The sequence below is a fragment of the Oncorhynchus masou genome, chromosome 2 (genome assembly GCF_036934945.1).
Source record: "Oncorhynchus masou masou isolate Uvic2021 chromosome 2, UVic_Omas_1.1, whole genome shotgun sequence".
NCBI classification, from domain to species: domain Eukaryota; kingdom Metazoa; phylum Chordata; class Actinopteri; order Salmoniformes; family Salmonidae; genus Oncorhynchus; species Oncorhynchus masou.
In genome coordinates, this window is record NC_088213.1 from 38,879,001 (window position 1) to 39,023,179 (window position 144,179).

A 144,179-nucleotide genomic window follows, 5' to 3' on the forward strand; every position below is an offset into this window, starting at 1 on the left:
GCTCATTTCCTGGTTGCAGTTTCATCTTGGTTTTGCCTGTAGCTCCTGTTCTGGGGCACTCACAGACAATATCTTTGCAGTTCTGGAAACCTCAGAGTGTTTCCTTTCCAAAGCTATCAATTATATGCATAGTCGAGCATCTTTTTGTGACAAAATATTGTGCTTAAAACGGGCACGTCTTTTTATCCAAAAATGAAATAGCGCCCCCATAGATTTAACAATTAACCTGGAGAAAACTGCTCAGGTCCCTTAGTAATTCAGCTAAGTTAGCCTGGAGGCCTACTTTGCTATGCCCCACCATCTCTCTCACCATCTTACTAATACTATGCTTGAGTTCCCGAATACTCTCCGAGCCTGTGAGGATAAGAGAGCTGTATACTGTGGACAGAAAAGCCAAATTTGGACTTTCCCCACATCCCACCATTGACTCAGAGACTCATACTCCTCTCTTCGCTGCCCCCACCTTTCACAAAAAGTCTGGAAACCTGAGCAAAAAGTGGCATCTTGTAAGAGCTTTACATTAAACTTCCAATAGGATGCCTTCCGAGGCCCTGATGAAATAGATAGCCGAGCCATGGTTATGTGATGATCCAAAAAAAGCCACAGGGAGAACGTTAAGCGCCCAACAGCATACTCTTATTACCTTGACCCATGTATACTGTCTTGTGTCAGGATGTCTAGTTCTCCAAACACCTACTAGGTCGAACTGATTAATGATGTCCCTTAACAGCACCACTGATCCTGAATGAGGCCCCTGCCCATTCCTGGCTTTCATAAAATCTATTGTATTGTTCCAGTCCCCGCCAACCATCAGCATCTCCTGAGGCTCTACCTGTCAGAGTTCCTGTCTAAGACACCCAAACAGAAGGCCCCTCTCTCTCCCTATGTTAGGCACATACACATTTATAAAGACAAAACCCATGTTGTTAATTTCTGCTTTTACTACAAGCCGTCTACCCCTACACACGTCCTTTGAGGAGTAACTTTCCACCAGCCCAATCGACTTCATTCATCACTATGCGTCTCCTGCAGGAAACAACACCTGTACCTTTTTGTTTTATATATTCAGCCAACACCCTCCTCTTTCCCGCATATCTGGCACCATTTATGTTAAGCGAGCCTACCCGAAGAGTCTCCATAAGAAGTGGGAGAAAAGCCAGCAAAGAAAGAGACCAATAGCAAAGCTCAAAACGCACCAGTGCCGGAAAGAAACTATTCATCTAAACAGCATCTGAAGGTAGACCTTTAGGCACGGTTGTGACCTACTTCCTCAACCTTAACTGTTTGCTGGGTGAGTGGACACCGTGCCCCTCATATTTCAGTGCGTTGTACTGACCTTACAGATTTTCCCAGATCGCAAGAAAAAGCCTCAAGGTCAACCTTTTCCCCCTTAATCTCATTCAAGAACCTTGACAATTCCCTCATTGTATACATTGACCCCTCTGCTTGACTGGCTGTCAGCTCTGGACACATTGAGGAAGAGTCTGAAAAAAGGCCTCCTCATCATCCTCATCATCTCCCATCCTGACCACCTGCCCTTTTTCTCTGGTCGCCCCCCCATCCTCTTCCCTCCCACCTCCTTTCTTCGCCCCCTTTTCCTCTTCCGCCTGACTCCCTCCTCCACCCCACCTAGTCTCTTACCCTTCCCCACTATACTCTCCTCATCCACTAGCACAACATGACTAGGTCCAGCCTCAGATACACCACCATCCATAGCATGATTAGACCCAGCATCAGCTACACCACCCTCTGTAGCCTGACTAGGCCCAGCGTCATCTACATCACCATCTGTAGCCTGACTGGCCCAGCATCAGCTACACCACCATCTGTAGCCTGACTAGGCCCAGCCTCAGCTACACCACCATCTGTAGCCTGACTAGGCCCAGCCTCAGCTACACCACCATCTGTAGCCTGACTAGGCCCAGCGTCATCTACATCACCATTGTAGCCTGATTAGACCCAGCATCAGCTACACCACCCTCTGTAGCCTGACTAGGCCCAGCGTCATCTACATCACCATCTGTAGCCTGACTAGGCCCAGCCTCAGCTACACCACCATCTGTAGCCTGACTAGGCCCAGCGTCATCTACATCACCATCTGTAGCCTGACTAGGCCCAGCCTCAGCTACACCACCATCTGTAGCCTGACTAGGCCCAGCATCATCTACATCACCATCTGTAGCCTGACTAGGTCCAGCTTCAGATACACCACCATCCATAGCATGATTAGACCCAGCATCAGCTACACCACCCTCTGTAGCCTGACTAGGCCCAGCGTCATCTACATCACCATCTGTAGCCTGACTAGGCCCAGCGTCATCTACATCACCATCTGTAGCCTGATTAGGTCCAGCCTCAGATACACCACCATCCATAGCATGATTAGACCCAGCATCAGCTACACCACCATCTGTAGCCTGACTAGGCCCAGCGTCATCTACATCACCATCTGTAGCCTGACTAGGCCCAGCCTCAGCTACACCACCATCTGTAGCCTGACTAGGCCCAGCGTCATCTACATCACCATCTGTAGCCTGACTAGGCCCAGCCTCAGCTACACCACCATCTGTAGCCTGACTAGGCCCAGCGTCATCTACATCACCATCTGTAGCCTGACTAGGCCCAGCCTCAGCTACACCACCATCTGTAGCCTGACTAGGCCCAGCATCATCTAATATACATCACCATCTGTAGCCTGACTAGGCCCAGCCTCAGCTACACCACCATCTGTAGCCTGACTAGGCCCAGCGTCATCTACATCACCATCTGTAGCCTTACTAGGCCCAGCCTCAGCTACACCACCATCTGTAGCCTGACTAAGCCCAGCCTCAGCTACACCACCATCCATAGCATGACTAGGCCCAGCCTCTGCTGAGACACTCCTCCTGGATTCTCGGCCCAGCCTCTGCTGCCTGTGTCTCATGGCCCCCTGCATGTTGACCTCAATGTCCCCCAGAATCAGCATTTAACTGATGCTCATTGTTATTCAGAAACATGAACACTTGCCTCCGGAACAAAACAACATGCTTAATGGCAACTGCCTGAAAACCTGCCGACAGTACATCAAAACCAAAACAAACTTACCAAACCGACTCAGTTCTTTCCGGATTTGATCATCTGTAATAAACGGAGGCAAATTAGCAACTACCACTCTAGTTAAAGTACTCGACAGGGGAGAAATCGGCACCAACACATTCCTTACAAATATTCCGCTAGCAATCAGCCTACCCACCAAATTCACTCTTTTCATAAACACAACCACAGCTTTGTTCATTCTAGATGCGGAATGTATAAATTCCGCTCTACCTGTTCGCTGACCGTAAGCAGAACCTCTTCCACCTTAACTCGGTTCTCAAAAACACAGTTGAATCCATGCCGTAATGACAGCGTCTCCTCTGCACTAGGCTGCGAAGCCATCACGCACACCACACCTTCCAAATCCCAGGAAACTAAAACTCTGTACAGTAGATACAACTAAACTAACAGTGTGTTAACCCTCCATCATAGAAAATAAAAAAAGTTAAGAAAACACCAAGAAAAAATTATAGAAAATGGCCTCTCAACTACCAAACACTCCCAGCATGCATTGAGATAGACAGAGAGAGAGAGAGAGAGAGAGAGAGAGAGAGAGAGAGAGAGAGAGAGAGAGAGAGAGAGAGATGAGGGGTTAGTGTTAGCTCCTCTCTGTAGATGCAGTTGAAGAGCTTGAACAATTTACTGTAGAAAATAATCATTTACAAAAATCGAGGTGTGCAGATCTCTTAGAGACTTACCCCAAGAAGACTCACTGCCGTAATACTTATCTAATCAAGGTATAAAAAAATATATATATACAGTTGAAGTCGGAAGTTTACATACACCATAGCCAGCTACATTTAAACTTAGTTTTTCCACAATTCCTGACATTTAATCCAAGTAAAAAGTCCCTGTCTTAGGTCAGTTAGGATCACCACTTTATTTTAAGAATGTGAAATGTCAGAATAATAGAAGAGAGAATGATTTATTTCAGCTTTTATTTCTTTCATCACATTCCCAGTGGGTCGGAAGTTTACGTACACTCAGTTAGTATTTGGTAGTATTGCCTTTAAATTGTTTAATTTGGGTCTAACATTTTGGGTAGCCTTGTCACAAGCTTCCTACAATAAGTTGGGTGAATTTTGGCCCATTCCTCCTGAAAGGGCTGGTGTAACTGAGTCAGGTTTGTAGGCCTCCTTGCTCACACACGCTTTTCCAGTTCGGCCCACAAAATTTGTATAGGATTGAGGTCAGGGCTTTGTGATGGCCCCTTTAGTACCTTGACTTTGTTGTAATAAAGAAAACAAAGATAACTAAGGTTCAAGGTTCAAGGTTGGGATGGTGTTCTTTGCCTTGCAAGCGTCCCCCTTTTTCCTCCAAACATAACGATGGTCATTATGGCCATACAGTTATATTATTGTTTCATCAGACCAGAGGCCATTTCTCCAAAACGTACGATCTTTGTCCCCATCTGCAGTTGCAATCCGTAGTCTGTCTTTTTTATGGCGGTTTTGGAGCAATGGCTTCTTCCTTGCTGAGCAGCCTTTCAGGTTATGTCGATATAGGACTAGTTTTAATGTGGCTATAGATACTTTTGTATTGTGATACAGTGAATTATAAGTGAAATAATATGTCTGTAAACAATTGTTGGAAAAATTATTTGTATCATGCACAAAGTAGATGTCCTTACCGACTTACCAAAACTATAGTTTGTTAACAAGACATTTGTGGAGTGGTTGAAAAACAAGTTTTAATGACACCAACCTAAGTGTATGTAAACTTCCGATTTCAACTGTAGATGGCCCGTTAGTGGATATTAGTTTTTTGTAAAACTATGACTAATCTTTTGTTCCCCCCACACCTGTGATTCACCAGATTTGCTGATTCTCACTGCATATCCTTTTCAAATGAGTGACACGGCTATGACTGTTTAGTCTCTACGTCTGTGCTTTCTCCACGTCTCCACCCCTTTCCACCTGACAGGCGAGGTCTTGAGGTGCAGACTGTGAAGTCAAGAGAGAGAAATTTGACGAGTGGTGTCTGTTGAGATAGAAAGCAGAAACTTGTTAAGGAAGAAACTGCTCCAGTGTTAGTTAGCATTACCCTCTAGTGGTGTGTCAATGCAAGTGCATAGGGAGTGTCAGTGTGATGACGAGCATGACCATCCCCGCAGGCAAACAAGATAAACAACAATGCTACTGATTGGATTCCCTTGTGGAATTTATTTGACTGACAACTTAAATCAAGTTGAACTTATTTTGGTCAGTTTACTTTTGACCTCTGTGTGGTGTGAGTAATAAACACGTGTCTTAGTAGAACACTCCCTAGTCTACATATGTAGTGTACACTGCCATGTTGTTTCAATTTGAATAAATACACACACTAATGTATTTTTTACTCCACCTACACCATCTTCTCCAGGAATAATGAGTGTTTAGACATTGTCAATGTGATCCCCTAGTTTTATTCCTGAAAATGATTCCTGCATTGGCCAGGATTCGAACACGGTCCTTCTGGGTTTGAAAGTGCTCCAACTTGCCATTAGAAAGGTGTCGCAAGGTCATTGATGGCTACAAGAAGCGTATGTCTGCAGTTATCTTGGCCAAAGGCTGTTGCAACCAAGTACTAGCTCCGGTGTGTAAATCATTTTGTCCATGCCTTTTTGTGTTATTATCTAAACTAAGATTGTAATCTTAAATTTACAAAAAATAAAATAGGTTCTGCAGTGTTGAAAATCCAATAACAAGGTGTGATGACCCAAAGATCATTTTTTTATTTATGTTGTTTACTTCTTTTAGAAGAAATAGGGAATTATTAAAGAAAATTGCAATGGTGCCCATATAGTTGGCCGAAACTGTGTTATACATCTTTATTATGTTCCCGCCTCAAACATATTTCCAAAAATGCATGGGTATGCAAAGTGTGTATTTGCATTCTGTAGGGTAGAAGGGAAGGATGGCTGTGTTGTGGAAGTGAATTGCCCCTATCCCGGACCCTCAACTGTTTGTAAACTTCTGCTCTGGAAGGAAGTGGTGGGCTAAAGGGGTCAGAGTTCACTAGTGTCTTACTGCAGTTGAGAAAAGCGTCTGCTAAATGATCGTGGGAATAAGGGCTCCGGTGGTGGGGGGCTCTGGCTCTGCACACTGGACAGGACAGGGAAGCTCAACAAAGGACTGTGGTGGGAGCTCTGCTCTCTCTCCCTGCCCCCTTACCCCCCTCCTGATTTATCTGATTTATGACTGTGTTTAGCAGGCTTGTATCTGTCTACTCTACTCTCTCTGCTCGCATTTCCTAAAGTGTCATCAGAGGTCTTTCAGACTGGACCTATTGTACCCACAGATAGAGAGTCCAGTTTCCCTTACCCCTAGTCCTTACCTGTTGGTCCTGACCATCCCCTCTGTGGCCTTCGGTCATCCCTCTAGTCTAGACAGATGACAGATGACAGAATTGCTGGTCAGAACGCATAGTATAGGGCTACAGGTGACGGATATTTTCACTATTGCCACTTATACATCTGCAGGTGATAGTACCTAGTGAAACAACTCGCTGGTCCAGGTTTGCTGTTTATCATAAGGGTGAAGTTCCTCAGGTTGAATTGTTTCATTGTCACAGCAGCAAGGGAAACCATGTCAGGACCCTTAATAGTCTGCTGTTTCCACCCTGACAGTGGACCAGCCTCTCCTTGTCTCTGCAGTGCTGGGCTGCTGTCTCCTGTTGTCCTCTACGTTCATGGGGGGGGGGGGGGGGTGCATGGAGGTGGCCCCGGGGTGTGGTGAGGCTCACTCAGCAGTCCCAGTGTTCTCTTTTCAGGAGCACACACACACACACACACACACACACACACACACACACACACACACACACACACACACACACACACACACACACACACATACACTAATGGGCAATAATGGACACTCAAATTCACTTCAGTGCACATGTCTAAACACACAGACACATCGTGAGCAATATTCAGTCCTCATCCGACAGACCTATCATTAAGCTCTTAAAGGCTGAGTAGTGCTAGGAGGGTTCCAAGAGACAGAGAGAGGGAGAGAAATATAGAGACAGAGATGTGGACACGCATGCTGATGATGGCCTCCACATTCTTGCCAGTTGTCATGACGACACTGCACTGCCTCCTTGGCCTAGCTGCATGCCGTAGGATGTGTGTGTGTGTGTGTCAGGGTGAGAGGAAGTGCCTGGCTGCATGAGAGACACTGTGTTTGTTCTACGAGGGTCTGCTGGTTGGAATGTTAAACTGAGCACTGAGCAGCAGTGTTTCTGGTCTTTCGTGGTGCAGACGAGTGTTGGTGTTCTTATGAAAGAAGCCACATCCTCTCTGAGCTGATACAGAGACAGAGGGAGAGTGTGAAGGGAAGGAGGTGAATGAAAGGGAGATGAGAGGAGAAGGAGGGGATGAGAGAGGCAGATGTAGCTGGGGTTGAAAGGAAATCCTGGCTTCAGCATTAAGCTGGTTGGACTCCACCTCTCTTCCTGTCGGTTAGTAGAGGCTATATGTCGTTTGTCACGTTCACCTCTAGGAGGTGTGTGTGTGTGTGTGTGTGTGTGTGTGTGTGTGTGTGTGTGTGTGTGTGTGTGTGTGTGTGCGCTTGCCTTCCCAGCAAAATGTGAGAAATATTAACTATCCAATAAAGAGAAACGTTACCACGAAATGCAGGGGACTTATTAAAACATCATGGCCATGTTAGCACTTGAAACTCAAAATATCTGTCAATCATTATTTCCCCATGGATCTCCCGAGAGCCATATTCTGTCTCTTTGTCCACATGGAGCTGGTCTGACAACAGTTGCTCTCTCTCTCTCTCTCTCTCTCTCTCTCTCTCTCTCTCTCTCTCTCTCTCTCTCTCTCTCTCTCTCTCTCTCTCTCTCTCTCTCTCTCTAATTCAGATTGCTTTATTGGCATGAAATACAATTTGTAATACTGCCACAGCAGTATACCCTCATGGAAATAAATGTGCTATCTCAGCTGTCCCCATAGGATAACCCTTTTGAGTTCCATGTAGAAACTTCTAAAAAGGGTTCCACCTGGAGCCAAAAAAGGGTTCTCCTATGGGGACAGCCAAAAGAACACTTTTGGAACCCTTTTTTTCTAAGAGTGTAGTGGTACAGCATTTCAGTATATATAGTACAATGCAATGAAGTTAATGAAATACAGTTAATTTCAGTAGTAGTAATAATACTGATAATAATAGTACATATAATAATGTATACAGGTACAACACTACTGCTGTTGTATTGTGAAATCTTCAGTCGATCTATTTAATTAAAGAAAAAGATTATAAAAAGAAAAAATAACTTGCAAATGAACAAAAAATGTACATGTATTACTTGTAAGTTATATACAATGTAAACACTTTAAGGAATGAATGGTCATGGGATGTCCCTCAGGCTATGGCAATCATATGCATATCTGGCAGTTATATTTGCAGCTTCTCCCTCAACCTGAATAATTCCCAGCTTTACGTCATTAGTAAATGTACAGAAGTTGGGATTTGACTGAGATATTTTCTTGAAAAATTATTTGGGAGTATTTCTCACAGTAGAGGAAAAAGTGCATCTCTGTCTCTACCTCCCCTGTCGTACAGTGACCACATAAACGCTCCTCTTTGGGTAGCAATGTCTGTTTGTGTCTTCCTTTTTCTACAGCCAATTGGTGGTCACTGAGCTATTTGGTCAGGATCTGTCTGTGCTTTAGATCTCTGACTGAGTAAAGATATTATGCCAATTTGTATTCTCTTTTTGAGGGCAAAATAGACATTTTGTTAATTCTGTGTTTTTGTTTCATTTTCCCAATTTGTCAAACAGGAGGTTTTCATTTTTGTAACAATTTGATTGAATTCCTTTTGTGTTTGGTAATATGGTTGTTTTGTGTTTTTAGCAGCTGACATAGCGGACTCTTTTCAGGGTTCAGGATGCATTATTTGGCACTGTCTTTTAGATATTTAGGATCATTCTGACGAATTTTGTATGTAGATTTTCAATCGGGTTTTTCTTCCATTGCTTATAATTGCAATTACAGGTTGGATCCCAAACCTTGCTTCCATATAGAGCACTATTGAATATTTTGGAATATTTATTTTTGAGAATTTTCTTCTTATGGAGTAAAATGCTTTGCAGGCTTTTTCTTTACGACATTCACTGCCAGACCAAATTCACCAGAGGCACATATTTTATTTTAGTCCAGATAGTTTGGGCATGTTCAAACACGGTATCTCCTCATTTGAAGAAGTGTCTGCTGATCTGATTCCTGGACTTTTTCTGGGAGATCACGACTTTGGTTTTCAGAAAGTTGATGTTGATTGCCCAGTTGATGCTGTATTCCCAAAGAATGTTACGTTGTTCCTGTAGACCTTGCTCTGTTGGTGCTCTCTCTCTCTCTCTCTCTCTCTCTCTCTCTCTCTCTCTCTCTCTCTCTCTCTCTCTCTCTCCTTCTCTCTCTCTCTCTCTCTCTCTCTCTCTCTCTCTCTCTTTCTCTCTCTCTCTCTCTCTCTCTCTCTCTCTCTCTTTCTCTCTCTCTCTGTCTGTCTGTCTGTCTGTCTGTCTGTCTGTCTGTCTGTCTGTCTGTCTGTCTGTCTGTCTGTGTCTGTCTCTCTCTCTCTCTCTCCTTCTCTCTCTGTGTCTTTATCTCTCTCTCTCTCTCTCTCTCTCTCTCTCTCTCTGTGTCTTTCTCTTTCTCCAGAATCATATTTGTCCCCTGACTACAATCTGAGGGAAAATCCCCAGAAGAGGCTGCCTGTTCTTTGACAGGGCACTGCTCTTCTCTGCAGGAAGATGTTTTCAGCCTGTCACTGTCTGAATTGGCCTGTATCTCCACGGGATGCATCTCTCAGGTTACATTTGGGGATGATCATCCCTTTTGTAGCCCGTTTTTAACACCCCTCTACATTGTCTGTGGTGCAAAGTGCAGTAAACAGTTCTCACTCCTGCTAAATATTTGGACTCTGAGGTCAGCGTGACTTTGAGCAGAAATAGGAGACGTGGGTATGGGTAAACAGGAAAACCGCATGTCTCGAAATGTGAACACTTGATTAAGGACATATTTTCCCTCTTCCTAGTGGAAGCTTTGGATCTGATAGAGAGTTTGGTTAGTTTATTGAAGTCCTTATTCTTAAGTGGCATTTAGTGGCTTTTTTGACTCTTCGATTCTAGTATTTTATTTTTCTCTATTTCCACAGTGAATGTATCCAAATACAGGCTTTAACCTTTCTTTCCCTGTACAAACCCTATTTTATCCTAAGTCCTGGTTCTTTCCATAGAACCAAATACTAATGTGATGAACGAGATTGTGAAGAGACCGGAAAGGGCAGGATGCATTCTTAAGCTCCTCCACCCCCTGATAGTCAGCAGACCACACCTCTCTCAGTTAAATAAAGCTTGTGGCTGCTGCCAAGGTTATGCTTCAAGGTTCTACTGTGCAATAAGAGACTTCAACTCCTATGGAGTCCTTTAATTAGATGTTTTTGACATTAGAAACTAAAGTTTATTTAATCTATTTCTCCAGGGGCACCTTCCATGTCCTCTAGGCATAGAGAGTTGCTCTAGCAGCCAGGTTAGTTAAGTCCCAGGCCAAAGCCTCCTCAGTCCTCAGTCTATGTAACTTATTTTCCATGTTTTCTGCTTAGGGTTAGGAACCTTCAGTCACTCCCTAGCGTGGAGGGTGCCTTTCTGGATTGTGTGCATGGAGTGACATCATACTGGATGCTGTCTTACCAACAGTCATGTTGACTTGAGTTTGATCCTGAGTGGATCCAGGAGGAGTTAGTTGATGTCGTCATATAACCTGCTCCTCACCTGCATAACACCAGGACACTGGAGAAGCCAAAGGTCCATCACTGAGCCTTCCCTGGTATGTGGGCTCCATAAGCAAATCAATCAAGATGATGGATAAAATACTTCAAGACGAAATAGGGCTCACCTATTCCTTTTCAGTGGAAAATGTCAAAGAAATGTGTACCAGGAATTACATAGTGCTAAAGAAGGAATACATATTAAGCATGTTTTTTTTTGGTGATGACATTGTCCCCATCTCTTTCTGTGCAGCTGTGTGTCTTAGCTGTGTCGTGCTGCTCCAGACTCTGAGCTTCTGATGGCAGTAAGGTGGAGGATGTTATTGTCACTCAGGGACACGGGGACTCTTGACTGGCAGATGGTGCCTCTCTGGATCTGGGCTACTGCATTAGCTCTGGCACATGCTACTCAGCACTGTGGGTTTGTATGTTCCTCTTTAAATTCAGGCATTCAGTTGGATGATGATGGATATAACTGACAGAGACATACTGTAGTCATTCCCTGTTAGTGATTTGTACCAGGGTTCCCCAACTGGCAGACCACGGGTGATTTAAGCAAAAAAACAAGTAAAGAAGTTAAAAGAAAAACATTTTGTGCACATAAAAGACTGTAAAAACACCAGGAAATAATCTCCAAGTGATTTTAATCTGGGGAATCTGATCCCAAGTATCCCCACGCAAAATATAGAGACACGTGATCATATACAGATGTAAGCAAGGTTTGAAATTATTCAATTTTTGTCAAATATTAAATGTGTTTGGCCTTCCTGTGGTCAATTTGCAGTCTACAAATGATTTGTAATTATGTTCCAGACCCCCGACCATCCGCTCAAGAACAAATCGGCCTCCGGCTGAATCCAGATGAGGATCCCTGATTTATACATTTCCATATTAGCAGGTAATGAGAATACAACAATACTGGTAAGTTATAACAAAATAGAGAAAAAGAGGACCCGCTCCTGATCTTTCTTGGCTTTGAGTCAGAACTGGGATAATCTGGTTCTACTCTGAAATAGATGTGTTCCACTAACTAAGCTGTTTTTCCCTGTGTATTCTAGGGAATACAGGGTATTTCCCTCTAGTCTCCTCTCTGGGATACACTGACAGAATAACGTTCTCTCTGTGGACCTACTTGGAGCAGCCTCCTCTTCTAGCCCTCAGGAAGTTAAATAGAGTTTCCTCTCCTGAGTGGACACTTAAAGATGCTCCAGGTTTTCTCACACTAAGAGAGAGAGGGAGACTGAAGAGGATAGCCCAAGGTTGGAGGTTTGCTGCATTAAGATGCATATAATTTCTTAGTTGACTGAACAAGGAGGAAGGTCACAGGCCGTCAAGCTGGCCTCATTAACATGGCTGTGATGGACTGAGAGATGGAGGTGGGAAACACAAGTGAAACACTCTCCTTTTCCTCTGTCATGATGTTGGCCTGGGGGTAGGTTTATGAGAGTCATAAATACCTCTTCCCCCCTTTTTCCTCTCTCTACCCTACTGATGTTACATTTGCAAAACCTTTGGTTAACAAAGAGATTCTGGGAACATCAGAAGGTGGGGGGAAATTAACTATATTCTGGTAATCTGACCAATTGAACATATGCGGTGGTACTTAATGAATATGATGTCAGTTCGGTTGTCATCTGAGACATTCTCATCAATGATAAGATGACAAACTACAGTGGAAGGTCTACACATTAGAGTTATCAGATTCACATGGAATTGCTGTTCAATTTAAATGTTTGAATATGAAATGATTCATGATGGGATGAAATGTGATTTTAGCTAAAATGTGAGATTTGGGTTTTTATAAGGTAAGGCTCTGCTCAATCAGTGGCCCGCCCCTGTGAAGGGACATGGGCTATTTACCTCCTCTCCCTTCTTATATAAAGCCTTGACGACAATATAACCTGCTGTTCCGAGGACGTGAGGATGACGGTCCGATGCCAGAATGGTTCAGATAATATCTACAGAACATCAGCGTGAGCTTTGGTTGTGAATGGTATGAACTTTGAACTCTTATTCACTACAGAAGTGATACCTCCTAGCCGTTGAGTTAGCAACAGCAGCTGCATTCGCAGGTTAGGAAGGAACAGACAGAGTATCCCGTCTACCACACAAGGACGTTACTACAACGTATTCAATTTACCAGAAGATTCATTCTTCAAAGGACAAAGGACTCGGCTTGGCAACACGGCCTTGCATCTACCACCAACCTACTGAAGCGCAGCTCAGAGTAAATATTTATTGCATTTTCCTTTTCCAAATGGACGGTAATTTAGATTGCATAAGATACTGTATTTATGATAGTACAGCTTCGCCCTTTGTTCCTCAGTCTTCCCGCTCTTTCACTCAAACCCAGCCTTTTTCTTTTGTGTAACCAGATGTCATATCTGTTCCGCCTGCTAGGGACATTTTCTTTTATGACGTAATTTGTAATCAAGTTATGATTTAATTATGTGTATGTGCAATTCTGTGTGATTAGTTAGGTATTTAGTAAATAAATAATTAAACCGCATTTTTGAATTGCTGATTCAACTTGTTAGCCAGGGTTCGTGCAGATAACCAAAAATTGACAACTTTCAGATGAGACTGAATTAAGATGACGATTAATATGGACTGCTATTGATGTAAAGTATTACTAGGTCTTTAAGAGTTTATTCGGAAGATAACAGCTCTATAAATATTATTTTGTGGTGCCCCGACTCTCTAGTTAATTACATTTACATGATTAGCTCAATCAGGTAATATTAATTACGGAGAAATTATTTTATAGAATAGCATGTCATATCACTTAATCCGGCATAGCCAAAGACACGACACCTCTGAACGCTTTGTTCCATACTTGAGAGCTCCTATTAAGTTGTGCTCAGGGATTGTAAAGTGTCCTCTTTACTCTTTTGCCTGTTGTTCTCTATGTCTCCCTGTCGCTCTCCCATTTCTCTCTCCCCCTTTCTCACTCTTAAGATGTTTCCTGCCTCTTTCAATTTCTGTCTACTTTTAATTTCTTTCTCACTCTATTTCTTTGCATGCTCTCTCTCCTTTCCTCTCTCTCTCAGAACACTTTGATCAGATCCCATGCTCCCATTTGATATCAAGAAGCAGAGATGTTTCTAGGCCATGCTGCAGACATCTGAACAAGGTGTTTTTGCTTTTAATTCTACAGCCTTCTTGGAACTTGATACGTTTCTGCATCACAACCCACACACTATCCCAAAATGGTGCTGGGGATGGTAAGAAAAAAAAGGCTGTTATACAATGTTAGCTTTCTTAACTCTGAAAGTTGAAAGTAATATGTCAATAGTGAAATGATGCTATGAGAGGCAGTATTGTTCAAATGCCTACAAAGCAGTGGGCATTTGTCCGTCAGTTACCCTCTCATCCTCTCTCATCACCATCTTATTCTCTCTGTCCTTGATCGCTACTCCTGTAACCAGTCCACTTCTATCCACCCTATTCCTCCTGTCTCAGAGATGGATTAGAGGATTATGTTTATGATTTCAATAAAGGTTGTAGACAACATATAGTTGACATGTTGTCAACAATCTAAGCCAACCAGGTTTGTTTTGCCCCGTGTCGGTTTTGTGTGTGTGTGTGTGTGTGTGTGTGTGTGTACATGCATGCGTGTGTAAGATGAGTTGTGAGGTTGGTACAGTAGGGGGTCTCCACTACTGTAATTCACTGTAAGGACCGTATGAAGTCAGAGCGTGATGTCAGGACAAGCTCCCAACGGTGATCTGAATAGGCCACAGGTCATAACATCTTAACATGTTCAATCCATCGACAGGCCTACAGTATGTTGAGTCAACATACAGTACAGTACAGGAGACATGTGGAGAATCTATCAACGTTACCACAGAACTGACAGAACTTTCCTGGCATTAGTGAATGACACATTTAGGACGTACGTCTAATAATGTGAAACTGGAGTAGAATGTCATTAGATGTAATCGTTCTGGGAGCTTCACGTTAACAGGATATAGTTTCATGTGTGTGTGTTATATTATTTAACAGAGAGAATAACCATCTCAAAATATAACTATGTGTCAGAATTTGAGGGGAGGATGAGGTGGTGGGGGGGGGGGTGCAGTGTAGCAGCTCTGACACCTCTTACCCTTTAATCTGAGATGGCGGTGCATGGGAGCGGGTTGGGGGGGGGGGGGGGGGGGTGGCAGGCAGCGTATCCCATCTGAGAGGGATGAATCCCAGGAGAGATACCTCAGGAGTGGCCCATCCAGATTAGGGCTGGATGGGGCTGCTTTATCAAAGAAAGAAGCCCAGACAGCACTGCAACATAAAACAACTGACTGGGGGTTGGTTAAATAATTCAGAGTGAATGAAAGTGAAAGATTCATGAGTGCAGTTTCTCTGCAATGCTCCCCTCCTCCTCTTCTTCCCCCTTTATCTGTGTTGTCTCTGCATCCACTGACCCCCCCCCCCCCCCCCCTTAGCTGTCTGTCCCCCTGACTCAAACGCACTCACACTCCCTATGAGGTGGAGGTATGGAGCTAATGTTAGTAAATACTGTGTTGTTCCTGGCTCGGACATGGAGGCTCAACAGCAGATCTTCCTCTTCAACATTTTAACAACAGTCAGTGATGTGCATTGCAGTGAGCAAAGCCTCGGAGAGAGTGACGCATTCTGTAGCATTCAAAGAAATGTGTGGGGGATTTGCTTAAATAATGGCGCTGAATCACAGATGCCCGGAATATTCTGTGCTTTTGGGGAAAAGAGTGTATATTCTTCAGTGTGTTCTTGTCGCTTAAAGCCTAGGCAGATGGCTATATTATACTTTAGAATGATTGGTCTACCACTCTGAAATGTATGCCCAGCGTCAATGCGCCCGAGAATAATTCTGTCATGTTTGGAGAGTCGTGTCCACATGGGCTGACCCTTTACCCAGTCCAATCATCAGTGACCTGAAAGTGAAAGAAACATCTATTTTCTGACCGAGGGGGACACATTAAGGTATCATGCATCATAACCCCATGACTCCTTCCCCAGACTAACTGGCTGGTCAGAAATACATGGTCCCTGTTTCGGTACCTGAACTGGACCAACCCAGACAGTCACACAAAGGGCCAAACCAGGACAGTGACCTGCAGAAAATAGAGGGATATATCCTAAACAGAACCATATTATGTGGTATAGCTGAGTTTCAAAGCACCTGCTGGAGGTGTATTTCTATGTGAAAACTCCTGGTTTGCCTGTCTCTTTCTATCACAGTTCATCAGCTATCTGTGTTTCCAGTACAGCTGCTCAGTAAAGGAGCTGCCTGCACTGTTGTATGTTTGACCATAGGCTCTATTTATGGCAAAATATGTCTATATCGTCCACATGAACACGCGCTATTGTCTTTGACACATTTGTTTTGTCTGACCGAACATCGTCTGTTTCCTTGTGTGTGAGTGATTGTGTTGGGTCTCTGTGTGTGTCTATGAGACTTTATGTGCTGCTAGATGTGTGATATGTGAATGAGTTTAGATGTGTACACAGGATGTTAAATTATTATATATTTGCATCTGCTGCTTGTCTCTGTGTGTGTGTGTGTGTGTGTGTGTGTGTGTGTGTGTGTGTGTGTGTGTGTGTGTGTGTGTGTGTGTGTGTGTGTGTGTGTGTGTGTGTGTGTGTGTGTGTGTGTGTGTGTTTGGTCTCTGTGATACGTCAGTAACTGGGGCAGAACTGATTGCTGCTTATGGCTGTAGGCGAGCACAGACCTACATTCTGCAGAGGGATGGCGGGAGGGAGTGGAGAAGGAGGGAGGGGGCAGAGAGAGTGTTTCCTACCTCTTTTCCACTCCTCCACACACTGTCTGGCTGACTGTCCAAGGGGTTGAGGGACTTACTCAGCAGGCAGCAAGAGGGAGAGAGAGAGAGAGATGCACTCTTATGTCAATCACCTAGGACACAGACAAACCTATCTTTGCATCTCATATCAGACAGATTGGCAGTACTCCTCCATTTCCAGGGGCGCAACTTTGGTTCTAGAAGTGGGGAGGACATAATAAATATATATTTATTTTTTATACAGACGGATAAACACTCTAAACAGCCTACCCTTGGAGGCGTATGTATGGCCCTAAAGCATACCATTGCCTCGTTTTGTATCACATTCCAATATTAACACTGGGGGGGGGGCAAAAATGCAATTTAAGAATGTGTGGGGGGGATATGTACCCTCCGTCCCCAGTGAAACTTGCGCCCCTGTCCATTTCCATTCTCAGAATTGATAAACAGGACTATGACTCACAGATGTAGCCTACGCATTAAAGATTAGGACAAACAGGAAAGCAGAAAACAGGAAATTTCAGACTCAGAGAACAACAGCTAGACGGTGTAGTTGATGCAAAGAAAAAAGGTGTAATAAGAAATTAGCAAAGAAGGAGAGAGTTTATCTGTCCCGTTGTCCCAGGGGACTAGCAGTACGAAGGTGACTCTGCCTCCTGTCCTGTAGCAGGTGTTGTGTCTGTCACCCCCTGGGCTGAGGAAGTCTGTTCATTCTTCCTTGTACTCCTTTCCTTGTGAGTCCCTTCCAACCCACCTACGGTGATGTCACTTCCTGTCAGAGGTTATCTTAGAGGTCAGATGGACAGATGGTCAGACATAGTATCTTACTTCAGCCTCTCTTGGTGTGTTTAGAGTACTACTCCCATCACTTTTAGATGTGTCAAATCATGTGATATATTCCCCACAGAGGAATTGTTAAGTCATTGGTTTTGTGGTCAGCTGGCCTCTGACCTTTCACCCCCTGTATCCTCACTTTCTGTTTGTGTCGCCCTATAATGACTCTGATGTGAGTTACAGATGTCAATACTAGGTCAGAGTTCAGAGAGTTAGTATAGAGATCAAAGTGCCAAAGGTGGTGAATTACTCTAACTGGCCAAGTAGGAGCCCTTCAAGGTCAATGAGGGGGTTTGTTGCTTGTCTGATTTTGGATATTTCAGGTGCAAATATCATGAATGACAATCATTTTCACAATTTTCTGGTACAGACAGATCGTTTGAAGAGCTTTTGAACCTGACCGTGATCTCAAATCCATCATGTTTATTACATGGACATTTCTGAATAATGCATTTGTGACTCACTGTAGCAAAATTTGTAATGGTGTGTTTTTTACATTGGATAAAAGAACAGACTCAGAGCTACAAAATGGAATATCATACACTGCTTTTTTGAGAAACAATGGGAAAGTAATTCTGCTGTGCGTTCGCTAGCTAGCTGACAGTACACTCTAGCTTAAGACATGTAGCTAGCTAGCTAGGTAAACAATGAACCTAGCTAGGTAACCAACATGTAAGATCACACACATCACATAAGCTAACGAGCCTCCTAGCTAACGTGAGCTAGTTAAACAGCAATGAACACAGTGCAAAAGCAAGTCATTACTACACTGCATGAATATGCTGAGCTCTAACCAACCAGGTTCAATGTTAATGAGCTAACATTAGGCTCTAACTAGAAAAGCAAACGGCTCTGGGATATGAATATAAGGTCGGCTAGGGAGACAGCCAGCAAACGTTAGCTAGCTAACTAACAGTACACTTTAGCTTGAAATGAAACCACTTTCTGTCAAAATTAGAAACGTGTAATATCAGAAAATGTAGCTAGCTAACCCTAGACTATCTTACCTGTATACATCCTCATGCATGATGGACGCGTCTCCCTGTCACGAATGCCACGGTTGACCTTAGTTTGAAGATGTAATCCGGAGACAAGTGTTTTCTCCGTCTCTTTAGCTATCATACTCTAAATTCCACTGATTTGAAAACTTGATCCTCCAGATAGTGGAGAGCAACACTTATGCAGCTCCACTACACGGTACATTTTTCATAAAAGCCGCGTTGACAGGATTACTAACACATACTGACCAACTCAAATAGACAGAAGTCTTCCATATGGCAGACCAATCCAAACTCCTCTCTCTGCATGTTCAGCCCACTCATTATCTCAGCCAATCATGGCTAGTGGGAAAGTATTTTTCTGTGGCTTATCCAACTAGGCTCGTAATTTAACAATTGTATTCGTATTTACAGGTGGCATACAGGTTTGTTATTAAGGCACATGTAAGTTCACATGTTCCAGAAGGCATTTCTGCCCAAAAAACACATTTTGATGATTTTTTTTGAAATGTTCAAATGGCTCTCCTCTGAAGTTGTGACTTGCCACATAGTTTCCTGAATCGGGTCACATTTTGTTGACAACAGCATGATAACAAAGTAAAGAACCTGTGTCTTCATAAAGGAAATCTAAAGTGCTTACTTATCCAAAATAAAAAATAAGCTAAATAATTCAGCGTTCCTGGCTGGCAGAGGGGAAGTGGGGGACTATATTTTCACAAAAATGTTTTGCTCCCATTTCGAAGAAAGACTTAATCCTTTTAGTGCCTTTTATCGTTCACTCTGTGGGACTAGCAGTGGTACTTGTTGAAACAGATATAGTACATCTCACAAGGTGTTGTAACACACAAAATAAATTAAAATATACACTCAAACAATTACATAAGGAACATTTGACATACTGTATCATTTCACTCACAGTATTGACGTAGGCCTGCAACTTCTGATGCGTACTGTGCAGCTGAGACATGCTGGTTGAGTGACTGACTGAGATGTTAGAACAAGTGGTTGTCTTTATTTCATGGATGTTTTTCCATAGCTGCCTAGTGTTGAGGAATAGGAAACAACTGGTTGTGGGTCATGGGCTTTGGTCTAGTGAGATATAAACATTTGGTGTGCAGACTGTTACTCTGTATTGCTCCTGTTTTAACCCCTACCATCACTACCACCACCATCAAACAGGGTTCTGAGGCCCTGCAGGTCTGAGTTTGGAATGGCTAATGTACTGCAATTGTTGGAATTTGGGTGTTAGCAGTAAAGTAATATGGATGCAGTAGTGAAATAGTAACACCACTATTGTCATCCCTTATTTTGAACCATATCATTTACACAAGGTTGAGCATCCCCAGCTGATTTATATGTATACCTAAGACACTATCCTTTATGCATTTTTCTGATTGATTCCATTAGACAGTAAACATAGCGACTGTCACAATAGAGTGGTCCCTCTGTTGTGGGTTGTACTTGCCACTCTGAGTCTGGGGGCTGTGGATTGGTGTGTGTTGTCTGGCTGGCTCTCTAGTGCTGCCTTCTCCAGGGATCAACCAAGCCTTAGAGAGAGGAAAGGAGATGGGAGGGGAGAGGAGAGGGCTGGTTGGGTGACTCATCCTGACCCACTTAACACCTTGATGTGGGTAAGCTGGGATAATGCTGAAATATGGTAATACAGCCTGTTTCCTACTCATGCAGAAAGAAGGAAAAGGAGTTTCCATCCTTCAAACGTACACATTTTGAGGTGCAACTGACTCACAACCATATTCTTTTACAACCATTTTCTTGTAAATGGGTGAATGGTTCGAATTTGAAGCCTTTCCTTCTTACCATTGGTTTTGCATATGATACTGTATGTCAGTGTATATCTGAAGCATTCTTAAAGTTCCTTGAGGCCCCTTGCTGAATCAGCCTGTATCTTCACCTCCCAACAATAGGAATTCAAATGTAAACAGAGGAGAGACACGGAAGCAAGAGCAGAGCAAAGACCCTGTCAAAGTGTCATCTCACTGCTCTCTTCACTCATCCATAACCCCTAATAGGGTTGTGGTAAAACCAGGGAGCAAAAACCATTACATTATAACACATAAACTGCCTTATGAGGACAATAATAATATAATACAGTGCATTCTGAAAGTATTCAGACCCTTTGACTTTTTCCACATTTTGTTACGTTACAGCCTTATTCTAAAATGGATGAAATAAAAACGAATCCTCATGAATCTACACAAAAAACAAAAACAAAAAAACAAACAGTAATACCTTATTTAAATAAATATTCAGACCCTTTGCTATGAGAAATTGAAATTGAGCTCAGGTGCATCCTTTTTCCATTGATCATCCTTGAGATGTTTCTACAACTTGATTGGAATCCACCTGTGGCAAATTCAAATGATTCAACATGATTTTGAAAGGCACACATCTGCCTATGTAAGGTCCAACAGTTGACAGCGCATGTCAGAACAAAATCCAAGACATGAGGTTGAAGGAATTGTCCGTAAAGCGCCGAGACAGGATTGTGTCGAAGCACAGACCTTTGGCAGTGTATCAAAACATTTCTGCAGCATTGAAGGTCCCCAAGAACAAAGTGGCCTCCATCGTTCTTAAATTGAAGACATTTGGAACCACCCAGACTCTTCCTAGAGCTGTCCGCCCGGCCAAACTGAGCAATTGGGGAGAAGGGCCTTGGTCAGGGAGGTGACCAAGAACCCAATGTTCACTCTGACAGAACTCCAGAGTTCCTCTGTGGAGATGGGAGAACCTTCCAGAAGGACAACCATCTCTGCAGCACTCTGGTCTGATGAAACCAAGGCCTGAATACCAAGCATCACTTTTGGAGGAAATCTGGCACCATCCTTAGGGTGAAACATGGTGGTGGCAGCATCATGCTGTGGGGATGTTTTTCAGTGGCAGGGACTGGGAGACTAGTCAGCATTAAAGGAAAGATGAACGGAGCAAAGTACAGTGAGATCCTTGATGAAAACCTGTTCCGGAGCGCTCGGGACTCAGGTTCACCTTCCAACAGGACAACGACCCTAAGCACACAGCCAAGAGGACACAGGAGTGGCTTCGGGACAAGTCTCTAAGTGTCCTTGAGTGCCCCAGCCAGAGCCCGGACTTGAACCCGATCAAAAATCTTTGGAGAGGCCTGAAAATTGTTGTGCATTGACGCTCCCCATCCATCCTAACAGAGCTTGAGAGGATCTGCAGAGACGCAAGGGATTAACTCTCAAAATACAGGTGGGCCAAGATTGTAGCGTCATACCAAAGAAGACTTGAGGCTGTAATCACTGCCAAAGATGCTTCAACAAAGTATTGAGTAAAGGGTCTGAATATTTATGTAAATGTGATAATTATATATTTTTTTAAATCTGAAAACCTGTTTTTGCTTTGTCATGATGGGGTATTGTGTGTAGATTGACGAGGAAAAAAATATTTAATCAATTTTAGAATAAGGCTGTAACGTAACAAACTGTGGAAAAAGTCAAAGGGTCTGAGTACTTTCCAAATGCACTGTAAGTGTTGCTGGGGAATATCATGGGAGAGATTAATCATAGCTTGTGTGATATCATATTCCATAAATAGTCTGATTGCTAGAGGCCAGTCAGTGACCTGTCTGTGTAGTGTCACACAGACTGTGGTAACGACCCTCAAAATGAGACTGAGGTTTGCTTTGGCTCACACGCATTGAACCATTTCCCAGAAATTCTTGACATATTAAATTGTTTTTTTATTACTTTTCCCCATCCATTTAATGCTGTCTTTTAACGGGTTAGGGACATATGAGTTCTGGAGATGGTGTTTCTGCAGTCAGAATTGATCTGACTCAACTATGCAAAAACGTGTTTGTGTGTAAGTGAATATGTGTGATCGATGTGTATGAAAAAGAGTTGAGTTCATGGGATTTAACTAGATTAGTAGATTTCATGAAGTGATTGATTAGTTGATAGATTATTGGGAAGACGCTTCAAGCAGTCTGTAGATCAATGTTTCTTAATCCTGGTCCCAGGAATTCAAAGAGGTGCACATTTGTTGTTTTTTACCTAGCACTAGACAGCTGATTTAAATTAACTCATCATCAAGCAAGATGCCCCCCTCATGTCGTTTAACTGTATCAAGGCACAAGTCGAGACCCAAATGCAGACACAGTAGGCAGAAGATTGGAGTCTTACAATGTTTATTAATACCAAGGGGTAGGCAAGAGAATAGTCGTGGACAGGCAAAAAAGTCAAAACTAGATCAGAGTCCAGGAGGTACAGAGTGGCAGACAGGCTCGTGGTCAAGGCAGGCAGAATGGTCAGGCAGGTGGGTACAAAGTCCAGAAACAGGCAACGGTCAAAACCGGGAGGACTAGAAAAAGGAAAAAGCAGGAGAACGGTAAAAACACTGGGTAACTTGGGAAACATACCAGCCGAACTCGCACAGAGAAACAGGAAACACAGGGATAAATACACTGGGGAAAACAAGCGACACCTGGAGGGGGTGGAGACAATAACGAGGACAGGTGAAACTGATCAGGGTGTGACAAAGTTAAGTTGTGGCTCACTCATAGGCACCAATGCGATAGAAGCTGGGTCTTTTCTGCTTAGTTATTTTTCCACCTGAAAAAAAGAGCGAGTGAGATGTTTGGCTTCAACTTCCGTCTCTGCATCAAGCTTTGATGATTTGAATCAGGTGTGTAGTGCTAAGGCAACATAAAAAATGTGCACCTCTTTGGCTCCCCAGGACGAGGATTTAAAAACACTGCTTTGGAAAATTGTCACACACATGCACATACACACACATAGCTTTTAATGAGATAGTGAGGTCAAATATATTCACAAAGTTTAAGTCTGAAACCAAAGACATCTTTGATATTCTAGACATATCTAACTTAAGGGATCTATATTTAAGAGTCCAGAAATGTTTGGCTAAACATTGTTCAAAAAGCATTTTAAATAGACTGTCTTCATGCTGACAATATTATATATATAAAATGATGATCATTTGATGGAGGAAAACCATTATACAGTACAATGTTGCTTTGTTCTAATGTATTTTCCCTTCTTAAACCTAACTAGCAAGTGATTCATATTTCCAATATATCACTATTGATATAAAGGTTAGGTGTCAGTTTCTGCCTGTTCCAGCACATTCCAACATATTTCTACCACTTGATTAAACATCCATTTAACATCTAGTCCAAATTCATTAGTCAAGTGCTCTCATATTCACCCAGAGCTGAGAGGAACTGGCCTTCCAGGAACTCAGCCTTTTAAAATGTCCCCTCGAAGTAGCCAATTCACCATAACAGAATTCAGAGAGACCTGTGAATATTGATTTATCAAGGTGGGATATTGAGTCTGGTACTTGAAGTCTACTTTAACCCTCAAAGTTCTGGTGTTGCATTCAGAAGAAAAGATTCCAGATAATGTGTGTTGCTGGTCATTTCCACCTATCATCTCCAAGACATGTTCAGACCAGCAGACCAGCTGGCTGGAGTTTTTAAGGACATATTCAATCTTTCCCTATCCCAATATCTTGTATGATGTCCCCACTTGCTTGAAGATTTTTATTTATTTATTTTATTTATTTCACCTTTATTTAACCAGGTAGGCAAGTTGAGAACAAGTTCTCATTTACAACTGCGACCCGGACAAGATAAAGCAAAGCAGTTCGACACATGCAACAACACAGAGTTACACATGAAATAAACAAACATACAGCATAATAAACAACATCAATAATACAGTAGAAAAGTCTATATACAGTGTGTGCAAATGAGGTAAGATAAGGGAGGTAAGGCAATAAATAGGCCATGGTGGCGAAGTCATTACAATATACCAATTAAACACTGGAGTGATAGATGTGCAGAAGAAGAATGTGCAAGTAGAGATACTGAGGTGCAAAGGAGCAAGATAAATAAATAAATACAGTATGGGGATGAGGTAGTTGGATGGGCTATTTACAGATGGGCTATGTACAGGTGCAGTGATCTGTGAGCTGCTCTGACAGCTGGTGTTTTAAAGCTAGTGAGGGAAATATGAGTCTCCGGCTGCAGTGATGTTTGCAGTTTGTTCCAGTCATTGGCAGCAGAGAACTGGAAGGAAAGGCGGCCAAATGATTAATTGGCTTTGGGGGCGACCAGTGAGATATACCTGCTGGAGCATATGCCATGGGTGGGTGCTGCTATGGTGACCAGTGAGTTGAGATTGCTTTACGTAGCAAAGACTTGTAAATGACCTGGAGCCAGTGGGTTTGGTGACAAGTATGATGCGAGGGCCAGCCAACGAGAGCATACAGGTCACAGTGGTGGGTAGTATATGGGGCTTTGGTGACCAAACCGATGGCACTGTGATAGACTTCATCCAATTTGTTGAGTAGAGTGTTGGAGGCTATTTTGTTGATGACATCATCGAAGTCGAGGATCGGTAGAATGGTCAGTTTTATGAGGGAATGCTTGGCAGCATGAGTGAAAGCTGCTTTGTTGCAAATGAGGAAGCCGATTCTAGATTTAATTTTGGATTGGAGATGCTTAATGTGAGTCTGGAAGGAGAGTTTACAGTCTAGCCAGACACCTAGGTATTTGTAGTTCTCCACATATTCTAAGTCAGAACCGTCCAGAGTAGTGATGCTGGACGGGTGGGCAGGTGCGGGCAGCGATCGGTTGAAGAGCGTGCATTTTGTTTTACTAGCATTTAAGAGCAGTTGGAGGCCACGGAAGGAGAGTTGTATGGCATTGAAGCTCGTCTGGAGGTTAGTTAACACAGTGTCCAAAGATGTCTACCATTGCTCCTTTACCCAAGAAAGTGAATGTAACCAAACTACATGACTATTGCCCCATAGCACACACTTCTGTCATCATGAAGTGATTTGAGAGGTTCGTTAAGGATCATATCACAGTCACCTTACGCGACACACGATACTCAATACAATTTGCGTACCGCCCTAACAGATTCACGGATGACGCAATCCCCATTACACTGCACACTGCCCTGGCGGAGTGGTGCCAAGAAAATAAACTCTACCTCAACATCAACAAAACCAAGGAGCTGATCGTGGGCTACAGGAGATAGCAAAGACTACAGGAGACAGGTGAAAGTGCACACCCCCATCCACATTGACGGGGCCACAGTGGAGAGGGTTAAAAGCTTCAAGTTCCTTGACGTGCACATCATTGAAGACCTGAAATGTTCCTTCCACACTGACAATGTGGTGAAAAACCTCAGGAGGCTGAAGAAGCCAATTTGGCTTGGCCCATAAGACCCTCATAAACTTCTATAGATGCACCATCGAGAGCATTCTGTCATGCTGTATCACCGCCTGATACGACAGTCAACCCAACAAATCACTGGGGGCACACTGCCTGCCCTCCAGGACATATAAAGCACCCAATGTCACAGGAAGGCCAAAGAGTTAGGACCTCAGCCACCCAAGCCACGGCCTGGTCACCCCGCTACCATCTAGAAGGCAGACACAGTACAGGTGCATCAATGGTCAGAAAATTGATCAAAACGTTATGAATCGTAGGTTCCAAATGTATTTTGCTCAAATTCCTTTCTTTCTACTTTCCGATAATACCCCTCATGTAAGCATGCAATTATGTTCATTTTGCATGCCTAATAACCCCAGGCAATATCAGTAGCCTTGTCATACTACATGCTGTGTGCAGCTATTCCTATTTCTGATCTGGCACATCTGCGTGTTACCTTCAGAATTCAAATGTTTGTAAAATGGCTTGCGCAATATTAAGCTTTATTAGTTGAGTAGCAACCAATTTCATTTGCTAGGTTATGTTTATCAAAAATCTTTTGAAAATTGTGTTTTACTGGAATGAAAGTAGCCTAAGCTAGCGCTGGAGACACAACTCTAATCTGGCTATATACTGTAGGTAGGCTACATGCTACCGACATTGCATGGTTGAAGCGAAAGGAGAAGAGAAGTTCACTCCAATTCCATCAACTTCCAAATGAAATAAGCCAGGTTTCCCAAACTGGGGTGCACGTTTTTCTTCGCATTTTCAAACAGTCCATTAATATTTTCCAATCTATACATTTGGGTGAGTTTTTTTTCCTCTCGCCTGAGTAGCATCGTTTCCCTGCCAAAAATAAAATCAAACCATCTAGTGTTCAGCAAAATAACAACACAATGTCAAATACAGGTAGCCGAGTCAAATGATTTACATCCGATTACATTAACCGTAACTCTCTCGCAGGAATTCCACAAACAGTCCATATGTAGCCAAACGTAGCTGCTGCTCATGTTGGTATCTGTACAGATGGCGCAAAAGCCATGACAGGGAGACATAGTGGAGTGGTAACGCACATGGAAGCAGTTGCTCCCGTTGCTACTTGGGTACACTGCAGCATCCACTGAGAGGCTCTTGCCGCCAAGGGAATGGCTGAGAGCATGAAATATGTTATGGACACTACAGTGAAAATGGTTAACTTCGTTAAATCAAGGCCCCTGAACTCTCGTGTATTTTCTGCACTATGCAATGATATGGGCAGCAACCATGTAACGCTTTTACAACATACAGAAGTGCGCTGGTTATCAAGGGGCAAAGTATTGACACATTTCTTTGACTTAAAGTCAAAAACAAGCTTAAAGTTTTCTTTACTGGCCATAATTTTCACTTGTCTGACCGCTTGCATGATGACGAGTCTCACACGACTGGCCTATCTGGGTGATGTTTTTTCTCGCCTAAATGAACTGAATCTAGGACTACAGGGACTCTGCAACTATATTCAATGTGTGGAACAAAATTGAGGCTATGATTAAGAAGTTGCAGCTCTTCTCTGTCTGCATTAACAAGGACAACATACAGGTATTTCCATCATTGTATGCTTTTTTGTGTGCAAATGAACTCAAGCTTACAGACAATGTAAAAGGTGATATTGCGAAGCACCTGAGTGAGTTGGGTGCGCAATTACGCAGGTTCTTTCCCGAAACGGATGACACAAACAACTGAATTCGCTATCCCTTTCAATCCCTGTCTCCAGTCCACTTACCAATATCTGAACAAGAGAGCCTCATCAAAATTGCAACAAGCGGTTCTGTGAAAATGTCATTTAATCAGAAGCCACTGCCAGATTTCTGCGCTCAGAGTATCCTGCCTTGGCAAATCCCGCTGTTAAGACACTGATGCCCTTTGCAACCATGTACCTATGTGACAGTGGATTCTCGGCCCTCACTAGCATGACAACTGAATACAGGCACAGACTGTGTGGAAAATGATTTAAGACTGAGACTCTCTCCAATACAACCCAACATTGCAGAGTTATGTGCATCGTTTCAAACATACCCCTCTCATTAACCTCTCATTATTCAGCATTTTCAATTAACAAATAAGGTTTTATGGGGCGGCAGGGTAGCCTAGTGGTTAGAGCATTGGACTAGTAACCGCAAGGTTGTGAATTCAAACCCCCATACTGACAAGGTACAAATCTGTCATTCTGCCCCTGAACAGGCAGTTAACCCACTGTTCCCAGGCCGTCATTGAAAATAAGAATGTGTTCTTAACTGACTTGCCTGGTTAAATAAAGGTAAAAAAAATAATTTATATTTAAGATGGCTAAATCAAGACCAAAATGATTGATTATTATTAGATTATTATTTGTGCCCTGGTCCTGTAAGAGCTCTTTGTCAACTCCCACGAGCCGGGTTCTTATGTTTAATAAATGTATCGTATAGTGTGTGTGTGGCAGGCTTACAATGATGGCAAAAAAACAACATTTGAGACTGCACTGACCCTGCTGCTAGAGGGGGTACACAGCTGGAGGTTGAATGTTTGAAGTGGTATGGGACTATGAGAAGTTTGGGAACCACTGGTCTAAACCATTCAACACACATACACACACATACAGTGCCTTGCGAAAGTATTCAGCCCCCTTGAAGTTTGCGACCTTTTGCCACATTTCAGGCTTCAAACATAAAGATATAAAACTGTATTTTTTTTGTGAAGAATCAACAAGTGGGACACAATCATGAAGTGGAATGACATTTATTGGATATTTCAAACTTTTTTAACAACTCAAAAACTGAAAAATTGGGCGTGCAAAATTATTCAGCCCCCTTAAGTTAATACTTTGTAGCGCCACCTTTTGCTGCGATTACAGCTGTAAGTCGCTTGGGGTATGTCTCTATCAGTTTTGCACATCGAGAGACTGAAGATTTTAGTGCATCGAATTGTATCAATTTGTAAGTCGCTCTGGATAAGAGCGTCTGCTAAATGACTTAAATGTAATGTAATGTATCGCATTGTACCAAATCGCATTGATTCGTTTCTCTTATCGAACCAAATCGCACCGAATCGTTTCAAACTAAAATGTATCGTTCCTGTATCGTCTTGGAGCCCATATATCTAGATACATATTGAATATTCTTCAAAGGGAGAGATGCACATACTGTCTATACACACTATTTTCATAAACTCCAGACTCTGACATTGCTCGTTCTGATATTGCTTTTTCTGTTATTTCTTAATTTCTTGTTTTTTTTCTTCAGGATTTTGGATTATGTGTGTATTGTTATTGTATTTCTAGATATTACTGTACTGCTGGTTAGAAAAATAAGCATTTCGCTGCACCTGCGGTAACATCTGCAAATCTGTGTAAGCGATCAATACATTTTGATTAGATTTTCAGACAGGTTTAAGCTCCAACTATTCTCCCTCTGAATCCCCTGAAGTCTCTATTTGGAGGATGTGACAGTTTTGTCGAAGTGTGCTCGTGTTAGTGCCGGTCCTGACTGTGTAATGCTCCTGTGCTCGTGTCATCATCTGCTCCAAGGAACAGACATGAGGAAGGATGCTTCCTCTAACTCAAGGTTTACTGTGACACTGCATGATATCACAGGAACACTCTCCTGTCCGGTGCAATACACCAGCTGCTCTGTTGGACTCCTCTATCTCTCTTTAGTTCAACATTATTTTTTACTCTTTGCTCTACAACCATTGATTAAGTTTAAACATGTTTACCTGCAGGTATCACCATTCTACATACCACAAATGAATGTGTATATACTGTAATTACACTATGAACCTGTCTGATTTACCTATCATCCTACCTCTCCTTAAAGACATGCTCCGGAACTTTGGCGACTACTAAGTATTTTTTAAACCTCTCACTTTGGGCTGGATGTGTCAATGTGTAGTTCATACATGCATAATCTATGAGCAGAATTGCCGTTTTACCTCAATTAGCCACAAAATCCCTAGCTTTTCTCAAAGCTGTGCTGCGCCATTTTCCCTACATTTCCCCCCACGAGGCCAGACTCCTAGCAATTTGAGTTCTAGCCAATGAGCCTCAGCCACTCGCCATTTGAGTGACAGCTAGCAAGATGCACACACAGCAGAGCGAGAGAGCAATGACGTGGTGTACATATCTGCACATATGTTGTAGTAGCAATTTTCAGGGACCACTTTTGGCTTGTGAGTGCTACTTTCAGAACTACTGGATAAAAGTATTGGAGAATCACTTTCATCTTAGGAGACAGCCTCCTCATACATACAACAGACTGTGCACAGGCGGCCTGTGACAAGTCTTTACTCATAATTGTCACTTCCTCTCTCTCTCGCTCTCTGTCTGTCTGTTTGACTGTCATGGGTCCCTGGTGTGTGATCTGTTAGAAACTTCAATAGAATGTGCCGAATATGTTATCACATTACCCTCCTCCCTGGCCCTGTGTTTTCCCCCCTCTGTCCATCTGCTCCCAATAACCGTTCAGGGTGGACCCGAAAGGAGGAGAGGAGCAGCACAATAGAAGACTGTAGAGACAAATAGACTTAGAGAGATGAGAATAAAGCGAAGGGTCAAATTTCTAAGAGACTAAATAAAAACAATAAGAAGTGAAGTAAGGACATGAAACAGGCCGAGCCATGCTTGAGCTGCTTGTATGGAGATGTGGACGTTGGATGCTGAAGCCTGTGTATTTCGGGCATACTGAGGAATGTGGCAGAGAGAGGAGAGAGAGCAGGAGGCAGAGAATGAGACCTGCCAGCTCATGGGAGAAGGGAGGTCTGTTGGCTCTCGGTGGACATCAGGACGGCCCCACCATCCCTGACTCCTGTCTGTCATTCAGTGAGGGCACTCAGTAGTCATGACCCTGTCCTTTAACACTGTATCAGGGGCCCCAGCTTCTGCATACCATGGCTTTACAGCTTGACCGGTCATGGCCAGAGCTCATAATGGCATATCGCATTACAATTTTGGCACTGAAATTAAATACAGTTGAAGTCTGAAGTTTATATACACCTTAGCCAAATGCATTTAAACTCAGTTTTTCACAATTCCTGACATTTAATCCTAGTAAAAATTCCCTGTTTTAGGTCAGTTAGGATAACCACTTTATTTTAAGAATGTGAAATGTCAGAATAATAGTAGAGAGAATGATTTATTTCAGCTTTTATTTCTTTCATCACATTTCCAGTGGGTCAGAAGTTTACATACACTTAATTAGTATTTGGTAGCATTGCCTTTAAATTGTTTAACTTGGGTCAAACGTTTCGGGTAGCCTTCCACAAGCTTCCCACAATAAGTTGGGTGAGTTTTGGCATATTCCTCCTGACAGAGCTGGTGTAACTGAGTCAAGTTTGTAGGGCTCCTTGCTCACACACTGTAACGGCGTTCTTCGTTTGTTGCAAGAGAGTCGGACCGAAATGCAGCGTGTTGGTTACTCATGTTGTTTAATGAAACAAATGACGAATACATGAAATTACTGAGACAAAATACAAAACAACAAAACGGAATGTGAAACCTAAGTACAGCCTATCTGGTGAAACTACACAGAGACAGGAACAATCACCCACGAAATACAAAGTGAAACCCAGGCTACCTAAATACGGTTCCCAATCAGAGACAACGATAATCACCTGACTGATTGAGAACCGCCTCAGGCAGCCAAACCTATGCAACACCCCTACTCAGCCGCAATCCCAATAACTCAAAAACCCCACTACGAAATACAACAACATAAACCCATGTCACACCCTGGCCTGACCAACTAATTAACGAAAACACAAAATACTAAGACCAAGGCGTGACACACACACTTTTTCTGCTCACAAATTTTCTATAGGATTGAGGTCAGGGCTTTGTGATGGCCACCCCAATACCTTGACTTTGTTGTCCTTGTTAAGCCATTTTGCCACAACTTTGGAAGTATGCTTGCGGTCATTGTCCACTTGGAAGACCCATTTGAGACCAAGCTTTAACTTCCTGACTGATGTCTTGAGATGTTGCTTCAATATATCCACATAATTTTACTGCCTCATGATGCCATCTATTTTGTGAAGTGCACCAGTCCCTCCTGCAGCAAAGCACCCCCACAACATGATCCTGTCACTCCTGTGCTTCACGGTTGGGATGGTGTTCTTCGGCTTGCAAGCATCCCCCTTTTTCCTCCAAACATAACAATGGTCATTATGGCCAAACAGTTCAATTTTTGTTTCATCAGACCAGAGGACATTTCTCCAAAAAGTACGATCTTTGTCCCCATGTGCAGTTGCAAACTGTAGTCTTGCTTTTTTATGGTGGTTTTGGAGCAGTGGTTTCTTCTTTGCTAAGCAGCCTTTCAGGTTATGTCGATATAGGACTCATTTTACTGTTTCCCCCAGCATCTTCACAAGGTCCTTTGCTGCTGTTCTGGGATTGATTTGCACTTTTTGCCCCAAAGTACGTTCATCTCTAGGAGACAGAACGCATCTCCTTCCTGAGCGGTATCACGGCTATGTGGTCCCATGGTGTTTAAACTTGAGTACTATTGTTTGTACAAATGAACATGGTGCCTTCAGGCGTTTGGAAATTGCTCCCAAGGATGAACGAGACTTGTGGAGGTCTACAATTCTTTTTCTGGGGTCTTGGCTGATTTCTTTAGATTTTCCCATGATGTCAAGCAAAGAGGCACTGAGTTTGACGGTAAGCTTTGAAATACATCCACAGATACACCTCCAATTGACTCAAATGATGTCAATTAGCCTATCAGAAGCTTCTAAAGTCATGACATCATTTTCTGGAATTTTCCAAGTTGTGTAAAGGCACAGTCAACTTAGTGTACAGTGAAATATAAGTTAAATAACCTGTCTATAAACAATTGTTGGAAAATTACTTGTGTCATGCACAAAGTAGATTTCCTAACCGACTTGCCAAAACTATAGTTTCTTAACAAGAAATTTGTGGAGTGGTTGAAAAACAAGTTTTAATGACTCAAACCAAAGTGTATGTAAAATTTAGACTTCAACTGTATATGGGTCATAGACATAGGAGTAACTCTGAATTCACAGAACTGTTATAGCTTTGTGTTGTGTTGTTTAAAAGGCTATCCCCTTCAGCAAACCACTATACTGCTATACCTCTAAATGGATATTTACTGTTCAATTCAATAGCAAAATGAGTGCTTAACTACCATGTATTTAAAATGTATGTTATTACATCCATTTTTATCACACCAATACATTTTAATATAATGGTGCCGGAGGGGATGGCTTCCGTTTTAAGGGCTCCTAACCAACTGTGCTATTCCATGTATTTTTTCCCAATGTTTGTAACTTTTTTGTACATAATGTTTCTGCTACAGTCTGTTATGACCAAAAAGAGTTTCTGGACATCAGAACAGCAATTACTCACCTTGGACAGGACACTTTTTTGTTGTTAATGATTCGGAGGCGAAAGATTTACAGCTCCTCCCGGAGCAGGCCCAAATCCCAATCATTCGTATGAAGAGGAGGCGCTGATACAGGGGGTGCAGATCCGGGTGCTTGGTGAGAATTCATCAGCAGTGGATAATATGTCTTTACCATCCATCTTACTGGCTGTCATGACTGTACACGAGAATCCAAATAGGTCAGAAGATTCATGTCTCCCTCACCAACACTCATCAAAGGAATGTCCTTTGTTTCAAGAGATTTTTCCTGCCGAAATTCTAACATGTACAAAAGCGAATACTGGAACAATATTTATAACATAGAATGTGGGGAATGGTCAGAGGGGATCTATAGAACACTAATGTCATTTTGTTTGTTATTTTGTGATGTAATTTTTAAAAATTATGAAGGAAAAACTATAACTTGGAATGTATACCCACTACATGTACAAAGTTTCCATACTATGCGTTGTGCATGTAATATGAACAATTATGAAAGTATTTTTGTTAAGAGAGGGATGTGATTTGAGAAACTATAAGAGATAATTGTTTTTCATCACTTTGTAGAAGTGACAAGTCACACCGCCGAGTGAGGTCAGAGAGCATGTCAGCCTGACAGAACCGCCCTTTCGAACAAACTGCATAAATTATGAGTCAAGAAATGAACATACTAGACTAGAAAAGTGTCAAGTTGCAGCTGCACGTTTAAAGTGGTTTGAACTTTGAATAACATCACGAGGTACAGACGATAAACTCACCTCCTGGACACTGGAGGTGTCCTGGACACTGGATACTTGGATACTGGATACTTCCTAAGTAAAGTATCTTCAAAAGAGAATTTAAGTAGGACCTGCTCAAACTGTCATATTAAGCGACTCTCATCACCCAACTGGGAACTATCGATATGGCTGTTTGGCCTATCTTCAAAGAAACATCTTAAAGAGTGAATGGGAGGAAAATAAACATTGTAGTTCTGTTCAGGACTACACGACAAGTCACCGGATATCGGACAACTACAGAGATGAACAACAGTAGAATACTTTTTTGTTGTTGTTGTTTTTTAAATAATTTTTACCCCTATTTCGTAGTATCCAATAAGTAGCTGCAACTCCCGTACGGGCTCGGGAGAGACAAAGTTATGACAGAGCCTGGGTGTGAACCCAGACTCTGTGGTGGCACAGCTGGTGCTGCAGTACAGGGCCCTTAACCACTGCACCACCCAGGAGGCCCAACAGTGGAAGACTTGTTGGAACCCTTTTGGACAATCAGATCCTTACAAGCGTGCCCAACTCCCTTTCCAAGGCTGCCCTGTCCCCCTAGAGAGATCCGGCGAACCAAGCCATTTCAAGTAAATACATACATGATTTCTTACTCAAAGTGGGCGGCGGTTTGTGTGCAAAGTATATGGTTACTGTAAGTGAGAGTAGTTTCTGAAAGTACCAATGTTAAGGGTCTCTGTCCTTCTCCCTCCCTCTCCATTTCTTTTGTAACAAGCAACCACGTTGTTGTCATTCTGCTAGGGACCTGTTTTTAACGTATTAAGTGTGTATGTTTATCCTGTGTTCTCGTTTAATAAGCTAGTAAATAAATAATTAAATACATTTGTGTAGTACTAAAACATAAGTAAGGCTCGGGTTTTTGCAAATGCAAGGAGGTTACGACTGTTTAGAATGATGATATGATACGAGGTTGTGATTAATAAGTGGACTGTTTATAATGTGATAGGTAAATAACTTTTAGAGTTTAATTCGGGAGATGGTAACTCTTTAAATAACTGCTCTCGTGGTGCCCCAGATCCTAATGAGTTAATTGTTACATGATTAATTTAATTGGGTAACAATTAAACATAGTTAGGTAATTGGATAAATAACATTCTTCAAATGAATGTTAAAGTCAAGTCATGAGATGGCGAATGCGCAATCACTGGAGAATAAATTGGATGAGCTCCATTCAAGACTATCCTACTAATGGGACATTAATAACTGTAATATCTTATGTTTCACTGAGTCGTGGCTGAATGAGGACATGGATAATATACAGTTGGCTGGGTTTTCCGTGCATTGACAAGAAAGAACAGCAACCTCAGGAAAGACGAGTGATGGTGGTCTGTGTCTATTTGAGTGTGACCTCTAATATTAAGGAGGTCTCAAGGTCACCTGAGGTAAAGCACCTCATGATAAGTCGTAGCCCATACTATTTACCAAGAGAGTTTTTATCTATATATTCTGTAGCTGTCTATTTACCAACACTAGCCGATGCACGCACTAAGACCACACTCAATGAGCTGTATAAGGACATAAGCAAACAAGAGAATTATCAACTAGAGATGGTGCTCCTAGTGACGGAGACTGTAAAATGCAGGAAAACGTATATGCATTTGACCTAATTTCTACCAGCATGTCACATGTGCATCCAGAGGACACGTACAAAGCTTGCCCTCCATTGGCAAATCTGACCATAATTCTATTGTCCTGATTCCTGCCTAGAAGGCCAGCATCCCGGAGTTGCCTCTTCACTGTTGATGTTGAGACTGGTGTTTTGCGGCTACTATTTAATGTATTTTTTTTATTGTTTTTTCATCAATCACTATAGAAAGCATATTTGTTGATCCTGTAGTGTTGTGTAATAGCCATATTGTGTGAAATGCTCTAATGAATTGATCCAAAGCAGCTGAGCCATCACAAAGCCTTTGTGCGCTGGGGAAAGGCTTTGTGATGGCTCAGTTGTTGTGGATCAATTAAAAAACAACAACAATGGGGCCTTGAATAGCTTTTTGGATGATTAAAACTAAACAAACAAAAATATGCTATCTGTGACAAACCTGGTCGTTTAACCGTGATTAATTAGACTACAGTGTAATATCTGAATTAATATTCATACCAATGCATAACTATATTATAATCATCTCATCCGTTCTTGGATAGAGAACATTATCCGGTCATACAGTGTGCACACGGTCAACCCTCCTCTGTATTAGAAATGATGTTTGCTCATTCCCTGTGTCTCATTCATTGACATTGTGGTAGGCATGCGTCCCCATGCTATTGTTTGCTGGTAGATACATCTATTTGATGTTTCTCTTCTATCGCACTGAAATATTTGCTGGGCTCGTGTGTTATAGTGGGTCTGTCTGTGTGTGTGTGTGCGCGCGCGCGCGCGCTCCCCCGCACACATAACCCCTCCCTCACAAACACCACCTCCATGTGACAAGAGAGTTGTCCGGCCCCTTTCAATTCCCATAGATCGAATTACCGGCTCTGCTCACTCCGCAGCGCAGCCTCACTGCCTCTGCTCCAATCACGGGCAGCCTCGCGCTCCCCTGGTAGGTCTACTCACCAACATACTGTCTCACATTTTGATAGATCACTCCGGAGCTATAAACGCGTATCAACACAACTCGATTTTTCCTTGCTACCCGAAGATGAGAGTGTCCATCGCGGTGCCCTCTGCATGCTTTACCTCCTAACTCGGGCTCTAGACCCGCAGCTGGGACGGGAGAGAGAGCAACCTCTCTTTTCTCTCATCATCACGAGCTTGGTGTTCCAAGGACACGGGGAGCGAGCCGACAGTCGACGACAATAATTGTACGGTATTTGTGTATCCTTTCTCATTTAAACAAACTTCCTCATCCTGTCTTTCACGCTGGGCACAGAAGCAGAGAGAAGAAGAAGGCTCCGCATCGCTATTTCTACCGTGGAAATACATTTGGTGGGGTTTTGTGCCCTGTCCGTATTTGGTGAACCCTGGATTTAGTGAACATGGAGACGGTGGAGAAGGAGTGCGGGGCGTTAGGTGGACTATTCCAGGCGATTGTCAATGATATGAAGGTAGGTCGGGCATCATTATCGCTCGCAACATGTATCTATTATTTTCAAAAGGGGATGATTTGCCAGCATTTGTGATCTGCTTGTTTTCACCCCGAGGACATGGAACCGTTATTATGTCACTGTGCGGCGATAGGCTACCTACCCAGCCAGCACCTACTTGATAGTAACTTCCCCCAGCAAGGTTTGCGCATTTGTCGCGTCATTGCTTTGGAAATGTTGCTTTGACATCTACTGTAATTGAATCCAATTGCTCGATCACCATTGCATGTGCTTTGTGTGTGTCAGAGCGTTGGTTTACACTGCATAGATCAGGTTAAACCTAGTCATCGTGTAGGCTATGAATCCATGTGTGTGGGTTACGGTAAGCATGTGTGTGGGTTAGGGTAAGCATGTGTGTGTGGGTTAGGGTAAGCATGTGTGTGTGTGTGTGTGTGTGTGTTAGGGTAAGCATGTGTGTGTGTCAGGGTAAGCATGTGTGTGTGTGTGTGTGTGTGTGTGGGTTAGGGTAAGCGTGTGTGTGTGTGTGTGTTAGGTTTAGGGTAAGCGTGTGTGTTAGGGTTAGGGTAAGCGTGTGTGTGTGTGTTAGGGTAAGCATGTGTGTGTGTGTGTTAGGGTAAGCATGTGTGTGTGTGTGTGTTAGGGTAAGCATGTGTGTGTGTGTTAGGGTAAGCATGTGTGTGTGTGTGTGTTAGGGTAAGCGTGTGTGTTAGGGTAAGCATGTGTGTTAGGGTAAGCGTGTGTGTGTGTGTGTTAGGGTAAGCGTGTGTGTGTTAGTGTAAGCATGTGTGTGTGTGTGTGTGTGTTAGGGTAAGCATGTGTGTGTGTGCGTGTTAGGGTAAGCATGTGTGTGTGTTAGGGTAAGCGTGTGTGTTAGGGTAAGCATGTGTGTGTGTGTGTGTGTGTGTGTTAGGGTAAGCATGTGTGTGTGTGTGTGTGTGTTAGGGTAAGCGTGTGTGTGTTAGGGTAAGCATGTGTGTGTGTGTTAGGGTAAGTGTGTGTGTGTGTGTTAGGGTAAGCGTGTGTGTGTGTGTTAGGGTAAGCGTGTGTGTGTGTGTTAGGGTAAGCATGTGTGTGTGTGTGTGTTAGGGTAAGCGTGTGTGTTAGGGTAAGCGTGTGTGTTAGGGTAAGCGTGTGTGTGTGTGTGTGTGTGTGTTAGGGTAAGCGTGTGTGTGTGTGTGTGTGTTAGGGTAAGCATGTGTGTGTGTGTGTGTGTGTTAGGGTAAGCATGTGTGTGTGTGTGTGTGTGTGTGTGTGTTAGGGTAAGCGTGTGTGTGTGTTAGGGTAAGCGTGTGTGTGTGTTAGGGTAAGCGTGTGTGTGTGTGTTAGGGTAAGCATGTGTGTGTGTGTGTGTGTGTTAGGGTAGCGTGTGTGTGTTAGTGGGTAAGCATGTGTGTGTGTGTGTTAGGGTAAGCATGTGTGTGTGTTAGGGTGTGTGTGTTAGGGTAAGCATGTGTGTGTGTGTTTAGGGTAAGCATGTGTGTGTGTGTTAGGGTAGCGTGTGTGTGTGTGTTTAGGGTAAGCGTGTGTGTGTGTGTGTGTGTTAGGGTAAGCGTGTGTGTGTGTGTGTGTGTTAGGGTAAGCATGTGTGTGTGTGTGTGTTAGGGTAAGCATGTGTGTGTGTGTGTGTGTGTGTGTTAGGGTAAGCATGTGTGTGTGTGTGTTAGGGTAAGCATGTGTGTGTGTGTGTGTGTGTGTGTTAGGGTAAGCGTGTGTGTGTGTTAGGGTAAGCATGTGTGTGTGTGTGTGTGTGTGTTAGGGTAAGCGTGTGTGTGTGTGTGTTAGGGTAAGCATGTGTGTGTGTGTGTTAGGGTAAGCATGTGTGTGTGTGTGTTAGGGTAAGCATGTGTGTGTGTGTGTGTGTTAGGGTAAGCATGTGTGTGTGTGTGTGTGTGTGTTAGGGTAAGCATGTGTGTGTGTGTGTTGTTAGGGTGCGTGTGTGTGTGTTAGGGTAAGCATGTGTGTGTGTGTGTTTAGGGTAAGCATGTGTGTGTGTGTGTGTGTGTGTTAGGGTAAGCATGTGTGTGTGTGTGTGTTAGGGTAGCGTGTGTGTGTGTTAGGGTAGTGTGTGTGTGTGTGTGTGTTAGGGTAAGCATGTGTGTGTGTGTTAGGGTAAGCATGTGTGTGTGTGTTAGGGTAAGCGTGTGTGTGTGTTAGGGTAAGCGTGTGTGTGTTAGTGTAAGCGTGTGTGTGTTAGGGTAAGCATGTGTGTGTGTGTGTTAGTAAGTGTGTGTGTGTGTGTTAGGGTAAGCATGTGTGTGTGTGTGTTAGGGTAGCATGTGTGTGTGTGTGTGTTAGGGTAAGCATGTGTGTGTGTGTGTTAGGGTAAGCATGTGTGTGTGTGTGTTGTGTTAGGGTAAGCATGTGTGTGTGTGTGTTAGGGTAGCGTGTGTGTGTGTGTTAGGGTAAGCGTGTGTGTGTGTGTTAGGGTAGCGTGTGTGTGTGTGTGTGTGTGTGTGTGTTAGGGTAAGCGTGTGTGTTAGTGTGTGTGTGTGTGTGTTAGTGTTAGGGTAGCGTGTGTGGGTAAGCATGTGTGTGTGTTAGGGTAAGCATGTGTGTGTGTGTGTGTGTGTGTGTTAGGGTAAGCATGTGTGTGTGTGTGTGTGTAGGGTAAGCGTGTGTGTGTGTTAGGGTGCGTGTGTGTGTTAGGTAAGCGTGTGTGTTAGGGTGCGTGTGTGTGTGTGTGTGTAGGGTAAGCATGTGTGTGTGTGTGTGTGTTAATGTAAGCATGTGTGTGTGTTAGGGTGTGTGTGTGTGTGTGTGTGTTAGGGTAGGTGTGTGTGTTAGCATGTGTGTGTTAGGGTAAGCGTGTGTGTGTGTGTGTGTTAGGGTAGCGTGTGTGTGTGTGTGTTAGGGTAGCGTGTGTGTGTGTGTGTTAGGTTAGTAAGCATGTGTGTGTGTGTGTGTTAGGGTAAGCGTGTGTGTGTGTTAGGGTAAGCGTGTGTGTGTGTTAGGGTGGCGTGTGTGTGTGTGTGTTAGGGTAAGCGTGTGTGTGTGTGTGTGTGTTAGGGTAAGCATGTGTGTGTGTGTGTTAGGGTAAGCATGTGTGTGTGTGTTAGGGTAAGCATGTGTGTGTGTGTTAGGGTAAGCGTGTGTGTGTTAGGGTGTGTGTGTGTTAGGGTAAGCGTGTGTGTGTGTGTGTTGTTAGGGTAAGCATGTGTGTGTGTGTGTTAGGGTAAGCGTGTGTGTGTGTTGTTAGCGTGTGTGTGTTAGTGTAAGTGTGTGTGTGTGTTAGGGTAGCGTGTGTGTGTGTGTGTTAGGGTATGTGTGTGTGTGTGTGTTAGCATGTGTGTGTGTGTGTGTGTGTGTGATAGGGTAAGCGTGTGTGTGTGTGTTAGGGTAAGCAAGCATGTGTGTGTGTGTGTGTTAGGGTAAGCATGTGTGTGTGTGTTAGGGTAAGCATGTGTGTGTGTGTGTTAGGGTAAAGCATGTGTGTGTGTGTGTTAGGGTAAGCATGTGTGTGTGTGTGTGTTAGTAAGTGTTAGGGTAGGGTAGCGTGTGTGTGTTAGGGTAAGCGTGTGTGTGTGTGTGTGTTAGGGTAAGCATGTGTGTGTTGTTAGGGTAGCGTGTGTGTGTGTGTTAGGGTAAGCGTGTGTGTGTGTGTTAGGGTAGCGTGTGTGTGTGTGTTAGGGTAAGCATGTGTGTGTGTGTTGTGTGCGTGTGTGTTAGGGTAAGCATGTGTGTTAGGGTGTGTGTGTGTGTGTGTGTGGGTAGGGTAAGCATGTGTGTGTGTTAGGGTAGCGTGTGTGTGTTAGGGTAAGCATGTGTGTGTGTTAGGGTAAGCATGTGTGTGTTTGTGTGTGTGTGTTAGGGTAAGCATGTGTGTGTGTGTGTGTTGTTAGGGTAAGCGTGTGTGTGTGTTAGGGTAGCGTGTGTGTGTGTTAGGGTGTGCGTGTGTGTTAGGGTAAGTGTGTGTGTGTGTAGGGTAAGCGTGTGTGTGTGTGTTAGGGTAATGTAAGCATGTGTGTGTGTTAGGGTATGCATGTGTGTGTGTGTTAGGGTAAGTGTGTGTGTGTTAGGGTAAGCATGTGTGTGTGTTAGGTAGCGTGTGTGTGTTAGGGTAAGCATGTGTGTGTGTTAGGGTAAGCATGTGTGTTAGGTAAGCATGTGTGTGTGTGTTAGGGTGTGTGTGTGTGTTAGGGTAAAGCGTGTGTGTGTGTGTGTTAGGGTAAGCGTGTGTGTGTGTGTGTTAGGGTAAGCATGTGTGTGTGTGTGTGTTAGGGTAAGCATGTGTGTGTGTGTTGTTAGGGTAAGCGTGTGTGTGTGTGTTAGGGTAAGTGTGTGTGTGTGTGTGTGTGTTAGGGTAAGCATGTGTGTGTGTGTTAGGGTAAGCGTGTGTGTGTGTTAGGGTAAGCGTGTGTGTGTGTTAGGGTAAGCGTGTGTGTTAGGGTAAGCGTGTGTGTGTGTGTGTTAGGGTAAGCATGTGTGTGTGTGTGTGTGTGTGTGTTAGGGTAAGCGTGTGTGTGTTAGTGTAAGCGTGTGTGTGTGTGTGTTAGGGTAAGCGTGTGTGTGTGTGTGTTAGGGTAAGCATGTGTGTGTGTGTGTGTTAGGGTAAGCATGTGTGTGTGTGTGTGTGTGTGTGATAGGGTAAGCATGTGTGTGTGTGTGTGTTAGGGTAAGCATGTGTGTGTGTGTGTGTGTGTGTGATAGGGTAAGCATGTGTGTGTGTGTGTGTTAGGGTAAGCATGTGTGTGTGTGTGTTAGGGTAAGCATGTGTGTGTGTTAGGGTAAGCATGTGTGTCTGTGTGTGTTAGGGTAAGCATGTGTGTGTGTGTGTGTTAGGGTAAGCATGTGTGTGTGTGTGTGTGTTAGGGTAAGCGTGTGTGTGTTAGGGTAAGCGTGTGTGTGTGTGTGTGTTAGGGTAAGCATGTGTGTGTGTGTTAGGGTAAGCGTGTGTGTGTGTGTTAGGGTAAGCGTGTGTGTGTGTGTTAGGGTAAGCGTGTGTGTGTGTGTTAGGGTAAGCATGTGTGTGTGTGTGTGTGCGTGTGTGTTAGGGTAAGCGTGTGTGTTAGGGTAAGCGTGTGTGTGTGTGTGTGTGTGTGTTAGGGTAAGCGTGCGTGTGTGTGTGTTAGGGTAAGCATGTGTGTGTGTGTGTGTGTGTTAATGTAAGCATGTGTGTGTGTTAGGGTATGCATGTGTGTGTGTGTTAGGGTAAGTGTGTGTGTGTTAGGGTAAGCATGTGTGTGTGTTAGGGTAAGCGTGTGTGTGTTAGGGTAAGCATGTGTGTGTGTTAGGGTAAGCATGTGTGTGTTAGGGTAAGCATGTGTGTGTGTGTTAGGGTAAGCGTGTGTGTGTGTGTTAGGGTAAGCGTGTGTGTGTGTGTTAGGGTAAGCGTGTGTGTGTGTGTTAGGGTAAGCGTGTGTGTGTGTGTGTTAGGGTAAGCATGTGTGTGTGTGTGTGTGTTAGGGTAAGCATGTGTGTGTGTGTGTGTGTTAGGGTAAGCGTGTGTGTGTGTGTTAGGGTAAGTGTGTGTGTGTGTGTGTGTGTTAGGGTAAGCATGTGTGTGTGTGTTAGGGTAAGCATGTGTGTGTGTGTTAGGGTAAGCGTGTGTGTGTGTTAGGGTAAGCGTGTGTGTGTTAGGGTAAGCGTGTGTGTGTGTGTGTTAGGGTAAGCATGTGTGTGTGTGTGTTAGGGTAAGCGTGTGTGTGTGTTAGGGTAAGCGTGTGTGTGTTAGTGTAAGCGTGTGTGTGTGTGTGTTAGGGTAAGCGTGTGTGTGTGTGTGTTAGGGTAAGCATGTGTGTGTGTGTGTGTTAGGGTAAGCATGTGTGTGTGTGTGTGTGTGTGTGATAGGGTAAGCATGTGTGTGTGTGTGTGTTAGGGTAAGCATGTGTGTGTGTGTGTGTTAGGGTAAGCATGTGTGTGTGTGTGTTAGGTTAAGCATGTGCATTTGAAACACGATATGGATTATAACCATATGGATAATTTATTACTGAAAAAATGTGGATGTATTCAGCTTTTATTAACACAAAATAATGTATGTTAAACTGTCAGATTTAACCATGGGATTTTCACATGCCCCATGATTCCCCCCCCCCCCCTCCGTGCTGTAGATGAAAAACAGCTGTTATAGGCTGTGTGAGAAAGATAGCCGATGTTCTGCCTCTTGTAGAAAGCAGCACCATTGATTTTCTGCCAAGCTGATTTTTAAAGAGACCGTGTGAGCCAAGCATGAGAACCTCGACAGTCATCATGCGTCCAGCAGTGCACACCACTGTGTGTCTGAATGGCTCATGTTGTAGGCCTAGCTTGCTGTATGGTCTGGCCTTCTTCTCTGGGTAGTCTACTGGCTTCACTGCGAGCCAGACTCCTAGCTACACCCACTGTGACGAACCAACAGATTATTTGGCGTACTTAGTATGTGGACAGTATTACTCTTTGAACAGGAAATCGTAGCGCTGACTTGGGACCAGTAACACGACTACTGTTGTTGCTATCTCATCATCTGTGCCTTTCTTTCCACTGTGTGAGAAATCATGGGTTTGAAGCTACGTCAAGGGATTTCTACGTCATCCGAGTCCCAGTCTCATGTGAATAAGATTGAAGTAAATTTGGTGTTCTGCATGGTTATTATTCCTGCACGGACCATCGATCTGTGTGAACATCACAGGGTTTTGATGGAGCTGGGGACACGTCAAACGGCAACCTCAGATTAACAACATCCTAAACTAAGAACCCGTGACCCCCCCCCCTGCCCCCCACTCTCATGGTTACATCTCTCTCGCTCTTTCTCTCCCCCACATCCCCCATTTCTCTCTCTGTCTCTCTCTGTCTCTCTCTCTCTCCTGGACACACTCATCTCATGAATAATTTAAGACACATTTCCCATGGTCTTCATCTGATCTCTTACTCCATGATGGAGGATAATAAAATATAGGTCAAACTGTAACTTCAGCAGCATCCATCCTCCATTGGTCACTTGGAGTCTCTATTTGGCCATTGCAGTAGTCTTAAATAAAAAATAAAAAAATAAATTACCTTTTATTTTTAACTAGACAAGTCAGTTAACAAATTCTTTTTTTCAATGACAGCCTACTGGTTAACAGTGTGTTAACTGCCTTGTTCAGGAGCAGAGTGAAAGAGTTTTACCTTGTCAGCTCAGGGATTCGATCCAGCAACCTTTCGCTTACTGGCCCAATGCTCTAACCACTAGGCTACCTGCCGTTCCTATAGTCTTCAGTGGGTGTCCTCACAGCAGAGTGAGATGCCACACGGTAAGATCTAAGCCATTGGCTGACTGCTGTGTTCTCATGTAACCCCAGACAACCTCATGAAACCTCATGTTGTCACTAATGACCCACCTCTCAAAGGACTGCTGCTGTTGGTGGCAGAAGAGAGGAAAACACACACACACGAATGGAGACCCTAGGATGCCCTGTTGTTGGACAGAGATTGACATGCGAGGAGGGCCTCAGCTATTTGTGTCTCTATGGCTGGCTATGCTTAAGATGTTATTTGCACTCGACATACCAGTGTTTAGTGATGCTGTCACAGTAGTTAACAGTAAATCCAGTGCTGTCATACTATCTCTGAACAATGATTACCCTCTCCATATGTGCCCCCATGACGGATGAAGACAAAACATCTCTTCACTGAGCAATGAAATGCAAATATGTTGAATGATGCACTATAGACTTAAATCATTGTGGAATGCAATTCCTTGTCATGTGTGACGGGTCACGTTTACGTACCCATGCAATTGATCCATGTCCGAGTAAAGTGTTTCAACTGGAGGATGTTTTCCCCTCCCTCTCTCCCTCACGATCCCTTTGTTGCAGGGGGATTGACACCCCCATAGGGCATGCACAGTCACTTCTCATATGTGTCTCCTCTCCTAGAATCACTGGCTGTCTACCAGGCTTTCTCTTTGTTCACACTGCAGTTGACATGCCCAGTAAGTACAATAGCTGGCAACACAACTGCACTTTAGACACAGTCAACTTTATGTAGTCAGCCCACCTCTGAATTGTATGGTACAGTGCAATACAGCACAGTGCCATGATGAGCGAGGCTGGAGCCTCTCTGAAATTATCTTACAGTACAAGAGTCAGATGTTTCACTGAAAGGAATGCACATTACAACCACAATGACATGAAAGAGACCCCCGTCTCCCCCTCTGTTCTCCAGAGAGAGCCCCCCCCCCCCCCACCGTATGGTATAATGTGTAAAAGAGAACGTATGGGGGGGGTGTAATCCCCTTTTATGGAGACACAGACGGGTATATATATGTGTGTGTGTGACTTACATACACAAGCTGGGGGTGGGCTGTCTGGAAGTGTAGGCGACATCCCTCCGGGCTATGTGAGGTGATTTGATTTGAAAGCACAGGAGGTCACATTCTTGGTCAGCTTGTCTCTCTATAGGCTGGCCCGGTGTATGCTGACCACACGCTCAGTGCAGTGCCAGTAGAGACAGACCGAGTCAGGGGGTACCTGGGACTAGAGTGAAGACAGGAGGCAGGAGAAGTCCATGATGCGGTCTGTTTGCCAGCTGGACTCATCGTAGATTATGCCTGTGGGACGGTTGAGCTAACGTAGGCTAATGTGATTAGCATGAGGTTATAAGTAACAAACAAAAAAATCTCAGGACATAGAAATATCTGGTATGGGCAGAAAGCTTACATTCTTGTTCATCTAGTTGCACTGTCCAATTTACAGTAGCTATTACAGTGAAAGAATACCATGCTATAGTTTTGAGGAGATTGCACAGTTATGAACATGTATTAATAAACCAATTAGGCACATTTGGGCCGTCTTGATACATTTTTAACAGATATGCACTGGTTCATTGGATCAGTCTAAAACTTTGCACATATGGGTACACTGCTGTCTTCTAGTGGCCAAAATATAATTGTGCATGTGCTGGAATAATGCATTATGGCCTTTCTCTTGCATTTCAAAGATGATGGTACAAAAAATAAAATAAAGGCATGTTTTTTTTGTATTGTCTTTTACCAGATCTAATGTGTCATTTTCCTCTACATTAATTTCACATTTCTACAAACTTCAAAGTGTTTATTTTCAAATGGTATCAAGAATATGCTTTGGGTATGTCATTTTAGGCGAAAAATGGAAAAAAATGGTTGGATCCTTAAACAAACAGATGAATGTGGAATGAACCACAAAGCTTGTGCTTTCCAAAATACATGCATAGTCTTGACAGTTTCTTCCTTTGACTTACAGGCACAATATATGTGTGTGTGTGTTGTCTGGCTAACCTGGGGAGATCCCACAGCATTGCTCAGAGGGCTTGTTAACAGCTGCACATGTGACCCATTTCCAGACACTGCCTTTGGGCCGAGAGGCAGAGGACCAGAGAGGACATCCATCCTCGTGACGGTGTGTCCGTGCTCCCCCAAAACTATCATCCCTTTTGTAGGGGCCATTGATGCCACGACAACGTGCAGGGCCCTGGCTCTCTAAATGAGCACCTGTTCTCTTGTCTCTCGTTAGGCTCGTTAGAGACGAATCGACTGGTTTCAGATTGAGAAATCATATTGGGACAGTGCCAGGTGTTCTCAGTGCAGGCTTTGTCGGGCCTGTCAAACTCATCTCATCACAGTCATTTCTTGACTGTAAAGCCACTCAGCGCATTGATAATCATGAACGGGGGAACGAAATAGTGTCAAATCAATATTTTTTTTTGACCGTAAAAAAAAAAATCAAGCTACTGGAGGAACAAAATCCACTGTCCTCTCATGCAGAAGTATTTACTATGGTTTTCCATTCACTAGACACCTAGATTTTACTATGGGGCTTACTGACAATGTTTGGGTCCAGGCAAAAAGGAGGATGATGCTTACCCATGTCCTCAAGGACACCCCAACCTCAAAGGCACATCTGCATTCCTCACTGTTTCAGCATGATGGACAGCCGTCGGCGAGCATCTCCACCAATGAGAGTGCTACAAAATGCAACCTGCTTTTCAATCACAGACCTGCCATGTATTTTAATGCCGCTATATACAGTACCTCAGAGGGGTGGCAGTCAGTCACACAGAGAACCTCCAGTGAGGAGTCCCATCTCAATTAGCCTGAGTGGGGCAACCACAGCCACGACACAAATACAACTGTGGAGACCTGGGACAACTAGACCGGGGATGGAGAGCGAGATGGATGACTAGAACAAATAAGGGAGATAGTAAGAAAGATTGAGAGAGCATATGAGACAGAATGAAAAGGCACAAAGTGAGAGAGACCGGCTGATATATTGAGAGAGACGGACATGGAGGAGGAAGCTGTGCCTCTCGTATTAAGTGATTTCCATGATTCATTTCTGCAAGGCTTCAGGCTGCTGTGGTAAAATGGTGAAGAGGGAGATTATTTCCCCCTCCATCATTCATTCACACCAGTGAGTGAGATCTACTGCGTGGGTGGGGATATGAGATTGAACCAAACCTGCTATTTCTATCAAGAGGTTAGAAGGTGCTTGACACGACCTAGACACATTGAGCAGCCCAGGTCCCAGCCAGTCAGCCCCCTATAGGCATCAACCTCCACCGGCCATCCCTCCATCCCTCTGGGTACCTTAACCCCCCCCCCCGTGTTGTTTTCATGGCTGAAGAAACAAAAAGGAACTAGAAATGAGTGGGAGCATTGGGTCTTACACTTCCCCAGACATCACAAACAGATGAGCTAAGGTCAAGTTCAGGAAAATGTAGCAAATGTTTTCACATATTTTAAAATGCTCATGACATCAACAGAGTCTGATTAACCTTGTCCCATGGCAGAAAGGCTGGGCAGGATATTTTAGTTTTTCTTATGATGTTTAGATTAGTAAGATCCTCTTCCTCATAAATTATGCAACACACAGTCTTTCTGTTTCATCTGACAACGACTTGCTGCCTGTATCCTAATGTCATTTGAGAGTAATGATTTGCCAACATGATGTAAAAGTAACCTAAGGTGTATATTTGTGTATCTATCCTCGGATAATGTGAATCTGTAGAGAACCCAGAAGTCTGCTTAGTTGGTGTGGAGCAGCAACGGTGGAAACAGAGTTGGTAGTATTCGTGTACAGTTCAGGGGATGGATCCAGAGGTTATTTGTGAGCGACCGTCTCGGTTCGGTCTTGTGCAGCAAAATTTGAAGTTGTTTTTTACATTGGATAAAAGTAGACTACGAGCTAGAAAATGGAATGTCATACACAACAGTTGAGGAACAATGGGAAAGGAATTCTGCTTTGAAAGCTGATAAACTTGTAACCTCACTTTTGAGAAAATGTCCTTTGAATGTTTTGGTACACCTACTGTAGAGCTCTTCTTTGTCTACACTCATTCAGCATCGTTCGCACCCTCCTAAGCTATAGCCCTGCCCTTAAACTCGTAGTGTTGATCTGAGTGTTCTGTCCTAACAACAGCAGTCAAGCACCCAAGCTAACTGGCTAACGTTTGCTAGCTTGCTAGCTACTTCCAGACACAAATGAGAGAACAGCTCACTAACCATTTTTACTCTCCCTAGCAGAGCTGGTTATCCAGAGCGTTGGTGACTGCAACTGTGCTGCTAGCAACAATTTTAATTACGCTTTTTAGCCAACATTTACTGACATCGGCCATATTAAACGGGTGTTGAGCGTTTGTAAATGTGTCAGTTATTCTGTGCTCTGGCACATTCAGACGAGAGTGCTCTGAAATCGGAGTAGATAGCCAGAGCGGATTTACCTGCTACGTCTATGAAGAGTTGTCGCAGTGATATCATAAACATTCTATTGAATTGGTTACTTGCATAGTGGAGTCTTTTTTTGTTAAGATATGTGGCTAGCTACGGTCAAACGGCTCTCCTGTGAAGTAGTGACGCGTGACATACGCCTAGTTTCCTGAAACACGTCACATATTTTGGCAATTCCACAGTAACGGAATTATGCTTTAACTGAGAATTTTCACTTTAAATTGTATGCCAAACAAAACCCACCGATTTGCAAAGTTTAACAGACCATACCACTCTATGCACAAGGACTACTTTGAACAATTTACACAGAACATTATATAAAAACATTTTTACTGGAAGAACTGTGCAGAAGCAAAAGGTCACCTTTAGTTTTTTATGCAACTACGTTTTCCAAAAACTATATCGATATATAATTCCACACTATGAGGTTTCAAAAATATAGTGAAAATTATGATTAATGCCCTTTTCATATAAGAGCTGTTTGAAAAGAGTGCCTGTAATGTTCTGTTTTTGGTGGGATGGAGTGTTAACCTACCTGGTGACATCACAAGGTGGCACATTTGTTAATTGACCAATAAGAAATATTGTTCTAAACCTCTGCCAATAACAGCTAGTTTTCAGTTTTGCCCTCCCCACTCCCAGACAGTCCTAGCTAAATTCTTGTTTGAGAAATTGGTCTTTGTTAAGATTTTGTGTTTGTTTTCAATAAAAATTGTAAAAAAATAATAATCACAGTAAGGTACTTAATTGTTATCCAGAAGTTATTTGATATTGAGATAATTAAAAAAAAAAGTTTGCATTGAACTTTTACATTTTCAAAGATTAAGATTCAAAGATGGCTGCAGAAAAATGAGGTGTCAGCTATGACATGAAATGACAGTTATTGAACTACAGTCAGCTATGACCTAACCCATTGAGTTATTGAACTACAGTAGGTGAAGTGGAATTACATCCAGTAACATAATTACTGTAGCGCAACTACATCATGGGTCCCTGATGTGTACTAAACACAAATGCATAATTATGGATATGAAAAGTATTTGCTTCATGGTGATGTATCCTGAATAGGTATGGAAAGGTAGAAATATGCAATATCCTTCTTTTGCATATTTGGATATTATTCTACACACTAGCTATTATTGTAATGAGCTCTGCCCCCAAACAAGACCACATTTGGTTGGTCCGGACCAGACCAAATCTGAAACTATCATAGACGTCCAAAATTATGAAACATAGACATCACAGTAGAGCACAGCACAGTAGAGTTCTGTACAGTAAAGTAGATATGTTCAGTACAATACAGTACATTATACTGTACTCTACCTTAGTGTGCTCTACTATACTGAACTGTACTGTACTGTTTTCCACTGTACTGCACTGTATTGTACTGTACTCTCCAAACTTGTGAAACACAGACATTTATGACTGGTTCAGATTTGGTCCGGCCAGGGCGGACTGACTAAAGTTCAACTAGGTTTCAACGTCCATGGACAGCCGGTGTCAGTCAGTGTTCAGTGGGCGAGGATCTAACATGAGTCGCATAAGAACAGCTCTCAGGCACTTTGAGATTCTGTACAGTATCTATCCTCCGGTAATGTTAAAGTTACTGAGAACTTGCTCCAATCCAGTGTTTGCTGTTCATATCAGTAGTGGAGACGTTATATTTAGTCCTGAAACTAGACATAACACTCAGGCTACTGAGGGGAGGCTGACTCATAATGATGTCTGGAAAGGAGCTAATGGAATGGAATCAAACACATGGAACCCAAGTGTTTGATACCGTTCCACTGATTCGGCTCTAGCCGGTACCACGAGCCCGTCCTCCCCAGTTAAGGGGCCACCAAGTTTGATTGAACATTTCCGTTCAATCAAACGTGTCATGCGCATTGCCTGCGTCCAGCACTCCAGCTGAACACATTTGGTCTACTGATACACTAAAGCCCTTGGAGGAGTCTACTTTCCTGGATCGAAGTAGCAGGAGCTCCCCTGATGTGGAGATTATGCAACACGATGTAGTAGACTTTGTGGGTACTCACTTTTGTACGTGTAGCTCTGCTTCCGATTACTTAGTTAAGCTTAGGCGTATGCATCTATTAACCCTTTGGCCCTTGCCTGTCTGTGCCCTGTCCTTGTTCCGACAGCCTGTGAAGGGGCTTCTTAATTAGCTAGGGGCCCACCATTGGTTCCTTGTCTCATACAGTTGCTATAGAGGGAATGTATACAGTATTCTTTGCAGCACAACCAAAATGGGAGCTATAATTTTAGCGTAAAGAACTGTGAAATTAGCCTCTATTGTGTGGATGTTTTATTTCTTTTTAAAAGTCTGAATTGGCCCGATTTTAAAGAGCTGAAATTGGGCTAATCCACTCTTGAATCTGTGGTTCATGTCATCATCCAGAGAACGAAGGAACGAAGCTGTAAGCTTTTCATTCAATCAAGTAAACATGTTTGGTTCGCTAAACACCAGAACAGAATTCTAGTCCACTGAGCACAGATATTGGCCAATGGACTGTAAACTCACTGGAGTGTTCCACAGAGTCTAGCTAGCCCATCATGTAACCGATAACCTTTAACCTTTTGAGGGGTTAGCGAGAGCTGGTGGAAGGGAAAGATGATGCGCTGCATGTCTAGGTGTAGTCAGGCATGAGATGTGTTACTTTGGAGTTTTCTGTGTGCTGTGCACTACTGTGAGGATGTCTTTACGTGCAGAAGAGGAAGCGGTGATGCAATAGCATGTTATCAGTAGCTGAGTGGCCTTTGAGGAGAACACCGCTCCAGACTTCCAGCTCCAGACTTCCCGCTCCAGACTTCCCGCTCCAGACTTCCAGCTCCAGACTTCCAGCTCCAGATTATTATTATTATTATTATTATTTATTTTCAATTTTTTTCTCCCCTTTTCTCCCCAATTTCGTATTATCCAATTGTTATTAGTTACTATCTTGTCTCATCGCTACAACTCCCGTACGGGCTTGAGAGAGACGAAGGTCGAAAGCCATTGTCATCAGGCGAGCTCCGGTCAATGCTGTAATGTCATGCAATGTGGTTCCTGAGTGGCACAGTGGTCTAAGGCACTGCAGTGCTCGAGGCGTCACTACAGACCCAGGTTCAATCCCGGGCTGTATCACAACCAGCCGTGATCGCGAGTCCTGTAGGGCGGCGCACAATTGGCCCAGCGTCGTCCGGGTTAGGTGAGGGTTTGGCAGGGGTAGGCCGTCATTGTAAATAAGAATTTGTTCTTAACTGACTTGCCTAGAAAAATGATATTCCATACTTTTTTGTTGTCCTTACTCTGCATTATCAGTCTGCCTCTGGGTTGTTTTTATTTTTTCCGATAATGCACCTTTTAATGGCTCTGTTGTTCCACTTGGTTAAGCTAAAGGGAAAATAGCCTGCTCCCTTTACCTGGGAACCATCTAGGCGGATGGATGGATTGAGAGCGGTACTTATCCCATTGTTAGTGGGTCATGTTGCAAGTCGAGTAGGAGTGAGTGAGGAGGATGGGAAATAAAATATCCCCAGGCCTACAATGAACCTAATAAACAATCGTTACACAATCGGGCACCGCCAGGATCCCCTCTATTTGATTAGAATTCCCCAATATGTTAATGAGGGATGGGCTGGTGTGGTTGCAGTGGAGAGGAGGCGTCGCCCTGTGGTTGTAGTGGAGAGGAGGCGTCGCCCTGTGGTTGCAATGGAGAGGAGGCGTCGCCCTGTGGTTGCAATGGAGAGGAGGCGTCGCCCGCTCCGTGTCTCCCATTTATCTCCCAAGGCCTCTCCTGATAGACGTCAGGCTTGCAACATTGCAAGATTAGAGCACTTCAAACACAGACGGGGGACCGCCGGGAAATGCTGCTCTGATTTCAGACCAAATTAACGGACATCAAACACCAGGAATGAGACGTCAGATCAAAGGGCGAGACGCTGCTCCATCCTTGCTCCTCCGCTCCGGTTGGGTCCTTGCTCCTCTGCTCCGGCTGGATCCTTGCATCCTTGCTGCTCCGCTCCGGCTGGATCCTTGCATCCTTGCTCCTCCGCTCCGGTTGGGTCCTTGCATCCTTGCTCCTCCGCTCCGGTTGGGTCCTTGCATCCTTGCTGCTCCGCTCCGGTTAGGTCCTTGCTCCTCCGCTCCGGTTGGGTCCTTGCATTTTTGCTCCTCCGCTCCGGTTGGGTCCTTGCATCCTTGCTCCTCCGCTCCGGTTGGGTCCTCGCATCCTTGCTCCTCCGCTCCGGTTGGGTCCTTGCATCCTTGCTGCTCCGCTCCGGTTAGGTCCTTGCTCCTCCGCTCCGGTTGGGTCCTTGCATTTTTGCTCCTCCGCTCCGGTTGGGTCCTTGCATCCTTGCTCCTCCGCTCCGGTTGGGTCCTCGCATCCTTGCTCCTCCGCTCCGGTTGGGTCCTTGCTCCTCTGCTCCGGCTGGATCCTTGCATCCTTGCTGCTCCGCTCCGGCTGGATCCTTGCATCCTTGCTCCTCCGCTCCGGTTGGGTCCTTGCATCCTTGCTCCTCCGCTCCGGTTGGGTCCTTGCATCCTTGCTGCTCCGCTCCGGTTAGGTCCTTGCTCCTCCGCTCCGGTTGGGTCCTTGCATTTTTGCTCCTCCGCTCCGGTTGGGTCCTTGCATCCTTGCTCCTCCGCTCCGGTTGGGTCCTCGCATCCTTGCTCCTCCGCTCCGGTTGGGTCCTTGCATCCTTGCTCCTCCGCTCCGGCTGGATCCTTGCATCCTTGCTGCTCCGCTCTGGTTGGGTCCTTGCTCCTCCGCTCCGGTTGGGTCCTTGCATCCTTGCTCCTCCGCTCCGGTTGGGTCCTTGCATCCTTGCTGCTCCGCTCCGGTTAGGTCCTTGCTCCTCCGCTCCGGTTGGGTCCTTGCATTTTGCTCCTCCGCTCCGGTTGGGTCCTTGCATCCTTGCTCCTCCGCTCCGGTTGGGTCCTCGCATCCTTGCTCCTCCGCTCCGGTTGGGTCCTTGCATCCTTGCTCCTCCGCTCCGGCTGGATCCTTGCATCCTTGCTGCTCCGCTCCGGCTGGATCCTTGCATCCTTGCTCCTCCGCTCCGGTTGGGTCCTTGCATCCTTGCTCCTCCGCTCCGGTTGGGTCCTTGCATCCTTGCTGCTCCGCTCCGGTTAGGTCCTTGCTCCTCCGCTCCGGTTGGGTCCTTGCATTTTGCTCCTCCGCTCCGGTTGGGTCCTTGCATCCTTGCTCCTCCGCTCCGGTTGGGTCCTCGCATCCTTGCTCCTCCGCTCCGGTTGGGTCCTTGCATCCTTGCTCCTCCGCTCCGGCTGGATCCTTGCATCCTTGCTGCTCCGCTCTGGTTGGGTCCTTGCTCCTCCGCTCCGGTTGGGTCCTTGCATCCTTGCTCCTCCGCTCCGGTTGGGTCCTTGCATCCTTGCTGCTCCGCTCCGGTTAGGTCCTTGCTCCTCCGCTCCGGTTGGGTCCTTGCATTTTTGCTCCTCCGCTCCGGTTGGGTCCTTGCATCCTTGCTCCTCCGCTCCGGTTGGGTCCTCGCATCCTTGCTCCTCCGCTCCGGTTGGGTCCTTGCATCCTTGCTCCTCCGCTCCGGCTGGATCCTTGCATCCTTGCTGCTCCGCTCTGGTTGGGTCCTTGCTCCTCCGCTCCGGTTGGGTCCTTGCATCCTTGCTCCTCCGCTCCGGTTGGGTCCTTGCATCCTTGCTCCTCTCTCTTTCCCGTCTCCCTCTCTCCCATTCCCTTTCCACCGTATCCCCCTTTTTCTCCGGTCTCTTTTTTTGTCTTTTCCTCCCACGATCTCCTTGGTTCTTATCCCCTCTCGCCCTCTCTCTCCCTGGATGCTGGGGGTTTGGAGACGGCGGGGGGGGGGGGGGTCTTCTGGAGATCTCTAACCCCCAGCTGTGCTGTGGAGTGAGGCTTATTTCAGCCCTAGGATCTGCTGCTCTCAAGGCCGTAGCGTCTGATAACAAAGGCAGAGAGAGGCACGGAGGGCTGGACACACACTCTGCCCTGCAGGTAAAAGAGATGTTATAGTCCACTTGTAACACCATGTACTCACAGGAGGTTGGTGGCACCGTTGTGGAGGACGGGTTCGTGGTAATGGCTGGAGCGGAACGGGTGGAATGGTATCAAATACATCATACACATGGTTTCCATGTTCCAGGTGTTATTATAAGCCAACCTTCACCAGCCTCCACTGCATTTACTACTGTTTACCTTGTGGATCATTTGCTTGTGATAATGGGTGTGAACAAAGAGAAAGGACACCTATATAGGGGGGAAAGGAAGAAGAGAACTTGACACAGTCATTTTGGGGTACAAATCTAGTGTTTGATTTGCGTTGCCATTCATTGCTTCCTTTGATATCTGCCGGTGCCAGGGGCTGGTGGAAACAGAGGATGTGTCGCCCAATCACAGAGAGTGATGAGTCAGACCAGGGAACATAGCAGACCTTTTTGTCTTCCTGCCTGTTCACCGTGACATTATGTTACCCGGAATATTCTGCTCCTCATGGGAGGTGCAATACTACACGTGAAGTGCTCCTTTTACATTACGCTCTTTGAGAAAAGGGTACCAAAGGGGTTCTTCGGCTGTCCTCATATGGAGAACCATTTTTGGTTCCAGCTAGAACCCATTTTGGTTCGAGGTAGACCTTTTTAACCAAAAAGGGTTCTTCAATGGGTTCTCCTATGGGGACAGCTGAAGAACCCTTTTAGGTTCTAGATAGCACCTTTTAGTGTCGTGCTCAAACACAAGTCTAGAGTATGTAATGTTGACTGGTGTTGTGAGTGAAAACACAAAGGTCAGACCTGTCAGATATCTGTACAGACAATGCACTAGTTGTATTGCATAATGTCCTAAAATATAGATTCTAATGTGTCCCTTTTATTCCCAGTGTTCATACCCCGTGTGGGAGGACTTCAGTGCCAAGGCCACCAAACTGCACTCCCAGCTCCGGTAAGCCCCAGCCACTGTCCTGTGTGTACTAGAGCGGTACCCATCAATGAGTATCCCAGCCAGTGCCATTGATAACAATGTAATCCCCCGGTGTCTGTTCAGAGGCGCCAGATCTGCTGACTATGCTTGTTTATGTTGAAATGGCTGTGGTTTGTGGTGCCAACCCTGTGTCTGTTCTGTCCCTCTCTGCTCTGCTCTCAGGACCACAGTGCTGGCGGCAGTGGCCTTCCTGGATGCCTTTCAGAAGGTGGCGGACATGGCCACCAACACCAGAGGTACGTGAGCTTCCAGATGTGTGTGTGTGTGTGTGTGTGTGTGTCTGAGAGCGAGCTCGCTCTGAGGATACGGGAGTTGGTGTGTGTGTGTGTGTGTGTGTGTGTGGAGTAGAGTAATGTACGTTTTGCATGAGTGTGGGGATGAGGGTATCCCAGATGATTTGGGTTAATCTTTGGAGGGCAGCCTTTCCAGAGGAGGATAGACAGACAGATTTGTGATTAGGGGATCACTCCTCCTGTTGTTGTGAACAGATTGTTGTGCATCCAGTTAAAGTATCCACATCAGTTCTACTTGGACATGCTTTAATACATTTGTTTACTGATAAAAAAAAAGAGTTGAGTTTGATACTGTGCCTAAAGTTACATTCTCTATGAACTTTGAAGAGGCTTCATCCCTGAATTAGCTGCGTTTAGGGAGCAGAGATGGAGATGAGTAGAGCATCATTCCGCCGGATGATGTGAGGAGCGGAGAACAAAGGCTTGGTTTATGGTACAAGAGAGAGAAGATGTGGCAAGAGTCTGGGCAGCAGGGATCTTTTTGGCTGGGGGCTCGGGGCAGTGTTAGGAGACTGTGCTGAGCTTCTTTCAGAAGACTTACTAGGGGGAACACTCAGCCTTGTTTTACGGCATGAGCAGATGGACAATACAGACTGTAGGTCTAATAGTGAAGCTACATTTTCTAGGGATATGGAATGCTGGGCCTTATTGGGTGTGGCTGTTGTACTGTATGTGTGTACGGTGTGTGTTTGTGTGTGCCTGTGCATGTGTGTTTGCCCCCCTTCGTGTGTGTGTGTGTGATAATACAAGTGTGTGTGTGTGTGTGTGTGAGACCACACCAGGCTTTGGCATTTTTACTGAGCTGACAGGGTTGGGTGCTTCCTGTCTGGCCTGTAAAAGCAGTGAGGGGCACATCCTAATGATCCTACATCCTCCAGAGACCACAGGGGCCCACCTAGGGCAGGACACGCACACAGAAACACACCGCCGGGGACAGAGGGAGGAAGTACACGATAGTGTAGGAGAGGAGCTGTAGAAAAGGAGAGCGAGAGATGGGAGGTTCTTCAAGGACACAACAAGATGGAACAAGGTATGATGTCAGAGACGGGAGAGGAAGAAGATGGACGATAATGTCCTTTTTGTGTCTTCTCTTTTTGTTGTAGTAGAAGAGTGTGAGGATTCAGCAGTAATGTATAGAGTTGAGAACTCTCCAGTGTGTGTGTGTCTGTTATTCCTTTGTGGGCGTGTCTGTGTCTGCATGGCTGCTCAGTTGTGGCCGTGATTGTGGCAGATGCTAGCTGTGATTATTGGAGACTTGTGGTGGGGACCGTGGGGGCATCGGATGTTGCCCCCCCCCTCCCCCCCCCCCACACACACAAAGCAGACAGGCACATCTGTACAGTGTGTTTTTCTGCCACGTGGTCCAACACACTGCAGTTCTCCTGGTGATGGAGGAGGTGTGTGGTAACCACAACATACAGTAGAGTAACCGTTCTCAATGCAGTGACTATACGAACGCACAATTATCCCTCTGAATGCCTTGTGTTCTGATAGGCCTCATGAATGAAACCAGTTCAATGGTGTCTCTCTTAAGTAATTGTCTCTTCTGGCCATTTAGAATGTGACTGTGTCTCTGTGTGTGTGTGAGAGAGAGCCATTACAGTAACAGGATCTGTCTGTCTCAGCCCCACAGGGTGAAGACGCGCTCTCTCTCTCTGTCTCTCTCTCTCTCTCTCTCTCTTTCTCCCTCTCTCCCTCTCTCCCGTGCTCTGTTCTCAGACATACAGAACATAGAAATAGTTGGTTTGAGGTCCGTGCGACAGAACACCAGCCTCTTCTCTGAAGGAGTGGTGATGTTCTGCGGTTTTAGGTTCTAGAACAAAGCAAAGAACAAGCCTGAGGTCCATGTGGAGCTGCTGAAGCCAGTTCCCTGCTCCATAGCCATGCTGGTGGCGTAGAGGCAGATGCTTTGCTCAACCTAATTTCGATCCCCACAGGTCCAGCTGTAACACATCCAGATGTTCTGTAGAATTCTGTGTGTGTGTGGGCGGAACTGCTCAGATCCAGCTGGAATGCATATAGATGTTCTGTAGAGTTGTGTTAGCCCCTGCTCGCTCCAGCACCAATTGGAGCGAGCAGGGGCTAACAGGCCCTATGTAGGCTTCTTCTCTGAGGAGACTGACTGGACCGCAGACAGGACCTCGAGGGAGGGAGATATGGAAGATATGGGTACATGTCTGCATGTTGAGAGTAGAGAGCGGCGATATGAGAGGCGAGAGAGGAAACTATGAGTGAAGGAAAAAGTGTGTCAACTCCCTGACAAGGGGCAAAGTTGCGGAGAGGAGATTGTGTTTTTCAGATGTGCCCCTCTGCCCTCACTACCTCACACTTTCCCTAGAGCAAAACATTGGGGGGGGGGGGGGGGGGTTGGTTGTCAGACAAGCAAACAAACAAACAAAAACCAGGCTTTCATCTTGCTGGTGGGAGGCTGCTGTGGTCCGGGATTGGTGGTTTGGGGTAGGGTAAAGGGGGGGCATGCTTCCTGTCTCTAATAACCTGTCCTCTGCCTCTCATTGAGCAGCCTTTTACTCCTCATCTTCCTCCACCCAGCTGCTTCCCCCTTACACATTCACTGTTCTGTTCTCTTTCTCTCACACACAGGGGTTACCAATTATTTTGACTGCACAGTCTCTTTCTTTTCCAAAACAAATATAATTTGCCAAACTGTCTCGTGGAATGATACTTATTGAGAGCTATAATAAGTACCAGGGTGAGACATGACCACTGAATGACTGAATTATCGATGGCCACCACTGACATTGGAACCAGTGTGTAGGGCCCTTTTCGAAGCTGATAGCCTTTTTCTGTCGGATAAAAAGCTAATTCATTTCAGAGAATACAAATGACAAAAGCTTTTTTGGCTCATATTCTGCTCTCTCTCTCACACACACACACACACACACACACACACACACACACACACACACACACACACACACACACACACACACACACACACACACACACACACACACACACACACACACACACACACACACTCTCTCTCTCTATTCAAAGGGCTATATTGTCATGGGAAACTTACATTGCCAAAGCAATTGAAATAGATAATAAAAAATGAGCAGTAAACATAACACTCACATAAGTTACAAAGGAAAATAGACATTTCAAATGTAATATTATGGCTATATTACAGTGTTGTAACAATATGAAAATAGAAGTACAGAAGGGAAAATAAATAAATGTAGGTTGTATTTACAATGGTGTTTGTTCTTCACTGGCTGCCCTTTTCTTGTGGCAACAGGTCATACATCTTGCTGCTGTGATGGCACAATGTGTTATTTCACAGAAAAAAATTTGATTTGTTTTCTAACTCTTTATGGGTCTGTGTAATCTGAGGGAAATATGTGTCTCTAATATGGTCATACATTTGGCAGGAGGTCAGGAAATGCAGCTCAGTTTCCACCTCATTCTGTGGGCAGTGTGAACATAGCTCGTCTTCTCTTGAGAGCCAGGTCTGCCTACTGCGGCCTCTCTCAATAGCAAGGCTATGCTCACTGAGTCTAGATAGTCAGTGTTCTGTAATTTTTGGTCACTCTGTGTCTGTCTGTTTGTCTGTCTCTCGCTCTGTCTGTCTCGCTCTCTTTCTCTCTCCATTCTTGGCCCCCACGGTAGAAGCATTAAAACCTGGGGCTATCCCAAAAGCCTCGCTACCCACAAAGTAGCCTGGTCGTAAAGAGTCCACTCAGATGTGCTCTGCGCAAGATGAACTCGTACACGACTTCATCTGGGTGTTTTACGGCCTGCTTGCATGAGTTGAATAGGAAGGCCTATAATGAACATCATAAATCTGATTCATACGCTAGGGGGCAAAATGACTCCCCCTAGAAGGCAGAAAATACATGGCTGCCAGCTCAGCAAATGGTAGCGTGGAGCCTAATGGAGGGAATGAGGAGCAAAACGGTGTGTGTGTGTGTGTGTGTGACCCCTAAAGAATTGTATTTGTTTTTATTTCTCCCATATTAATATTGTCTTCGGCGCTAAATACAGGCTGACATTGGACAGTCACTCAGCTCGTGAGCATCTAGTCAAAGACATCACAAAATGTAACAAATAAAACCGTAACGGGATGCGTTTAGCAGTTAGACATCTCTACCTCCTTAACATTTCAATGCCCAAAGCTGATACCCAGTGTAGCTAGGCACCATTATATTTTTCAATAGCGGCTTGGTGACTGGAATGCACTTAAGACTGACGTGAAAATGAAGAACACATTCATTTGCAAAGAAAGGGAAGATTACAAAAGGCACAGACTGGGTCTGTGTCATTTGATTTTGAAGGGAGAAGGCATTTTGTCTGCTGCTGTTGCTGGCTCAGATCAAGACAGAGAAGGATGTTGTGAAATTGTTTCTGGAGCGAAAGACGGGGAGAGAGAACAAGAACAGAACATTCTGTTGGCTGGAGTCAAGTTCAAGATGGGACCCTGGAGGTTGTTAGCCTGTGTGTGTGTGTGTGTTGACCGGGACATGGCATGGAGTGTGTGTGTGTGTCATCAGGCCATGTTAGAGCCCTGGTGGCCTGTTCCTTCAACACTCCCTCATTAGCCAGTGGGATGCTGGGTGGGTGTTTGTTCCTCATGTGGGCTACGCGAGGACCAGTTAATAACGCTGGCATGATCTGTTGTCCTGACTCATCTCCTCCATGGCACCCCCCTCTAGGGAACATCGACTCCCTTGTGAGAGGGAGTCAATGCTGGGATCAGCAGTCTGAGGCATCGTCCTGGGCAGCTCACCCTATTATCACAATTAAGACGGAGACTAAACACAGCCTTCTCACGGACCCACCAGGGATTATTGTCACAGCACCCTGTAAAGAAGAAACAACATTGTACACTGTGGGTGAGACCGCTCTCTCATACAGACTAAATAAGCCTGTCGTAGATTGGTAGTGTATTAGTGCACTGTGTAGTACTGCTGTCAATGCAAAAGCACATTTCTTTCAGCTCTTTATTTGACTCTTTTTGGACACATTGTAGCTATACTTTGCACTCTAATCGGTGGAACGGTATCAAATACATGGTTTCCATGTGTTTGATGGCATTCCATTTACTCCGTTTCAGCCATTATTATGAGCCGCCCTCCCCTCCGCAGCCTCCATTGGTTAGCAACTTATCCGAGGTTAGTGAGTGCTATGTTGAGGCGAGGAGGTGATGTGGATATTCTTTAGCAGCCATGATGACCTTTGACTCCTCTTGGGTCATACCAGACATTTCCTTGATCTAACACATAATCCCATAATGCATTGTGTCTGTCTGCCGTGGGTGTTGCCTTGCCTGGGGGGCTAGCTGCTCTCCATACCGTCAGCACTCTTTTACCTGGAGTTGTCCTGTTTCCATGGCAAATGTATACTTCTGGTTAGCATTACATGACAGAATACGGTTCATAGAACATATTGTTTTAATAGACATGCTAAGATCCCCACCCCAGTCTCTGGAAATGGCAGAGGGCAGTAAAGGGATGAGCAAGAATCACAGGATTCTAAGGAAAGACCACTGTCCTGTCCCCATAGGCTGATTGACTCTGTATTTCCTGGCTTTTGTTAGTGTGTAGCTGCCGTGAAAAGTGCTGATGGGTGTTAAATGTGGGGGGGGGGGGGGGGAGAACAACGTGTGCGTGTGTTTTTAAGATGTGTGTACACCACACGATTTCTGTTCCCTGACTGTCCTAGACACGTTTTTCATAGGGTCACCGATCCTGATATTTTCAAACATGTTTGATTTCACCGGCAACAAATCTGCGACGCTCTTGTAGTGTGAGATGTGCAACGACACGTTTTGAGAACGGGGGTTCCACATCACCCAGGATGTGTCGACTCTCCAGCAGAGGCCATGCCTGCCACTCGTATGCGTTTGTACTTGCCTTTATTATCCAAAGCCAAAGTGTCAAATCGTTTCAGCTCTGTAGTTCACGAGCGAGATGTTATTCATGTCAAAATGTCTTGGCTCGATATTTCAACTCCGTGTGGCGACCGCGAATGTCTGCTATGAGGCTGCTTCTGAGCCACAGATCGATCTAGCTACTTTTAACAATCTCATCACCTCACCTCGTTGTTTCCGTGAGACGGCATGGTGAAGAATCTTGTAGTGTGTGTCCCCGTCTATGCCAGATCGTTTAGTGTGCTCACCACTGCGTTGGTAAGACAGGAAGAAGCTACAGGAACGACGGTCGTTTAAGGCTCAGCAAGGTTAGGATTTTGGAAGTCGTGTAGTGTACACCCGTGTGTGTTTTAGTGGTCTTTCTCCATAGAGGAACAGTCTGCAGAGGTTGGTGGGATGTCAACCTCCAACGCTCCTCATACAAACATAATAGAGACAGGAAGGAAGCCAAGCATGCATTGTGGTTGCAGCAGTGGGATATCTCTATCTTTATCTCTATCTCTCTATCTAACGATTTTGACAGCACAATATGGTCAGCATGCTTGTTATAATACATTAATCCCTGTCGGAATGGGGGAGGCGGGGAAGGACTTGTCAATGGCAACTGAAACATGCCAATCCTTTACCAAGTGACAGATCTGGAGGATTACTGTCTCTTGTCGCTCGATTCAATTCAAGGGGCTTTATTGGCATGGGAAACATATGTTAACATTGCCAAAGCAAGTGAAGTAGATAATATACAAGTGAAGTAGATAATATACAAAAGTGAAATAAACTATTTAAAAAAATAAAGACATTACAAATGTCATGTACACTGTACAATGTACAATGTTATGTACACTGCTCAAAAAAAGAAAGGGAACACTTAAACAACACAATGTAACTCCAAGTCAATCACACTTCTGTGAAATCAAACTGTCCACTTAGGAAGCAACACTGATTGACAATACATTTTACATGCTGTTGTGCAAATGGAATAGACAACAGGTGGAAATTATAGGCATTTAGCAAGACACCCCCAATAAAGGAGTGGTTCTGCAGGTGGTGACCACAGACCACTTCTCAGTTCCTATGCTTCCTGGCTGATGTTTTGGTCACTTTTGAATGCTGGCAGTGCTTTCACTCTAGTGGTAGCATGAGACGGAGTCTACAACCCACACAAGGGGCTCAGGTAGTGCAGCTCATCCAGGATGGCACATCAATGCGAGCTGTGGCAAGAAGCTTTGCTGTGTCTGTCAGCGTAGTGTCCAGAGCATGGAGGCGCTACCAGGAGACAGGCCAGTACATCAGGAGACGTGGAGGAGGCCGTAGGAGGGCAACAACTCAGCAGCAGGACCGCTACCTCCGCCTTTGTGCAAGGAGGAGCAGGAGGAGCACTGCCAAAGCCCTGAAAAATGACCTGCAGCAGGCCACAAATGTGTATGTGTCTGCTCAAACGGTCAGAAACAGACTCTATGAGGGTGGTGGAGCTACCTCATCAGGAGCATGCCCAGGCATTGTAAGGAGGTCATACAGGCACGTGGAGGCCACACACACTACTGAGCCTCATTTTGACTTGTTTTAAGGACATTACATCAAAGTTGGACCAGCCTGTTGTCAGGACCCGATTTCGAACCTGGGTCTCTGGAGTGAGAAACAGTCACTTAACCAACTGAGCCACGAATAGACAGCAGAACCCAGAAGATGAGGCAGACACAGCAGTACTTAAGACGGTGTATTTAATAAAGAAAAAATCCTAAAAAACAAAAAATGGCAAATCCAAAAGGTGGTAGGGAAAAAACACAAAAAGACCTCAAAAGAAACTCACCAAAAATAAACAAAAACAAAAAAACAGAATACCACAGGAACTTCACCCGGAATCGACAAGAGCACACAGAACACTAGGGCAGGGTGCCAACATACAAACACAGAGCACAGAACTGAGGGAAACAAAGGGTTTAAATACAATCAGGGGAAACGAGACACAGGTGCAAACAATAATGGGGATCAAGGGAAAAACACAGGGACAAAAAGCACAATGGGGACATCTACTGACAAAAACCCGGAACAACCCTGGCCAAATCCTGACACCTGTAGTGTGGTTTTCCACTTTAATTTTGAGTGTGACTCCAAATCCAGACCTCCATGGGGTGATAAATTTGATTTCCATTGATCATTTTTGTGTGATTTTGTTGTCAGCACATTCAACTATGTAAAGTAAAAAGTATTTAATAAGAATATTTCATTCAGATCTAGGATGTGTTATTTTAGTGTTCCCTTTATTTTTTTGAACAGTGTATATATTCAGTGTTGTAACGATGTGCAAATGGTTAAAGTACAAAAGGGAAAATAAATAAACATAAATATAGGTTGTAGTTACAATGGTGTTTGTTCTTCACTGGTTGCCCTTTTCTTGTGGCAGCAGGTCACAAATCTTGCTGCTGTGATGTCACACTGTGGAATTTCACCTAATAGATATGGGAGTTTCTCTCGCTCTCTGTGCTTTCAATCAACCAACCAGAGAAGAGGTGGATCGCAGGCCCAGTTGCCAAGCAACAGAGCGAGAGCGTGATGGCAGAAAAATAGCTGTGTTGCCAAGTGAGAGGAGTAATTTGAGAGATGACATCCACTATTTTACAATAGATAGGTCGGCCGTGGTGAAATGTAGAATTCTAAAGCGATATGAAATAGGGATTGTGAATGGTCGGTCTGAATAGAATGTTCTTGATTACTGGGTGTTTATGGTTAGCAACCTCCAAGGCTCCAACCTCAGTGTGTACAACCTGCTTATAGCACACTCTTATAGTCATTGGCTTTGGTTTAGTGCCTTTACTGATTTGTCCATTGCCTAAGAAGAGAAAGGCAGACTGGGGCTGAGCCTGGGGGCTGGTGAGGGGAGATGTGGGTGGAGGATGTGTGTCGTGTCCCAAACAGCTCTCTCCCTCCCCTTCCCTCTCGCTGTCTCCCAGCAGCAGTCTCTTCTCTCATTAAGAGGAGACTTAGCCTTTGCGTGGAGGTGTTCTCTGCTTCCCACTTACATAGAGCTGGCCTTGTGCTGGCCGCCTGAGGGACAAAGGAGGACTGTGACACCAGGATGTGTCCTCACAGAGTGGCCGGAGGGAGGGAGTGGGGGAGAGCGAGATGACCATTGTGACTGTGGCTTCATTAAAGCCAATAATGTTGTTTTTGTACCACTCTCTCCAAAACAAAAGGAAATCTCAGGAAGGTGGAGATGGCCTACATAGAAGGGGGAGAGAGAGAAGACCGAGAGAGAAAGGAAGAGTTGTTGTGTGTGAGGTGAGTTAGAGAGGGATAGAGCGAGGTTGTTTTGCTTGCTGTTAGCTCGTAGGATTTGTGTTCCGGTCTGTGTGTTTTTGGCTGTCTCCCCGTGTGACAGTGTGTGTTATACAGAGCGGTCCCTTGTCCCTGACCAAGTGACCCAGGTTGAGCCGCCTTTAGGCTGGGGATGATTAGTTGTGATCACCGCTGGGCCTGGTTGATGCAGCTTGTTACCCCGTCAGGTTTTCTAGGGTTGGTGCTGTTAGCTCCTCTCAGATCCACGGTTAATACAGGGCTGAAAGGGTCCAAGTCCACAGCGATACGAAGGCAATGTTTATTATCAATCTGGACCTCTTTAACCTCATTGACAACCACTTGTTTTTTAGGTTCCAGATCCTTCAATTGTTGTTTTCTGTCAACAAATGCTGAATAATGCCAATAAACACAATCCTAAGAAAAATAAACTTGAATTGTATTTCGGATCAAGACAATGAGGTCACGTGGTCATTGCGGAGAGAGACTGTCTATTGTGTTTGTGTTGCATGGACATTGCCTTATCGATCTGTCCTAAATCCAGGTCAGCTTGATCAGTGGAATAGAAAGTGTTCAGTGTTCAGTCATGCCTAACTGAACTGTGGGCCAGTTTTCCCGTCTCCAGCCCAGCCCTGCCTAGTCCAGACCAGACCAGACCAGGCCAGTCAAGCGGCAGCTTCCCAGCCTATGTGGGTTATGGTGGCTGGCTAGACAGGGGGTGGTGGTGGTAGGGTGGGGGTGAGGACAGTGCATGGATAGTAGGTTATGGTGGTGGCTGGCTGGACAGGGAGTGGTGGTAGGGTGGGGGTGAGGACAGTGCATGGATAGTAGGTTATGGTGGTGGCTGGCTAGACAGGGGGTGGTGGTGGTAGGGTGGGGGTGAGGACAGTGCATGGATAGTAGGTTATGGTGGTGGCTGGCTGGACAGGGAGTGGTGGTAGGGTGGGGGTGAGGACAGTGTATGGATAGTAGGTTATGGTGGTGGCTGGCTGGACAGGGGGTGGTGGTGGTAGGGTGGGGGTGAGGACAGTGCATGGATAGTAGGTTATGGTGGTGGCTGGCTGGACAGGGGGTGGTGGTAGGGTGGGGGTGAGGACAGTGTATGGATAGTAGGTTATGGTGGTGGCTGGCTGGACAGGGGGTGGTGGTATGGTGGGGGTGAGGACTGTGTATGGATAGTAGGTTATGGTGGTGGCTGGCTGGACAGGGGTGGTGGTGGTAGGGTGGGGGTGAGGACAGTGTATGGATAGTAGGTTATGGTGGTGGCTGGCTGGACAGGGGGTGGTGGTAGGGTGGGGGTGAGGACAGTGCATGGACAGTAGGTTATGGTGGTGTCTGGCTGGACAGGGGGTGGTGGTAGGGTGGGGGTGAGGACAGTGTATGGATAGTAGGTTATGGTGGTGGCTGGCTGGACAGGGGGTGGTGGTGGTAGGGTGGGGGTGAGGACAGTGCATGGATAGTAAGTTATGGTGGTGGCTGGCTGGACAGGGGGTGGGGGTGAGGACAGTGTATGGATAGTAGGTAATGATGGTGGCTGGCTGGACAGGGGGTGGAAGTAGGAGGTGTGTGTGTGTGTGTGTGTGTGTGTGTGTGTGTGTGTGTGTGTGTGTGTGTGTGTGTGTGTGTGTGTGTGTGTGTGTGTGTGTGTGTGTGTGTGTGTGTGTGTGTGAAGGATCAGACAGGCCAGTACCAGGGTAATCCGGGGTATTAAGTGTTAGTAATCACGTGTGATCTCCCTACTGCTGCTGCTACTGCTGGCTCAGCTGGTGCTATCATCACTCATTTCATTAACCCTGCTCTCTCTGGCTGCCTACATTCTGTCTGTCTGTCCGTCCGCCTGCCTGCCACACTCACTCCGCTCCTTTCTCCCTCCATCTTTCTTCCCCACTCCTTACTTCCTGTTCCTTCGACACCACGCCTGTAACACACATACACCGTTTACACCCTCTCATATTTCTCTACTCCACGTTTTACACACAGAGGCCTGGGTGTTGGTTCGGAGGCACTCCTCTCTGCCCATAAAGAGAGATTTAGAGACCAAGGCCAGTTGTACCTATCGTCCTTCAGCCCAGCCAGTCCGCGAGGCCTCTGGGAAAGGGGGACCCCAGACCACACCAGCACAGAGCACTGTCCATAAACGTCTGAATACACTATAAACAGTCTGAGCGATGGGCATCAGGTGTTTCTCTTAGGTGGCCACAGGGAGAGGAAATGGTTTCCATAATGGGGGCTGTATTTTGGGGAGTGAAGGGATTAGTTGGTGGGAACAGTATGAAAGTGTTTAGACAGTGTGTATAAAGGCGGTACTCGTCTCTCCTTCTATAGCTCTGTCTCCGTCCGCCTCTCTCGTCTCTGTCCCTAAGGACAATATTTATAGCTGCTCTCCTAAATGGCTGTCTGTTTTTCTCTGCTCCCCCTTCTTTTCAACCAATACTCCATCATCTTTGTCTCCATTCCGTCTATTTTCACCCTATCGTTCTTCCCCTCTGTTTCCCTTTCGTAACCCCCCTCCCCTTCCTCCCGCTCATTTTAAAGCCATTAGTGTGTGCTCAGATCTACGTAGCTATTCCTCTGGTTGCGTTGACATAGCAACCGTGGCTTTATTTTATGATGCAGATGTAGCGGCTGGGTACACTCTGCCTCGCACGTCTTTCTGACGTCTTTCTTGGGAACCTTTGTTTCCATTTGTGACACAGCATTTGTCATAATATCCATTTGCTCTTTTTTTGTTGTGTGCACTGTGATTGATTTTTGTCACTGTTTTTTTGTTCTTACCGATGAACCAAATACAGCAGTAGGCCTTTATTGTTCTCTTGTCTCTCTTGCCCTGTCTAAGCTCTGCATACCAGTCCTTAGTCATCATTGCAGAGGGCTAGTTACAGTCTTCCTGCCCTTCATGCTCTAGTCCAGCCTGTCCTCTCTGGTCTGTGTGGAAAGCGAGCGAAGCAGACTCAGTGTGGGGGCTCTACTTTTACAGGGGGCTGTTTTGATATGTGCTGGTTGTTTGGGAGGGAGATTTTAACTTCGCTGTGGAGGGGAGTGAGTCAGGGAGAGCGTTGGTGTTGGTAACCCCTCTCACACCTTCAGCGGAGTCGGGAAGCTCCTGAAGTGGAGATGAAGAGGAGTTGGGAGGCAATACAAAGTCCTCCTCCAGGGGGGTAGGAGTCCTGGAAAGGCCCTCTTTTTCTCACTACTGGTGTGTTGCCATTGTCCCGCAGTGCTTTAAACGCAGAACACGAAAGGTCAGAGGGAGCTGCTGTTCTTCAGGCCTGATGAAATGATTAGACTGGTCTGGAGTGCTAAGCTGTTTCCCACAGCCTGTAGAAAGACTCTGGAGGGAGGCCAGCCAGGGGCTGCTTTAATAAGCCGGTCTGTTCTCAGGGACGCTGCCTGGCCCCCTGACCTATCACAGGGGAGCTGTGAGGGGGCGGAGCTAAGGGTTCTGTTCTGCTTGTTCGGCCTGTGCCTCTGACTGCTGGATGTTCTGGTGTGAACTGTTACTAAATCTCTCTCTCTCTCCTCTCTCTCCGTCTCTCTGTCTCTGTGTGTGTGTGAGTCAGCTGAGATCTGATCCTGCTTGACTTACAGTTCCTTCGTCTACAATTTTCTAGTTCATTTTATCATTCCGTTTCTCTCTTTTTCTCTCTCATCTATCTCTGCTCTGCCTAGAATAGCCTATCTCTGCTCCTTATCCATGTCTGACAGGAAGAGTGATGGAGTCCCTAACCCAAACGTCCGTTCTGTCTCTCTCTCATCTTCACAAAATTCCCCAGTGCCCTGGCCGCATTTTTGGTATGACGCATGCTGGATGCCTGGGGTGACACCAAGGGTTGCGAGGTCATGGGCCCACAGAGACATACACAGAGGACACAGGATGAAAACACTATCCAGGAAACCAGCAATTATTTGCTCTGCAGTGCATGATACAGCATAGTTTTGTTTATGTGTTTTGCTTATGTGTACGATAGTCCAGGTTTTGATTGTTTTGATAATTCACTGTGAGCCCCTCCCTACCCACACTCTCTGCAAAACAGACCAAATGGGATTAGAGGACATTGCATGTTTCTATGATACAGACGGAAAAAGTGCAATGATGTCTCAAGCTCTGTTATCCAGCCTTATGCTGTGATGTTGAAACGAGATGCGGCGTGTGTGTGTGTGTGTCTACAGTGGAGGTGACATGTCAAAGATGTGCCAGTGAGTGTGGAAACTAATAGAAAGTTGGAGAGACAATGTTAGTATTGCTCCTTGGCACAGTGCCCCGTGTAAGAGCCTCCTTAGGCTCCGGCGTCGTCTGTCCCTGGCTTACATCCTGTATTAGCCTACTGTGTTAGCGCAGTCAGCAGAGTGTCTGGGCCCTGGGCCGGGTCAGCCAAACACCCACCCACCTACAGTACAGCCTCTCCTCCAGCACGTGTGTTTGTGTGTACCAGTCATGAACATGTATGTGAATCCACGAGGCATTCAGGTATTGTTTGGGTCATGGAAAGATTTACATGAGGTTTATGGCAGATTATGAGAGTTAATGGTGGGATTTCCATAGCGCTAGGGTGGTAGTTGTAGTGAAGAGAGTGTGTGTGTGTGTGTGTGTATTGTTTGTGTGTAATCCTCTTTCCGATTTTCCTTGTGTGGCCGCGGATCTGTGTGTGTGTGTGTGTGGTCTGGTTTCACTATCCTTGTGGGGACCAAATTCCTCACAGAGATAGGAACATTTGGATGGTCCCCACAAGGGAAAAGGTTATTTTAGGCTTAGAGTTTAGGTTTAGGGTTACAATTAGGGTTAGATTTAAGGTTATGGTTAAGAGTTAAGGTTAGGTTTAATTTTAGGGTTTGGGGTTAAGGTTAGGGTGGAGGGTTTTTCGGTCCCCTCAAGGATAGTAAAACAAACGTGTGTGTGTGTGTGGAGAGGGCGGGGCATCGTGCCTGTAAGCTGCTCTAGTCCTCCTGTTGGGCAGATGGCATGTTACCGTAGGAACCATCTGTACAGGGCGTAGTTGTGTGTGTGTGTGTGTGTGTGTGTGTGTGCGCAAGCATGTGTACGTGATGTGGATGAACACGTATGTGCTACCGTCCATGAATAGAACACGCTACCTGTATTTAACATGCAGAGCGTGAGCCATTGTGCCATCATGAACAATCAGCTGAGGTGTGTGTGTGTGTGTGTGTGAGAACGAGGAAGGAGGAGAGGGAAACATACAGAATGATGACACCAGAGAGGTAGACAGAAAGAGAGACTAATAGATACATTGGATCTGCTGTTGTCGTGGTGTGGTTTCTGCTGTAGGCAGACTTGCTGTACATTCATGTTCTGTTGCAGTACTAAGGCTAGGGAACAGTGCTCCACCCTTAGGGGCAACACATATAATGTCTATAACGTTTAGTTATGCAATACATATGTAAATAATATAGACTTACTTGAACGTCTCGGTGAACGTCTCGGTGGACTACCTCTTGGGGATGTTGGCATGTGTGTGTGTGAACGTTTTAATTGTGTTCGCCGCGGACTACCTCTTGGGGATGATGGCATGTGTGTGTGAACGTTTCCGCGGACTACCTCTTGGGGATGTTGGCATGTGTGTGTGAACGTCTCCGCGGACTACCTCTTGGGGATGTTGGCATGTGTGTATGAACGTCTCCGCGGACTACCTCTTGGGGATGTTGGCATGTGTGTGTGAACGTCTCCGCGGACTACCTCTTGGGGCTGTTGGCATGTGTGTATGAACGTCTCCGCGGACTACCTCTTGGGGATGTTGGCATGTGTGTGTGAACGCCTCCGCGGACTACCTCTTGGGGATGTTGGCATATGTGTGTGAACGTCTCTGCGGACTACCTCTTGGGGATGTTGGCATGGGTGTGTGAACGTTTTAATTGTGTTCGCCGCGGACTACCTCTTGGGGATGTTGGCATGTGTGTGTGAACGTCTCCGCGGACTACCTCTTGGGGATGATGGCATGTGTGTGTGAACGTCTCCGCGGACTACCTCTTGGGGATGATGGCATGTGTGTGCGAACGTCCCCGCGGACTACCTCTTGGGGATGATGGCATGTGTGTGTGAACGTCTCCGCGGACTACCTCTTGGGGTTGTTGGCATGTGTGTGTGAACGTCTCCGCGGACTACCTCTTGGGGTTGTTGGCATGTGTGTGCGAACGTCTCCGCGGACTACCTCTTGGGGATGATGGCATGTGTGTGCGAACATCTCCGCGGACTACCTCTTGGGGATGATGGCATGTGTGTGCGAACGTTTTAATTGTGTTCGCCGCGGACTACCTCTTGGGGATGATGGCATGTGTGTGTGAACGTCTCCGCGGACTACCTCTTGGGGCTGTTGGCATGTGTGTGTGAACGTCTCCGCGGACTACCTCTTGGGGTTGTTGGCATGTGTGTGCGAACGTCTCCGCGGACTACCTCTTGGGGATGATGGCATGTGTGTGCGAACATCTCCGCGGACTACCTCTTGGGGATGATGGCATGTGTGTGCGAACGTTTTAATTGTGTTCGCCGCGGACTACCTCTTGGGGATGATGGCATGTGTGTGCGAACGTTTTAATTGTGTTCGCCGCGGACTACCTCTTGGGGATGATGGCATGTGTGTGTGAACGTCTCCGCGGACTACCTCTTGGGGCTGTTGGCATGTGTGTGCGAACGTCTCCGCGGACTACCTCTTGGGGATGATGGCATGTGTGTGCGAACATCTCCGCGGACTACCTCTTGGGGATGATGGCATGTGTGTGCGAACGTTTTAATTGTGTTCGCCGCGGACTACTTCTTGGGGCTGTTGGCATGTGTGTGTGAACGTCTCCGCGGACTACCTCTTGGGGATGATGGCATGTGTGTGCGAACGTCTCCGCGGACTACCTCTTGGGGCTGTTGGCATGTGTGTGCGACCGTCTCCGCGGACTACCTCTTGGGGATGATGGCATGTGTGTGCGACCGTCTCCGCGGACTACCTCTTGGGGATGTTGGCATGTGTGTGCGAACGTCTCCGCGGACTACCTCTTGGGGCTGTTGGCATGTGTGTGCGACCGTCTCCGCGGACTACCTCTTGGGGATGATGGCATGTGTGTGCGAACGTCTCCGCGGACTACCTCTTGGGGATGATGGCATGTGTGTGCGAACGTTTTAATTGTGTTTGCCGCGGACTACCTCTTGGGGATGATAGCATGTGTGTGCGAACGTCTCCGTGGACTACCTCTTGGGGCTGTTGGCATGTGCGTGCGAACGTTTTAATTGTGTTCGCCAGCGCGAGCTAACGTTAGTAAACATTCGCGCGCTCTTCCCCTTGTGGAACGTGCTTCAGGCTACAGCTTCCTGCCTGTGTCTGTTTTTGGTTTCCCACCCAACATTACATTTGTAAAACGTTTTGCACTCCTGTCCCTGATCTGGTCTGAGATCTCACGTGATATGCAGCGTGTTTGTCCCCAGCCCCTTACCTGCTCAGACAGAGAGCTCGCCCTGGCTTCACGCCACAGCCCAGGTTAGCATTGATTGAGTGGCATTAGCCAGGTAATACAAGTGTTCTCTTGCACCGCCAGAGGCTCGTGTCGCTCTCTGTGAAGGGCCATAGAGAACAGTTTTTACACTCTACTCCGAGCTGGTTCTATTGGTCCTCAGCTGATCAACGTTCTTGTGACCCACAGCCTCCTGAGTCCTGTCCTCAAACGGTTTACATGTTTCATACTTGCCTGCAGATTGTCACCCTGGAAGCACGTTAGCACTCAGTGGAGGGAGCGGGAGGGATACAGGCTTGTTTGTGATTTAGCTGTTATCTCCCTATTGGGTGGGCGGGGGCACTTTTTGTTCCCTTTACGTTTTATTAAGTAACTGTGAGTTAGCCGATTTGAGGCCCTTTATAAGGCTGGATTGGCTATGCTCAGAACCAAGAACCACAGAACCAACCCACTGGACAAAAACTGGTTAAATCTACGTTGTTTCCACATTATTTCAACCTCCCAAATCTGTGTGAAGATGTTGAATCAACGTGGAAAACTAATTGGATTTGTGAAGAATAATCAGCATAAGGGCATTTCATCTTTTTTTCACCCAAATTTTAACCTAAATCCAATGAAACTCAACCAAATGCAATTCAAAACTAGATGTTGAACTGACGTCCGTTCCCAGTGGGATTAGGACAGTGTCATTCTTATGGAGCCAGTGGGTTGTCATTATTTTCCACACGGTCAGCACTTCTCTTGTCCAGGTGGTCTGGTTGCAGACAGATGTTTCCACCCCCACCCCCCCAGCAGTCCCCCTGAGCAGCAACCTGGGAATCCTAGTGGAAGTCAAGTTCAAGGCCTGGATATCTGGAGAGACGACAGGGCAGGAAAGCAGCCCCCCTTTTCCTGTTGGAGGCTTTTCTCCCCACCCACCCAACCTCAGGGACCCTGACAGGAGAGGAGAAAATAGGAGAGGAGGAGAGGGAGAGGAAAGGAGAAGAGAGGAGTATGAGGGAGGGCAGTGATGGGTGGAGATTTATCAAAGGAGCAGGACTAGAACTGCTGGTCTGTACAGGAAGTGGACAGGCTAATAATCAATCCCATGGGCTTCCTCTCAGAGCAGAGCAGTTTGTGTCTCTTGTGTGGCATTGCAGTGTGGATACTGAGACCAAGCCCATCAGACCAGAATTTACTGGTCATGTTCCTTGGTGTCAATATATACCTTCCTGGTAATATAGGTCTAACCTATCAGAAAAGCATGTGCACAGGAATGGCTGGTATAGTAAACACATGAAGGAAGATACTATTTGAGTTGGGTGACAGTAACAGTGATATTTAAGGAGATGGTACTGACTACATTTCCCGCTACTGACTACTGACTAAAACTCTGCTGCTCTAGTTAGTATTGTGTACCCCACTAACTAAGTGGTGGCTGGGCCCAGTGGCCTTCTCAGCTTGTAAATCTGGAAGGTGTGTGTTAAGTGTGTGCTTAGTCCCAGCAATGTAGTAACCTTACATAGCAGTCACACATGCACTCAAACACACATTCACAAACTATATGCACACTGGGGGTGGAGTGTATAAACGCAGTTGCTCACATATCTAGCCCACACACAAGCTATGTAATCTTACCACTATTAGACACTGGGGAATCACTTAGTGTACTTGTCACGGCAGTGAGTGTCTCAGTGCTACTTAGAGATCATGTGTTGTCTGAAGCCAGAGCGGAGCGTACAGTTAAATCGTTAGTGTCCTGGGGCCAACACTCACATTGAACTGTGTTCACTAACGTCAGACATCAGAGATGTTAAAAAGGGGCAAGTTACAGGGAAAACAAGTAAAAAGAAAGAAAAAAAATGTTGTTGGAGTGAAATCTCTTCTAGTTTGGAAAGTGGGAATTAAAGAGGGAGAAAGAAGTAAGCTGTGGTAAGAGAGATTGAAATGAATCTGAATTTATCTGATCATTTCTTTGACATAAAAGTCCCCCTCCTGTCATGGGAGTGGGTGCGTTCCAGGGGAAGTATTGTTTGGGGAAACATTTCAATAGCATTTCTGGAGGCGATACGATCAGAGCCTGTAAGTTTGGCGCTTTCTTTGCGATGGAGATGGTGAGATCACGTCCTGTGGGCCTTGTTTACGTAGCCTACTGTACGCGCAAAGAGCCTCCACCGCTCTAGCCATGAAGTCAGCGGCTTTCCATAAATACCTTGGCATCCATCCGTGAGAGAGAGAGGAAATGAGAGGGAGCGAACTAGTGAGGCAGAGTCCTGTTTCTCGTTCTGGAGTGGGTGTAAGGGGATAGCTTTCCTCTCGCTTTCCTTTTCCTTGTAATGGTTGTAATGAGTAACCCGTCTGGTTGGGCAGTGGCAGTGGTGGGGTATTTTTAGCAGTAATACTGTCCCCTGCCAGGAACTTCCTTTTTGGAGTAAATATGGAGGGAGGACTTTAGCCCAGTCATCTCCCAACCCTCCCTTAGACCCATAGACCCAGGAGACACTTTAAATGCTCTTTAATCAAGTCCAGAGAATGTCATGCTTTCTCAGGCACAGCTGATTCCACTCTTCTCCATGGCCCCGGCACTATTCAGTATCCGCCTGCCGATTTGGTCCACGGGCCGAAGGATGTTGGGAATGCACCAATGGACTTCCTCCGCTCTTGTTTTTTTATGTTTTAAAATCGCTCTTTGAAGTGATGGCCACCAGCCAAGCGGCCTCCACTGCCCTCCGTATGCCTAGTGTGTTCAGCTGCCTGGCAGGTATCCTCTCTTACACACTGTGCTGCTCTGGACGTGTGAACATGGCCAGCTACTGTTTGGTCAGGGAGCCAATGATGTGTCTCCATTAGTCAGCCTTTCCTTAAGCCACCGTGTAACCAGATCACCGTCTGACCCTTAACCCCAGACCCCACAGCGCCAATCATGCCGTCTTCCTCTCTCTGTCAGCTAGAGAAATAAAAAACACTGAGACAATCATCTCTTCAGGGAGAGGGTACAGCTTGGTTAGGAAACAAGGGTCTGATTCTGCAGTGACTATAACCTGTTTGCCATAGACGGGCTTTCTCCTAAGATAAACCGTGCTTTAATCAGCATTCAGCTCCCACGGTTTGTTTTGGGCGATATTAGCTTTTGGGGAGCATTTGTTATGCCTCCACTGAAATGGCCTTCCAATGAACTGGCCTCCATTTTTAGATGGCCTTCCAATGAAATAGCCTCGCACTGAAATGGCCTGCCAATGAAATGGCTTCACTCTGAGCTGACCCTCCTAATGAAACAATCTCGTGTTGGAACATTAATACAGTGAAATACACTTCCTCCCATAAGGAGTCCTAATTAGGACCTCTGAATACACAAGTACTTGCAGACTGATAGTGGAGTGTACGCTTTATCACTTTGTTAGTGAGCAGGCTATGTATTTGGGTATTTGGTATTTGATTAGGGTCCCCATTAGCTGTTGCAAAAGCAGCAGCTACTCCATGTCTGGCGAGGTAAGTGTGTGTGTCTGAGCTGTGTGTAAGTTGACTATGCAAAGCAATTTGGAATTTTCAACACATTAGCGTTTCTTAGAAAAATAAGTGATGTAGTATGGGTTGGCTATGTCTGGGCCTTGTTCTCTTCCTCTTCACCTATCAAAAGCACCATCAATATTTCATGTGTGAGATGGTTTTGTCTCAGAGTGCTTCAGAGAGATTAGGGCTCTGACCCACTTACAGCCTGGTCCCTGGTATAGACTGCTCTCTCCAGCCAGGCCTGGCAACTATTTCATCCCAAGGTTTGGGGCCCTTTGGGTGGGTGGTCAACAGGGGATGTAACTCGACCTCTCCCCCCTTACTGAGTCCTCTGGCTGGGTGGGGGGTTAACAACACATGTTGTAGCCCCACTGTAGATTTGTGTCCTGTTAATGATGTCTGTTTTGTGAGGAACTGATGGTCCGTGTCCTGGTAATTGGGCTGTGTGGGTATAGCTGGAGTCCAGCATTTCAATTGATAGTGATCTCAGGACAGGCATCTAGGCCACTGTCCTCATCACTCAGGGTCACAGTGTGGGACATGGGACTATTAGATAGGGGTGTCATGGTACACTGAGTTGTATGCCATTGCCTCTTGAGTAAATCTGAGCTGATTAAAACATTTAAGGCTATTCTGTTAAAACAACTAGAGCTTATGCGCACGTTGTAATCAAAATTGGAATCTTAATTGCCACATCTCATACTATCCGTTTGTGAGGAGCAGCCGGGAGCTAGTTCTGTACGATGGCGAGTGGTAGGTGTCGATAAACCAGAATTGGTGGATCCTCCATCATTGTTTAAATCTCCAGTTTGGCTGGAGATTTTGTCTTCACAGTAGATTACAATGGCGATGGACAGAGAGAACATTAACAGTGTGTCGCCACTGCTCAACAAGAATAGCCAATGCAGCTTGTTGTTCTCGGCCAATCACAAGTCATCAACGAGGTACTATCATAGAGCCTCCGTGTGTGACAAAGCAAGTTAGGAGATTATCTAATCAATAAAAGATTAAATTAAAATGGAATTAATAGCTCGATTAGAAAGATGTGTTACAATGACCAAGAGCAAACAACATGTAGGCTGCTACTTAATAATCTGATTGGAGGCGTTGTTATTTATAACTGTAGGACAGGGAGAAACCGATTTGCAGCCTCAATGTTTTCTTTTTTTTAACCTTTTATTTAACTCGGCAAGTCAGTTAAAGAACAAATTCTTATTTTCAATGACTGCATAGGAACAGTGGGTTAACTGCCTGTTCAGGGACAGAATGACAGATTTGTACCTTGTCAGCTCGGGGGTTAGTAACCTTCCGGTTACTAGTCCAACACTCTAACCACTAGGCTACCCTGCCGCCTATCTAGCTAGTTAATATAGCTAGCTTAGCTAAAACAAGCTTCTCTCTGTTTGATGCAGTCAAGGCAGGTACTACGTAATCATATCGGATGATAAATAACCTAGCTCCTAGGTATGACAAGCTAGAAGTTAGTCTACTAGCACGAGTAGGCTTGGATGGTTGGTTGCTATCTGTCTGTCTCTCCCTCCTCCTTGCTCCCCGTGTCACTCACTCACAGTACACACACAGCATGTCTCTCCCTTTATCACTCAAGATGAATAAAGTAGCTTACAACTTTTCTGCTGCTTCCCTCACTCGGATTCGGCCGGGTCTGGATCCGACCAGGTCTAGACAGAACTGTTCAGTTGGGAAAGCCCCAGGTTCATTTTGGAAGGAACTGTGAAGACCTCTACTTGAGAGGCCCAAAATAACAATCCTTGTCACAACAGACAATTCCAGGAACATTGTGAATGCTGTCACAGAAGCAGGACTTGGGCCACAAATAGGGTGCTTTTTAGTGTTGTCTTTTGCCAAATAAACAAAAATGTACTAAAGTAACTGTTGGCAGTTCATTTTCCCACTGTACCGTAACCTAACCGTGAACACACAACCACAATATGTAACGAACCCTGGGTTTGATAAACCGTTGCATTCCTAATACTAGTGCATTTGTGTGAGTATGTATGCGAGTGTGCATGTACAGTGCCTTGCGAAAGTATTCGGCCCCCTTGAACTTTGCGACCTTTTGCAACCTTTTGCGACCTTTTGAATACTTTCGCAAGGCACTGTAATGTGCGCATATGTGACATCAGCGTGTCATCTCCATATGATAAACCAAGTGGATGGGATGAAGAAAAAAACGATGTGCTGCTACTCAACACACTCTCACCCACTGCCTACATCCACCATTCACACAGAGTATGTGATCCCAGGTAGCCAATGGCCACCCTCTGCCCTGTCTCCGTGGTAACGCAGTGACGAGTTCTGTCACCAGTGTTGGCTTCTGTGTTTTCATTTACATTTTAGTCATTTTAGCAGACTTAGCGTGGGGTCCCTGGCGTAGTCGGCCACCACACAGCGTGGGATGTTGTTGTGACTCATGAGTCACGTCTGACTCCGAGGCTGACCTCTCAGCCTCACAGCCCAGCAGGAACATAGTACACAACCAGTCAGCACTCAGCTATGGTACTCTACTTCTCTGTATCACTGCTTCTGCTTTCATTTTACAACATTCCTGAAAAAACGACCAATTCCAAACGAATCAACACAGATGTCTTGGAGTGATGTCTTTATATAATAATGCCTTCGGGTTCAACGTGCCGTTCGGTGATGTTGTAACAACTCAAGGAATTTTTTAAAAGAAGTCTTTTTAGAGCCCAAAAGACTCAAAATCTATGTCCGTGGCCAGCACCCTACGCCTTACATTCAAGGCTTAGGAACGATAAGACAAATTGAGCATGGCTCGTATCACTGAAGTTAAAATATCCACCAAAGAGGGTTTATGTTTTTTCTTTTAATTTCATTGACTAAAAACGATTAATTTGCACCCCAACCCAGAATTATCCCTTGGTTATGAGCAACCCCATCCAAAGAAAAGGCGAAGGTTAGCCCGGGTTACTCAGATGACCTCCACTATTGACAGCGACAACGTGCAACCCAACAACCAAAACGACGGGCCTTGTAAGTTTTATGCCCAGGCTTTTAAATCTATACTACATTTTTGATGCTGTTGTCCTTGCATCATCTACCAATCCACTAGTACTAAGTGTACTGTTGTCTCTAGCTACTGTTAGCTAGCTAGGGGGACAGCTGCTTTTGTTTGTATGATATTGTACTTAGCCATAGTAGTAGTACAAACGCTGTTCCCCCGCTGTCATTGATGCCATGGTTGCCCTTAGTTTGAAGATGTAATCCTGAGACAGGTGTTTTATACAACAGCCTTCTGTGTGTTTTCTTTTTGACTCCCTCTGCATATTTGCAGTCAAACGCCAGAATTATCTCCGTTTTCTTAGCCATCATACTCCAATTCCACTAGGCATTCCACTGATTTCAAAACTCGGTCCTCCAGAAAGTGGAGATCAATACTTCTGCATTTCTACTACATGATATCTTTCAAAAAAGCCACTTTAGAAAGGATTACCTACACATACTGACCAGCGCATGTTATAGACAGATGCGCGCTACATGGTAGACCAATCCGAACTCATCTCTCGGCATTTACAGCTCACTCATTACCTCAGCCAATCATGGCTAGCGGGAAGGTTCCTGCCTTTGTCCGTGGATAAACCGACTAGGCTCGTAATCTAACATTTTTATTTGTATTTACAGATGGCATACACGTTTTGTTATTAAGGCACATGAAAGTTCACATGTTCCAGAAGTCATTTCGGCGAAAATACATATTGATTAACAAAGAAAAAATGTTTACGTTCAGATGCTTCTCCTGTGAAGTAGTGACGTGTGACATACACTTAGTTTCCGGAAACGAGTCAAATATAGTCTTGATACTGATGAAGTTCAAATTGAACCTCACAATAGATCTTAGTTGATGATTCTGTGTATCAGATAGCATGAGCAGTAAGATCATCTCATACTAGATTGACAAGTTGGAGGAGGTCACAAGAGACCTTATCCCATGGCTTCCTAGGGAAACCATTCAGGCGACAGCTTTGAAAAAAATTACATACACCTTAGCCAAATACATTTAAACTCAGTTTTTCACAATTCCTGACATGTACAATCCTAGTAAAAATTCCCTGTCTTAGGACAGTTAGAATCACCACTTTATTTTAAGAATGTGAAATGTCCGAATAATAGTTGAGAGAGTGATTTATTTCAGCTTTTATTTCTTTCATCACATTCCCAGTGGGTCAGAAGTTTACATACACTTAGCATTTGGTAGCATTGCCTTTAAATTGTTTAACTTAGGTCAAACGTTTCGGGTAGCCTTCCACAAGCTTCCCACAATAAGTTGGGTGAATTTTGGCCCATTTCCTCCTGACAAAACTTGTAGGTTTGTAGGCCTCCTTGCTCGCACACGCTTTTTAGGTTCTGCCCACAAATATTCTATAGGATTGAGGTCAGGACTTTGTAATGGTCACTCCAATACCTTGACTTTGTTGTCCTTAAGCCATTTTGCTGCAACTTTGGAAGTATGCTTACGATCATTGTCCATTTGGAAGACCAAGCTTTAACTTCCTGACTGATGTCTTCAGATGTTGCTTCAATATATCCACACAATTTTCCCACCTCATGATTCCATCTATTTTGTGAAGTGCACCAGTCCCTCCTGCAGCAAAGCACCCCCACAACATGATGCTGCCACCCCCGTGCTTCACGGTTGGGATGGTGTTCTTTGGCTTGCAATCCTCCCCCTTTTTCATCCAAACATACGATGGTCATTATGGCCAAACAGTTGTATTTTTGTTTTTCATCAGACCAGAGGACATTTCTCCAAAAAGTACAAACTTTTTCCAAGCTGTTTAAAGGCACAGTCAATTTAGTGTATGTAAACTTCTGACCCACTGGAATTGTGAGACACTGAGTTATAAGTGAAATAATCTGTCTGTAAGCAATTGTTGGAAAAATGACTTGTGTCATGCACAAAGTTGATGTCCTAACCGACTTGCCAAAACTATATTTTGTTCACAAGAAATTTGTGGAGTGGTTGAAAAACAAGTTTTAATGACTCCAACCTAAGTGTATGTAAACTTCCGACTTCAACCATATATCTAGGAACTCGCAAGAGTCAATAATTCGATCTGGACTGGCTGATAGCCAAGGTTCTTGCCTAAGAAATGATAAAAGCACATCAAAATCGTGATGACTGTACCCTTGTGTGTAATGTTTATTCCCTGCTCTTTGAGTTGATTGCAGGCTGTCAGCTCTTTTTTATTTTTTGCATAGTTGGTGCTCACACAAGAATTTGCCTCTTTGAGTCTGCACGTACAGGCACCTTTTTTGCTGAGCTGACTGTAATTCTTCTGTAAATCTTCCTTGAACTGTGCCACACATCAGATGCACTTTCCTCCCTATTCTAGTTTGCCAGCTTGTTCACCATGAACCTCAATGTAATCCTGGTAGAATGCCTTGTATTTTTCATAACTCAGATCATCACGGTTTTGATGTGGCTTAGAGTTCCTTCCATCAACTGCATTATTTCCCCTGCTCTGTTGTTCTTCTGATGGAGAGGCATTGTATCACTTCTCCGGTAAAGTGTTTTTGAGGAGAAAGAGAGGTTTAGTAGGAGCCTTGACCACACTTTAAAGGCTTTGAGACGGGTGATGTGGTATTTTTGGAAGCGAAGAACTACCAACAGCCATTGAACTGCCCTCATGCTCATCCTCTGCCTTGTAGTGCCTGACGTTTATCTAACTTAGACGTTTAGGCTCAAGGTTCTTGGATGTCCCTGCTCATACTAATAATGTTTATTCTAGCACCTTATCTCAAACTCAAGGTAGCTTTACATCATAAAAAGCCTGGACAAATAACATTACACAAGTTCAAGAAAACATCACATGCAAAATGTCTCCAACATTGATTTTATGGTTGTAAATAAAATTGCTAGCCACTCTAATACCATTCACAAGATAGCTGCTGCATGGCTACAGAACTTCCCTTACCCTGCAATACACGAGCAACCGACTGTTTCGATGATGCCACTGCCTCTCTCTTACCCGAGCCGTCTGTTTTGGTTTGTTGACGCTCTGACTGGGCTCAACCAACCTCTGCTTTCAGGAAAGTCTGCATGTCTCTTGCACAAAATTTGCTGGTTTTATTACACAGGCTTCTGTGCTTTTACCTGCTAGTTACTATAGCTAGCAATCTCCTGGCTCCAATGTAAACACAGCTTAACTGGAAAACGGAAACCGGCTTCTGCTATGAATGACAAGGAAGGTCATAGTTCATGAAAGTGGTGAATAGAATAACACCTAAGAATATGGTTTTAGTGTACAGTTTAAACGCATGTCAGAATGTTATAGGCTGACTGGTTGACCTCTACATGGCTCAGAGATGTCCTGTCATGGTAGTCTGGCTGACACCTAACTTGAAGTCCGCCAAGCTACTGACACGGTACATCCAGAATGGAAAATGAACCCTGACATACAGTAGAAAGCCTTGGAGACGCCAGTCTATATATATATATATATAGATACTCAAATTTACATGAGTAACCAGTCATGGCTGTGTGAACTGACCTAGGACCAGATGCTAAGACAGAGGCTCTTCCTGTTCTCTGCTCATTCATCAGCTACTGATTGACCTAGGTTCAGTAGCAGAAGTTTAATGTTCTGGGTGTCCCATGTCGCCCTGACTACGTTCTCAGCCTGCTCTCCATTCCTAGAATACAGCCCATGCCATGCCATTCCATCTCCATTTAAATAGAGTGCACATTCCCAGCTCTCCCCATGGCTTTTAGCAATTGAATAGTCCAGATCAGAGGGTAGGACTGGCTGGCCAGCTATTCAGTACAGTACAGTCCTGGTGCTGTGTATTCAATCTAACTTGACGTTCTTGGTCTCGCATTCGATCAGTGAAGTTAGACATTAGCTTATTTGGGGTGAACTTTTTTGAACCCAGATAAATGCGTAGGCTTTAATCATGCAGACAGCGTTTCTCAGGCAGTCGAAATCATGAATCAGCTGGCATTGTTTTTATGGATGTATACAAAGAAATGTACATTGAAAAAAGGTCAAACAAAACAAAATGCAGCTAGTTTGCAGTTTTACAGCTTCAGTTTGAAGTGATTGTGTTTGTGAACGTGTGAAAAGGTTAAATAACATTCTTAGATCTGAATGTTACTACATTTTTCTTGTGGTTTTTATGGAAAGTTTCTTAACGTTGTCAGAACAATTTGAGAACATTACTTTAAAGTCATGTTTAAATTTCCATGAGGAAATGTGTCCTACAGGTTATGCTGAAGTAATGACATTCTAACAGAAGAATGTTGTTTCTTAACGTTCTCTGAACTATTTGAGAACATTCCCAATATCAAACCTGTTGGAGAACAAGAGCATGACCAACATTTTAATTGAATTTAGCCAAGTTTAAACTTTTAGGAAACGTTCTGTTAAAGTAATGAAATGCCAACAAATACTGTTTTTTATTGTCAGGTTCCTTAATGTGCTGAGGATGTTCCAAAGCCAAGCCACTATCCAGCATCATTCCCAAATAGTAGTGGTAGGTTGAATGCAAAATAAAGATAGGACAAATACGCTCTCACCATGTGGAAACATGGTTCTCAGAACGTTTTGAGCTAGCTGGGTACTGTGAAACGCTCTCACCATGTGGAAACATGGTTCTCAGAACGTTTTGAGCTAGCGGGGTACTGTGAAACGCTCTCACCATGTGGAAACATGGTTCTCAGAACGTTTTGAGCTAGCGGGGTACTGTGAAACGCTCTCACCATGTGGAAACATGGTTCTCAGAATGTTCTGAGCTAGCGGGGTACTGTGAAACGCTCTCACCATGTGGAAACATGGTTCTCAGAACGTTTTGAGCTAGCTGGGTACTGTGAAACGCTCTCATCATTGTACTGATTGCACTGATTTGCGTTCATACTTCATTCTGTGGGCTTCAAGGCTACTACATGTATGCGGTGAGCCTGTGTTCCCTGTGCAAGTTGTTTAAGGTCTGCTGCAGTGTCAGTCATTCATTTTATTTCCACGCTGCAGTGCTACTAGTGATTTCTGAATTTTGTCCATCCTCCATTTTCCTCTGCATTGTGTGTGTGTGTGTGTGTGTGTGTGTGGTTCAGGCTATACTCGATCCACTGCAGCACAGTAACATGTTATCCATGTTTCAGTATCCTGCGCCACAGTATGCATGAATCCAGTCTGGTGTGTAATGACGGTGGTGCTGTGTTTTGGGGCCGCGGCTCACAGGCATGGACACATGCTGGGATAGGAATCCAGGCCTCCATGAATGATTCTGTTTTATGTGCTGCTGCTGCAGTCTCTCTGTCTCGCTCGCTTTTCGGTCTTTCTCATCTCTCTCAATCTCTCTCTTTCTCTCTCTCTGTCTCGTTCTCTCTCACACTTTATCTCTATTTATTTCTCTGTCTACTCCTTCCCCCTCCACCTCTCTCTCTCTCTCATCCCTCTCACGTTGTTGCGATGTCGTGGGCTGATCACTCTCTGCCGCAGACGGCTGTAACCCTGGCAACCAAAGTCACACCTGCCATGGCGATACCCTCCTCTCCTCATTATCCCACTCAAGCCCAAAAGCTCTGTCATCCCTACTCTGTCTCCTCCTCCTCCTCCACTTCCCCTCACCCCTTTCCCATCTTCTTCATTGCCCTTTGTGCTCCGCTCTGCCTCTCTGGATGGAGGTGTGTCTACGTACTACACACAAGGGCCGGCCACTAGCAAGACTTGCCATGCTCGTGTCTCGGTTTTCCCCTATCATGGGAGTGACTCAAGTAAATAACACTGTACCCATTTGAAACATGACCCATAGAATGCTGTACCAGAGTAGTATGGAAGTGAGGAGACCTGTCTCTCCAGGGACAGGCAGTGTGTGATCTATGGCACAGATACACCATGTCTACAAAGTATGTGGATACCCCTTTAAATTAGTGGCTTCGTCCATTTCAGCCACACCCGTTGCTGACGGGTGTATAAAATCGAGCACACAGCCATGCAATCACCATAGACAAACATTGTCATTAGAATGGCCTTACTGAAGAGCTCAGTGACTTCCAACGTGGCACTGTCGTAGGATGCCACCTTTCTAACAAATAGGTTCGTCAAATGTCTTCCCTGCTAGAGCTGCCCCTGTCAACTGTAAATGCTGTTCTTGTGAAGTCGAAATGTCTAGAACGGCTCAGCTACGAAGTGGTAGGCAACACAAGCTCACATTATGGGACCGTGTGCCGAGTGCTGAAGCACGTGGCGTGTAAAAAAATCTTCTGTCCTCGGTTGTACCACTCACTACCGAGTTCCAAACTACCTCTGGAAGCAACGTCAGCACAGTAACTGTTAGTCTGGACTGCTTCACCATCTGGCAGTCCAATGGACAAATCTGGGTTTGGTGGATGCTAGGAGGATGCTACCTGCCCGAATGCATAATGCCAACTGTAAAGTTTGGTGGAGCTGGGGCTGTTTTTCAGGGTTCAGGCTACACCCCTTAGTTCCAGTGAAGGGAAGTCTTTACGCTACAGCATACAATGACATCCTACATGATTCTGTTCTTCCAATATTGTGGCAACAGTTTGAGGAAAGCCCTTTCCTGTTTCAGCAAGACAATGATGCTCAAAGTGAGGTCCATACGGAAATGGTTTGTCGAGATCCATATTAATGCCCATGTTTTTGGAATGAGATGTTCAACGAGCACATACATGCAGTGTATGTTCTAATCCTATGTTGACACATCTCTCATCTCATCTGTCCATCTCTTTGGTCTGGGCCAATGCCTCAGGACTCTAGACATTTTATACGCGGGCCATCGTGGGTATTACAGATGAGGACCTGCGTGTGTGTTTTGTGTACATCTAAGCTCAGATTGACCAGGGATTAAAAGGCTATACAGTACAGTATGGTGGATGTAGGAAAGTGCTTAGTCTATTGGATGTGTAAGCAGTTTTATGGAAAGGTGTATCTGTCTATATATTGTTAGACATGAGTGTGCGTCTGCACGTGTGTGTGCGCTCACTATCCCCTTGCTGGTGAGTTGGCTCCAGTACGTGGGCCAGTCATGTCAGCGTTGTGATTGCTCATACAGGGAGTGGCCAGTTCTCTCTGCTCTACCCTGGTGCTAATGTTTGGTGCGTTGGTCAAAGTGCGTAAGTGCGCGGCATGCGCACATCAATGCATGTGGGTGTAATGGTGTGTGTCTGTATTGGTCCTTGTGTGTGTGCTTCTGAATGTGTGTTTTGGTGTGCGTGTGTTTTTTTGTGTTTTGAGGCTATGCTGGCAGGGCACCCGGCTTGGTGAAGAAGCCCTGGTGAAGCCATGTGGGCCTCAGAGGGGTATATTGTGGAATATTCTGGGCCAGCCTGCCTGAGAACTAGGCCAGACTGTTAGACAGACTGAGCAGCCAGGATTCCACTGGGACATGCCCATCCAATCATAAGGGACAGAGATGCACTTTGTCTGACTGAGATTACACACAAACTAGGTGATGAAGGTGCAGAGAGAGTTGAGATTACCTTGGATGCTGGGTCATAATCACTGTGATTGCCTTATTCCCTCTCTGAGGGTTGGGAGATTCATAATGCATGTAGTAATGTATGGTTACATCATGAGGCAGCTGTCTGTACTTCTGAAGTTCTAGATCTATCAGTGTGTATAAGCAAGAGGGCCTAATGTGTTCTGTATCAGGTGTGTGTGTGTGTGTGTGTGGTCTCTCAGTACCAGTGTAATCCTGTGTCTCCCAGCAGGATTGTAACTCATAAAACATAACTATTAAAAGCCTCCTAATCCTCCAGAGGCAGGCTGGGGGTAATTAGTACCAGAGCAGAGCGCCCCAACTCTCTCATTCATTAATGCCGTCCAAATGGTATTTACCAAACGACTTGTACATGTCTCACTCACACTCCCTCCTTAGATACAGTAACAGGGTGTACAGTGGATGAGTCTGTCAGATGATTCCTCTGGGGGATCACAGGTATGTGTGTGTATTGAGCATGTTTATGTTTTGTGTGTGTGTGTGAATTATGCAATAGAGCGAGGTTAAGGGGCTGACGAATCCCCCTGCAGATTTCATCTCCCCCCGTTGCCATGGAGATGCTCTGGTGGGAAGGCCACAAAGCCTGATGCACAGAGAAAAGGAAAATGTTTTGTGTGAGTAAGAGAGCGAAAGAGAGGAGAGAGAGAGAGGAAGTGGTGATGGTGGACTATTATTACTGAGCAGAAAGTCTAAAGAGGTTCATTGATATTCTCTGGGAAAGGAAAGCAGCCCTTGCTGGGTGTGTTCGTGGTAAACAGGCCTGCTAGAGGAGCTCTGTCTGTCCCCAGTCAGTCTGTCTGTCTGTCTGTCTGTCTGCCCCTCTCTCACTCAAACACTTGTTTTTTCTCTCTCCTTCTCTCTGAGTGAAGGGGTTTGTTCAGGGGTGATGGGACGTCCACACCGCTTTCCATCCCCGCTGCACGAGAATGATTTCATTCTGGGGAAATCAGCCATCCCTTTCACCCTACTTACCTGCTCACCATAACGATCAGACAACAAACCCTGTAAATATCAAAATGAACACCTAAAACCACATCACTCCCTCCTTCACGTCTGGACAGCTCTAGTGTAAATTGATGGGACTATATGGGAGGGGAAATAGGCTGTGTAGAACTCTCCCATGACTGTATGTGTGAAAGCTTTCCTACTCTGTGATGTCTTAGCCAAGTGGAGGCAGAGATGGGCTGAGTAAAAATGCTTAGGGCCAGTGAGTTTGGCCCAGATGTCTGTGCTAAAGAGCTATTTTCTGCCCATGCGGTAATCACTAAATTATGAATGTTGAGTTTATGACACAGTATGCTGCAGTCACGGCATGGGTGTGCGTGTGTGTGTGTGTGTGTGTGTGTGTGTGTGTGTGTGTGTGTGTGTGTGTGTGTGTGTGTGTGTGTGTGTGTGTGTGTGTGTGTGTGTGTGTGCGTGCGTGGGTATAAGCTGTATGTGTGCTTGTGTGATTAGCACTCGAGTAGAGTGTGTTGTGAGTGAGCGCTCATGCAGTCTGTGTGTGTTAGGCACGTTTATAAGTTGGTGCATGTGCATGGCATGTATTTGTGTGTGACCTATTTTCTCCATCTCTCATAACAGAATGCTGGTTGGGGTGTTGTATTAGCCCTATTAGTGGTTGTAGTTTTAGTTGTATTAGTAGTTGTAGCAGTATTTTTATTAGTTGTAATACGTCTTAGGTCTCTCTTTATGTAGCGTCGTGTTGTCTGTCTTGTCATGATGTGTGTTTTCCTATATTGTTATTTAATTTATTTTCGTGTGTGTGTGTGTGTGTGTGTGTGTGTGTGTATAGAGCTATGCAGACATTGATTGGGTTAGTGTGCTAATGAGGAGAGGAGGTCTGACACAAGGGAAGGACCAGTCACAATGGCAGGCTGGGCCATCCTCCCTGATCTGTCTCACACACTTCTCCTTGATGGGATAAATATAGAGCCTCAAATAAGACTATCAGATCCAGGGTTTTAAAGTGGAACTGACACAATGTGAACTACTTTGCAGATATGAAACAGACAATCATAATATGAGTAAAAAATATTGAATTCCCAGTTTATGCTACAAAAACAACTTTATAAGAGGTTTTAAATGTAGGTTATATTTGATTCAACATTCCATGACATACACAAATGCATTGTTAGCTGAATATATGGATGCGGTTAATTGCATGATTAATATCATTCACCAATACATTTCTTAGAAGTCCCAAAAAATATTGCTATCATGTTGTAAATCACAGCTGGCCTGGTACAATGTTTGCTGCATCCTTTTGGGATGCACTGTTTCAGTTTCAATGACTCAATATTTTGCACAAAGAAATGGAATGGCTGGGAATGTCAATATATTCAAACTAGCAAGGGCAATGATTACAAGTCAGTCATAACGTGGCTAATATGCTAGCATATCTATTTATGTCGCAAGCTAAAAACAGAGCCTAACGTTTAGATAGATAGCTAGTTCGTTGGTGGGTGATAGACTTTTTCAGCTAGAGATGCAGGTGTCATTTGGTTAGCTAGCAAGAGATGTGAATCGCCTTGCTAGCTAGCTATGCTAAACTACTGTTATACAGTTAGTACATCTCTTGTGTTCGTTCACTCTGGCTAGCTATCTACTCCGATTTTAGAGCACTCTGGTCTACGTGTGCCAGAGTGCACAATAACTAATGAATTTACGAACGCACAACACCCGTGGAATATGACCAGTGTCAGTATACGTAGGCTCAAAAATGTGGTTAGTCATGAACGCACTATATAACATGACAACGACCTAACCAGTTCTGCCAGGGCGAGCAAAAGCAGCTGGAAGTAGCTAGCAAGCTAGCCATCTTTAGCCAGTTAGCTTGGGGGCTTGGTTGGGACGAGCATACTTTGGCAGGCAAGCCCCAGAAGAACGAGCAGGCTATTCCCCCATCATTTACCAGTGCAATTTTGACTGCCAACTTCCAGAAAAAGGTTTGCGCTGCCTATCATTAGTTGTTGATCTTGTTGATGTGCATTTTGGGAAAGATGGCCTACCTTTTTTTATGGTTGTTTGATCAATAGGACTGTAAAGTTCCCAAATGTAAGATGACTCCTGTGGTATTTATCTGCATATGTGCTGCAATCCAATCACGCTGTTGCAACTGCCTGTAAACACACAGTCCAGTTCAAAGTGAATGGTGGCAGGCCCTTGTGGCAAATGGCTTGTTTGCGTATAGGCCTACTCTGGCTCTGAATGGCTATAGAGGACCGGTCTGCATAGACTCCGGTCCTGGGCGAGAGAGATGTTTTATTTACTGCAGTGTCTATTAACTGTCCAAATGCATGGCCCCTTTCCCACTCTATATTGCCATCGAATTTTCACAAATGCCTTAGTGTACGTAATTTTCAAACAATCTAAGAATTGATGAAAACGTGATAATGACAAAGTGCATGCTTGTCATAAAAATAAGTGTAATTTCTTCCTACACACACACAATACACCATAATGACATAGTGAAAACAGAAATACCTTATTTAAATAAGTATTCAGACCCTTTGCTATGAGACTCGAAATTAAGCTCAGATGCATCCTGTTTCCATTGATCATCCTGGAGATGTTTCTACAACTTGATTGGAGTCAATTGCCAGAAATGTAATTGAAGAAACCATAGAATCCAACCACATTGGGAAAAATTGGACAACACTAAACCAACAAAACTGGAGTCCACCTGTGATAAATTCAATTGATTGGACATGACTTGGAAAGGCACACACCTGTCTATATAAGGTCCCACAGTTACAGTGCATGCCAGGAAAAAAACAAGCCATTAGGTCAAAGGAATTGTTTGTAGAGCTCCGAGACAGGATTGTGTCGAGGCAAAGATCTGGGGAAGGGTACCAAAAAATGTCTGCAGCATTGAAGGTCCCCGAGAACACAGTGGCCTCAGCATTCGTAAATGGAAGAAGTTTGGAACCATCAAGACTCTTCCTAGAGCTGGCCGCCCGGTCAAACTGAGCCCTGGTCACGGAGGTGACCAAGAACCCGATGGTCACTGACAGAGCTCCAGAGTTCCTCTGTGGAGATGGGAGAACCTTCCAGAAGGACAACCATCTCTGCAGAACTCCGCCAATCAGGCCATTATGGTAGTGGCCAGATGGAAGCCACTCTTCAGTAAAAGGCACATGGCAGCCCGCTTGGAGTTTTCCAAAAGGGACCTAAAGGACTCTGACCATGAGAAATAAGATTCTCTGGTCTGATGAAACCAAGATTGAGCTGTTTGGTCTGAATGCCAAGTGTCACGTCTGGAGGAAACCTGGCACCATCCCTACGGTGAAGCATGGTGGTGGCAGCATTATGCTGTGGGGAGGTTTTTCAATGGCAGGGACTGAGAGACTAGTCAGGATCGAGGAAAAGTTGAACGTTGCAAAGTTCAGAATGATCCTTGATGAAAACCTGCTCGGGACCTCAGACTGGGGTGAAGGTTTACCTTCCAATGGGACAATGACCCTAAACACACAGCCAAGACAACCCAGGAGTGGCTTCGGGACAAGTCTCTGAATGTCCTTGAGTGGCCCAGCCAGAGCCCGGACTTGAACACCGATCGAACATCTCTGGAGAGACCTGAAAATAGCTGTGCAGTGACACTCCCCATCCAACCTGACAGAGCTTGAGAGAATCTGCAGAGACGTTTGGGAGAAACTCTCCAAATAAAGGTGTGCCAAGCTTGTAGCATCCTACGCCAAGAAGTCTTGAGGCTGTGATCACTGCCAAAGGTGCTTCAACACAGTACTGAATAAAGGGTCTGAGTACTGAATACACATGTAAATGTGATATGGGAAAGGGTACCAAAAAATGTCTGCAGCATTGAAGGTCCCCTAACGCCAACTCTAACCCTATTTTTTTCTGTTTGTAATAAATGTACAAGCATTTCTAAAGTTTGGAAAACGTGAAGGGGTCTGAATACTTTCTGAATGCACCGTATATGAACAGATTTTAATAAGAGTTCATGTTAAAATGCTGTCAGTTCCACTTTTAAGTCTCTGCCTTTTCTCACCACAGTCCCAATGTCCTTTCCCAATGGAAAGCTTGAAGCTATTTTCTGATCAAATGTTCTGAGTGTTGTGACTTGCATGTGAAGGGCTGTGGGCCTACTGCGGCCCTGAAAGCAAACATTTCTAAAATGTGGAACATTTCCAGGAGCCCCATAAAGAGTCATGGGATAGCATGTGAAACCACAGCCACCCACCTTGTGACAGAGCAGAAAATGGCTGGAAGTGGTTGTGACTGAGGAAGGGAGGAGGTGGAAGAGGAGAAAGAGAGACACCCAGTGATCAAGGAAGATCCAGCACTGATAAGCAACAGTCTAATAATCCATTGCCAAAGTGATACTAAGATACGGATGTGAATGTAGGCTTATTTTCATACAGTAACACTTTCGAGTTACTGGTATTAGATAGGTACTATTATACTAGGAAGAGAGGAGTGGAAGTTAAAGAATTTTCTGCCAGAGTGACCTTAGCAACAGACAGCCCCACCGACAGTCACGAGGAGTGCTAGTTCTGCATTGTCACGGCAACCAGCAGGACTGTCAGTCTGAGGGGTGCTGATTGATTTGGAAAGGGAACGAAGGCAGGGAACGAGGGGCCTGTGTCTGCGTGTTTTCTTCTGACTGTGTCTCTCTAACAAGCGGAATGGAAAAACAGTGTTCTTGTGCATTAACCACACGCTCCTACCTGCATTGCTGTCCTCAAACTGAACCCACCTGCTAGAAAGGCTTGCTGTGCCTCCACAGAGGTGTAATTTGGGTTTAAGCTAGTGAGCAGTATTGGAGTCTTGCCAGGCAACTGTCCGAGTTTATCCACTTAAGTTCATCAACCGTGCAGACGGAATGAAAATGAGGTTCTCTCTCTACTTTTTCATTTGTTTTCTCACTTGTTCACTCACCATCTCTCTAAAAACGTACTAATAGGAACATTTCACACAGAGGACGGGATAGTGTTTATAACTAACACCTCAGGGTGTTTTTACTAGTGGGCACACCACCTATAATGCAGGCTCCATGGCAGGTCAGTGACCCCCTGTGTCCCAGGGTGGAAGAATGGCAGAAAGGAAGCTGAGCAATGTCAGAAAAGGCAGAGCAAGGGAATAGAGGGATATCCCATGGGGAGTCCCCGTGGAGGAGGGTGGGGCGCCCACAGCAGGGGCTGTACTAATTACACCTTCTTTACTGTCACACACACATACACATACACACACGGAGAGAGAGAGGGCTGAGTGGCAGTGCGGAGGATGATTCACGAATTGAGCATGTCCATATCCCACTGCCATAAAGCATGCAGCCTACTAAGTTCCTACTGCATCTTTTTCATATGTAAACCCTAACATGCATCCAAAGATGAAAAGTTGTGTGTGTGTGTGTGTGTGTGTGTGTGTGTGTGTGTGTGTGTGTGTGTGTGTGTGTTTGATCTACTGCTCTCCAACCAGTGAATTCATCAGGGCATTAATAGAGCCCAATAAATATGCAGTGCAGACTGGCTTGGCTTCCTCCTCTCTCACAAGGTGCTTCACCTTACCATGGGGATAAGTTAAGAGTATGAGACCTGAGATATGTGTGTTAGTGTTTTGGACTGGTAGTGGTGTATTATATGAGATGGTGTGTGGTATGTTGTTTAGGGTGGTTGCATACTGCAGTATTTTACAGGGAGCTGTGAATATGGGGTATGTCTGTGTGTGTATCTGTCTGTCTGTGTTTGTTGAGGCAGTGGGTTGTGGAGAGACTAGCAACAGTGTCTGGGTTGGTTTTCTGCTTCTGCTTCACGTGCCTTATCTCCAGGAAATACATTTGAGGAGATCTGGGGAACCTCTAGCAGCTGTCCCACAGAACAGATGAAAAGACCGGGGTCATGAATCAGGATGTACGATTAGCAACTGGGATTTCACGTTCACACACTTCCCTACTGCTACGGAGAACACGTGGCTGGAGGTCTAATGTCTCGGTGTGGTATTGAATCCCGTTGAGTCCTATTGCTGTTTGTTTAGGCCCGAGTGTTGATTCCACAGGTCAGAGTCTGCAGGGGCATGTGGATGTTACCTGTTAGCACCACTGTGTGTGTTTGAACAGCTGCCACTCCACTCCCTCTCAGTGGCGACTTGGCTCATCCTCTCTCATCTGCAAGGAAATACTCCCGGCTGTCGTGACCCCGACGTTCCCTCTTTGATAAATCAGGAAAGAAGAAAAGAAGTCACATCCTCGACCGCTACTGTTCGATAGCCTCACCGAGGGAGGGGAGGAGAGAGAGAGACGTGTCGTACAGTCGTGGCCAAAAGTTTTGAGAATGACACAAATATTAATTTCCACAAAGTTTGCTGCTTCGGTGTCTTTAGATATTTTTGTCAGATGTTACTATGGAATAATGAAGTATAATTATGTAACCGATGGTTGGGAGATGTTGCTCTCGGAGGATGTGTTGGTGCCATTCTTTATTAATGGCTGTGTTCTTAGGCAAAATTGTGAGTGAGCCCACTCCCTTGGTTGAGAAGCAACCCCACACATGAATGGCCTCAGGATGCTTTACTGTTGGCATGACACAGGACTGATGGTAGCGCTCATGTTGTCTTCTCCGGACAAGCTTTTTTCCGGATGCCCCAAACAAAACGGAAAAGGGATTCATCAGAGAAAATTACTTTACCCCAGTCCTCAGCAGTCCAATCCCTGTACCTTTTGCAGAATATCAGTCTGTCCCTGATGTTTTTCCTGGAGAGAAGTGGCTTCTTTGCTTCTTCCTCCAAAAGTCTTCGCCACACTGTGCATGCAGATACACTCACACCTGCCTGCTGCCATTCCTGTGCAAGCTCTGTACTGGTGGTGCCCCGATCCCACAGCTGAATCAACTTTAGGAGACGGTCCTGGCGCTTGCTGGACTTTCTTGAGCACCCTGAAGCCTTCTTCACAACAATTGAACCGCTCTTCTTGAAGTTCTTGATGATCCAATTAATGGTTGATTTAGGTGCAATCTTACTGACAGCAATATCCTTGCATGTGAAGCCCTTTTTGTGCAAAGCAATGATGACTGTGTTTCCTTGCAGGTAACTGTGATTGACAGAGGAAGAACAATGATTCCAAGCACCACCCTCCTTTTGAAGCTTCCAGTCTGTTATTTGAACTCAGTATGACAGAGTGATCTCCAGCCTTGTCCTCGTCAACACTCACACCTGTGTTAACGAGAGAATCACTGACATGATGTCAGCTGGTCCATTTGTGGCAGGGCTGAAATACAGTGGATTATTCTTTTGAGGGGGGTGGGTGGGTGGGGGGGGGTTCAGTTAATTTGCATGGCAAAGAGGGACCTTGCAATTAATTGCAATTCATCTGATCACTCTTCATAACATTCTGGAGTATATGCAAATTGCCATCATACAAGGTGAGGCAGCAGACTTTGTGAAAATGTATATTTGTGTCATTCTCAAAACTTTGGGCCACGACTGTAGACTGTCATGCTGAATTGTATTAGCAACCTAAAGGTGTCTGTAGGTGTCTGTAGCCTGACAGGATGTGTGGTTGAGGAAATCAGTTAGGGGGGGAAAGAGATGGAGGGAACACGTATGCCAGCGGAAGATGCCTGATCACTCTGTTCCTGCCTGTCATTCTCTGTCGCCCTGCTCTATCGCTCGTTCCTTCTGCCTTCCTCTCTCTTCACACTCCCTCTCACATCCACCCAATGCACCCACTCCTTGCTGTCTCCTTCTCTCCCTCCACCTTTCTCTCTGCCATATCAGCCTGTTCCCTCACCATGGTGTTGGTGACTAAATGTCATGGGAAAAATCAATATGTGCTGGCTCCCTGTGGGTTCACTGCGGGAGGGGAGCGTTGCAGGGAGGAGGGTTACAGGCAGGGAGGCTAACAGTAAACACAGGCTGGCTGTGCTGGGGTTAGGGCAGGAGCAGATGGGGATGACAGCAGACTACACAGAGGAGAGGAGTTCCTTTCAGGATTAGTTCACTAGATATCTCTATTAGGGGTTGACCTATAGCTAAACAAGGTATAGTGACTGAGCTATTGGCTGCCCATACTGTACAAATACTGTGTGTGGGGGGGTCATCACAGACTGGCAGATTAAGCATGCTTAATTTTACTCACATTCCTCACCTTTCTATATATACAGTGGGGCAAAAAAAATATTTAGTCAGACACCAATTGTGCAGGTTCTCCCACTTAAAAAGATGAGAGGCCTGTAATTTTCATCATAGGTACACTTCATCTATGACATACAAAATGAGGAAATAAAATCCAGAAAATCACATTGTAGGTTTTTTAATGAATTTATTTGCAAATTATGGTGGAAAATATGTATTTGGTCAATAACAAAAGTTTATCTCAATACTTTGTTATACCCTTTGTTGGCAATGACAGAGGTCAAACGTTTTCTGTGAGTCTTCACAAGGTTTTCACACACTGTTGCTGGTATTTTGGCCCATTCCTCCATGCAAATCTCCTCTAGAGCAGTGATGTTTTGGGGCTGTTGCTGGGCAACACGGACTTTCAACTCCCTCCAAAGATTTTCTATGGGGTTGAGATCTGGAGACTGGCTAGGCCACTCCAGGACCTTGAAATGCTTCTTACGAAGCCAATCCTTCGTTGCCCGGGCGGTGTGTTTGGGATCATGCTGAAAGACCCAGCCACGTTTCATCTTCAATGCCCTTGCTGATGGAAGGAGGTTTTTACTCAAAATCTCACGATACATGGCCCCATTCATTCTTTCCTTTACACGGATCAGTCGCCCTGGTCCCTTTGCAGAAAAACAGCCCCAAAGCATGATGTTTCCACCCCCATGCTTCACAGTAGGTATGGTGTTCTTTGGATGCAACTCGGCATTCTTTGTCCTCCAAACACGACGAGTTAAGTTTCTACCAAAAAGTTATATTTTGGTTTCATCTGACCATATGACATTCTCCCAATCGTCTTCTGGATCATCCAAATGCTCTCTAGCAAACTTCAGACGGGCCTGGACATGTACTGGTACTGGCTTAAGCAGGGGGACATGTCTGGCACTGCAGGATTTGAGTCCCTGGCGGCGTAGTGTGTTACTGATGGTAGGCTTTGTTACTTTGGTCCCAGCTCTCTGCAGGTCATTCACTAGGTCCCCCCGTGTGATTCTGGGATTTTTGCTCACCGTTTGTGTGATAATTTTGACCCCACGGGGTGAGATCTTGCGTGGAGCCCCAGATCGAAGGAGATTATCAGTGGTCTTGTATGTCTTCCATTTCCTAATAATTGCTCCCACAGTTGATTTCTTCAAACCAAGCTGCTTACCTATTGCAGATTCAGTCTTCCCAGCCTGATGCAGGTCTACAATTTTGTTTCTGGTGTCCTTTGACAGCTCTTTGGTCTTGGTGGTAGTGGAGTTTGGAGTGTGACTGGTTGAGGTTGTGAACAGGTGTTTGTTATACTGATAACAAGTTCAAACAGGTGCCATTAATTCAGGTAATGAGTGGACAGAGGAGCCTCTTAAAGAAGAAGTTACAGGTCTGTGAGAGCCAGAAATCTTGCTTGTTTGTAGGTGACCAAACACTTATTTTCCACCATAATTTGCAAATAAATTCATTAAAAATCCTACAATGTGATTTTCTGGACTTTTTTCTCATTTTGTCTGTCATAGTTGAAGTGTACCTATAATGAAAATTACAGGCCTCTCATCTTTTTAAGTGGGAGAACATGCACAATTGGTGTCTGACTAAATACTTTTTTGCCCCACTGTGTGTGTGTGTGTGTCTATATATATATACATACACGCACGCACGCACGCGCACAACTGCACATACCTGGCTACACACACATAACTAGACATCTAGCTACACACATATAGCTAGACATCTAGCTACACACACATAGCTAGACACCTAGCTACACACAACTACACACAGAGCTCGACACACGCTGGCCTAATTTGTTTCCCAGATGTGAGCCTGGAGTTTTTTTTTTTCTCCCTCATCTTGTTGTTGATCTCTTGCGGATGTTGTTATGAGAGAGAGAGAGAGGAAGTTCATAAGAATATAAAACAGGAAGAGAATATATTAAAAGGAGGGAAAACAAACAAACACACACACACACACACACACACACAGACTGTTACATTCTCTCCACAGCAGTTAGCTCTTTAGAATGTGTGAGGAGATCCCTCTCAGCACTGCCTCTCTCGCTTTCTCTCGCTTTCTCTCCTCTCTCTTTTTGTCACTAGGTACCTCTCTCTCCCACTCTGTTTCTCTCTCCTGCGCTCTCAACTTTAACTTTCAATTTCAAGGTGCTTTATTGGCATGACATTAGGCACTATTTCATATTGAGGTTAGAAAATGCCCCCACTCCTTCCGTATGTGTTTTTGTGTTGGGGTGTGTGTGGGAAGGGGGTGTAGGGTTATGGGGCATTGCCCTGGGCTGGATTAATACATGGTTGCTGGGTAATTAAGCAATACGGCTCGAGGGGGTGTGGTAAATTGACCATATACCACGAACCCCCAAGGTGCCTTATTGCTATTATAAACTGGTTAGCAACGTAATTAGAGCAGTAAAAATAATTGTTTTGTCATACCCGTGGTATACAACAGCTGTCAGCCAATCAGAATTCGGGACTTAAACCACCCAGTTTATAATTATAGAGATTCTCTGTATTCTAACAGTGTGTGTTCACGGAGACTGGCCTTTTAGTCTCTGTCTCTGTCTCTCTGCAGTAATCACTGATTTGACTTTAGGCATCCAACTGAAGGAGCCCAGCAGTACAGAAGGCGGATTGCTTTACCGGCATTGTCAAAAATAAGTCCTTAGTTTGGTTCATCTCCAGACGTCATTTGGCAACTTTCACAAATGAACAAGTACCCACGCCCCTTTCTCATTTGTCCCTCTCTGTGTGTAATCAATGTGTATACTTCACCAGTCTTATAGGTATGACCTCACCAAGATGAGGCCAGGGTCACAGGAGCCCCAGATGGGTGATGGCTGTACCGATAGGGATGGGGTGGACCAGGGGGCAGGATGCTCGGATTGACTCAGATAGGATCCTGCTGTCTCTCAGTCCAGGTCACTCTCATGGTGTGTACACACACACACACACACACACACACACACACACACACAGTGTCAATGAGCGACTGGGAGACGGGGAGGACAAATATGATGATATGACTTAGGTGAAGGAGCTGGCTTCTCTGCACTTAATCTGAGGTTGAAGGGTCTGCTTGTCCAACAGGAGTAATCAGACGGAGTTGGGGCAACCCCTCTCCCTCCCACTGGGGCACGTGTAGGGACAGGGGTGTAGTCCGAGCCAACCCCGGGTATAGGGAGAGAGAGGGGTGTGGATAGGGTGGTGTTTGACCAGATAACCCCTTAGCACCAGGATTAGGGAGTAGAGGGTTAAATCCTGTCGGAGCTAAACCCCTTTGTGCGCAGTCCAGAAATCTGGGTGAAATCTGGGTTCAGCTCTCCAGAGCCGTACCTCTGTCAGCACTGGTGAGATTTAACCCTGATGTTAGAGGCTATCAGACTAAGAGATTGCATGTATTAGATACTAGAACTCCAGATGTGTCTCTCCCTACTCGTATGTTATCTATCATATTGCCTAGTCACTTTACCCCTACAGTATGTACATAGCTACCTCAATCACCATGTACCTCTGCACATCGACTCGGTACGGGTGCTCCCTGTATATAGCCATGTTATTTTTATTTGTTTTTCACTTTCTATTTATTCTTCGTGTCACTATTTCAATTTGTGTTGTCTTTTAATTCTGCGTTGTTGGAAAAAGAGCCGTAAGTTCTCATTTCACTGTTGGTCTACACCTTGTTGTTTACGACGCATGTGACAAGTAAAATTAGATTTGAATTGGAGTGGTTGTTTCTCCACTGGAGTGTATACTCTGAGGCTCTTTTGACGCCAGTAACAGCGGTGGTTGCTTGGCTCAGCTTCTTTGGAAGCAAGTGAAGTGGCCCGCTCAGAGTCCGGGATCAGCTTTCTCCAAATGTTCTTCCTCGGCTAAAAATAGCCTGATGTTTATCAGAGTTCCAGGTTACTCAGTCAGTCTCACGCTCACTATACACATACTGTACACTACACTCACACACACTGCGTAGGCCTCTGTCCTTAATATCTTTATTTGGACTAGGGCAGGAGTGTGTGTATTACCTCCAGGTTGCTGCTGTCTGTTGGAGTGAATATTAAACAGACCTCAGTGGGCAGTCTGTTTGGTGGTCTGTCTGGCTTGTCGGTCTGCAGTATACAGTACGTTGACTGACCGTTTTCCCGAGTGTTTCCCCTAACCTCCTCTGTGTTGTGATCTCTTTCAGGCGCCACCAGAGACATTGGATCAGCTCTTACCAGGATGTGCATGCGGCATCGCAGCATCGAGGCCAAACTGCGCCATTTCACCAAGTAAGTCCCGCCCTCTTACACAGGCATCCTCCTATAGGCCTAGCTCTGTCCCTGCTATCACTCCGTTGGTGGGGATTGGTCCCGTGAACTGTCAGTCACTGCTCTGTGTAAACCGTATCTTTGACGATGGTAGCCAACAGTAATGAGTAGTAGATGTCATCCCATCCATGTTCCTTGGCTGACCTTCTGAAAGTCTGTGGTAAGCTTTGGACAAACTGTGACTCTTGTTTTTGGTTCAGAAGCTACAACCGTATGGAAATGCGAATAGGTGGCAGGTCTAACTTTACATTTATGTTAAGTGGCAGACACTCTTATACAGAGAGACTTACAGGAGCAATTAGGGTTGTGCCTTGCTCAAGGGCACATCGGCATATTTTTCACCTCGTCGGCTCTGTGATTCGAATCAACAACCTTTTGATGACTGGCGCAACACTCTTAACCGCTAGGTTACCTGCCGCCAAGACAGGGAGAGGGAATTCACTCGTGTCATCCTCCACTGAGTGAGCTACCGGTTATGGGTTTTCCATGTAAGTCTATCCCAGTGTTTGGGTCAGGTCTGTGGTAATGTTGAAATAGCAGTGCAGAACACTTGTGCGTGTGTGATTTTAGACACAAGATGGTTAACACCTCAGACTGGTTATTCTACACACTATCTAGACTGGAACCCTCTCTCCCTAAAATGTGTGATGCAGACAGGACGGAGGGAGGAGAAAACAGCATCTCCCCATCCTCATCTTCTCTCCCTCCCTTCCCTCTCCCCAAATCCCAAGCACCTCATTATAGGACGTCTGTAGACTCTTCTCTCGATCACGTAGACTAAATGAATGGAACCACCAGCAGCAAGCAGCCCGCTCTGTTCTAGACCACACAGTAAATCTCAAAGAAAGGAATCCATTATATTATGTCTGCAGTCTCAAATTATTATTTTTTCCAAATCAGAAGCTATTACCACCATGGTGGTGTCTCTGGTGATGAGGATGATGGTGAGGATGGTGGTGTCTTGTTGGGGGGTGTTTACATTCCTAACAAAGCATTTCTGGGAGCAAAAGTTTCCTGACCCTGTGGTGGCACATCAACACCGGTCTCCGAACCCGTCTACTTTGCCCCACACTATAAACAGGGCTGGAGTCCACATCAGCACTGTGCTGTCAGTCTGTGATTGGTCGACCTGGGAGGCTGCCGTTTCCACACTCCACCATGGGACTCCCAGCTCATCCTGGAGTGATGGGGGGGGTGTGCAGATGTGTCACATACCAGAAATAGTGAAGTGGGACGAGCCACGAAGGATAATTTATATAACCGCTTTCCCTTTCTAAAGATCTCATACCTTAGAGCGTATATTTTCCATGGTTTCAGAAGAAAACATATCATTTTTAGAATTCATCACGGCAAAGACTAATTTTGTCCACGTGTTCCATGTGATGTGTGCCAGATGAAGCCACATTGTTACATTTTAAATGGATAAGAAAATCATTATAGCCTCCCAAGTGGCGCAGCGGTCTAAGGCAGTGACTCGACCTTCGCCTCATCCCGAGCCCATTAGGGAGCTGCAGCGATGAGACAAGATTGTAAATTGGATATCACGAAATTGGGGAGAAAAAGGGGGTAAAGAAAAAATCCCCCCCAAAAAATAATCCAAGTAAATCGTTATTATAACCGTTAATTGACAAACCCATTGTACCTCGCGCTTACTCTTTCCCTCTGTCCTCCCAGTGCTCTGATGGAGAGCTTGATCACTCCTCTCCAGGACAGGATTGAGGATTGGAAGAAGACTGCCAACCAGCTGGACAAGGACCATGCCAAAGGTGAATAATAATATTATTGGATTGGATTCATATGGCGCCTTTCTACTCAAAGCGCTTTATATAGTAAGGGGGGAAACTCGACTCATCCGCCACCAAATGTGTGACACCCAACCTGGGTGATGCACGGCAACCATCACTGCACATCAGCGAGCATGGTGGAGAGGTGAGGAGTGATGTATGGCAAGTAGGAATGAGGGTGGGATGACTAGGTGGCCATGATGAAAACATCATGATGGAGGTGGGACACAGGCAGGGTACCTCTGGACAATCATATTCCCCTCTGTCTCCGCTGTCCAAAGTGGATGACATTCTGTCCCCTCTCTCTCTCCTCCAGAGTACAAGAGATCTCGTCATGAGATCAAGAAGAAGTCCTCAGACACCATGAAACTGCAGAAGAAGGCCCGGAAAGGTAGGCTGCTCCTCTTCTCGCTCTTTCCGACTGACAGCTAGCATGGCTGAACACTCCAAACTGCCCTCTCCGGTGATCCAGCGCTCTATCACAGCAGGTTGTGCATTTTGTTTGGGATCGATAACTATAGGTTAACTCGGACATTCTCTGTTATGTAACGGTCTCAGCTGTGTCTTCCCTTCAGCATGACATTACAGTAGTACTAGTAGTAGTGCTGAAAATGTCAAGGTTAAATCCTCAAGGTGAGATCCTTTGCCAAGGCATTCTGACTATATGAGTTTTTTTTTTTTTTTTAAGCGTTTGACATAGCTGGCATGTGTTTGCAGATTGTTGACGATTACAGTTTGGTCTTGATAAGGGCCATCGCCTCATCACTACAGAGAAGGGGTGAAATGAGGGAAGCCGCAGTGAGGGAGGGAGAACATAGCTCCACTCCATGTTAGTGAACACTGAGGTTACAGAGCAACACTCTCCCCTGGTGGTCAGGATAATAATGACAGGCCTTCCCTCATTCACGATAAAACAGTTCACGCTGATCCAGCAGCCAATAAATACTGTTGTCTATTTAAGGCTGTTTCTAGACAGTTGCCAGGCACATGCAAGAACCTAAAATGATGAACTGCGGTGTATTTAATCTGAAAACCGGTGGACATTGATGTTTGGGTCGAATTGGTTTTGATTTGGCTGCAACAGTGTTTTTGCTCTAACCGTGCACACTTTGGCTGTGAACTGAGCTGTGATGTCTTCCTTGTACTAACCCTAACGATGAGCTCAACGATCTCTGCTCTCTCTCCTTTACCCCTGTCACCCCTCTGACCCTCTATATGTGCCCCAAATTCCTTCTCTCAACCATCTTTGTTGTCCCTTCTTCCTTTTTCTCTCCCCTCCTCTCTCCCTCTCTCTGTGGTTGATTTCCGTTCTGTAGAAATCCAGGGTAAGTGTGTGGTCCTCGTCCCACAACACTGCTATGCTACAGCTTCTTCTTTACATGTGTTCTGTGTAGAGGGGCTTCCCATGACCAAAAAAAGGACTATTGGGAGACAGTAAATGGCTACGTGATTCCCATCACTATAGTGCATTTGGCCTGATACACTCATCTTCAGGTAGTTTGGCCCGCTAGCTGCAACCATTAAACGTCTTCTTTCTGAGCCCTCTGGAAAGCTGCCCTGTGACATTTGTGACTCCTGCATGACTTGTTGTTCTAAAGCTCTTTCTGCTTTCTGCTCACAGCACTGGTTGCTGTTGACTAAGACCCCCCCCCCCCTCCCCCTCCTTGCTTCTCTACCATGGTCATCTCTGACACTACTCCCTGCTGCATGACTTAACATTACAAGACATTTTGAAGACACTTTAATTTGTTCATTTGTTTTCATTATTTGGTTTATCTCATGTAGATACCGTACCAGTGTAGTATTTGTAGATCGTTCTGTCCTGTGTCCATGGTGTCTGTTATTGGCTTGGGGGACCGAGAAGGGAGGAATGGGAGGAGGGGAGGTGCGACATTTTGTCCCTTCAAGCCCAGACACACCACACATTTTCTAATCTTTTCTTTCTCTCCTTCTCCTCTCTCTTGTGTGTCACACTTGGGTTTTTCCTTGTGACCTCTCTGTTACCCTCTTCTCCTGCTTTTGTCCTTCTACCATCCCCTGTCCTCTTCCTCGTCCCGCTCCCTGCATTCTTTCTCCATTCCCAATCCCCACCACTCCCTGTATACTATGTCCCTGCCCTCTGTTTCCCTTTCCCTGCTCCTTGTTCCTGTCACCCTGTCCCCTGTGCTCTTCCTCCTGGCTTCCCAGGCCGAGGGGACCTGCAGCCCCAGCTGGATAGTGCCATGCATGATGTGAATGACATGTACCTGCTGATGGAGGAGACAGAGAAGCAGGCGGTGCGCCGCGCTCTGGTGGAGGAGAGGGGACGCTTCTGCACCTTCATCGGCTTCCTGCAGCCTGTAGTGGTAAGACTGGAGGAGGGGAGGCAGGGGCTGTATGGGGAGGGGAAACACCAGGGAGCTGGGGTGAGACATATGACCAATCCCTAATCGTCCCGTCATCCCTACGCTTTATGCACTTGTGGAGATCTGAGAGGTTTTGATTGGTGCAAGCAATATGGTAAAACTTCCATCGAGCCTATCAGAGGGTGAGGTGGAGCTATTACCAGGTTGCTCATACCAATCAAATCATGTGTTTAGGGGACGATTTGGGATTGGGCCAGAGTGAAGATGAAACGGGAGGAGGGGAGACTTGTCAGGGGCTGAAACCTAACTTGGGGGGAGAAAAGTCAATAAGCGACCAGCTAAAATATATTGACATTGCCCTCTAGTGTTGAGTCAAAGCTGAACAGTTGTAGTCATTCACATAAGGCCAGCGCTATTGCCATAAATAATAACACTAACTGACTGCAATGAGTCTCGTTGTTTTGATCAGAATGGAGAGATTGCCATGCTGGGAGAGATCACTCACCTCCAGGCCATTATTGATGACCTCACTGTGCTCACCACTGATCCCCACAAACTGCCCCCCGCCAGCGAGCAGGTGCCGACTCTCTCTTCTAAGATATATTTGTATGATTTTTAGTCTAGTATTTCAGTATAATGCACCATCTCTCAGTCCCACTGTCTAGACAGAGGTCAAGAAATGCTAGGTGGAACAGTGCTTGTGTGATAGAGTGAAATGTGCCATAACAATAATAGCATCATAATGTGTACCAGCAAGCAATATGCTATTCATTTATCTGAATGTGATAAAGATGTCTGTTTGTACAGAGTTTGATTAGTAATGTCTAGGAATTCCTATAGGGGAAGCATGCAGTTTACCAGCTCATGCATTACAACTTAAGCTAATGCTAATGTGTCCGTGTGAATCGTTCTCATATTTCCCGCCTTTCAGGGGTATAACACTTATATGGTGCTGACTGGTTTGTCCTCGCTCTCTCCCAGGTGATTAAAGACCTGAAGGGTTCAGACTACAGCTGGTCCTACCAGACCCCTCCCTCCTCCCCCAGCAGTTCTGGCTCCAGGAAGAGCAGCATGTGCAGGTACGAACCAGAGGGAGACAGGACACATGGACTAGAAATACAGACATTTTTATTGACCTGGATTCATTTGATTTGATCAACAAGGGGGGCGGGGTTCTTTGTTTTGATCCAAGGTGTGTGGATGATATGTTGTAGACTATGTGAGTGTGATCATGCAGTATATCTGACAATAAAAGGTGACCGCGAAAGTGTCAGGGAGAGGTGGCGATCAGCTATGTGTCGAGTCTTAGTAAAAGAGGCGCCCCTGCATGGCTGCACATGTCTGTCTGTATGAGAGTCTACTGAGCGTCTGTCTGCTGGTCCATGTGTCTGTTGTCCTACTGTGTCCTCTGTCCTCACAGTTTAATCACAGATGGCGCCATATGGCTTGCAACACTTAGAGCACTAAAAAAAGAGTCATTTTTTTCTCTTAGTGGTGAAAATTGCAACTTAAAACAGACTTGTTTGATGATAACGAATAGCACAGTTCTTTTCAAAATAATCCCTGTTTCCATGTGTGATGAAGTAGGACACTTATTAGGTCTGAAGTGGTGTCTTCTATTCTGAAGAAGTATCTCTCAGGCTTGTCACGATAGTGCTCTGATGTGTCGCTTGTGTCACTGTCTGGGAGGCCATGTCTTTGGGCATGCCAGCAACCCTGCCCTGTACCCTGTGTGTCTAATCTACCCATGCTTGGTTCCCACACGGTCTTAACTTGTCTTTTCCATGTTTCCTCTCCCTTCCCAACCCTCTACCTCTGACCCCCCCCCCCCTCCACCCTCAACATGTCTATCCCCATCCCTGCATGTGTGTCTCCCAATCTCTCCACTCCGCATTCACACTTACCCTTGGTGTTCTGTGTGTTTGGCATCTTCACTATTTCCTGTGGTTTAATCACTTCCTATTCCTCTGTATTTGCACGGCCTCTCTCTCTTCCTGTGTGTTTGGCTTCTCCACTCTGTGCTTCCTTCCCCCTATTCTGGTTGGGTTCCCCTATTTCACTGCTGCTGCTTTCTACTTTCAACTTCAACTTGGAAATGTCCTCATCTTAACCTCTGACCATCATATAAAACACCCGTCTTTCTCATTTGAACTCTACCCGTCATATAAACTACCCATCATATAAACTACCTGTCTCTCTCATATGAACTCTACCCATCATATAAACTACCTGTCTCTCTCATATAAACTCTAACCATCATATAAACTACCCATCATATAAACTACCTGTCTCTCTCATATAAACTCTAACCATCATATAAACTACCCATCATATAAACTACCCATCATATAAACTACCTGTCTCTCTCATATGAACTCTACCCATCATATAAACTACCCATCATATAAACTACCCATCATATAAACTACCTGTCTCTCTCATATGAACTCGACCCATCATATAAACTACTCGTCTCTCTCATCTGAACTCCACCCATCATATAAACTACCCATCATATAAACTACCCATCATATAAACTACCCGTCTCTCTCATATGAACTCCACCCATCATATAAACTACCCGTCTCATATGAACTCTACCCATCATATAAACTACCCGTCTCTCTCATATGAACTCTACCCATCATATAAACTACCCATCATATAAACTACCTGTCTCTCTCATATGAACTCGACCCATCATATAAACTACTCGTCTCTCTCATCTGAACTCCACCCATCATATAAACTACCCATCATATAAACTACCCGTCTCTCTCATATGAACTCCACCCATCATATAAACTACCCGTCTCATATGAACTCCACCCATCATATAAACTACCCGTCTCATATGAACTCTACCCATCATATAAACTACCCGTCTCTCTCATATGAACTCTACCCATCATATAAACTACCCATCATATAAACTACCCATCATATAAACTTCCCGTCATATAAACTACCCATCTCTCTCATATAAACTACCCATCATATAAACTACCCATCTCTCTCATATAAACTACCCATCATATAAACTACCCATCTCTCTCATATAAACTACCCATCATATAAACTACCCATCTCTCTCATATGAACTCTACCCATCATATAAACTACCCATCATATAAACTACCCATCATATAAACTACCCATCTCTCTCATATAAACTACCTGTCTCTCTCATATGAACTCTACCCATCGTATAAACTACCCGTCTCTCTCATATGAACTCTACCCATCATATAAACTACCCATCATATAAACTACCTGTCTCTCTCATATGAACTCTACCCATCATATAAACTACCCGTCTCTCTCATATGAACTCTACCCATCATATAAACTACCCATCATATAAACTACCTGTCTCTCTCATATGAACTCTACCCATCATATAAACTACCTGTCTCTCTCATATAAACTACCCATCGTATAAACTACCCGTCTCTCTCATATGAACTCTACCCACTGCTTGCTCTGCTCCTCTGGCCGATACATCACTGTACCTCGCTACCATCAATCTCCCTTCTTTTCCCCTTTCCGTCTCACTTCATCACTCTCTCCCCATATCCATCTCTACACACCATCGTTGAATTTCCTACCTTCTCCACCTCTTACTTCATAAATGTGGTTTATATGATATCCCCATACCTTAAACACTTCCCTTCACCCTGCCTGACCCTCTTCCCTGCCCCCTCACCACCCTGTCACCCTGGCCCCACCCCCCTGCAGCAGTGTGAACAGCGCCCACAGTAGCGCCTCTCGCTCCTCCGGAGGCTCTCAGACTCACTCACCCAGTTCGTCCTATCGCTACCGCAGCCTGGCCCAGCCGCCACCAGGGAACGCTCACCGCCTCAGCAGCGTCTCCTCCCACGACTCAGGCTTCATATCACAGGACGCCAACGTCTACTCCAAGCCTCCCTCGCCCATGCCCTCTGACATCACCAGCCAGGTATGACTGCCGTCACAGATATGTATGGTATGACTGCCGTCACGGATATGTACGGTATGACTGCCGTCACGGATATGTACGGTATGACTGCCGTCACGGATATGTACGGTATGACTGCCGTCACGGATATGTACGGTATGACTGCCGTCACGGATATGTACGGTATGACTGCCGTCCACGGATATGTACGGTATGACTGCCGTCACGGATATGTACGGTATGACTGCCGTCACGGATATGTACGGTATGACTGCCGTCACGGATATGTACGGTATGACTGCCGTCACGGATATGTACGGTATGACTGCCGTCACGGATATGTACGGTATGACTGCCGTCACGGATATGTACGGTATGACTGCCGTCACGGATATGTACGGTATGACTGCCGTCACGGATATGTACGGTATGACTGCCGTCACGGATATGTACGGTATGACTGCCGTCACGGGCATGTACGGTATGACTGCCGTCACGGATATGTACGGTATGACTGCCGTCGCTGCAGTGCTGAAACGTAGCTCCGCCCCCTCCTTGGTTTTATTTCCTCCACTCTTTCTGCCCGACGTCTCTTGGTTTTGCATTCATTCTCCTCCTTGACCTCTCTCCCTTTCTGCAGAAGTCATCAAGCTCCGCATCCTCCGAGGCATCCGAGACCTGCCAGTCAGTCAGTGAGTGCAGCTCTCCCACAACGGTAAGCACAACAGCTCCCTCGCTCTCCTGTCCCAATGTGTGGATCTCCCGTTTCTTTCATTCTGTCACACGATTAACTGACTTTGAAAAAGAATGTGCATACACTATCGCCGTGCTCATTTTAGTTGTCTGGGTTTTGCGTACCGTAATGTTGTGCCGTATACGGTGTATGAGAGAAGCTGGTAAAACTGACCAGCTGGATTCTCTCCCTAAGTGAACTTCATCTGCTCTGTCACCTCTGATTTCTTGTCTTTGCCCTCTTCTGCTACTCATACACTTTGTGTGTGTTTGGGACTGCAGATGCACGTACTTGCGTGCATGCACCTGTGTGCGTGTGTTTTTGTGTTTTGTGTGTGTATGTACGGTATGACCCAGAGGTCACATCACAAAGGCTCCTCCCGTAAGCCTTTGGCGTTGATGGACGCTCTGACGATCACGATCTTGTCTCTCCGTTCCGCAGTTTGGCTCGTCCTTCGCTACCTTCCGCCCTGCTCTCTCTCACACTGGCTCCATCAGGCCTCTCTCTGTCATACTTCCTGCGTCCCCACCCTATAACTGCTCCCCTGGATCCAACACTACCTCTCCCACATCAAAGGTGCCTTGCTGGAAGGTTTGTTTTCATCTGCACACTTTACTTTGCAATTTTTGGTTATTTATTTTGTTTGGTTTGTGTTTTAATTTGTGCTTCTTTGAGTTAACGCTTATTCACCAGGTTTTTCTTTTCATTTCACCATCTGCTTAACTCATTCATGACTTCGTTACTTTGCTCCCTAACCTGTGTGCCTTTTGTGTTGTCGTTGGCCAACAGTCTCACCCCCTGGTGTCAAATCTCCTGTGTGGTGATTTGCTAAACTGAGCAGGCCATGGGTGGCACCCATTTCACCTTTCGAAGTCTCACAAACTCAAAAGGCTTCAAACCAATAAACCCACTCATCAACTTTGCCCAGTACCAAACACTCACTCGCACACAATGAGGAATCTTCCCCCCCACACTACCCAGATGAAAGGCGTCAAACTGCTGGATAGTGAACGGGTCTCTCTCATTAGAGAGTTCACTCTGTTGCTTTTCACTGCTTCTTATTAACCACACCCACCTCTTCAGGATTGGTCCAAGGCAGGTTCTTATGAGCAGCCATTGGCTGCCACGCTTCAGCGGCGGAAGGAGCCCCTGGATAGGCTGAGGGAGAGTGAGGTATCCCCGGGCTCCCAGGGATATGCTGGTGCTCACCCAGACGATGTCCAGAGGCCCCGAATGACCCCCGCCACCATGGCTGCCAAGGTAACAGAGATTTACCTCACAATGGTGTGAATACAAGACACATTCAGCTATATCACAACTGTTGTATTTTAAGCCCAAATTGGATTTTGGTGGTTAGTCTGTCCGTTGTGCTTGGTAGTGGTCCCGTGCTCCTACCGTATGATGTGTTTTCTAAGGCAATTGATTGCAATACAGTTAGATCCTAGATTGCAATACGATTCTGGAAACCTTGAACTTAGTTATCATCCTAATCATGCGTTAGTCCACTAGCCACGTGTAGCTCAGTTGGTAGAGCATGAAGCTTTCAGAGGAAGGGTTGTGCATTCAATTCCTATGAGGGACCTGTACGAAGAAAAGTACTCTGATGTACGCACTCTGTAAGTTGCTCTGGATAAGAGCGTCTGCTAAATGACAATGCGTTGTTGCTTCCTCCCAGCACGGTGAAGAGGTGTCTCCAGCAGCCAGTGACCTGGCCATGGTCCTGACCCGTGGTCTCAGCATGGAGCAGCAGAAGAGCAACAGGGACTCCCTGCAGTACTCCAGTGGCTACAGCACCCAGACCACCACGCCCTCCTGCTCCGAGGACACTATCCCCTCTCAGGGTACCACTCTGACACGTACACTCCTTCTCTCGTAGAGTAAACACCAATACATACAGAAGTCAACCTCACTTCCATTAACCAACAGAGAATGCACTCACTGTCCTCTCTCAAGGTAACAGACATGTACTATACCCACTCACAACTTAAAGAGCACACGCATCCCTTTACCTGGTAGCTGTCCACCGAGATGCAACACTCTGAATAGCACACCACATCCCTCCCGTCTTTCTCTCTCCCCCAGGGTCGGATTATGACTGCTACTCTGTGAATGGAGATGCCGAAGGTGAGGCGTCAACTGACTTTGACAAGTCCTCCACCATCCCCCGCCACAGCAACATCGGCCAGAACTACCGCCGCATGATCCAGACCAAGAGGCCGGCCAGCACCGCTGGTCTGCCCAGTGGGGCCCAGGGCGGAGTGCCTGGAGGGGGAGGGGGCATTGGGACCCCTGGGACTGCCACCATCCGCCGAACCCCATCCACCAAGCCGGGTGTGAGACGTACCCTGTCCAACGCGGGCCCCATCCCTATCCGCCCCCCCATAGTGCCAGTGAAGACACCCACGGTGCCTGATGCTCCTGGGGGGTACCCCGGGCCTCCGGTACGTGTGGGCAGTGAGGAGTGCGTGTTCTACGTGGCGGATGACTCCTCCCCCAACACGTTGGAGTATGTGAAGGCCTCTCCCAAGCGTCTGAGCCTGCCCAACACAGCGTGGGGGTCTGGGGGAGCGATGGAGATGAGTGTGTATGTCCAGCACGGCTCTGAGGAGGACCAGATGATAGCCGCTAACCGCCACAGCCTGGTGGAGAAGATAGTAGAGCTGGTGGCCAGTGCCCATGCCCTTGGGGAGGGACAGTTCCCCTTCCCCAACCTTCCTGATGACCCCCCACCTGGCCCGGCCCCCCAGCACGATCCCCAGGCCACCGGGTCAGGCACCGACGTGCTGGTGTCAATCCGCAGGGGTGTGCGGCTCCGCAAGACCGTCTCCAACGACAGGTCAGCGCCCAGGATTTTGTGATGGTCCACAGAGGAGCGGAGGGAGCGCAGCCTGCACCCACCGTGGTGCCCCAACCACTACATACAGGACTGACTCTGTAGTAAAGAAGTGAATATGACAACAGAAGATTACAAAAAAAACACGTTTTAATTAGAAGTAAATGATAAATAACAATAATAATGCTGATAATGAAAAAGTAAACTATGAATAATAATGATAGGCTCTGGCCACTATAACTCTGTCGTGTCTGGGCGCATGTTTGTTTAATTAGCACCACCATCACCATGGGATCCTCAGACTGTATATAGAGTTTGTCTGGACTGACTGCTGAGAGAGAGACTGTTTACAGGGACCTGTACTTCCAGCCACCCTCTCCACCTCCTCCCACAACCCCCCACTCCTCACCCAACCTCTTACCCCCCCCCCCCCCCATTCATTCTAGGGTAACAGAGGGAAGCAGGTGGCGGAGAGACAGATGAAAAGTGGGGTCAATAGGGGGTCCCTTCTCTCCCTTTAGCTCGGGCCACAAGGCTCTGACAATGCACTGTTAGCTTTAAACCATGGCTAACCGTGTGTGTGTGTGCGCGCGTGTAAGAGGTAGGCAGAGTTCTGCTGCAGGTCAGCCGGTTGTATTTGAGGGTGGGGCTTCTCTCCTCTGTGTCGTTTGTTGTTACCCTCACACGGGGCACACACTGGCTAAATCAACGTCGTTTCCACATCCTTTGAATGAAATGACGTTGGGCCGACGTGGAATAGAATTGACGTCTGTGCCCAGTGGACTGTTTTTATTGTGACATTTGATTTCCTGTTCCCACTGTATGAGAAGCTACAAAATGAAGCCAGGCGTATATATTTTCTAAATCCAGAGAGAAGATGTTAATAAGAAATGGAGCAATAAATGTGTTTTATTTTCTGCTTGCGGAGTGGAGGAGAAACAGAAGCTGTTATCTTAGGTTTAGGTTCTCTTTTTTAACTTGCAGGCAATCATCAGGCATGCTCAAGTACACATGACAGTGGCTGTCTAACTTTGGCCATTGGCTTTTCTCAAGTCCTGGCCTGATGTGTTAAAAAAAACAGAAAAATCCTAGAAAACTGAAGCACTTTTGAAGGTTAGTTTCTAGTGTGACCACTAGGAGTCAGTGTGGTCACGCTATGTGATGAGACGAGGGTGCTGGGGGACTGAGACAGTTGGTTGTCATGCGGTGTGCTGAGTGCGTGCCACAGACCAGTGAGAGAAGCAGTTCAATTGGTGAGAGAATAAGGAAGATCGAAAAAGGAAGTGATAAAGAAAGGTGGAAAATGGGAACAGAAAGATACGCCATTGGAGGCGTGGTTATGTACAATGGGTTCATGCTGAAAAGGTTGAATCCCCCCCCCCCAAAAAAAATGGATTTATAATGTAGATCATAACATTTATGTAAAGAGGGGGATGGTAAGCTGCTGTACTAGTCATCACCTGTTGTGAGTCTCAAACATGAGATCCATAGCTCATGTGAACCATGTGCAGCCTTACTCGAGAGCTGGCTTTGCTAAAGACATTAGAATGAAAGTGACTATAGCCAGGGAGAAACAGTGAGGATAATGTAAGGGGTTGCCAGAAGAAGAAGGCAGTTATTTATGTTTACAGAGTTAGCTGGAAGGGAGTTGCTGCAGCGGAGAGAGATGGACTGAGCATTTCACTGCCTGTTCACACTGTAACCCCGAGTCGAGAGTCAGACACACAGGTGGAAGACAAGACTAGAAACTGTATGAATATATAGTAACCTTCCATAAAATGATGTTGCCATATTTTTCTGCAATAATGTTATGCTGTAGTCTTACTTTTGTCAATGAAAAAAGAATAATTCCAGAGAACAATGAATCACAGTGATATAGGATCTGAGCAGGCAGAGAGCATTATTCTGACCGTTGTACTGTAGGGTAGTGATGAACTTCATGGATGTTTGCCCAATGCTCCCTAGCAGTGAATGTTGATGTCCTCACCTTGACGACAATGACCATTACAAAATGTATCTCGATGCTTATTTTGTTAAAAAAAATGTTTTTATTTATTTTGCTTAAATAGAGCACTGTTTTAGAAATGCTTGTGGCTGTTTTAAAGCGAGGATCTGCTTTGAGAAGATGAGAGAAACACCTGGTATTGTAGAATATCGCTCATCTGCTGGAGTGCTGAAATAGTACTTCCGCAAGGGGCTCTGTAAGAGGGTGGGTGTGGGTGGGTGTGGGTGTGACGCGGGGTGGCGGAGGAAGGGGAGAGACCAGCAGTCTGGTGGGCGTGGCCCAGGGTGGATGTGACCTCCCGTGGCACAGTGCATTCTCGACCAGAGGATGCTCATCCAGAGAATGTCTGCAAAGCACAGGTCAGAACGATGTATATTTATATATACATATATATACTGTTTAAGAAGTTGAACACTAATTGTACAGGTCAAATTGCTAGAATTAAAAAAAAAAAGTTTAACTCACTTTACTTCACATTACTGAAGAAATGTTTACTGTCTTTTTAACTGTGCAGACTTAACTCTGGCAATTATTCTGTTCCACTTTCTTGTCATGCTTGAATTACTCTGCTTCATTCTGATTGTGTGTGATGCTCCTTACCGTTCCCGAGACCCCAACTATGTAACCATCACTTCTATCAGAGCATGAGAAAGACAGGATGTGGCACAGAGACAGACAGACCGAGTGAGACTGGGCCGTTTGCTAGTGTGTGTTAGACTGAGAGGACCCCTACAGAGGAACTACAGGGATGTCAGTCTTGGTTGTCTCTCTGCCTGGGATGAGGTGACACTCCAAGACCCCATGGTGGATGACTAGCAGTCACCTCACTCCCTCACACCCCCACAGCTGGGCTGTCTCTGGGTATGTGAAGGCCTCTCCCTCTTTCCTCACTATCACTTGCTTCTCGCCATCCTCACACTGGGCAGAGATGTCAGTTTAACGTCTAGTTTCGATTTACATTTGGTTGAGTTGTCATCTAACAATAATTCAACATTAAATCAATAAAAAAGATGTATGTTAAAAGTTGGGTGCGAAAAAGACTGATGCCCTTGCATTGATGACTTTTTGCACATCCAATTAGTTTTCAAAGTTGATTCAAGGTCAACGCATAGTTTTTTGGGGAGTTGGAATGACGTGGAAACAACGTTGATTTAACCAGATTTTGCCCAGTGGGCTACCCCCACTTAAACTCTCAATAAATGAACGTGTTTCTTTTTAACCTCTTATCCACCACAACCCCAACTCCTACTAGCAGCTCACTCCATAGCTTGCCTCAGCATCAGCTCTTAAGCCAGAGCCAAGCCCAAACTCCCAACAGGACTTTGACTGAAACACTTTCCCGCTGGGTGCTAATGCAAGGACAGGGAATAACTGTGTCGTCACAATAAAATGCTAGTTTCACATTAGAAGAACAACACTTCCATGAGAACATGATATGATGTCTCATGCTGGCTGGATTATAGCTAATGAAATCATTTAAATTAAACCTTAGCTTCACTCTAAGTGAGTGTTAATTTGCGATAAGTGCCCATGTGACTTCTCTCTCTCAAATCGGGTGAGTTGTTTGTCTGTGTATCCTGCTGCGTTTACCACGGGTGGTGTGTCCATAGTGTTAGCGCTGTCGTGAGGGGAATGGAGCAAATGGGTTGATGGGAGTGTTTTTAGCATAATACACTTTTCTCTTCATGTCGAGTGAGGTTTGCACAGTGCTGTGTAGAGATATATTTTTCACTTCCGTGTCTCTGCAATACAGCCTCGGTCGCAAATTACACTTATTTAAATAGCTTTTTGCATACTTATGCAGATCACTTTCACAATTTCAATAATAGAGAAAATGTGCTTTCATTGCCTTGTGAGTTCCGCTGTGTGTGATTTAATACTCCCCCCGCTAAGCTATATAGAAATAACAATGGAACTCGTTCATAATGTAGGATACTGGATATGTAACAGGAGTTTATAGGTCTCATTGGGTCTCCATGATGCTTTGCCTAACACAGGTCAACCTGTCCTCTTAATCGTGGATAAGAGCTTGGTTAATCAGTCGTATTACTGTAATAACATGTGAAAGTGGATGACTGTATGCCTTCATAGTCTAGGCTGGTGTTAGTGTCCGACCAGTGCGCACAGCCGTACTGTGACCTTGCAAATCACTTTATGCCGTTGTAAGGTAGCCAAACAGCCCAAGCCACTCTTCCTTTAACTAGCTTATAATTCATATGTTCAAGCATATGTCATGGCAAAGATTGAATCAAGCTGGGTAGCTGTGGGGTGTAGGTCATGTATGGAGGTTATACTGTATGCGGTCTAGGAGTAGTGTGTTTACATTGTCTACAGGTGTTGCGTTGGTGTGTCTTCGTGCTCGTGAAGTCTGCCCTCCGACGTATGTTGAGGCTCTCTGACACTGATGGAGAAACAGACTCTGCCTTGACACAAGGTGGCTACACGCCCACTCTCCCACCCACACACAGCCTGTCCCCGTCTATTTAAAAAGACCAACAAAGTCACCCCACAACGATGACACCATCCGTTAACTCAACGCTGTCAGCTCCTGAGATGTAGTCAGGCAGGGAGGTGACGACTCGCGTTTCCAGGTGCCATGGTAACAGAACTGAATGTCTTATCACTTGTGGATTCTCTGTGGTTTCTTCTCTCTTCCTCTTCCCAAAGCCCAATCCAATATTAAAGCTAAACCAATGCATCTATGAACATGACCCTTGCCACAGTTTTTATGAAGTCATTATTTTCATTATGGTATTGTGAAGATATATGTGCGCATATGTTTTTTTTGTACAAAACCCCCTCCAATGGAGTCACGTAACGCTGCAGGTGCTGTTTTCTGTCTTCTAATTTCTCTCCTCTTCTCTAATTTATTGTGCCCCTTTCTGCAAGGCTGTTTTGCCTCTTTCGCTGATAAGTTTTTCTTTTTGTAATATTAATCCTTTCAATTTGATTTAGTCACTGCTAATGTAACAAAACGCACTGTGATGATTCCAGTATTAATAAAATATGTACTTAAACTGTGCACGAGTTTGAGAGACGAGTCCTTCATTTGGCATTTAAAAATGTGTTTTAACGGAATAAACAGCTCTCACTGTTAGAGGTTGAGAGTTGATAGGTAGAGCCAAGCCTTTGTTCCGTGTTTGGTCGACAGGGGGCGCCAGAGATCTGCTAGGACTAACACTGAGGATGCTTTAGAACTCAGCAAGACAGATTCTGATTCCAGGAAGGGGATGTCTGTCGGTAGCGCCAATTGATGCGTGTATGTCACCCAAAACTTCAATTAAGTTCAGCAGTAAGTCTAGCCTCCTGTGCCAACACGATGCTCAGTGTAGCTTGAAATAACAGAATGACCAGAGGGACAGAATACTGAAGTGTTGGTCTGTCTGGTTTATTTGGTATATATGTCACCCAAGTGTTACTGCTATGAGATCATGCAGAAGCTCATCACCAGCAGCATACCACCCTGCATACCACCGCTGGCTTGCTTCTGAAGCTAAGCAAGGTTGGTCCTGGTCAGTCCCTGGATGGGAGACCAGATGCTGCTGGAAGTGGTGTTGGAGGGCCAGTAGGAGGCACTCTTTCCTCTGGTCTAAAAAAAATATCCCAATGCCCCAGGGCAGTGATTGGGGACACTGCCCTGTGTGAGGTGCCATCTTTCGGATGGGACGTTAAACGGGTGTCCTGACTTTCTGAGGTCATTAAAGATCCTATGGCACTTATTGTAAGAGTAAGGGTGTTAACCCCGGTGTCCTGGCTAAATTCCCAATCTGACCATCACGGTCACCTAATAATCCCCAGTTTACAATTGTCTCATTCATCCCCCCTCCCCCCTGTAACTATTCCCCAGGTTGTTGCTGCAAATGAGAACGTGTTCTCAGTCAACTTACCTGGTAAAATAATGAATGAATAAAAAAAATCCTGGACTCCACACGACGAGTTTGTGACGTCAGTACATGGAAAAAAACAGTCTGTCTTCATTAAACCACTGACAGAACAAGGACGAATCCCCTTTACTTAATGTCATCTCCCTAGCCACCATTTAAACCACACAAAGGGAACTTTAATTAAAAATAAGTGGGGCACAATTAAGCTGAGAACGCCCGACTTTGAAACTCATGAGGACTTGGGGGCCTCCGCCTGAGTGAGACTGTATGGGTAAGGCAGGGGGTTTCATTTCTGCTGTTCTTTGCTTCCCATTTTGTTGAAACTAATTAAATGTTTAAAGGTACAAGTTGAGCTCCACTAATAGCAAGCTGGTGGAGGAGATATTGAATTAGGTATTTCGTTGTTGTAGTTGAAGACCATGAGAGGGGTAGTAATTGTGGGGTATAGGGTGGGATGCTTTGTCAAAAAATATATTTTACAACTACATTCAAAGTTCGCGACAACAGGCTTTTTGCCAGACTTCAAACTTACGTCTAGCCTTTTACGTCTAGCCTACTACTTCAAGAACAATTCAGAGTTGTGAAATCAATGCTGCATTTTGTCATGCATATCAGTAATACAGCCCACACCCTGCAAGTTGATGCCTTTCATAACCAAACCTGATCAAGCGAGACACTTTGTTTACTTTAAAAAAATCTGTGGTCTCATTCATAAAACAAAGTCTTAGATTTATACTTGAACTTTGTCGTAAGATCATTTGACAGTGTGCTTACATTCGATTCATAAAAGATACTGAGCATAAACTATCTTGCTTACGCAGGTTCTAAGAAGCCACCTGTGATCTATAAATCTCAAATTGACTTAGAATTGATGGCACCTGAACGTGCCTTACAATCAGCAATTTCCCCTAATAGAATGCTAGCACAAATGAGGGTTTAGTCAGGAATAGCCATGGACCAAAAGAGAAAAGCTAACCTTTTGGACTTTGCGATCACGGCTGTGGTAGAGGAGATTGAAGACAGGCAACACGTATTATTCGGTGGACTTAAGTGGGTTGACGAAGCCAAACGGGTTGGGAGTGTGTCACTGCTGCAGTGAACGAGGTGGGGCAGCAAGACAGAACTGTGGCTGATGTGAAAGAGAAATGATCTGACCTTAAACTGCAAGGGGGAAAAAATAGCCATACATAACCCAGCCCGTGCACCAGCCCGTGTGTCGGTTGAGGGTGGCCCCTCCACCAAGGAAGAAAGTGCGTGAGGCTCCCAAATCAGCAGGTGCTAAATGTTTGGCCACAGGGGTTGAGGGTCTGTGTGCCGGGTTCCCAATCCGTGAGGCCCTGGTTCCCAAGCATTGCAGACCTGCAGATGCCATGAGTGAGGGAATGTTTGGCCACAGGGGTTGAGGGTCTGTCCATGTCTACAGTTTGTGTGTTTTTTTGTGTGTTTTTTTACCTTTATTTAACCAGGCAAGTCAGTTAAGAACAAATTCTTATTTTCAATGACGGCCTAGGAACAGTGGGTTAACTGCCTGTTCAAGGGCAGAATGACAGATTTTGTACCTTACCAGATTTTGTACCTTGTCAGCTCGGGGATTTGAACTTGCAACCTTTTGGTTACCTTTTGGTTACTAGTCCAATGCTCTAACCACTAGGCTACACTGCCGCCCCGAGTGGAAACCCAGAAAGTGTTGAACGCATTGGTTGGGCAGATTGTGACTGAAGTTGGAAGAATACACAGGGTTTTACTTCATTTACATAATGCAATTGATGAATGTTTTCCACTACGTTAATAAAAAAAACTATGCTTTGTATATTGTCTGGCATTCTGTTTCTTATCGCAAATCTCTGAGCTCCTACCTCCTTCTCACTGCATCAGTTGGGGCAGGTGCTCCATTGGGTGGTGAGTTATGAGGCTCTTGGGTGTCTCTTCTTCTCTCCATGCCTTAGGGCTATGTTGTGGCTCACACCACATGCCAGTATTATGCGTGACACCTTTGACTGGGGAGGGAAACCATTCATTAAACAGGCCAACCTTTTTATATTTAGGTTTGAAATTGCACACCCCAATGTTCTTGTCAAACTTGCACTACAGTTACTGAGATGTCCCCTTAATCTGTTCACATTTCGTTGCAATGATAGGACTTAGCTGATTCCATTAGTGTACACTAGCATTGCTACAAAACTTAACAAGCTTCAAGGTGACATCTCAGTAACTGTAGGGCCAAGTTAACTATTTGGCCAGAACCTTGGTGTGCAATTTCAATAAAATGTTGGTATGTTGCAAGTCGACTAATTTTATGTTTTCTATTTTTATTAAATTACGTTACCTTCTGGCTTGTAGAGGAGTTGTCCACCTGATGCCTCAAGGCAATGACACCTGCTATTCAGCAGTCCGATGGTGCGCACCACAACCAATCTTGCTCTGCTGTGTGCCAAATTGTGGGCCTACCCTGCTGTGGCGCAGAATGAACAAGTCGTGCGTGGAGCATACATTGAGTAGTTGCACATGGGCATCGCAGATCTGAACACTTAACATATACACTACTGTTCAAAAGTTTGGGGTCACTTAGAAATGTCTTTGTTTTTGAAATTTTAATGTTGTAAATGACTATTGTAGTTGGAAGCGGCAGATTTTTTTATTTTTTTTATGGAATATCAACAGAGGCCCTTTATCAGCCACCATCCCTTGTGTGTTCCAATGGCATGTTGTGTTAGCTAATCTAAGTTTATAATTTTAAAAGGCTAATTGATTATTAGAAAAGGCCAGCATGCCAGTCGCCTCTTCACTGTTGATGTTGAGACTGGTGTTTAACGGTTACTATTTAATGAAGCTGCCAGTTGAGGACTTATGAAGCATCTATTTCTCAAACTAGACACTCTAATGTACTTGTCCTCTTGCTCAGTTGTGCACCGGCGCCTCCCACAACTCTTTCTATTCTGGTTAGAGCCAGTTTGCACTGTTCTGTGAAGGGAGTAGTACACAGCGTTATTTGAGATCTTCAGTTTCTTGGCAATTTCTCGCATGGAATTGCCTTCATTTCTCAGAACAAGAATCGACTGATGAGTTTCAGAAGAAAGGTCTTTGTTTCTGGCCATTTTGAGCCTGAAATCAAATCCACAAATGTTGATGCTCCAGATACTCAACTAGTCTAAAGAAGGCCAGTTTTATTGCTTCTTTAATCAGGACAAGTTTTTAGCTGTCCTAACATAATTGCAAAAGGGTTTTCTAATGATCAATTAGCCTTTTAAAATTATAAACTTGGATTAGCTAACACAACGTGCCATTGGAACACAGGAGTGATGGTTGCTGGTAATAGGCCTCTGTACGCTTATGTAGATATTCCATTAAAAATCTGCCGTTTCCAACTACAATAGTCATCTACAACATTAACAATGTCTACACTGCATTTCTGATCAATTTGATGTTATTTTAATAGACCCAAAAAATTGCTTTTCTTTCAAAAACAAGGACATTTCTAAGTGACCCCAAACATTTGAACGGTAGTGTACTGTACATGTTCATCTACAGACGGTGCGCGTAAGGCAATGAGCGCGCAGTCAACTTCACCTATGACCCCTGGGAAATTAAATGGGCGGACAAACGTGGTTTTATGTGCCTGTTCATCATCTGTAAATGGGAAACAAATGTATCTCGTGCTACATGCACAATACGCTGTAAATGGGAAACTAATGTTTCTCGTGGACAATACTTGTAGAATCGTCTCGATCACTTGTGGCAGGATGCGGCTGAATGATATACCTGATTACAGCATGTCTTCCTTTCCAGATTAGGTGCTAAATCTGCGCACAAATCTAACAGAACATTTCTTGGGAGACCCCTGGATCATCACGTGCAAAAAAAGTAATTCCGTTCTCAAACTCTCTGTTCTCAAAGCACAGTTTTCAATGTCTTCCAATAACACAAGAACAGCCATGGTTACCCTTTTTTCTGATTTGACACACTATTTATAGAACATCGCATTCTGTTTTTAATTCAAAAACACTTTTTGTCTGCCAATTAATTAATCACACCTTTTAATTGATAATTCCTAACAAACTGTTCATAAAGCTAATGCATAGTTAACCACAGGCTTGGACACGTAGGTGCCCCAAACTGCAATACCCCTACATAGCCAGCAGGAAAATAAGTCTGGACTTTGCGTAGAGATAAGATCATTTCCACATCAAAGTAAGGTTTTATAAATAACTACTTATACGTGGTTTTCTGCGTAAGTCACACTTAAAATCAAAATCGCTCAAAAGTCAGTTTTTATAAATGAGGCCCCAGGTGTTTTTCTGATTAACTTAATTCATGTGCTACATTGCCAACTGTGAGGTTATCTACATTGAGAAATACTATTTTGTTTTTTCACTTCAGCTGATGGTGTTCCTACTTTGGATCAATGTCTCATAAGTGCAGAGCAGTAACAACAGTTTCTTACTTGAGATAATGGTTCAGATGTCTTGTAGGCATACGCATACCTAACCTCTCCACACTGTTGCTACATATATGTCTCTGAGCTCCAGACAGACATTAAAAAGATCATAAACCAGATATAGCATCTCTTCATAACAATATAGCATCTCTTCATAATAACACCCTGCCCTACAGGCGGCTCTGGCTATGGAATGATAAGAGGCATAATTAAACTCCCAGTTTCACTTAAATAGCAGTTGGCTCTCAAAGCAGTCTAAGTTGTTGTCAGTTCTTTCAGTGCCTGCCCATCTCTCTGATGTAGAAGGCAGTTTTATCTGTATGGTATGTCTCTCACATTCTCCATTAAAACACTTTATTTCAGCCCATTTGAGACACACACAGACAGACAATTTTATCATCCTGACAAAATGAATAACAACTGGCCCAGACACAAGGCCACAGAATGACATGGTGCATTGGGACTTATTATAATGGTTCAGGATAAAATCATGTTTAAATGTATACATTATTGAAGAAGAAAAGATAGAGAAAGCAAGGTTGAGAGATGAAAGGAAACCTTGAGTGTGGAAATCGGAAAAGATGACAGAAAAATGTCAGGCACTTTTCTGCCTTTTCTGTTTGTCACAACACAGTTGTCATGCTAGCAGAGATTGGTGGCTGTTTTCCCTGCAAGTCCTTAAAATATTAATACAAAACAATGGAATATATTGGCTCACTGTGAAACTAGCAATATGCCTTATCTTACTGAAAGTCTAAAAGAGAAGCATGGGGATAGGAAGAAGAAATGGTGTGAACTGTGCACATAGGTTGTGCATCACAGGGAGAGTGACTGAATTATATAGGGAGAGAATGTAGGCTTGTATGTGAAAGATGGAGCGCTTTAGATACGGATGGAAGTAGAGAGGAAAGAAAGAGCAAGAGGAAGAGAAAGGTTGTAGTCAGACAGGGGAGGAATCCCCCAGTGCAAAGCTATGGCGGCCAGTCTGAAGACAGAGAAATGAGTGCGCTGACATCCCATCATCACCTTCCTCTCTCTGCTTTGCTGGCTTCAGCTGTCATGAGGCTCGGAATGGAAAAAAACGTCTTGTGTCTTTTGGAAATCTATAAGAGCAAAATACCGTAACTTCTGCCCTGCTCGATATACAGTGCCTTGCGAAAGTATTCGCCCCCCTTGAACATTGCGACCTTTTGCCACATTTCAGGCTTCAAACATAAAGATATAAAACTGTATTTTTTTGTGAAGAATCAACAACAAGTGGGACACAATCATGAAGTGGAACGACATTTATTAGATATTTCAAACTTTTTTAACAAATCAAAAACTGAAAAATTGGGCGTGCAAAATTATTCAGCCCCTTTACTTTCAGTGCAGCAAACTCTCTCCAGAAGTTCAGTGAGGATCTCTGAATGATCCAATGTTGACCTAAATGACTAATGATGATAAATACAATCCACCTGTGTGTAATCAAGTCTCCGTATAAATGCACCTGCACTGTGATAGTCTCAGAGGTCCGTTAAAAGCGCAGAGAGCATCATGAAGAACAAGGAACACACCACGCAGGTCCGAGATACTGTTGTGAAGAAGTTTAAAGCCGGATTTGGATATAAAAAGATTTCCCAAGCTTTAAACATCCCAAGGAGCACTGTGCAAGTGATAATATTGAAATGGAAGGAGTATCAGACCACTGCAAATCTACCAAGACCTGGCCGTCCCTCTAAACTTTCAGCTCATACAAGGAGAAGACTGATCAGAGATGCAGCCAAGAGGCTCATGATCACTCTGGATGAACTGCAGAGATCTACAGCTGAGGTGGGAGACTGTCCATAGGACAACAATCAGTCGTATATTGCACAAATCTGGCCTTTATGGAAGAGTGGCAAGAAGAAAGCCATTTCTTAAAGATATCCATAAAAAGTGTCGTTTAAAGTTTGCCACAAGCCACCTGGGAGACGCACCAAACATGTGGAAGAAGGTGCTCTGGTCAGATGAAACCAAAATTGAACTTTTTGGCAACAATGCAAAACGTTATGTTTGGCATAAAAGCAACACAGCCCATCACCCTGAACACCCCATCCCCACTGTCAAACATGGTGGTGGCAGCATGATGGTTTGGGCCTGCTTTTCTTCAGCAGGGACAGGGAAGATGGTTAAAATTGATGGGAAGATGGATGGAGCCAAATACAGGACCATTCTGGAAGAAAACCTGATGGAGTCTGCAAAAGACCTGAGATTGGGACGGAGATTTGTCTTCCAACAAGACAATGATCCAAAACATAAAGCAAAATCTACAATGGAATGGTTCAAAAATAAACATATCCAGGTGTTAGAATGGCCAAGTCAAAGTCCAGACCTGAATCCAATCGAGAATCTGTGGAAAGAACTTAAAACTGCTGTTCACAAATGCTCTCCATCCAACCTCACTGAGCTCGAGCTGTTTTGCAAGGAGGAATGGGAAAAAATTTCAGTCTCTCGATGTGCAAAACTGATAGAGACATACCCCAAGCGACTTACAGCTGTAATCGCAGCAAAAGGTGGCGCTACAAAGTATTAACTTAAGGGGGCTGAATAATTTTGCACGCCCAATTTTTCAGTTTTTGATTTGTTAAAAAAGTTTGAAATATCCAATAAATGTCGTTCCACTTCATGATTGTCTCCCACTTGTTGTTGATTCTTCACAAAAAATAGAGTTTTATATCTTTATGTTTGAAGCCTGAAATGTGGAAAAAGGTTGCGAAGTTCAAGGGGGCCGAATACTTTCGCATGGCACTGTAGTTCACACCATAACCCAGCCCCTATATCAGGGTCTGACTGGCTTGTCACTTTGTTATTATGTGGTCCACAATAATATCCTTGCTCTGTGTCTGGTGGGCATCTCTTTTTCAAGTTGCTCTCTGTGTGTGTGTTACTCTGACCTCTTGTCACACCGTCTTACCGAGAGTATTGCCTAGGAAGGAAGTCATTGTCAGCTGGTCAGATCTCTCAGGTGTGACATGCCACCACCTCAGGACTGAGCAGTCAAAACATCTCTCTTCTCACCTCTCCCTATTGTCCACAGGCAATACACTCGTGTTCAACCTTATCCTCCCTTTCTCGCCTTGCTACACAATTCCTTCCATCCTTATCCACATCTCTGTCTCTCTCTCTCTCTCTCAATTCAATTCAATTCAAGGGCTTTATTGGCATGGGAAACATGTGTTAACATTGCCAAAGCAAGTGAGGTAGATAATATATAAAGTGAATATATAAAGTGAAATAAACAATAAAAATTAACAGTAAACATCACACATACAGAAGTTTCAAAACAATAAAGACATTACAAATGTCATATTAAATATATATATATATATATATATATATATATATATATATATATATACAGTGTTTTAACAATGTCTCTGTCTCTGTATCTATCTCACTCTCTTTCTTTGCCATCTCGCTTCCTTTCATTCCGTCTCATTTCCAGTGTTTTTTCTCTTTCCCCTCCCTTCATCAGTTCCAGTATACATGGTTTCATGTGCATCTCTTGTTTCCAGACAAACAGCTTGGCTGGTCTGACTGCTAGCACAGCGGCCCACAGCAGCTTGCCTCTAATTAATTGTAGCTAATGAGGAGCATCATTTGCATATCAATACTCCCTCCCTGTCCTGTCCACACCATACCGTGTGTCCCTGGTCACTATGCAGCTAGCGCAGCTCACCTCTCAGCTCTCAATGAGGAAGAGGAACCCAAGTGATGTGACACCCAAGTGCCTTTAATTAGATTCAATTCATCTTTAACTCTTCATTTTCCACTTTCTCCCTGTTTATATTCCATTCCTGTGCTTATTTTCTTTGTTTGGTTGGTTCAGCACTGGTATTGAAGACCGTAATGAAGGGATATTGTCAGTGACTACACATGGGCTTTTAATATTTCTTGAAACATTGATTTCACATTGAGCATGCTACGTTGGCTATGTGACGCTGTCTCCCTCGTGGAGAGCCCACTGTCAATAGCACCGAGCCAATGCCGAAAGGCTGCAGCTGATCAACCGGCAGTGATCTCTGTCTGTGAGTGGTGTTCTGCTCTATACCCTAGCCATGGGGTTAGTGGTTGAGTGTGGCCACAGCTGCTGTTACAGTCCGATTATGAGATGAGCGGATCTGAGGCCTCGGCCTCTAAAGCTGACGAGCAGTGGGAGACTTCTCATTGGGTGAGCAAAGTTTTCACAAGGCTCCAGTGAATGCTGGGAGACTGAGGCCAATGGGCTCTCATTGCCCTCTTGAGGAATGTAGGGTGTTGCTGGAGTGACGTTACTTTATCCACTGGTATCTATCCAAACTGGAGAAAGGACTGCCAAGCCACTCGACTACAGAGGCTGATCTCTTGTCTGGCAGAAGGATAGGACCTATCATTCTTTTAGTTCTGGTTTACTGGGAGAACATAATGAAAAACTGAATGAATTAGCCTCTTATCTCATCCAAGACTGGTTTTCTGTGAGTGTAATTAAGAAATGTTTATTTGGACACCGTTTACTTTACAAGTAGGTAACGTGGCTAATTGGATTTATGTTTAAGTTGTGTACACTGTAATTATGTGTCGTTTTTCAAGACTCAGAAGTGTGAAAGTTGGCGACTCCAATTACAGACTTGAGATAAAATGACGAAGTATTTAGTTGTTTTGTAAATGCAATAATAACACTAAAACACCCATTGAAAGACATTTAGAATTGGGAAGATATTTAAAATTGTTACGCAATGAATTGTCTTGTAAACACACATTTTACTCCAGCAGCAACCAGCTGAGGAGCTGCAGGAGTACCCCTCTCAAAATAGGCTCTGTATGCTGTGCGCGTGTGACAGTTGGATAAATAAGATACACGATGTCTAACGAAATGCCAATTTAATTCCATTAAATAATGCAAATTAAAATATATCCCAAGTTGTATTTCTATCAACTTGTATTTCTATCAATGATTAAAAAGCATAATTTCTGGGCCTCCCGGGTAGTGCAGTGGTCTAGGGCACTGCAGAGCCTGGGTTTGCGCACAAGTTCTGGGTTCGCGCCGGGAGGTCCGTGGGGCGACACACAATTGGCCTAGCGTCGTCCAGGTTAGGGAGGGTTTTCCCGGTAGGGATATCCTTGTCTCAACGCGCACCAGCGACTCCTGTGGCGGGCCGGGCGCAGTGCACGCTAACCAGGTCGCCAGGTGCACGGTGTTTCCTCCGACACATTGGTGCTGGCTTCCGGGTTGGATGCGGCTGGCTTCCGGGTTGGATGCGGCTGGCTTCCGGGTAGGATGCCAGCCGCACCAATGTGCAGTGCGGCTTGGTTGGGTTGTGTATTGGAGGACACATGACTTTCGACCTTCGTCTCTCCCGAGCCTGTACGGGAGTTGTAGCGATGAGACAAGATAGTAACTACTAACAATTGGATTGAAATTTGAAATTGAAACCACGAAATTGGGGAGAAAAGGAGGTAAAAAAATATATATATGTGTGTTTACGGACATATTCAATCAATCCCCATACCAGTCTGCTGTTCCCACATGCTTCAAGAGGGCCACCATTGTTCCTGTTCCCAAGAAAGCTAAGGTAACTGAGCTAAACGACTACCGCCCCGTAGCACTCACTTCTGTCATCATGAAGTGCTTTGAGAGACGAGTCAAGGACCATATCACCTCCACCCTACCTGACACCCTAGACCCACTCCAATTTGCTTACCGCCCAAATAGGTCCACAGACGATGCAATCTCAACCACACTGCACACTGCCCTAACCCATCTGGGCAAGAGGAATACCTATGTGAGAATGCTGTTCATCGACTACAGCTCGGCATTTAACACCATTAGTACCCTCCAAGCTCGAGACCCTGGGTCTCGACCCCGCCCTGTGCAACTGGGTACTGGACCTCCTGACGGGCCGCCCCCAGGTGGTGAGGGTAGGCAACAACATCTCCAAACCGCTGATCCTCAACACTGGGGCCCCACAAGGGTGCGTTCTGAGCCCTCTCCTGTACTCCCTGTTCACCCACGACTGCGTGGCCACGCACGCCTCCAACTCAATCATCAAGTTTGCGGACGACACAACAGTGGTAGGCTTGATTACCAACAACAACGAGGCGGCCTACAGGGAGGTGGTGAGGGCGCTCGGAGTGTGGTGTCAGGAAAATAACCTCACACTCAACGTCAACAAAACTAAGGAGATGATTGTGGACTTCAGGAAACAGCAGAGGGAACACCCCCCTATCCACATCGATGGAACAGTAGTGGAGAGGGTAGTAAGTTTTAAGTTCCTCGGCATACACATCACAGACAAACTGAATTGGTCCACTCACACAGACAGCATCGTGAAGAAGGTGCAGCAGTGTCTCTTCAACCTCAGGAGGCTGAAGAAATTCGGCTTGTCACCAAAAGCACTCACAAACTTCTAAAGACTCCCTAAATTTTATCAGCATATCGATTGCGCAACCAGGGGCGGAAAAACCTTGGATCACTGTTACTCTAACTTCCGCGATGCATATAAGGCCCTGCCCCGCCCCCCTTTCGGAAAAGCTGACCACGACTCCATTTTGCTGATACCTGCCTACAGACAAAAACTAAAAAAAGAAGCTCCCACGCTGAGGTCTGTCCAACGCTGGTCCGACCAAGCTGACTCCAAACTCCAAGACTGCTTCCATCACGTGGACTGGGACATGTTTCGTATTGCGTCAGATAACAACATTGACGAATACGCTGATTCGGTGTGCGAGTTCATTAGAACGTGCGTTGAAGATGTCGTTCCCATAGCAATGATTAAAACATTCCCTAACCAGAAACCGTGGATTGATGGCAGCATTCGCATGAAACTGAAAGCGCGAACCACTGCTTTCAATCAGGGCAAGGTGTCTGGTAACATGACTGAATACAAACAGTGCAGCTATTCCCTCCGTAAGGCTATCAAACAAGCTAAGCGTCAGTACAGAGACAAAGTAGAATCTCAATTCAACGGCTCAGACACGAGGCATGTGGCAGGGTCTACAGTCAATCACGGACTACAGGAAGAAATCCAGCCCAGTCACGGTCCAGGATGTCTTGCTCCCAGGCAGACTAAATAACTTTTTTGCCCGCTTTGAGGACAATACAGTGCCACTGACACGGTCTGCAACAGAAACATGCGGTCTCTCCTTCACTGCAGCCGAGGTGAGTAAAACATTTAAACGTGTTAACCCTCGCAAGGCTGCAGGCCCAGACGGCATCCCCAGCCGCGCCCTCAGAGCATGCGCAGACCAGCTGGCTGGTGTGTTTACGGACATATTCAATCAATCACTATACCAGTCTGCTGTTCCCAAATGCTTCAAGAGGGCCACCATTGTTCCTGTTCCCAAGAAAGCTAAGGTAACTGAGCTAAACGACTACCGCCCCGTAGCACCCACTTCCGTCATCATGAAGTGCTTTGAGAGACGAGTCAAGGACCATATCACCTCCACCCTACCTGACACCCTAGACCCACTCCAATTTGCTTACCGCCCAAATAGGTTCACAGACTATGCAATCTCAACCACACTGCACACTGCCCTAACCCATCTGGACAAGAGGAATACCTATGTGAGAATGCTGTTCATCGACTACAGCTCGGCATTCAACACCATAGTACCCTCCAAGCTCGTCATCAAGCTCGAGACCCTGGGTCTCGACCCCGCCCTGTGCAACTGGGTACTGGACTTCCTGACGGGCCGCCCCCAGGTGGTGAGGGTAGGTAACAACATCTCCTCCCCGCTGATCCTCAACACTGGGGCCCCACAAGGGTGCGTTCTGAGCCCTCTCCTGTACTCCCTGTTCACCCACGACTGCGTGGCCACGCACGCCTCCAACTCAATCATCAAGTTTGCGGACGACACAACAGTGGTAGGCTTGATTACCAACAACGACGAGACGGCCTACAGGGAGGAGGTGAGGGCCCTCGGAGTGTGGTGTCAGGAAAATAACCTCACACTCAACGTCAACAAAACTAAGGAGATGATTGTGGACTTCAGGAAACAGCAGAGGGAACACCCCCCTATCCACATCGATGGAACAGTAGTGGAGAGAGTAGCAAGTTTTAAGTTCCTCGGCATACACATCACAGACAAACTGAATTGGTCCACTCACACAGACAGCATCGTGAAGAAGGCGCAGCAGCGCCTCTTCAACCTCAGGAGGCTGAAGAAATTCGGCTTGTCACCAAAAGCACTCACAAACTTCTACAGATGCACAATCGAGAGCATCCTGGCGGGCTGTATCACCGCCTGGTTCGACAACTGCTCTGCCCTCAACCGTAAGGCTCTCCAGAGGGTAGTGAGGTCTGCACAACGCATCACCGGGGGCAAACTACCTGCCCTCCAGGACACCTACACCACCCGATGTTACAGGAAGGCCATAAAGATCATCAAGGACATCAACCACCCGAGCCACTGCCTGTTCGCCCCGCTATCATCCAGAAGGCGAGGTCAGTACAGGTGCATCAAAGCTGGGACCGAGAGACTGAAAAACAGCTTCTATCTCAAGGCCATCAGACTGTTAAACAGCAACCACTAACATTGAGTGGCTGCTGCCAACACACTAACTCAACTCCAGCCACTTTAATAATGGGAATTGATGGGAAATTATGTAAAATATATCACTAGCTACTTTAAACAATGCTACCTAATATAATGTTTACATCCCCTACATTATTCATCTCATATGTATACGTATATACTGTACACTATATCATCTACTGCATCCTTATGTAATACATGTATCACTAGCCACTTTAACTATGCCACTTTGTTTACATACTCATCTCATATGTATATACTGTACTCGATACCATCTACCGTATCTTGCCTATGCTGCTCTGTACCATCACTCGTTCATATATCTTTATGTACATATTCTTTATCCCCTTACACTGTGTATAAGACAGTAGTTTTGGAATTGTTAGTTAGATTACTTGTTGGTTATTACTGCATTGTCGGAACTAGAAGCACAAGCATTTCGCTACACTCGCATTAACATCTGCTAACCATGTGTATGTGACAAATAAAATTTGATTTGATTTTTTTTTTAAAGCATTAGTTCTTTTAAATATGTTTTTTCTCCCAGGCATTTTGCCCGGCAACAGTTTTATTTTCCTGGCTTTTCTTCTTTTTTTTATCGGCCAAAAGCCGGCAATTGCTGACAAACAAAAACCCTGATGATAACTAGTATAGGGTCATGTAAATTGTCATAGCTACATTCTTCCCTACCATAGATTCTCACAAGGTTTCAGACTCCAGGATGGGAAAACGCTAAGAAACAGATGAAGGCAGAGACAGTTTTCGATTTCCATTGGAACTTGTCATGTTAAAAAGGGAACTATCAATCTACTGAAGTCGGAAGTTTACATACACATAGGTTGGAGTCATTAAAATTTGTTTTTCAACCACTCCACAAATTTCTTGTTAACAAACTATAGTTTGTTTGGACATCTATTTTGTGCATCTACTTCGTGTATGACACAAGTCATTTATCCAGCAATTGTTTACTGAGAGAATATTTCACTTATAATTCAGTTGACTGTGGCTTTAAATAGATTGTAAAATTCCAGAAAATGATGTCATGGCTTTAGAAGTTTCTGATAGGCTAATTGACATCATTTGAGTAAATTGGAGGTGTACCTGTGGATGTATTTCAAGACCTACCTTCAAACTCAGAGCCTCTTTGCTTGGTATCATGGGAAAATGAAAAGATATCAGCCAAGACCGCAGAAAAAAAATTATAGACCTCCACAAGTCTGGTTCATCCTTGGGAGCAATTCCAAATGACTGAAGGTACTACGTTCATCTATACAAACAGTAGTACGCAAGTATAAACACCATGGGACCACAGAGCCATCATTCCCCTCAGGAAGGAGACGCATTCTGTCTCCTAGAGATGAACGTATTTTGGTGCGAAAAGTGCAAATCAATCCCAGAACAACAGCAAAGGACCTTGTGAAGATGCTGGAGGAAACAGGTACAAAATTATCTATATCCACAGTAAAACGAGTCCTATATCGAAATAACCTAAAAGGCCACTCAGCAAGGAAGAAGGCACTGCTTCAAAACCACCATATAAAAGCCAGACTACGGTTTGCAAATGCACATGAGGACACAGATCGTACTTTTTGGAGAAATGTCCTCTGGTCTGATGAAATTAGAATAGAACTGTTTGGCTATAATGACCATCGTTATGTTTGGGGGAGAAGAGGTAGGCTTGCAAGCTGAAGAACACCATCCCAACCGTGAAGCACAGGGGTGGCAGCATCATGTTGTGGGGGTGCTTTGCTGCAGGAGGGACTGGTGCACTTCACAAAATAGATGGCATCATGAGGGAGGAAAATGATGTGTATATATTGAAGCAACATCGCAAGACATCAGTCAGGAAGTTAAAGCTTGGTCGCAAATGGGTCTACCAAATGGACAATGACCCCGAGCATACTTTCAAAGTTGTGGATTATGGCTTAAGGACAGCAAAGTCAAGGTATTGGAGTGGTCATCACAAAGCACTGAGCTCAATCCTATAGAAAATATGTGGGCAGAACTGAAAACACATGTGCGAGCAAGGAGGCCTACGAATCTGACTCAGTTACACCAGCTCTGTCAGGAGGAATGGGCCAAAATTCACCCAACTTATTGTGGGTAGCTTGTGTAAGGCTACCTGAAACATTTGACCCAAGTTAAACAATTTAAAGGCAAAACTACCAAATACTAATCAAGTGTATGTAATCTTCTGACCCACCGGGAATGTGATGAAAGAAATAAAAGCTGAAATAAATAATTCTCTCTACTATTATTCTGACATTTCACATTCTTATAATAAAGTGGTGATCCTAACTGACCTAAAACAGGGAATTTTTACTAGGATTAAATGTCAGGATTGGGATTTGGCTAAGGTGTATGTAAACTTCCGACTTCAGCTGTGGATGACTACCCAACACCACTTGTAACGGTTTTCTGGAGTTGAAGGAGAGGCGGACCAAAATGCAGCGTGGTTTCTATTCATGGTTCTTTAATAAAGACTCTACACATGAACAAACTAATAAAACAAGAAACGTGAAAACCCAAAACAGCCCTATCTGGTGCAAACACAGAGACAGGAACATTCACCCACCAACACACAGTGAAACCCAGGCTACCTAAGTATGATTCTCAATCAGAGACAACTAATGACACCTGCCTCTGATTGAGAACCATACTAGGCCGAAACATGGAAATACCCAAATCATAGAAAAACAAACATAGACTGCCCACCCCAACTCACGCCCTGACCATACTAAATAATGACAAAACAAAGGAAATAAAGGTCAGAAAGTGACACCACTAGAATAGTTATTTTCTGTTATTGTGTAGGCCTATATATTTGTTGAGTCCAATTAATTCAATTATTATTGTAATAATAAAAATCATTGTAATTTTGTAAAAAATATTAGGTATTTTCACATGTTGCAATAAAGTTGACTAAGGCCGGGTGTACATTATACCTAACCTAATTACAGGTAACGAGTTCAAACAGGTGCAGTTAATACAGGTACTGAGTGGAGAACAGGAGGGATTCTTAAAGAAAAACTAACAGGTCTGTGAGAGCCGGAATTCTTACTGGTTGGTAGGTGATCAAATACTTATGTCATGCAATAAAATGCAAATGAATTACTTAAAAATCATACAATGTGATTTTCTGGATTTTTGTTTTAGATTCCGTCTCTCACAGTTGAAGTGTACCTATGATTAAAAATTACAAACCTTTACATGCTTTGTAAGTAGGAAAACTTGTAAAATCGGCAGTGTATCAAATACTTCTTCTCCCCACTGTAAGTACTCTGTGGTGTACCAGTGTGTATATTTTCTCACTTGGATGGCATTTTATGAAGCTGACTATTATATTGTCAGGATGGGAAACATACTTTGTAGGTACACAATAATTACAAGTAACTACTACCCCTCAAGATGCGCTTCATTTTAACTAGATAAATCCTGTGTAACACCTAGTAATTATAATGTGCATATGCAGATATTACATGTACTCTGGTGTACTAGCGTGTTTATGGTCTGACTTGGATGGTGCTTCTAGAAGCTTTACAATTAGGGCCAGGTTGTCAGGATGGACAATGTACTACATGAGCTCACTTTAATTACACGTATGTACCCCTCAAGAGACACATAATTTGACCTAGTTAAATACTGTGTAACACCTAGTAATTAGATTCTACTTATGCAGATTTTACATGTAACTCTAGGGTGTGCCTCCCACTTGAGGGTGACATCCACTTGCGGACGACCCCCGTATGGTAGACCTCCGTCAGTGAGGTTGACCTACATCTTATCTTATCTCAATCAAATGGTACCTTTCTGGGGGGAAAGCAACAACATTGACGTGGACATGTTGAAGTGTGCATTCACGGGTAGGTAATTAGAGCCTACGTAATCTTGGGAAACCCAGCGCATCTGGCCACAACAGATAAGATCAAATGTTATTTGCCACACGCACATTTTTTTTGCCACATCTATTTTTCCTGTAGTTCACAATCATCTCCTTTGTCTTGATCACGTTGAGGGAGAGGTTTTTGTCCTGCTCTTTGAACTCCTCCTTATAGGCTGTCTTATTGTCAGTGATCAGGCCTAACACTGTTGTGTCATCAGCAAACTCAATGATGGTGTTTGAGTTGTGCCTGGCCCAGCAGTCATGAGTGAACAGGTAGTACAGGAGGGGACTGAGCAAGCACACCTGAGGGGCCCCCGTGTTGATGATTAGCGTAGCGGATGTGTTGTTACCTACCCTTATCATCTGGGTGCAGCCCATCAGGAAGTCCAGGATCCAGTTGCAGAGGGAGGTGTTTAGTCCCAGGGTCCTTAGCTTAGTGATGAGCTTTAGGCATTATGGTGTTGAACGCTGAGCTGTAGTCAATGAATAGCATTCTCACATAGGTGTTCCTTTTGTCCAGGGGTGGCATGGAGTGCAATAGAGATTGCATCTGCTATGGATCTGTTGTGGCGGTATGCAAATTGGAGTGGATCTCGGGTTTCTGGAATAATGGTGTTGATGTGAGCCATGACCAGACTTTCAAAGCACTTCATGGCTACAGATGTGAGTGCTATGGGTTGGTAGACATTTAGGCAGGTTACCTGAGTTGGGTACAGGGACTATGGTGGTCTGCTTGAAACATGTTGGTATTACAGACTCAGTCAGGGACAATTGGTCAGCGCATGCTCGGAGTACACGTCCTGGTAATCCATCTGGCCCTGCGGCCTTGTAAATGTTGACCTGTTTAAAGGTCCTACTCATATTGGCTACGGAGAGCGTGATCACACAGTCGTCCGGAACAACTGATGCTCTCATGCATGTTTCAGTGTTATTTGTCTTGAAGCTAGCATAGAAGTAATTTAGCTCGTCTGGTAGGCTCGTGTAACTGGGCAGCTCTCGGCTGTGCTTTTGTAATCTGTAATAGTTTGCAGGCCCTGTCATATCCGATGAGTGTTGGAGCCATTGTACTATGTTTCAATCTTCGTCCTGTATTGACGCTTTGCCTATTTGATGGTTTGTCGGAGGGCATAGCGGGATTTCATATAAACTTCTGAGTCCTGCTAGAAATCCGGAATCTAGAAATGAGTTCAAATGGATTTAAGTTTCCCTACGTCAAAGTCTCCGGCCACTAGGAGCGCCACAGCTCATTGAGTACGGTCTTAGCACCAGTATCGGTTTGTAGTGGTAAATAGACAGCTATGAAGAATATAGATGAAAACTCTCTTGATAAATAGTGTGGTCTACAGCTTGTCAAGAGATATTCTACCTCAGGTGAGCAAAACCTCGAGACTTCCTTAGATTTCGTGCACCAGCTGTTGTTTACAAATATACATAGACCTCCACCATTTGCCTTACCAGAGGCTGCTGTTCTATCCTGACAAAAAAGCGTAAAACCCGCCATTTGTATGTTATCCAGTCGTCGTTCAGCCACGACTCGGTGAAACATAAGATATTACAGTTTTTAATGTCCCGTTGGTAGGAAATACATGCTAGTAGTTCGTCTATTTTATTATCCAGTGATTGTACGTTGGCTAATAGGACCCGATGGTAAAGGCAGATTACCCTCTCGCAATCGAATCCTTACAAGGCACCCAGACCTACGTCCCCGATACCTCAGTCTCTTACTCCTGCAAATGAAGGGGATGAGGGCCTTGTCGGGTGAATGGAGTAAATCCTTCACGTCCGACACGTTAAAGAAGAAATCTTCTTCCAGTACGGGGTGAGTAATCGCTGTTCTTATATCTACAAGCTCTGTTTGGTCATGGTCATAAGAGATAGTACGGGGTGAGTAATCGCTGTTCTGATATCTACAAGCTCTGTTTGGTCATAAGAGATGGTGGCAGAAACACTATGTACAAAATAAGTTATAAATAGCACAAAAAACACACACAATAGCACAATTGGTTAGCGGACCGTAAAACGGCAGCCATTTCCTCTGGCGCCATTATTACAACCTTGTGATAGTTATTACTGAATCGGATCCAGCTGAGAAGAAGCAAAACACTAAATTGGTAAATTTAGTGGAAACAAAAACAAAAACATTTGTAACAAACATGGCTGTTGTTACACATCTGTAATTACAGATTGCAATTACCACCAGTTACATGTTGTTATTACAATGTAACTCAATTATTAGAATGAACTACACTGCTTGTTACAGTGTAATTACACATGTAATTGCAGTGTAAAAAGGGCTCCTTACCATTACGTGTTACCGAAACACCTTCAAAGTATAATTTTCTTAACCTAAAGTTAATGGAGGATATGTCTCTAGTATTTAAACTGCAGCTCAAGTCTCTGAACCCTTAGCTTAGACAAAGTTTAAGGGCCCCCAAACAACTCTATAATCAACCATTTTATGGAAATCTCAGTAAAATATCCCATATCTGTGATAGTTGTGATAGCAACTTTTAAGCTTAGAACAACTCGTTTTAAATATCATAGCTGGTCTTTTTTATAAATATTTTCTTTATCATTTTCACCCTTTGCCTGATCGTCTGTTATTTTTCTGTTTTGGGGAAAGCTTTGAACAGATATCATCCCATCCGATCTGTCACTCTGATAGGGAGCAGACTGCTAGGATAATTGTTATCACGGTAATGAGAAGCCATGCTCAGACAAGATAGGGAACTTTATTAACAGTTGCCATGAAAAAGTGACATTTAGTTGCCTCAAATGGCCACAAAAAAAATTGTTGAAATAGTGAAATGATATTGAGAAGGTGATTAGAGAATTAGGCATGTTTTCACTGACAGTTTGCTGTGTTTTATTTATAGAATATTTATAGAATATCATTGTTTCTTGAGGAGTGAAAGCTTGTGATTAATTACAATTAATTGGGAGAAAGTTCAACTTGGTAAGACCTCATTAAGTTTAGGTGAAGTGTGGACATTGGAGCCAGAGATGAAATCAGCATCATCCCCCTTTACAGTCTCATCATTCTTCTACTCTTTCTTTCCCCAGCCGGAAACAATAACCCTGCTCCTACTTTCTTTCCTCCCATTCATCCTTTATTTCTCCCCTCATTCTTTTTCTCCTCCTTCTTTTCTCCCTGCTCTTGCCTTATTTCGCTCCACCCACCTCATCCCTCTCGCTTCCTCTTCCTCTTCCTCTCCGCCTACTCTCTTTGGTGTAAAGCCCTCTATGCCACTTTACAGCAGCCTCCGCTGATCTTTTTAATCTTCTTAGCCAATTTGCATATTCTCGCTGTAATTTTATTCAACACATTTCTCCCAGGTTGCATTTAAATAATACAAAATCCATTCTATATTTGTCAACTGTGAGATTATATTATATTTATGAACATAATTGAATAGATTCCAGCCCTTGGAAGATGGAGCCAGAAGACATTGGAACAAGAGAAACATCTGGAGTCCCACTTTTCAACTCTTTATTAATCATTCTGTTCAAAAGAGTCCAGCCCCGTCTCAGACCCAAAGTTCATTTTTTCAGCCCTTGTTGGCCACTGCCTCTCTACTTCTAATGGGGTCACATTCACAATTAATGGGAGTCTGTACAATCATGTTCTCTCATTCGATAATGCTAATCATAAAGGGGATTAATCAAACAAAGGGCTGTTACCTATTTGAGATGAGGACGTTGGAAAAATGGGAACGAATCTGACAGAGGGAAGAGAGAATAATATCTATGAAGTAGAAAGCGTGGCCTTTGGAAACCAATATCCGACTTGTTTCCTTTGACACAATGTTGTGCTTAATACTGGGGTAATTCATCCGTTACTTTGAATCCTGGATTACTTACTCTTCACGGGTGGAACTTTTATGGCATAGTGATGCCTGGAATCCATAGATTGAAACACTTCATCCGATACAGGCTTTTGAAGTCGATGCTGAATTATCAGGCAATCATTACCCTCTCACACTGAGTCAGAGACCCCAATCTATAGCAGCAACACCCCCTCACCCTTCCTTCATATAGTCAAGATCACAGCAATACTGCAGTACCTTCTAGCCTGATGCACCACTCTCCTATAAAGTCCATCCCCTCCCACCGTGGGCTCACTTTATTGAGTGAATGATCAAGGGATTGTCGTTCTGATGAGCTAGTAATTCTCCTCGGTTTCATTTATTTGTGTGATTGGTTACTCTCTTCTTGTAAGGCAAGTAAATCTTCACCAAAGCAAGGTAGATGTGTCTTTGACCAGAGATTGAGAAGTAGGTTACAGTTTAAATGGCAGAGATACAGTCGCTTTCATCTAAGTAAAGGAAGCTATGTGATTCATGTTATAAAGTAAAAATGTATTTTTATTCAATAAGACCAGAATGGACCACATCATACAGTATAGGCCTAGTGCCCCACATGAACAAATAGTACAGTACTTACTATAGAATAGTACAGTACTTACTATAGAATTCCATAGTAAACTGTAATATACTGTAGAATACTATATCACACAGTGTAGTGTCCTTCGATCACGCGTAGTACATACTGTATAATGTTGTAGAATACTACAGTAAATACTACTGTAATATCCACCCAACCAAAAACTGTACCTAGCTACAGTAGCACATAATGTTCTAAGAACCTTATGCTTATTAGAGCTTGGTGAGAGCGTGGTTGTCCCATGCTTATTTTGCATAAAAACTTTCTGGAAATGGTGCAGGATAATTGTTTGACTTTGGAACATTCTCAGCACATTTAAGGAACTTGACAAAAAACACTTTCATTACTTTATTAACAGAAAGTTTCCTAAAAGCTCAAACATGGTTACATTTCATTTGAATTTTGGCAATGTTCTAGGAAAGCTCTCCCACTGGTTTGACATTGGGAATGTTCTCAAATAGTTCAGAGAACGTTAAGAAACAACATTCCTCTGTTAGAATTTCATTACTTCAGTATAACGTGTCCTACAGGTTTTCTCATGTTCTCAAATTATTCAGAGAATGTTAAGAAAACATTCCATAAAAAAAAACACAATAAAACTTTAGTAATGTTCAGAGAACGTTCTAAGAGTCTTATTTAAAATCGTACATTCCGTTGTCAGGACTATAAGAAAATCATCCATAAAAATCACAAGAAAACTTTCGTAACATTCAGAAAACATTCTAAGAATGTATTTTTGAAACACATACATTCCAGCATCAAAATTCTATCCTCTATCTTGTTAATTAAGTGTGTTCAGGTGTGTTGGCCGCGCACACTAATTGGCCAAACTTGATCTTAATGACTGCTTGTTTCCTATGAAATGGGGTCAGTTTGAATATGCAAAAATGCGCAGCTTTGTATGAGTGAAAAAAGGTAGTGGAGTGAGGTTCATGTTTTCTTTGCGACTTGCGGTACCTCTCCGTGTTCCTAAATCAATAGTTGTTTAGTACGAATAAGTTGGAAACCTTACTTTGATTGACTATGCAGCAGGTTACACTCAATATGCTTTGTGGACTTCACAGGACAGATGATGCTCTTCGGTTTTGTGGTGAAACAAATGGGTGGTTGAATTTATTCTGTCACTGTGTCTTCTTATTGTCTCGGCCTTAGGCCTATATTTCACGGTGCCAAGGCTTATGAACTAACAGATTATAGAGCAAACAGTATAATTATCACAACACAGGTTATAATATAGTTTTTTGTTTCTGGATTGGCTAACCCAGTGATTTTACCCACACACCACAATTGATGCTTTGTCTTGTAAGTTAACTTTAGGGTCTACACTGAGTGTACAAAACATTAGGAACACATTCCTAATATTGAGTTACACCGCCTTTTGGCCCTCGGAATAGTCTCAATTCATTGAGGCATGGACTCTACAAGGTGCCCAAATCATTCCACAGGGATTCTGGCCCATGTTGACTCCTATACTTCCCACAGTTGTGTAAAGTTGGCTGGATGTCTTTTGGGTGGTGGAACATTCTTGATACACACAGGAAACTGTTAAGTGTGAAAAACCCAGCAGTATGGCAATACTTGACGCACAAACCAGTGCGCCTGGCACCTACTACCGTTCAAAGGCATTTCAATATTTTGTCTTTCCCATTCACTCTCTGAATGGCACACATACACAATCCATGTCTCAATTGTCTCAAGGCTTAAAAGTCCTTCTTTAACCTGTCTCCTCCTCTTCATCTAAACTGATCGAAGTGGATTTACCACGTAACCTACTCTGGAGTTTTGAAGAGCGACTGAACTTGCCTGTAAGCGATGCTGCTTCGAAGCGGGACTAGCGTCCATCACTAGCCAACCAGAACTGTCAATCAAATGATCTCAAGCTGCCTGCACACAGCCTGCCTACCTGCTGTCTGCGCACAGACCCTTCACTCCAAACTAAGTTTGTTAAATACAATGACTTACCAATACATTTAGTAGAAAAAAAAACACATCTACCTACCCTACCATAAAAAAACACATCTACCTACCCTACCATAAAAAAACACAACAGCAGATCAATAACGTTTATTTTTGTCAGGGAAGCAATACTAAATATTCTATGCCGGAGCAAAATCCTACTGTCTGAAAAGGGTACAGACGCTTCTGATACCACACTTAAAAACAACAAAAATTGTCTGAAAGTGTTACATCCTGATCTGTTTCACCTGTCCTTGTCTCCCTTGTCCTCCTGGTTTCGACCCTTGCCTGTCCTGACTCCGAACCCGCCTGCCTGACCACTCTGCCTGTTCTGTCTTCAAGTCTGCCTATCCCCTTGTACTGTTTGGACCGGGATCTGGTTACTGAACGCCTGCCTGGCTTGACCTCGAGACTGCCCTTCGTCTGGTACTGTTTTGGACTCTGCATGTCCCCGACCAACCTTTTTCCTACCCCTTGGATTAATAAATATCGGAGCTCAACCATCTGCTTCCTGCATCTGCTTTTATGTCTTGCCTTTTGTCCTTATAGAAAGGTTATCAATTGTCGTTATCGACCCATTACTGTAGTGGCGTCCTATGTATGAAAAGGGTATACAGCGCATTCGGAAAGTGTTCAGACCACTTGACTTTTTCCACATTTTGTTACATGACAGCCTTATTCTACAATGTTTTCAATTAATGTTTCATCATAAATATACACAATACCCCATAATGACAAAGAAAAAATAGAAAACTAAGTATTCAGACCCTCAGTACTTTATTAAAGCACCTTTTGGTAGCCTCGAGTCTTCTTGGGTATGACGCTACAAGCTTGGCACACCTGTATTTGAGGAGTTTATCCTATTCTTCTCTGCAGATCCTCTCAAGCTCTGTCAGGTTGGATGGGGAGCATCGCTGCACAGTTATTTTCAGGTCTCTCCAGTGATGTTTGATCGGGTTCAAGTCCGGGTTCTGGCTGGGCCACTCAAGGACATTCAGAGACTTGTCCCGAAGCCACTCCTGCGTTGTCTTGGCTTTGTGCTTAGGATCCTTTTCCTGTTAGAAGACCCAGTCTGAGGTCTTGTGCACTCCTGAGCAGGTTTTCATCAAGGATCTCTCTGTACTTTGCTCCGTTAATATTTTTCCTCGATCCTAACTAGTCTCTCAGTCCCGGACGCTGAACAACATCATGATGCTGCCACCACCATGCTTCACCGTATGGATGGTGCCAGGTTTCCTCCAGACCTGCCGCTTGGCATTCAGGATAAAGAGTTCAATCTTGGTTTCATCCGACCAAAGAAGGTGCCTTTTGGCAAACTCCAAAAGGGCTGTCATGTGCCTTTTACTGAAGAGTGGCTTCCATCTGGCCACTCTGCCATAAAGGCCTGATTGGTGGAGTGCTGTAGAGATGGTTGTCCTTCTGGAAGGTTCTCCCATCTCCTCAGAGGAACTTTAGAGCAGTGTCAGAGTGACCATCATGTTCTTGGTCACCTGCCTGACCAAAGCCCTTCTCCCCCGATTGCTCAGTTTGGCCGGGCGGCCAGTTCTTGGAAGAGTCTGGGTGGTTCCAAACTTCTTCCATTTAAGAATGATGGAGGTCACTGTGTTCTTGGAGACCTTCAATGCTGCAGACATTTTTTGGTACCCTTCCCCAGATCTGTGCCTGGACACAATCCGGTCTCTGAGCTCTACGGACAATTCCTTCGACCTCATGGCTTGTTTTTTTTCTCTGACATGAACTGTCAACTGTGATACCTTATATTGACAGCTGCGTGCCTTTCCAAATCATGTCAAATCAACTGAATGTACCACAGGTGGACTGGATGATCAATGGAAACAGCTGTAGGTCCCTGGAATCCCTGGTGATGGAATTCTCCTCTTTCCTTTCTATACGATCTGACAAAAGTGATATCAGGCTATTTGATTTTCAATAGCAGGAAGAGCAGCTCAATTCCCAGAGCCTGCACACTAGAGGGACATGGGAATCCAAGGAGAAAGACTGGGAAGGAAGACCAAGGAGAGACTACTGATATGAGAGGTACCACAAAGCATGGGGTGGGTTGAAAGTTGCAAGAAGAGATGGTACAAAATGTGGAAGTGAAGTGAGTAAGGACAGGTGTATGGAATGGGGGAGGGCGGAGGGAGGATGGTAGAGATGGGATGGAGGGAGGGATGGGGGGTATGTTTTCTGTCAGGTGATATGAAATGGAATTCAACACCTCATTCTGTAGCCTCATTCTATCTGAGACGGTTTGATTGTTGGGTTATTATAGGCAGAGCTTTCATCACTCCTGGCGGCAGGGGATTCGACACAGATGTCGAAGAATGAAAATGTTGTGTGTGTGTGTATTTATATTTGTGGAGAGAGCTTTTGTGAAGCTCTGAGGTTTGGATCCTGCATGCCTCAGTGCTTGGACATTTTTTAAACAGCCTAATCTCTCTGATTTTACATTGAGTCACACAAAGGAGCAGTCAGCTAGTCAGTGTAGCACTGATAACAGTGGGGGTGGCTGTGTGTGTGTGTGTGTGTGTGCTCACGGGCATCTGTGTGTGTGTGCCTGCAGGCTGTGTTGTTTGTGTTATGGTGTGTTGTGTGCGTGGTGTGTATACAATCCCTTAACGCAGGGCTCCCCTGTTTTAGGTCCCTGGTGATTTTTTATTTTTTTTAGAAACTCAGTCACGGTCTCAACTTACTGTTGAGAGTTAGAATAGTAGAATACACAAGGTGCAATTTCTAAATTTGGTTATGCATCAGCAGTTTTTTTGCTTGTTGGCGCCCCCCCTTGGATTGTGCCGTGGCGGAGATCTTTGTGGGCTATACTCAGCCTTGTCTCGGATGGTAAGTTGGTGGTTGAAGATATCCCTCTAGTGGTGTGGGGGCTGTGCTTTGGCAATGTGGGTGGGGTTATATCCTAACTGTTTGGCCCTGTCCGGGGGTACTGTCCGGGGTACTTTGTCCCTGTCTCCTGACCGCTCCTGTCTCAGCCTCCAGTATTTATGCTGCAGTAGTTTGTGTCGAGGGGCTAGGGTCAGTATGTTAAATCTGGAGTACTTCTCCTGTCTTATCCGGTGTCCTGTGTGAATTTAAGATTGCTCGCTCTAATTCTCTCTGTCTCTCTTTCTCTCTCTCGGAGGACCTGAGCCCTTGGACCATGGCTCAGGACTACCTGGCATCATGACTCCTTGCTGTCCCCAGTCCACCTGGCTGTGCTGCTGCTCCAGTTTCAACTGTTCTGCCTGTGGCTATGGAACCCTGACCTGTTCACCGGACATGCTACCTGTCGCAGACCTGCTATTTTCAACTCTCTAGAGACCGCAGGTGTTATGTTATGTTATGTTATGGGCGCGAAGAACGGGCTTAACACAGGAGACATGGAAGACCGGGTGAACGCGACGAAGATAGCGCGGGAGAAGAAGTCGCACTGCGACAGGATTAATGACCTGGGAAATACGGAACGGACCAATGAACCGCGGGGCCAACTTGCGAGAAGCTGTCTTAAGGGGAAGGTTCTGAGTGGAGAGCCATACTCTCTGACCGCAACAATATCTAGGACTCTTGGTCCTACGCTTATTAGCGGCCCTCACAGTCTGCGCCCTATTACG

At 44.9% G+C, this 144,179-nt stretch overlaps 1 protein-coding gene across 2 annotated transcripts; it reads left to right on the top strand.

Moving 5' to 3' along the window:
* Window positions 1-36,324: 36,324 nt before the first annotated feature.
* On the top strand, window positions 36,325-111,857 carry LOC135504716 (protein MTSS 2-like). 2 transcript variants are annotated; one of them, XM_064923528.1, is made up of 15 exons: window positions 36,325-36,364; window positions 36,695-36,869; window positions 55,381-55,442; window positions 55,644-55,717; window positions 99,681-99,765; window positions 101,479-101,570; window positions 101,905-101,979; window positions 103,776-103,933; window positions 104,403-104,510; window positions 104,915-105,012; window positions 107,672-107,891; window positions 108,511-108,585; window positions 109,687-109,863; window positions 110,279-110,444; window positions 110,686-111,857. In XM_064923528.1, the coding sequence occupies exons 2-15, from the start codon at window positions 36,801-36,803 to the stop codon at window positions 111,459-111,461; spliced, it is 2,235 nt and encodes a 744-aa protein (XP_064779600.1). In that variant the 5' UTR covers window positions 36,325-36,364; window positions 36,695-36,800; the 3' UTR covers window positions 111,462-111,857. The 2 variants fall into 2 exon arrangements, with proteins under 2 accessions (XP_064779600.1, XP_064779608.1); XM_064923536.1 differs by lacking the exon at window positions 36,325-36,364 and having other exon boundaries at window positions 36,376-36,869; window positions 107,759-107,891.
* The last annotated feature ends 32,322 nt before the right edge of the window (window positions 111,858-144,179 follow it).

What these genes read in the sequence shown, in the direction of transcription:
- LOC135504716 (XM_064923528.1), top strand. Translation starts at nt 36,801, where the DNA reads ATGGAGACGGTGGAGAAGGAGTGCGGGGCGTTAGGTGGACTATTCCAG. An exon ending in AAACTGCACTCCCAGCTCCG is followed by an intron (nt 55,443 to 55,643) that starts GTAAGCCCCAGC and finishes CTCTGCTCTCAG; the next exon opens with GACCACAGTGCTGGCGGCAG. An exon ending in TGCCCCCCGCCAGCGAGCAG is followed by an intron (nt 104,511 to 104,914) that starts GTGCCGACTCTC and finishes GCTCTCTCCCAG; the next exon opens with GTGATTAAAGACCTGAAGGG.